Raw genomic sequence first — 144,179 nt, 5'->3', positions numbered from 1 at the left:
TGAATTATACATTTCAGATCTGATGAGGGCATGATTCAATATAAGTTTGTGATCTAAGGGCAAACTGATTCAATTCCAACAGTTTTGAGATTCAATATTTGATTCAGAAAAAGATTAGTCAATAGGTTATATTGGAAAAGCATCAAAATGCCTGAAGCGGCTTCTTTCTTTCTTTCTTTCTTTCTTTCTTTCTTTCTTTCTTTCTTTCTTTCTTTCTTTCTTTCTTTCTTTCTTTCTTTCTTTCTTTTTATCAGAATGTGATGAAGCTAGCTAGGATAGAACAGCAACCCTCCAAGTTTTCTGTTGGATACCTTCAATACACTCTGTGTGTGTGTGTGTGTGTGTGTGCGCGCGCACATGCGTGTGCACGCCTTCTAGTCAGCAGTGATTTCTGTGTCTGCCTGAACTAGTCCCTGCAGAAGTGGTCTGCCCTTGCCTCCTTCCTAGGGCTGAGAGAGAGTGACTGGCTCAGGGTCACCCAGCTGGCTTTGGCGTCAGGCAGGACTAGAATGTACAGTTTCTAGCCTGGGGCCTTAACCACAAGCCAAACTGGCTCTTCTTCAAGACCGTACCAGCACTATAATCAGGCTTGGAGATGTTCCCTGTGCCCCCTTTAAGGCAGAAACAGCAGGTCTGGTGAAGGGACAAGGCAGCAGCCTCCAAATTATTCAGCCAAGAGTCTAATTTGTGCTGAAGTAATCCAGCAATTTAATGCCACTTTTAAAAATAAAAACATTCCAAATCTCTTACAAAGGGATCTCTTACTTTTCACTTACTTTTCTGGAGTGCCAGACCTGGCATGAAGCTAAAGAATGGCCATTGACCTGAATTTTTGGGGTCATGGGATTTGTGTTGCCTCTGATTTCTAGATTTTTCTAGGCTGCCAGGAAGCTTGGGAGAGTTGGCTGATACAGAGACAGATAATGACATAGAGATAGGCAAGTTATAGAGAAAATGTCATGGGTAGGCTGGCCACGCCTCTCTATTTTTAGAAATTAAAAGTTTGGGCTAGTACCTTTTAATATCAGCCTGGCACATATTTACTCATTGGCAAAAGACTTAAGCCTGCCTCAGCCATGAAAAATGTAAAAGTAAGGCTTGATCCAGACAACAATGTATACAGGTTTGACCCAAGAGTGCATACTGGACTGGTTACCCTTGAGTCAAATTCAAAACATCAAATGTGACGTTCCTTTTCCAGAACAAAGAACACACTCGGGGCTTATGCCTGGCTGGATTTTTAAGAGTGGAGAGCTGAGAAAGTGAATGAACTACAAAGCAATATTATGTTGCCTACCCCAAAGGATTATGATAGGTTCAGAGGTTAATAAGGTTTTACTAGAGGTCACTGCTGGCTACTCCTGTCCAAAAGCTCATCATATCACTCCACAGCCCCCTGGTGTTCCCCATATATGGAAGGGAAGTTGAAATGTTATCTGCAATCTGTAACAACTCCAGGAGAATAAGAGAAGCAACTGAATTTGCAAAGCAGTTTAAAAGGCTTTGAAGCCATCAGCTTGGATTTGCTGCTTTGAAAGGGTTCCTGCTTTGACTGGTGAATCTGTTTCAATGGGTGGGGGTGGGGGGCTTCAGGTGAAGCTTCATCAAACTGGATCCCCATTTCAAAGTTTAGTCTAACCCTCTGATGAGGGATCTTCCACTTCAACATCTGATATGGTCTATAACCCTATGAATCTGTTGCCATGTCCCCTATTCTATCTTTGGCTGAGACTTTGCATATTTACCTCTAAGTAAACCCCAGTGAACACAATAGGAATTACCTCTGAGTAAACACGCAGAAGCCTAGGTCAAAGTGGAATCTCAACCATCCTTAGGCATTCAGCAGGAAAAGGAGAGGCCAGTACACTTATGATGTACAAATATCCATTGGGTCCCTCGCTCCCCCATTGGAGAAAAAGAAATACCTGGACTAAATCTTTTCCCCTGAAGAAGAAATACAGCCTTGGGCACCATTGCCTGATGGAAAGAAGTTAGGCACTCACTGCTTCCCATGCACACACTTTTGGGTAATACTGCAGCTACTTATGATTACATTAAACAGGCAAAAATCAGGAAAATTACACATAATTGTATGTAATATGCTGTTTGAGCCTAAGAGCAATCTTTCAGAATTAAGTTCTATTTAGGTCAATGCAGTGTGTTTCTGGGCACTTCCACACTCCCAAACCATTTTGGAATTGATTTTATGAACGCCTTTGTTCAGGAGGCCTTGGAACACAAGAGAACAAGCATGAGCCCAGGACAGGGACCTCCCTCTAAGCCAGCGTTTCTTAACCTTGGCAACTTTAAGCTATGTGGACTTCAACTCCCAGAAATCCCCAGCCAGCGTGGGGAATTCATATATTATGATATATTTTAATCCAGAGAATAAAAGTTAAGGGAAATCCATTTTTTCTCACAACATGCTCCAAAATTTTAATCTGAATGTTGTAACATGGTTTTTCCATATCCAACAAAGCCACTATGGACATTTCAAGATCCTCAGATTCAGTTGCTAAAATATCCACTGATAACCTAATATTACCAGAGCCATTTGTTCTTTCATAAAACCAGATTGCACGGGATGTACAGTTGATGGCAACACACACTGCAATCTACATGCTAAAATTACAGTTAAATTTTATCAATCTTTATTTCACAAAGATATTGGATGAGAACTTGCATAATTTGTAATGGTACAACTAAATCCTCCAAATAAGCTTGAGAAAGTTTTGGGAAATGTATTTATTTATTTTTTTAAAAGTCATTTAAAAGCTCATTTTGTATCTCCAAATTCAACTAGAAAGGTGAATATAAAAACGTAAAACTTGTGACTCTACTGCCTTGACTCCTTATGTATATTCCTGTAGAGAGCTTGATTGTAGATGTTATGTTTTTACTACTGTTTCATTTGGAACAACTTCGCTGCCTCCCCCATTTCCAATAAATGTCGGCTAGACTACTGCAATGTGCTCTACATGGGGCTACCTTTGAAGTGTATCCAGAAACTACAGCTGGTTCAAAATGCGGCCATGCAGATGATCTTGGGTGCCCCAAGAACAGCACATATAACACGTTTATTGCGAGCTGCATTGGGTCCCAGTCTGTTTCTGTGTCCAATTCAAAGTGTTGGTTTTTACCTTTAAAGCCCTACATGTCATGGGTCCAGGTTACCTGAAGGACCATCTCACCCCCATCACATCAACCTGTCCCACCCGGTCAGGCAGAGAGGGCATGTTGCGGACCCCGTCAGTGAGAGAATGGCGGGGCCCAGGAGGAGAACCTTCTCTGCCTTTGCCCCTGCGCTATGGAATATTCTCTCCCCAGAGATGCTGCAGGCTTTCCAGAAAGGATTAAGGATCTGGCTCTGCGTGGGGTGACAACAATCTTACCCAATCCTGGGGGTGGCTGGAGCTTTGATGACACTCCCCGAGTGACTCCCAATTTTGACATCTATCCTTGGATCTATTTATTTTCTGTTTATTTAAGATTATTGTATATTGTAATTTTAATTGATTTTAATTGTTCTGTAAAGCTCCCAGAGTCATTTCCACGAGATGGGCAGTGACAAATTTGATATATAAATAAATAAAATAAAGTAAATGTGCTTAATGTGCTTTAATGAATGTTCTATTTCACATTTGTACAAATGACCAATTTTCAGTTCACCAGACCTAGAAGCATTATAGAGTTCCAGAATAAGGTTCTGAATAAATATTCTTACATGAATATTTAAATTTTCCTTTCCAACTTATACTAATTTTTTTCTTCCTTCCCTTCTCCCATGAAGCAATATATAATAATTCTGCCTTATGAAAAATCTTTGAAAGTATTTCATACAACCCTCAGATTTCTTGAGCATGTATGTATGTAATTATTTTAATTATTTTATTTTTTTAAAAAAAACTTAAATGTTGTTGGTCAACAAGCTGTGGATCATTTAAGAGCAAAATATTAAAATTCTATCTTATTCCATCTTGACACATCTTAAAAACCACTGAACCATGGAGCAAGGTCAGATATTTTAATAGAACATATAGTAAGTTTCTACACAATCTACTAAGGATTAGAATATTTAAAAAAACATCCAAACAAGAACATGTTATCTTGAAGAGCTGAAAAAAGGTATATTCTTATCAGCTCAGATTTAATTGTCATGAAATGTCAACCAAGTTAAATTCTGTTATGTGGGTATACAAGGCATTCCAACTCGGTTTTCCTTGAGAATTTTATTAGGCTCAGTTAATGAGCACAAAAATAAATTAAGATCCCTGGCCATCATTATATGGTCCACCTTTAAAATAAAAAGATCAGCAAACTATCAATGTAGAATACCTGATTTATCTCAGGTCAAACCATAATAATGAAAAATAACCATCGCAAATATCAAAATTTCTAACAGCCAGAATTTGAAAAATAGCTTTTCATATCTGAAATTTCTTGCTTACTTATTAAATTAAAAAACTAAGTTCGAACAGCAACTCCTTTAACCAATCTAGAGTTGCCTCAAATGTACCTCAAATCAATCCAATCACTTGCCAACACACTTCTTTCATCAGGGAGACCAGGGGCCTCTTTCACTTCAGATTTCAGCCTGTTCAATTTATTAAAAAAAGTATTCTCCTCTTAGATGGACATCTCAGGCCCTGAACATTGCATGACACAATGAATATTGACATAATTATCCTGGGTCAAGGCAAAAACCAAACCAACCAACCCCTCGATGAATGAGCTGAAAATGACTCTTATTTATTTTTTTAAAATCAGCAGAATAGAAATAAAAATAATAAATTTTAACTACTGTATTGAACTTGAGTTGCAAAGGATTAGGCTTCAGATCAGATCCTCCATTACTATAGTGCAGTGTGTAAGGTTTGCCCCGTTCGACAGAGAAACTCTCGTGACACGTGTGGTTCACAAAAAAGGTTTACTCATGCGTAACGTAGCAGTCACAAGCAAAGCCAGGACTGGCTTGGTACAATTGCATCACTCGTTATATTCCCCCCTTCCCGCGCTTTTTTCCGCCCCGCAATCGCGTTACCGCTGCGGATTATCGGCCCCCCAATAATCCCTCTTGATTGTCCATGATGGCAGGTTCGATCAGGGTCCATTGTCCTTGATTGGCAGTCCCCTCCGGCTTGGGTTGCCCCCCCCCCGTTACGTGCAAGCCCGAGGGTTCTGTGCTGCGCGGCGATCTTGTTTCGCTGCCTGCGGCCCCGTTCATTGTTGGCTCGCGCCGTTATCAGTGTATAGTTAAAGCTTCCGCTGCGGTTTTCCTATTTGGCTGGGCACAGGTGGCCCATTAATTAGCGGCGCTTTCAGTTCCTCTTTTCCTCGCTAGCTGCCACCGGTGGAGTTCGCGTGGTCTGGCTGCGAGCTTCCCCGAAGCCCCTTGCTGACCGAACCTGACATACCGCCCCCCTGAAGACAACTCCCCCCCCCGACTTTATTTCGGTTTCCCGGGGTATTTATTGTAAAAGTCCCGCGCTAGGTCCGGCGCTCTTATGTGGGTTTTGCTTACCCATTCGCTGTGGGACTTGGGAAAATGTTTCCATTGCACTAGGAGCTAGACCTGCCCCTTGTGCCTCCTGGCGTCCAGTATCTGGTTGATCTCGAAATGCTGCTCCCCACCATGATGGGTGGTGGCACCCCCTCTGCCTTGTGCCAGGCGTTCCCCGGCTGGTGCAGCTTTAGCAGGCTGCAGTGGAACACTGGGTGGATCTTCCCGAGGCTTTTCGGGAGCGTCAGCCTGACGGTTACTGGATTGATGACCTCTGCGATGGGGAACAGCCCCACAAACCTCGGGCTGAGTTTTTTCGATGTCTGGTGCGTCTTTAGGTTTTTGGTTGACAAATACACCTGGTCCCCCACTTTCCACTGCCCCTCGGGGAGTCTCTTGCGGTCCGCGTGTTTTTTGTAATCGGCTTTGGCTCTTTGCAATGCCGCGTGCGCCGCTCGCCGGGTGGCGTCGATTTGGGTGAACCAGGCGTCCAGGGAGTTGATTTGGGATTCCGGCTGAGGCAACTCCGGCATGGGGATGAAGTCTCTCCCGGTGGCTACTTTGAATGGAGAAAAGCCGGTACTCTTGTGGACGGCGTTATTGTATGCTACTTCCGCGAATGGCAGTAGCTCTGCCCAATTGTCCTGTTGGTGTCCCACGTAGCAGCGCAGGTACTGTTCGAGCCCCCCGTTCAGGCGTTCCGTGGCTCCGTCCGTCTGCGGATGCGCCGCGGAGGAAAGGGCTTGCTTCGTCCCCACCTGCTTCAGGAACTCCCTCCAGAACCGCGCGATGAAGTTGCCACCCCGATCGCTGACGACCCGTCGGGGCGCGCCGTGCAGCCGGTAAATATGTTGCACGAACAGCCTCGCCAACCTCTCTGCCGTGGGGACTCGCCGGCACGCTACAAAGTGCGCTTGTTTGGAGAATAAGTCCATAACCACCCAAATGGCGGTCTTCCCCTTACTCTCCGGGAGCTCTACTATGAGGTCCATGGCGATCTCTTGCCATGGGCCGTCGGGCTCCGCTACCGACTGGAGTAACCCCCTAGGCTTGCCTTTGGCCCCTTTCGCTGTCGCGCACACCGGGCAATCCCCCGAGTAAGCCTCCACGTCCTTCCGGAGCGTTGGCCACCAGAACTGCTGCCGAATTAAGTGGAGCGTCTTCACGAAGCCGTAATGCCCCACGTTCCGGCTGTCGTGGGCTCTTTCCATGACCTCCTGTCGGCACCCCTCGGGCATGTACAACTTCCCTTCGTGCCACCACAAACCCTCTTGGCTGGTTAGCGCTTCTCGGTTTTGCTTGAGCCAAGCGTCCTGCTCTGCCGCCTCCGCAAACCCTTGCTTTACCTCAGGCTCCGCGTCCCGTCGCTCCCCCTTGGTCTGGCTCTGGGTCACCGCCTTTGCAGCCAGCCTGCTGGCAGGGATGATGGAGTCCACGATCTCCTCTCGTAGGCTGGCGTGCTGGGGCATGCGAGACAACCCGTCTGCTAGGAAGTTGCGCTTTCCGGGGATGTGTTTTAGGGTGAACCTGAACCTCCCGAAGTATTGGGACCACCGCGCCTGTTTGGGGGATAGCTCACGCGGGGCCTTCAAGGCCTCGAGGTTCTTGTGGTCCGTCCACACCTCGAATGGTTCAGCTGCCCCCTCCAATAGATGCCTCCACGTGGCTAGCACCCACTTGACGGCGTACACCTCTTTCTTCCACACCATCCACCTTCTCTCTGTCTCTGTGAATTTGCGGGAGGCGTAGGCGCATGGGTGGATGGCCCCCTCTGGGCTGGGCTGGAGCAGGACCGCCCCCGTTGCCACGTCTGACGCATCTACTTGTATGATAAACCGCCGATCTGGGTCGGGATGGCGCAGGATCGGCTCCGCTGTGAACCGCCGTTTTAGCTCCTCAAATGCCCCCTGGCATTCTGCAGTCCACGCAAGTGTCATGCTGGGCTTGGGGGGTTTTCCAGTGCCCTTGGTTTTTAGCAAGTCTGTTAGGGGAAGGGCGATTTGGGCGAAGTTAGGGATAAACTGTCTGTAGAAGTTCGCAAACCCCAAGAAGCTTTGAAGTTGCCTCCGGGTTCGCGGTGCTTCCCAGCCCAGAACATCCTTTACTTTCGCCGGGTCCATCTCAATTCCCCGACTGGATATCCGGTAGCCAAGGTAGTCCAGCTGCTCCCGATGAAACTCGCATTTTGATAGCTTTGCGTACAGCTGCGCCTTCAGCAGTCTCTGGAGCACCATGCGCACCAGGCTCACGTGCTCCGCCAGGGTTTCGGTGTAGATGAGGATGTCGTCCAGGTAGACCAGGACACCCCGGTAGAGTAGGTCGTGCAGCACCTCATTTATTAGCTGCATAAACACCCCCAGGGCCCCTTTTAATCCAAACGGCATCACGGAAAACTGGTAGCTTCCGAGCAGCGTGTTGAACGCCGTTTTCCACTCATCTTTTGCGCGGATCCTGACCCTGAAGTAAGCTTCGCGCAAGTCCAGTTTTGTGAACACCCTCCCCTTAGACAGGTGCGACATCAAGTCCTTCATCAAGGGGAGGGGGTATTTGTACTCGGTGCTGATTGCGTTCAGCCCCCGGTAGTCCACGCACATTCGGAGCGAGCCATCCTTCTTCTCCCGGAATAGTACCGGGGCCGCTAATGGTGACTTCGCGGGTTGGATGAATCCCCGCGCTAGGTTCTTGTCTATGAACTCCCGCAGAGCCCCCATCTCCCTCATTGACAGGGAGTACATTTTCGGTTTGGGCAGCGTTGCCCCTGGCTCTAACTCGATGGCGCAATCACTGGGTCGGTGTGGAGGGAGCTGGTCGGACTCCTTCTCCCCGAACGCTGCCGCCAGGTCTCGATATTGCCTCGGGATTCCGCCGCTCGTCGTGGGTTCCCCGGACTCTGTCCCTCGTTTTGCAGTTGTTCTGCCAGTCGCTGCTGCCTCCCCACGCTTCGGGATCATTGCGAGTCTCCGGGATTCCTGCGCTGCTGTTGCTGCCTTTGCCGGCCGGGTCTCGGGCCCCATCTGCTCTCGTCTCGCCTCCCTGTGCCTCGGATCCTCCACTTGTCCGTCTGTGGTTGCGGTCGCGCCCGTTGCCATGGCCTGGTCCCCTCTGCTCTCGCACTCCGCCGGCCTGTCGACCCGTGGGTTCCATCGCCGCAGCCACGCCAAGCTGAGCACCACCGCGTAGTCAGCCACCGGGACCACCACAAATCTTAGTTCTTCCCGGTGGCTCCTGATCGTCATCTGGAGTGGCTCGGTGTAATACTGAGCTGGTCCCCCCCCGCCAGCGAGCCGTCTAGCTGGCTGAATGCAATGGGCTCCCGGAGGCACCTCAGCTGTAGTCCGAGTTCCGAGACCACAGCTGGGTGCATCAAGCTGTGGGTGCAGCCTGAATCCAGCAGCGCCCGCAGCTATGCCTCCCCTCCGGACCTCACCCCCCGGATGTGTATCCTCACCCGGAACGGAGGGCAGTCCTCATCCCCGATTGGGTCCGCGCTCCTCGGTTCCCCTGCTCGCACTGGGACGCCGTTCAGTGCGAGCGCGCCTCGTTTCCCGCCGGCTCCGAGTCCTCTCCGGAGGATGTCGTCTCCGGGGTCGACCACCCCATCCATCCTCTTTCGGTCACCGCCGCCACTGCACTCTTCCGCGGTCGGTCGCCGGCCCTTTTCCCGGTAGGACGCGGGGGCTTGACTTTGGGCCGTGGTGAGGCTCCTTCCCGCTCCGTCAGGCACTGTGCCGCTCGGTGGCCTCTGCCTCCGAACCGGAAGCACAGGTTCAGGGTTCTGGTTGCCTCTCGCCCCCAGGTGGACTGCCGCCGACTGCTCTGCCTTTCCTCTGGGGGTCTCTCCCTCGGCCGGTCCCTCGTCTGGTCCCGTCGCCTCGCGCTTTGTTGAATCTGCCGCCACGCCGATTCCGCCGTTCTGGCCAGCCAGATCCAATCCTTCACTGTGGACGGGTCATCCCGTCCCAGTGCCCGCTCCAGGATCTCCGGATTGAGCCCCCTCTTAAAATACTTCACCCTCAGGGACTCCGGCCAGTCCGTGAGCTTCTCTATCAACCTCCGGAACTCCAGGGCGTACTCCGATACCGACTTGTCCCGCTTTCTGAACTGCAGGATGTCATCCTCAGCCCGCTTGGCGCTCAATGTGTCCTCGAATCTGTCCCAGAGCGCCTGCATGAAGTCCGGGAAACTCCGCAGTTCCACCGCATTGGCGTTGTATAGTCCGATCACCCAGCTAGCCGCTTGGCCATCTAACAGCTCGGCCACATAGGATACTCTATCCTCGTCCCTAGCGAATAGGTGACCACCCCTCTGCATAAAACCCCTGACGTGCGTCAAAAAATGCGGTAGCTGTTCAGGGTCCCCTGAGAACTTCCCGGTGATGCCTCGAAGTCTCAGGGCGTCCGCCGCCCGTCGGTCCACCGACCGGGGCATCGTGGGCGGTGCCGGCTGGGGTGCCGGGCTGCCACCCCTGTTGCTCGTGCCATCGCTCACCGCCGATGGTCCCGCTCTCTGTAGCAAGGTCTGGAGCATCGCCTCCACGGCGTCTAGGCGCCGCTCGATCCTCTCCTCTAGTCGGGCGAGCTTCTCATCCCGCTCGTGGTTCCGGGCCCCCAAACCCCGGGTCATCGTGACGCCTGAGCTGTCTGGCCCTTGGTTCATGTACATCGACCACCGCTCCGTTGGAGGGTCCCCGGCCCTGGCCGCTGTCCCGTCGCTCCCGGGTGGCTCTGACCGTCCCTCCTCGAGTCCGGGTTCCTCGTGCTCCAGCTGACCCACAGATTCCTCGTCGCTGGTCATGCCTGTATTAGAAAGGGAAACGCTCCTCGGTGGTTCCGGGTAGCACTAACGGTGAGTCCTGGCTTTATGTAAGGTTTGCCCCGTTCGACAGAGAAACTCTCGTGACACGTGTGGTTCACAAAAGAGGTTTACTCATGCGTAACGTAGCAGTCACAAGCAAAGCCAGGACTGGCTTGGTACAATTGCATCACTCGTTATATTCCCCCCTTCCTGCGCTTTTTTCCGCCCCGCGATCGCGTTACCGCTGCGGATTATCGGCCCCCCAATAATCCCTCTTGATTGTCCATGATGGCAGGTTCGGTCAGGGTCCATTGTCCTTGATTGGCAGTCCCCTCCGGCTTGGGTTGGCCCCCCCCCCGTTACGTGCAAGTCCGAGGGTTCTGTGCTGCGCGGCGATCTTGTTTCGCTGCCTGCGGCCCCGTTCATTGTTGGCTCGCGCTGTTATCAGTGTATAGTTAAAGCTTCCGCTGCGGTTTTCCTATTTGGCTGGGCCCAGGTGGCCCATTAATTAGCGGCGCTTTCAGTTCCTCTTTTCCTCGCTAGCTGCCACCGGTGGAGTTCGCGTGGTCTGGCTGCGAGCTTCCCCGAAGCCCCGTGCTGACCGAACCTGACACAGTGTTTCTCAACTTCTGCAACTTTAAGATGTGTGGACTTCAACCCCCAGAATTCCCTATGCTGGCTGGGGGAATTCTGGGAGTTGAAGTCCACATATCTTATAGTTGAGGAAGCTGAGAAACATTGCTATAGTGGCCCAATAGAACATGGGTGCTCCATATAGTGGCTTGCTAAGGAAAGAGGTGTGTATGACTACCAAAAGGACTTTATCAGCAGATCAGCTTCTCCTCCTGGTGTGCAACTGGCTTCTCTAACTGGTAGGCCTGTGGGAGGTTGTCACCCTTTGTTTTGATGAAGCGCTTTGCCCTGTTTTGAAGTTACACATCCTGCCTCATTTATGTCCAGTGATGACATTATATACCTTCCCCAGCACATCCAGTAACTAACAGGTGCCTGTACTGATTGTTGGGAGTTCTGGAGGGTGCTTCAAAAGTGAGGCAAAGTTAAGACAACACGGCGGAAGGGGCACTTTACTCAAAGAAACTTCAAAACTATTCAATAGTTACACTGGACGTTTCATGGCTATTCAGGTCAATGGCTGTTTTGTGCTCTTCTGTGGCTACAGCACAGCCATAAACTAAGATTATCATGCCAATTAAGCTGGGATTTCTGATGCTTTGTCAGCAACTTCAGTAGGATGCTGTCATGGGGCTCTAGAGTCGAAAATGACGAGTTCCACATATTCATAATCCCAGCTCGAAAAAACATTCTGTTTCATTAATGAAGGTTGTTGACCCTGTGATCGGACTTCTGGGAGCGCTGGAGTGGGAGCCAACACATGCAGTTTATTGGCAGAAATGTTGAGTGGATTTCCAATGGCAGCCTTAGTGTTTAGATCTCAGTCCATGTTTCAGTGCAAACTGTGCTCCTCAAAACCACTTTTTGCTACTCAAGTATTTTTCTTCGCAGTTTTCACATGACAAATTAGTTGTGTTATGGCAGAGCTTTTATCAAAGAATATGTACTTTTTAAAAAAAATCATTAGAATCTGGCCCTTGTTGTTAGCTTCTGAGTAGCTGACAGTGAACACTTGCAGACAGAACTGGAAGATGAGCATCTGGGGGTGAGGTGTCAAAAAAGTCAAGATGGTGGCTGTGATGCATGTACAAAAGGAACAGGACTTTAGTTAGTTGGTTGCAGCCACCATCTTGACTATTTTTGACCCCATTGGGGTCATGGACACCGTTGACTGGAAGAGTATCTCAGTGAAAGCTCCATTGTCTTGGAGTCAATGCTGGCTTGTCACAGGAGGCATTTCTATAAGCCACCCACTATAAAAATCTTATTTAATTTTTTTCATTCAGGCTGTTCGAAACTTTACTTCAGCAGCATTTGGAGAGCCACATATTAATCAGCTCTGTCCAGGAAGGAAGATAAGTACAAATCTTATACCACTTTGGCGGACTCTGGACTGAAAGATAGAATAGAAATGTCTCAAACAAGTTACATGCTGGGTTTCCTAAGCTGCTGGTAATGCTGAAACAGTCTTTGGAGCTGCAGTTCTGGATGCAGGAATTACTAAGAAGAGCAGCATATCCCCAGAGTTTGGGGCAACTCAGACTGTCACTATGTAAGATGAAGCCTTGGTTTATCTGACCACTACTCAGTGGGCATTTGCCTTTATTAAATTTTAAAATTTCCAGTGCTATTTTGATATGATAATTCCTGCAAGAGTCTACTCAGACTCTATGGCTTTTCAGTGTTGCTGATGACACCTTTCATAATTATTAACCCAAATCAACGTCCATCACAGAATTAAACTGTAGCGATACACACACACACACACACACACACACACATCATTATTGTAACTTTAAATGCTAGTGAAGTGACTAATGTTACTTCAAGAACCACTAGCAACCTCTCTAGATATATTATTAAAGGCCCACCTCTCTCAGCAACTGCTCCAGGTACCTTCACTCCCATTTAGAGTGATCCCCACATTTGGAGGGGTTCAGATTTGGTAGTAGTAACCTTTTGTCCCTGAGGGCTGTTCCACAATAGAGTTCCAAAGAACATTCTGAGTTAAAAGCATTCTTACCAGGGGTCAAAAGCATAGGAGTGAAAGCAAGGCAGTTCCGGGCTAGAACAGCTGGATTTGGATCTACTGTCCCAACTGCTTCTACATTCAGGCTCAAATGCCCCAAACTGAATCCCTTAACTCAGTGTTTCTCAACCTTGGCAGTTTTCAGATGTGTGGACTTCAACTCCCAGAATTCCCCAGCCAGCTTGAATTCTAGGAGTTGAAGTCCACACATCTGAAAGCTGCCAAGGTTGAGAAACACTGCCTTAACTAGACCACAGTGGACCCTGGACAGTTGCATTTCCTTCTTTGCTTTCCTTTATCCAGGTGAAATGCTCACAGGATCTGTCTTGACTGATGACAGTGAACAAGGCCTCAAGATGTGAGACTAGATTTCACTTAGGAGAGCTTCACTGATACTACAGCTTGTAATATCAAAAACCCATCTATGTCTCCTTGTTCTTGTTTCTAAATGTTCAGCTGGATTCTTAAAGCTGCTTTGTAACTTTTAATTCTAATAACAAATTATCCGGTTGGAGTCAAAGATAGCTATTTGAGTTCCTTTACTCAGGATTATTTTACATTGTGTTCTGGATGGGCAATCATATTTGCTTGAGGGAGGGAATTTATTTTCCTAGGTCTCAAAGGGCCTCTAGCGATGCAACAGCATAAAAAAGTTTGACTTGTTCCTAAGTGGGATTTCTGAAGGGAAAATTATGGGTGAGAATGGCAGTGCTTCACCTCCCAGAGGTCCTCTACTCGTAGGCCACACTTTTACTAGCATGTTTTTGACCTGAAACTTGTGCTTCTGTGATCTTAGTTCATTTTCTGTTGTTTATTAGGAAGGGGCATTAAGGTAGTAATGGTAAAAGTTCATCATCAAGAGTCCTCCTTTCCTTATTTGAAGGGGGGTGGGAAAGCAAAAAAATAAAAATAAAAAATGAAGCAAGTGAAATTCAGCCATTATGACACTGGATGCAATCATCGTGATCTCAGGGTGCTTTGGGAACCACAGATGGGGTCTGGGAGGCTGCAGCTAGAGTGCTGCAGGAGCTAAATCTAATTATGTTCTTCAATTTGCATAATTACCTATGCAAGCAGAAGCATTACGCAGAGCTGCAGGACCAAACCATTATAAAACTGTATTAAATCTCACATAAGAATTTGCATGAGCACTCAAATATTATCCTATTATACATGGTTTTTTTGTAGCCTTATATTATTACTTTTGAAATAGGAACACAGAATGTGACACTTTATCAAATACCAGGAACAAAACAGACAAGTCCAGGCCAAAGCCTAAATCAGCCTTCCCAGCTTGATCTCCTGCAGATAAACTGGACAGCTGTTGTCTGCACCCTGTGTTGACCGAGACCGTGCTGACTGGGCATAGTAGGAGTTGTAGTCTGACCCATATAAAGGGTACCAGGCTGGGGGAAGATTAGTCTAATAAAAATGAGAACAAAAACAGTGAGGCAAAAGAAGGAAGAGAGTTGCCCTCAAGCAATGTTTAAATCAGGAAATGAGAATTCAAATACCAGGAAAGTGAAATGTTTTGTGGTTTGCTATCAGAATTCATTTTCCTAGTTGGCCCTGGACGTTGACCCTAAGAGGCTTTGGACATTGGCCCTAAGAGGCGTTGGTTTCACCACCTGGATCGTCTGTGGGGTCCTGAAATGCCTTGAGGTTTATTTTCTATCGGATCCCAGGGCTGTGACATCCAGGAACAGAAATATACTGTCAAATGCAGCTGTTATTCTACGGCCTTTTAAAATGACATTGTAATCTATAAATCTTGATGGATAGCTTCTTTTACAGCTGCTACCAAAAAAAAGGTACTTGCAATGAATGAATCTTTTTAACTTTTAATTTTTTTTAGCCTTATTATCGCTAGTAAATCTATGTGGCATTTTTGTGTCTCCTCCTCTCCCCCCATCTCATCCAATCTTATTGCATCCAGTAAATCTTTTTATTCCCTTTTCTACCTTGTAGTCACATGATTCTACATATACAGATGAGGAGTCATTGTTCACCAAATCTTTTTCTATTGGGTTAATGTCTCCAGCCTCCCTTGGATCATCCATCACTTAGGCATTATTGCCCTTGAACCATAGTAGTTGCTTTGCCTCTTTCTTTTAACATGCATGAATAAATAGCCTTGGTCTGTCAGCTTTGCGACAGATGCCAAGAAGCCCAGAGCTCTATTGCCCCAGTATGTAAGTCACTTTCTCGAACATTACAGATGTGTTCCAGATGTGCTTTACAGAGTAGGCAAAAAAGAGAAAAGTACTTAAAACTCATTGCCATATTCTAAGATTGATATACATTGGAAAAATAAAGTATATATTTAAACTTCAGATTAGACTTTTACTTGATTTGGAGGTAATGGGAAAAATAGATGAAAGTTAATTTTGATGAGGGAATTTTATACTTCCACAGGTGACACTGATTCACACTTTACATATGAGTTACCTCAGCTTTTTATTTTCTCACCTATATATATATATATATATATATATATATATACACACACACACACACACACACACAAACAAAGAGATATGGACTCAGACCAACCTCATAAATACAACTGAATATGGGAAGATCTGTCCTTCAGCTTTCCAAAAATTTAATTTCTATGTGAAAGAAATTGTTGTTGAAAGAGTATCATCAAGCTCCTTTGGAATTATTTTCTTTGTTAGGTTCTTATCAAACATCTTTTCTTCACTTTGAAGCCACCCTGGCTCCCACAACACATATTTTGAGAAAACTCAGTGGAGGAATTCCCTCCTGATGTATTTCCTTGGGATCTGAGTGAAGTGTGGGAAGCAAGGAGGATGGAGATAACAGAGAAATTCTTGTACAATAAAAGAGAAGATATTAACTCATATACATGTTCATCCCTCTTGACTACTTTGTAACTAAACCCAAGAATATGCCACTGCACCAATGAGAATTTGACTGAAATGTTCTGCGTTGAAAGAAAAGTTGAGCTTTTCTTTTTCATCAGGCTGAATGAGAACTGCTAGGGGAAAAAAACCCCTAGTTTTTCTCACTCATTAATTGAGAAGCTTTAGTATATTATAGTTTTTCAGAGACTTCTGTGTGGATAACTACCTGTTGGTATGTCATTGATGTTTAACGGAGGCTCAGGAGAGGCTTCTGCTTCCCCCATAATTTTGGAGGAAAGGTCAAGGAGGAAGAGTAGCCTTCAATAAATGGATGAGGGAAAGTGACTGCTGGGAAAATAAGTACAAGGTGAATTTAATAAGGACTCTTTGAAATTTGCCCAGTCCATATCTATTTTAAACTTAGCACACAGAGTGGAGGAAATAATAAACATATGTAGAGATATGAAACCTCTACAATGAGTTCATGTCTTAGGCTCAGTGCTTGGGCTTAGGTTTAATTGAATAAGTTCTTAAACTCACACATTAGCTGGATTCTCACATTCTGCTGTGTTTCTTCTGAATTTGCATGATGTCTGACTCTAGCAAGAGCAAACTGCATATTGTGGCTTGTTCAAAAGTCTAAAATAATTGTAGTTTAGCATGATATGTGAAGCCATCCCATCTAAATTCCTCCATAGTGTTGATTTTAGAATGATATTAATACAATCTCATTCTCTCAGTTGAGAACAAAATAGCCAAAGTGGCCTTTTGCACACTGAGAAGAAAAGCACCAGCAGGCATTGAAGAAACCAAGATATTCACAAGAAAAATACTTAGGGAAAAGAATGTTAAAGAAGACATGTTGGTTGTCTAATAGCTCAGACAAATAAACTCCACTGAAAGTTTTGTTTATTTGTTTGCAAGTTCCACTTGCATCAATTCAGTAAGCATCTTTTTAGATGCTTTTCTTACTGTCAGAAATGAGGGCTAAAATTAGTTATACACCAAAGACTTTTTAATGAATTAATTCATGCTGTCATTGCAGAAAACACATGGCTAGGCCAGGATCCAGATGGATTTGGACTGCTGGGGCAGTAAGTTACAATCTCTCTGCCAGAGTGAGGTCCCAGTTACAAGGAGGAAGTTACCCAGGTAGAACAGGTTGCAGGAGTCGGTTTGGGAAAAGGGATGTGGCATGCCACTGTCATGGCTAATATATTCCCTCCCCTCTTCCCAAATAGCAGCATATGGAAAAATGTAATGCCATTTCTTCTACATTCATTCCTTGGGTTCATGAAGCATTTTCCGTTCACTGTAAGCCTTTTTAAAAGGAGCTCTATTTATCATTAATAGCACACTTTTTTGTTACCATATATACTCATCCATGATACACCCCGAAAATTGGGTTCAGCTTATCCACAGATGGGCTTATCTACAAGTATATACAGTAGGTTTTCCCATCAGCTTTTTAAAAGTACCCATTTATCCCATATATACTTGCAGATAAGCCCATCTGTGGATAAGTGGACCCTCAAATTGCCATCTGCAGATAAGCCAATTGTGAAAACTAACATATATGAACATTTTGAGGGTTGGCTTATCTGCAGATAGTGCATTTTTCATGGTATTTTGATTAGCTTATCCATGGATGGGTTTATCTGCAAGCACATACAGCATGTCTTCCACTAAGGACAGGTTCTGCCAGGCAGGCAAAGTTGCCACTGCTGAAGAAGGCCACAGAGCGCACTAGGCAGCAGCCAGCTGGCAGGACTTCAAGCATGTTCTACCATGGACAGCTCCCCACCCAACCTGAGCACTCACGTAGATAAATTTATCACCAAATGAACAGGAGAAACTTGAATACATGCTCAGCTTATGTGGTGACAACTTCCTCCCAGTCAGGTAATATTAGAAAACAAGTCCAGAGGCCACAGACTTATTTAGAAACATTTTAGGCTCCTACATCATACTAAACCTTATACTGTATAGTTCAGTTCTGGATCTGAATATTTTTATGAATCTATCCATTGTGGTTTGTATACCACGGTTTATGGTTTAGTATGAGAACTCATCTACAGATAAAATGGCTTGTTAACCATAAACAGTCAATAATGCCTAGCTGTATTTTCCTGAACTGAGTAAAATATAGGTGAGATACTCAGCTACAGCAATTTTTATATAATCTCTAAGTAATATTTTTGGAAGTTGAGTGATGACAGCCATAACTGATGTTAACAAATGTCTCAGAAATATCTGGATGACTAACACTGATTGATAGATTACTGTATTTATATTTTGTATGCACAGCATTTCTCCTCCATTTTCCCCTGTAAATTTAGGTCACGGTGAAAGATAGTGACTGGCTCAAAATACCCCAAGGAACTTTGTGGCCAAGTGAGGATTTGAACTTGGTCTTCCCTGCCCAGCCCTCTAAGCCCCACACTGCACTGGCCTTCTAGTGATGGTCTGATTTAGCAAGGCCATTCCTGTACTGGCATCAGGCATGTCTTCAGAATTTATTCTGTAGCATTTGATGATGGGATTCTAAGAAAAAGCAGTGCAGAGCAAAATAATCATATGTATTCCCCTATGATCTAATTCAGCCATCTAGTTCTCTTGCTAATTTTATTTCTTTACAGAATTCATATGTCAAATTCATGCAGTGTTTTCTAGATAATGAGAAGGTGCCTATGTGGAGGAAGACATAGAGAACAAGTCTAATAAAATGTCACTTTAACTCTGGCAATTTTCAGACCCATATTAATTTATTACAGCCTCTAGGGGACATTTGGTAACAAAGCTATTACATCCAACACTTGCTTCCTTTATTGAAAGGTGGCGAACTGAAAAACAACACAGAAAAACCCAACAACACCCCATACACAAACACGCAAATTCAGTGTTTGGAAAAGATTTTTTTTCATGACAATACTAATTTACCACAAATGTAACAGAAAATGTGAATGTAATTTTTTTTCTGTTATTTTTGCAAATAATTTCATTGTGAAGATAATCATCTTAATTGTAGAACTTGCTAAAGATTAAATGTTTCTTCCCAAACACTAAGTTGTTCTTTTGTTTTGGAAGTATAGTGAATCAGTTATAACATAATCTGTATCTATCCCTTTGAATCTAAACTGGAGATTCTTAATCAGAGAAACTCTTTGGCACATTCAGGTTTGAAAGATCGTAAAACTGTCTTATCCTTTTCTGGCTATCTTGGTATAAAAGTTTCTTATTAAATAAGTTCTTTGTTAGATCTGACTTCAGTTGATTTCTAAAAAAATTCAATCTATTGTCAATATGAGGTCATGACCTCTTCTACTTCAACGAACATCTACCGTAATAACAAATTAGTTTCACTAACTCTAACTTGATAGCTCACATTGCCTACTTGACCACCTTCATGCATATCCACTGTTTCTGCTGGCTAAGATACCATCATTGAACAGCAGATTTGGATAAACCCATTAAGACCCTTTGAAATTCTACAGACATTTCCACATAAAGAGTAAATTTAGTCTATGATATTTTACACGCTATTACAGTGGTACCTCGGGTTACGAACGCCTCTGTTAACAAACTTTTCAGGTTATAACCAGCTCCGGCCGCAAAAATTTACCTCAGTTGTGAACTCTGCCTCGGGGTATGAACAGGATATGCGGCCATTTTCCCTCCCGTGACACGGTCTGTGGCCATTTTTCTGCCCCTGACACATGGTCTGCGGCCATTTTCCGCCCGACACGTGGTCCGCGGCCATTTTTCCGCCCCTGACATGTGGTCCGCGGCCATTTTTCCGCCCCTGACACGTGGTCCGCGGCCATTTTTCCACCCCTGACACGTGGTCCACGGCCATTTTTCCGCCCCTGACACGTGGTCATAGGGAGGGGGACTCTCCCTCCAAGCAATAGCCGCCTCCCTGTCCTCCCTGTCCTCCACGCCAGAACGGATTAACGGTAATTACATTGAACCTTATGGGGAAATTTCCTTCGGGTTGCGACCAATTCGGGGTGCGACCAGAGTCACGGAACGAATTAAGTTCATAAACCGAGGTTCCACTGTGTTTGTTCCATGTATGCGATTATTAAGGGGAAGTTGGATATGGAGGAGAAACTGAACATACACAGCAGCCAATATCAGATTATATATTTATTTATCACATATGAAATTTACCGTTCATAGATTTCTCACTCTTTCACTATATACTTGTTTAGGGTAGCAGGTGAGTAATAATCTCACTTCATTATCAGATAGCAGTGCAAGGTCTCCATTGGTATCACAGCTGAGCAGCTGGTTGAGTCCAGGTCTCCCATGTCAAATCTAGCCTCATACCTGACACAGGGATGCAGCATTGTGGCCTTCCAAATATTGTTCAGTTCCCATCATTCCTAGCCAGTACAACTAATGGTTAGGGTGAGGGCAGCTGCTGCCACATGACATATAGAGGGCCATAGGCTTCCAATGATGATCTGCAACACAAGGATTTTAAGATTCCAGATGAAAATGGCACTTTCAGTATGGTACATATTGACGCCTAGAATGTACCATGCTTCAGCAAGAATTCTAGTTTCTTTTTTTCTGCAGTTCTGTTCCAAGCACCTACACAGATGTGATTGTTCTTCACTAGATGTTTCCCCATGTTAATCTGATCTCTTGAAAAACTGCAGTGTTTAACAATCTTTGAAAATACATTGTTTTTGAAAAGATGAAGGCTTCTTGCTGCTGGACACATTGCATGGTTTTGTAGGATGGTGTAGACACCAAAAACTGAAACAAAAAACCCACCCATGTCTTAATCTCACCCCTAATATTTCATATTATCTGTGAAATGCTTAAATCTCAAGCAAAAAACAAAACAAACAAAAACTCTTAATATGTCAAAATATTGGTATTCTTTCTAACAGCTTATGATTTCTGTATTGTTGCTAGAAATCCTATGAGATCCCATATAAAAATGCCATGATGATGATCATAATAATACAACTAATTCCATTTGCAATGATCTCTAGAGGCCCTTCATTTCATTCGCTTGGCTTGTTGCATCCCCTCTTAGCCATCCATGCCTTTCTTTCCCTCTGCCCTGTCAACTCACCAATCTTGTTATGCTTCCTGTACATCAGTTTGACCACAGCTTTTATTTCCTTTCCAAAGTCTTGAGATGTTTTGATTCTGTAGAGCAAGGTAAGGAATTTCTTGCTAGGATTTGCATTATTTGCTGGGAACTAATCTCCAGATGTTTTAGAAAGACAAGCTGTTTTATGGAAAGAAACAAGTTCCTTTATGGAAAGGTTGATGATAATAAGGCAGATAACTTTGGGGTCTGGCTTGCTTTATAATGAATAAGATCTACTTGGCTATATCTGTATTTAACATCTGTGATTGCATTAAATTCAGACCAGCATGTGTATATAATGCTAAATAAATAAATAAATAACAGTAACACCTTCTACCAGTCTCATTACACTATTTCTTTGCTTTTTTCTTTCCACGGCTAGCACGTTTTGTCTTCTCTTCCACTTCTATCTTCTCCTCAACAACAGGCTGTTCCTCTTCTTCAATTTCCTTAACAGTGGCAGTATAAATACTGAATACAAAGAAAAATGAAAGAGGAGGTTGCATTATAGACTGCATAGTAAAGTCACATATAATCACATTTACTGACAACTCTAATAACTTATGGCCAGGATGGGCAGTAATATATAAAAAATAAATGTTCCATTTTCATATTTCTAATATGGACACTACTACAGGTAGTCCTCAGTTTAAGAATGAATTCCATTCCCAAGGTTTGTCCTTAAGTCAAATCTGTATGTAAGCTGGAACAGTATTATTGTATAATACTGTATAAGTAGTAGTGTGTAATGAACTCAACCCATTGTGTATGTAACTCGAATTGTTGCGTATTTAACTCAAATTCCTTAACTATGGGTCATCCTGAAACCAGGCGTCCTTAACCCGGGGAGTCCCTGTATCCGTTTTAAGACCACACTCTGCATGGAGCTTGGCAGAGCTTTCTATTAGGTACCAGAGTTTCTTTTCCTAATCACCCCAGGGATCAATCCACTGATGTGCAAAGATTTCACAACATGAGGGGGAAAAAACATTAAAACAGTAATGTATTACATCCAAGTATTAATGAGGAAGGGAAGGGAAGAAAGAAGGAAGGGAAGGAAACTCTAGAATTCTCTAAATTTGTGGATATTGTGAAATAACAACTAAGAAATACAGTAAATACAAGCTGGTATTTCACAATATTTTTAAAACAACAGAGAAATAAATACAAGCTGGTATTTTAAGGCGGCACATTTCTGACAAAGAAAGTTATAGAAATAGGTAAGCAATGACTGGTTAAATGTTTTTAAAATGGAAGCTGTCTGGACTGAATTTCTATTAACAAGTGATAATAATGCCCTTTAAAGCTTATGAAAAGCCAAAATTGCACTGTTTGACAGCCTCTTTCAGCAGATATCTGCCCTCCTCTTATGTTGTTTCTTTGTTCTCTGGCTGCCACCTTGTAAGGAACAAAAACCGGAATACAAGTCTCAGCAGCAAAATACATTATGAAAAGTAGATAGATACAAATTTAATTTGCATAATTTATTATGAATGCATAACCCAGGTTTTGCCAGAAAGCACAAGTGACACTGTATTCAAAGGACATTCAGCAGGCTTAAGTTGCAAGTTCTATACATTTAGCTTGGGGAAAAATCCATTAACTTAATAGAATTGATTTCTGAGAATCTGATTATAGATACAGTATGTTTCAGATTATTACACTTCCTAAAGCATTTCTTAAATCAGGAATGATCAAACTTTCAGGTACCACTGCATAATCTTACTCAAGCACCAAAATATTTTTGCAGATTACCACACCACTTATTTCTGTGAAAAATGAGGGGACCAAATGGACTTGTTCTGAGTTCCCATAGCTTCCTGTGGCCACAACCCTGGAAACTTTTCAAGTTGTGCTTGATACGTAACACAAACATTCAGTGTGTTTCAAATGGGACTGTTTTGACTCATGCTTAAAGGATATTCTCAATGTCATTACTGTAACACTATTCACCATTCACCTGTTCAGTTTAGTTTTAGTTTAGTTTTATGGATATTTTTATGATTATTTATAGGGCCATTAAGGAATTGGACAGCATATCCATTTAAATAAATATGCATTTATAAATAAAATAAAATAAAATAAAATAAAATAAAATAAACCACCCTATCACATGAAGCCAAATCCAGCCTACTAGTTTGAAACAAGGTGGGTCAATTTTTTCTGGATACTCTCAAACAGGGCATGAATTTGAATGACTGTTTCTACTCAGCATCTGCTATTCAGTACGTGGGTATATTACAAGGAAATATCTCAGGAAAGGTGGTATTTGATTCAGGCTGTTACAAGTTGTTCACTGGTTATAGATTCAAGGAAGCACACCTCTGGGAATGTGATGCATCTTATCTTCTTTTTAACTACTTGAATGATTGCTCTTGGATTCCTCTAGTGAGTACGTCCAAAAGAGCCACCCTTTCCCCACTCCCCTAAACAACTTCAACAACAATAAGCCAGTTATGGCAGTCCTATTTATTGAAGCACTATGTATGCATTCAGTATTAAATACATTGGTTAGATTTTGTCATCTGTAGTGTGATCTTCAGATTCTCTGCACCAAATTGTCAGATTCAGTCTTTTGGGAAAAGTAAGGAAGGACCAAAAAAAAAAAAAAAAAGATGGATGGATGGATGGATGGATGGATGGATGGATGGATAGAAAAAAAATTATGGAAAGTTGCTTCAGACAAAAAAACAAAATCCCTATAAAAATTTGACCAGTGATTTACTTTTTCCACAAATATAAAACATTTAGGCCTATACTGGGCCTAAATTCATTTCCTCAAAAAGGCATGGAAATATCTTTAACTCAATCTGATAAAACCATGGTTTGAAGGCAGAAAGTTTTTAAAAAATCCTTTGCAAATCAAATAAAGTGTAATTTTAAAAAATAGGAATGCAGTACAGTAATATTATCTCAATTCTCATTAATTAAAAGGTAGCAAATACCAACAAAGAAAAGGGGAGGCTGATACAAAAATACCCCCTCAGACACTGTGAAACTAAAATAAACACCATAAATTGTAACTTAAGTCCTTTTCTCTTCTGTTCAGGATAGAGTGAGAAGAGGCAACCTGATGCATCCAGATATTTTGGACTATACCTCTCCAAATCCTTTCCCACTGGCCTTGCTGCAGGAGCTGGTGAGAGTCAACATCTAAAACAGTGTTTCTCATCCTTGGCAACTTGAAGATGTGTGGACTTACTCCCAGAATTCTGAGAGTTGAAATCCATGCATCTTCAAGTTGCCAAGGTTGAGAATCACTGGCCAAAACAATCTGAAGGGGACCTAATTGTCTGTTCTGTCTAATGTGATGCCTGGGCTGTTTTTTTTTTTTCTTTTCCTTTTCTTCTTAAGCCAATTCAAAACCCACCGACTTGTTCAAGAAAACCAATGAAATGTGCATGGTTTTCCTAGTGCTAGATGGTCTCAAGTGGCAGATGATGGGGCAAAAAATTTGCTCCTGGAAAACCACTGCAGCCTGTCAAAGTACCGTATACTGAGCCAGAAGGATAACAGGCTGATTTGATATCAGGAAGCCTATATTCATGAAAATCTCATAATCTCTTAATTATAAATTTTTGTCCCTATGTTTGTTTATACTATCTATTGATAAATTTATAAACCACTTCAGTCAAGGCTAGTCTCACAGCCACAGCCCATGCAATAATAACAGTAACTTGCAATAACAATTTGTTTCCCACTCTCACTATTTGATCACACTGACCTTTCTATACTTTGGTAAGAGGGCTTCTTCGGAGGTTCAGCAATAGGGCTGGGGAAAAAGAACAAATCTCTTTTGAAGAACATGCATAGACTTTTTGTTCCACCCATTATACACATCTGCAATGGACTGCTCAAATGGTTATCTTACCTTAAACCAAAGTTGCAAATAGCACAAACTGAGAATACATAAACAAATCAGCTTGGATTGCAGTGTACAGTAGCAGAGTAGTTAAGGCAGCAGCATCCTCAGGCTCTTACCACTTACACCAGAATGGCAAAAGCAGCTCCACCCCACAAGCTCCGCCTCTTTGGGTGTGTGCATTGCATTGCAACACATGTGGGAAAGGGTTGGGACTTGTGTTAGAGGAAGAAGATGAAATTTTGAAGATTAATGCACTGGGAGTTGCAGGATTCATCAAGCTCATAGCTGCTAATGTAGCTCATACAGACTCTTAATCACTTTTCTTTTTTCCTTTTCCTTTTTTTCCTTTTTCTTTTTTGCTGCCTCTTAAAGACTGAGAAGCTTCAGATCGGGAAGTTTTATTGAAATCACTGGGTGAGTTTTCTTCAATCCTTTAAAAAAAGAAGTTTTAACTACAAGTTTAAAGATTTGTAAAAAAAATTTTTTTTCAGAATATACAGCAAAAGGATGATTAGTGTTGGCTTTAGAAAGTTTTAAATTGATTAAGGGCTCAGATGGAGTTGATTTAAGACCTTGAAGCTAATTGAAAGAATCCTTCCCATGGGAAAATGTCTATGTTTATATTTGGAAACAACTGATAAGACTTTCAATTGAATACTAGAAGGCACTAGAAAGAAAGAAATGCATCAATGGCTACTTTAAGAGAGATCTATGATAAATGGGTTCAGGAAGTTATAAAGTGATTTACTATTACAGAAAAAATAGATGTTACTGAAAAGGAACAAGCCCAATTGAATAAAAATGAAATTGTTTTGATGGTGGATTAAAAAATGATAGCCTATAAGAAAGAGATAGAAATAATGGAATTGGAAATGAAACTGAATGATTCAATGGCTGGTGTGGGTCTTCCGGGCTGTGTGGCCGTGGTCTTGAAGTTTTGTTTCCTAACGTTTCGCCAGCACCTGTGACCGGCATCTTCAGAGTGCAGGAGCACAGACAGGAGCAGTTTTCTCTGTGCTCAGGGTGATGTGACCCTTCTGTGGGTATTTATAGAGATCTGGGGGGGAGGGAAGGGGGGGATTGGGGGTGTGTGGGTGGGGTTGGGTTACTGAGTGGCTGCTTGTTTTGGTGTCAGAATCTCTGTGTATCTTCCTGGGGATTAGGCAGGGTTTTTTCTTCTATTGAATTGTTAACGAGGGGCTGCTGGGGGTGATTAGCAAGTTCATTGTGTGAACTGTTCACATGTCCTGGTGGTTGAGCTGAGTTCGTTGACCTTTTGCAGGCTGTATTTTTCAGGATTGGTAGCCAGGTTTTGTTGATTTTTAGACTCTCCTCTTTTTTATTGAAACTGCGCTGGTGTTTGTGAATCTCAATGGCTTCCCGGTATAGCCTGGTATAGTGGCTGTTGGTGTTGTCCAATATCTCTGTGTTTTCAAATAGGATTTTTGAAAGTTGTAGCAAATTTCTACATGGAACATTTTGAAAAACAGGCTTTAGAAACCGCACCCATTACCCCAACAGTCTGGTTCCGATTTGTGGATGATACCTTCGCAATTTGGAGTCAGGATGAAGAAGACCTAGAGAAGTTCCTGAACCACCTAAACAGCGTCCACCCCAATATACAATTCACCATGGAAAAAGAAGTGGACGGCCAACTTCCATTTCTAGACACGTTGGTCATACGCAAACCAGACCTCAAATTAGGACACAAAGTCTACAGAAAACCCACCCACACAGACCGGTACCTACACAAAAATTCCAACCACCACCCACGTCAGAAAAGAGGCATTATCAAAACCCTCATGGATCGTGCCAATCGGATCTGCGAAACCCAATTCCTAAACTCTGAACTTAACCACCTTAATTGGGTCCTACAAGCGAATGGCTACTCCAAGAATGAAATAAAAAGAGCCATCAAACCAAGAAAGCAACATGCGACTGAAGAAGAAAAACAGCCACCCACCAACGAAGTATTTCTGCCCTATATCAAAGGGGTCACAAACCGCATGGGAAAACTGATGGAAAAACACAATTTCCAAACAATCTTCAGACCCACCAGAAAAGTACAAGAAGTGCTAAAATCAGCAAAAGACAAAAGGGATCCCTTCACTGCCGCAGGAGTATACCGCATACCATGCAGTTGCGGGCAAGTATACATCGGGACCACAAAACACAGCATCCATACCAGGATAAAAGAACACGAAAGACACTGCAGACTACAGCAACCAGAAAAATCTGCAGTAGCTGAACATGCTCTCAAGCACACTGGACACAAAATCCTATTTGAAAACACAGAGATACTGGACAACACCAACAGCCACTATACCAGGCTATACTGGGAAGCCATTGAGATTCACAAACACCAGCACAGTTTCAATAAAAAAGAGGAGAGTCTAAAAATCAACAAAACCTGGCTACCAATCCTGAAAAATACAGCCTGCAAAAGGTCAACGAACTCAGCTCAACCACCAGGACATGTGAACAGTTCACACAATGAACTTGCTAATCACCCCCAGCAGCCCCTCGTTAACAATTCAATAGAAGAAAAAACCCTGCCTAATCCCCAGGAAGATACACAGAGATTCTGACACCAAAACAAGCAGCCACTCAGTAACCCAACCCCCACACACACACCCAATCCCCCCCTTCCCCCCCCAGATCTCTATAAATACCCACAGAAGGGTCACATCACCCTGGGCACAGAGAAAACTGCTCCTGCACTCTGAAGATGCCAGTCACAGGTGCTGGCGAAACGTTAGGAAACAAAACTTCAAGACCACGGCCACACAGCCCGGAAGACCCACACCAGCCATCGTATGCCGGCCGTGAAAGCCTTCGACAATACATTGAATGATTCAATAATGAAAAGACATACAAATATTAAACCAGAAGAGTGATGTGAATAATTTCTCAGAGACAGACAGAATATGAAACAGTGATGTGTATAACTTTTTTCTACTGGAATTACAAAAGGGGCTTGATAAAGACACCAAGGATTTTGAGAGAAGAGACAAAGAGCATATGAGAAAGCAGATGTTAAAACTTTGCTTGAGGGATTAAAGATTGTTGGGAAAAAGAAGAAAGAATATAAAATCAGTTTATTTGATCAAGGTTAAAATAAACGGGTTGCTATTTCTGGTAATGTTTAATGGTTTGTTGATTGGGATTGAATATGATGTTTTAAAGATTTTGTTTATTTGAATAGAGGAAATAGGGGGGTATGTTTAAATAGAAATGGAGTTATAAATATAAAAGGAAGGATTCAATTTGAGTTTAGTAGATATAGTTTGTAATAGTTATGTTGTTATTTCTGATAACCCTTAATGGACTTTTGCTGATTAATATGGAGAGATGAGGTTTTAGATATTGGTTTATAGAGAATGAGTGAGGTAAGAGAGGACGAGTTGCTTGGTTTTACAAATTATACTATCTCTTAACGTTGATCATACTTGCTGGGGATGAAGGGGGAGGTTTCTTCTTCTCTTTTTTCTTTTTTTTCTGCACCTTTTATTTTTTTCCCCCTTTTTTCCTTTTTTATATATTTTTATACTATGTAGATTGTATTAGTTTTATCTCTATAATATAATATACATACAGTTTTTATTCCACTCCTATCTCCATTTTATTCTCATAACAATGCTGCAAATTACATTAGGTTGAAGCACATGAATGCTCACTAAGCTCCATGGATGAAGAGTAGGGATTTGAACTCAAACCCATCAATCTAAGCTTTATCCTGCCCCACCTACTCCCATGTTAACTTCAGACTTAGGTAACATGTCATCCTCTAATCAAATTATTTGTCAGGCCTAGCCCAAGGAACTCCAAGAGACAATGCCAATTCAGTCCAGCTATGTTTATTAGCTACAACCTCTAGCAAGAATCTTCCCAGACTAAAACCCCAGTTCCAAAAGTCCTCCAGCCACAACAGTGTGTATTTCTCAGGGAGGTGCCAGTCTCATCCTCTTGTTCCTCCCACGTGGTTCTGGTAAGCTAAGGAAATGTTTATCTCCCTGAACTTGGCCTTCATAATTCCATTCCATCACATTATTCCAACAACAAGGACCACGAGAAAGGAGATCTCCTCCTCCGAGCCACATACATCCAATGAATTAGAGCTCAGTGCTCATGCTTTAAAAATATCCATATGCCTATTGTAATTATGTGTCACACTGATTCCATTTAGATCACAAACTAAATGCCCATATAATACAAAAAACTAGAATGAGGTGCCTTTAAATGCCAAGAGGTGCAGAAAGCAAGTCTACAATGAGTTAAATAATACATCTCAGCACACAATGCTTATTACCTGCTGAAGATTTCAGAGAAGTAAAACAGCTTTACCATGTGTAAGTCATAGCTTGATCACTTAATTATTTTTTAATTTGACAATTCAATCAACACAAGGAGTGGGAAACAGATGATGTACACAAATGCAAATGCTAGTGATGAATGACAATAGGTTGTCCCTTGGCTTCCTTCTACAGCAGCCACATAAACACAGAACTTGGATTGCTAAGAGTCAAAAGCTTATAACTTCCTATATAAGATATCAAGCTTTCTTTAGTGTGGGAATTATTTCTGAAATTCTTGGCATGTTTATGTGAAATTCTGATGGCTTCACATAAAATTGCATGCAATTTTCTATCTCAATTTGTATGTATGAAGGGTGTGTGTGATGTGTGCACACCTGCCCCATGGTGTGGGATTGTATGATGATGCTTGAAAAGACTGCCAATCCCCAGTTTAGAATCACAGAATGCAGGAATTGAAGTGGACCTTGGAGATCATTTAGTCCGAGATGGGCCTTTGGCTTGATCCAGCAGAACTTTTCTTTTCTTTTCTTTTCTTTTCTTTTTTCTTTTCTTTTCTTTTCCAAAGTTCAGTTGGATATAGTTATGAAATGGGATGGGCATATCCAATAAAGGATGTATTTCCTGCAGTTATAAAGGTTGCACAGCAGATCAGATTTTTATTCAGCACTTGTAGTAATGATTGAAGAAAGTCACTGGAATTTTCTTTTCCAAGCAATTGTGAACACCATAAATAAAGCTCTTTTCTGTTGGGGTGGTCTGTCCATACTGGCACACTTAGTGAGCTGCATAGGGCAGCTAGTTAAGTAGGGCACCAAATTTGGAGAAAAAAATCCAAATAAAAAATTTACAAATCTTGTGGGGATGAGGGTACCACTTGCATGATTTGTCTAGGGTGCTAGTTACTGGCTTCTAACCCAGGGCTGCTACTGCTTCTTTGTATTCACTCAACTAGTTCTGTTTATGGAAAAGCTAAAATAGAAACTACCCTCATAGGAAACTGCTGGGCATCCAGGTAAAAGCACACATATACAGCAGAATCTTTGTTCACTTCCCAATTAAAAGGGAGACAGAGCACAGTCAAGACTCCTCTTCTCCTTCGGATTTGTGCTTGTGTGGCTGCAGTGATGCCTACTGAATGAAAGAAGAGGGATTGCATCTTGATCTAAAGAGACACCATCAATTTCTTTTTCTTATCCCTGCACAAAGTCTAAGGAAGATTTAGTTTACAGTTGGGCCAGATAAGGACCAGAACAAATCCCAGGGGGTCAGCAAAGTAATTCACTCCTATGACCTATCCTTTGCCAAAGCTCAGGGGCCTTACTATAGAAAGGAAAATGCCTTTTGCAAAGGCCAGCTTATTGGATGCTTTGTTAAGTGAAGTTATGGCTATAGCAGCAAATACATCCTGGCAATAAAAACATAGTATTTTGCTCTTTAGTCATGTGGTTTTGAGACAGAAGTTGACACAGAAATTCAGAGCTCTGAATTTCATCAGCATGAACTTGGCTCTAACTGAGCGGATCATTAACAATAAAAGGAATAAAAGAATCCAGATTTGTCCGTGTATTTGTACTGGTGTAAGCTGAATTTGTAAGAGAAAAGGTATGTTTTTTCCAGTGTTTCTTAGGTTCCCTCACTTTTAAGGTATGATTTGTATATATATTTATGTATACACACAACATCATCATCACCAGTATCACCAAACATTCCTCAACAAATTCATCTATTATTATGAAACAAGCGAAAAGGTACCACATGGTATTCAGTCTAATGAGGAATACAGAAGCAAGCTACATCTGTTCAAATATACAAAATCAAACATGCAAGAGGAAGCAATGGCTTTGTTTGTATGACAAAGAGCAAGTGCCATGATATCTATGGCTATTGTGCATTAAAAAACTGAAAACTAAAATGCCAGGAATCCTCAGTATTTATCAAAATGACATCTAAAAATGAAACATCAACTCAAGGCCAATTGAAACCTTAGATTTGTAGTCCTTAAAATATAATCTATTCTTTGTTTTAAAAATTGGAAGGACTCCATTCCATACAGACCCTATCATTAAGAATACTGTTTATTTCCCTACTTGACTACTGTAATCTTCTTCTCTGGTGTCCACTTGTTCCTTAGGATTTTTTTCACTCTGCAGAAAATAATAGTGAATTCACTATTCACTACTCAAAACATGTGACAACCATCTGATCCTATTTCCTCACTCTCTTCGCATTCATCAAAATTGAATTTAAAGTTCTCCATTTGCTTTTGATTTTAGGCCATTTTTACTAATCATACTCCAAGTTCTAGGTTTAACCCTTGTTTTCATCCCACTTGAAATGAAGTCTATATTAGTGTTTGGTCAGAAATGCTACCCCACCCAGAAGATATCCATTGCAAGAGAAGGAAGAACTGATGCCCCACCATCATGTCTCCCAGCAAGCGCCCACAGATTTTTTTTTTACCCCTATTTCTCCTTGTCACTTTTCAAAGTGAGACTACTCTGTGCTGCATAGGTCTGCTTAAACCAAGAAAAAGAACTGGGTTCTGCCAGCCACGTGATCTCATTCTGCTGTCCCTAGGTAGATGACAGGTTTTTCATTGCTTCTGCTAAGAAGAGGTTTCATGGGGATAACGTTTTACTATTTTGATCACTTTAATGTGGGGAAGGGTGACACCATTATGTCTGATTCTCTGGCTATCCACAGGTTATTTCTGGATGCTACTGGCCATGGGAACAGAACTGGATATGGTGCCAGCACTAGCATTACCCTGTAGGACCGGCCAAGGATGGAGCTCCCTGCCATTTCACCCTGCACCCCTCTTCTATGCCTATGGCCTGTCAGTTGGAACATTCGGGATGTGGGCTTAGTGCTTTTTCAGAATAATGCTAGACCTGCATTCAGAAAATAGCCCAACAGACAGGTCACAGGTGCAGAGCAGTTCCATGTCTGACAAATGTTAGTCAGGCAATTTGACAGATGGCTATACCTACTGTTCCAAGCATCCAAATATACCCACCCAGCCTTCTCCCAACTCACTTTGTTTTCTTGCTGGCAGGCAATGTTTGATGGGAGGGGGAATATAGTTGGGGGAACGTAGCAATTGCATTCTTGCTCTGCTTTGAATCAGTAATTACAGCACAACTTGCTAGCCTCATTACTATGGCAGTGTGGGCTTGGCAACTGGGGAGCAAATTTTACACTGGCTCAGGGACTGGAGGACAGCATTTTAATATCACTATCTGGCTGTGCCCCTTGTATACTCATTGTTTGGCATAAAGTCTGCAAAACAGAAACATCTCCACCTAAAAAACCTATTTTTGTCAAGATTGGATGTGAACAGAATGAATAATGAGTAAGATTAGCTACTCTAGTCACTTTGTAAAACTTAACTTAATCCTGTTCTTAATCCATAGTGTTAAATTTACTGAACTGGGAACTTCCTTGTATCATTCGTAATATCTAAACAGTTTGTTACTGTTCTTTGTATTGGAAAGGCATATTTTTCATAGGGAAGAAGGTGTTAAGGGAAAGGTGCATCAGAAAATACAATAAGACTCGTAAAAACAGGACAACTGAGGCAAGAAAGTCAGACCCAAGGCTCATGAACCTTCACAGTTTCCCTAAATACTTTCTTTTATGGTTCTTGGTCTTGACACTTTTTTCTTGCCTCAAGATAAGTAACATAGCTTTGCAAGAAAACTAATTTCGAAGGGATAAAGTGAACAGAACAACTTCATTATAGTAGACTGGGATTATGGCTTTGTCTAATGAAGTGATCAGCAGAGCCTGTTATGAAGACCATCCGAGCACAGTTCTCTTGTTAAGGCCCAATGCCATCTTGTCATTTCCTCTTATTTTAGCTGTATTCTTTTTTCATTCTCAGTCATTTGGGAGTGGAGAGGTAAATTAAACCATCAACCTGACTTTTTTTTAAAGCCCAGCAGGTTGAAGTTGTAAAGTAAGTACTGGAACTGCTCAATATGCCTCATATTCATCCAAAGTGCATCTCTGAGCTGAGACATTTAGTTTATACTGGCAACAAAAGAAGTTCAGATACTCAATTGGAGGAGTGGGATTTGAAAAATCAGGGCTTTTTCCCTTATGTGTACATATACAACATATATACACCACTCTTTCACTCAAAATCCTTTTCTGCCTTTTAAATAATAGCCACAGATCTTTTGTTACACATACATTCTCATAATGTGGCAAAGTTATCTAAGGATTTCCACCATTTACTGTACAGTACTTCCCTTCCCTTCCCTTCCCTTCCCTTCCCTTCCCTTCCCTTCCCTTCCCTTCCCTTCCCTTCCCTTCCCTTCGAATGAAACAACCAGGATCCACCATCACATACAAATATAGTTTCTCAATATAGTTTCTCAATTTCTTCCTGCCTCCCCTCCAAGTACAACAGTGTGGCTAGAAAATAAATGCCACAAGAAGAAACATTATGAAGGTAGACAAATGCATACCTTGTAATTCAAGAAAGTGATTTTTAATAAACTCAGAGTAATAATAACCATAGGAGAAAGGCTAATAGGAAAAGGAACCCAAGATGGGGTGTGAGTTCTTAAAAAATGGAGATGCTAAAAGCACAATCATAAGCAATTCCCAAAATGTAAAGCTGTAGTGGAAGCTAATACGGCTATCCAAAAAGTTTAGTGACAATCTGAAAACATAGGAGATGGAAAGAAGAACAAATCAGTAAAGAAGAGTCCAGAGAGCAGGCATGCTGTCAGGAAAGGTGAAAGCCCAATGAGTTTAGGTTAATGAAGAATACTGAGAATAACAAAACAAGCTTCTTCTGAGACATTCAAAATAAAGGAAGAGAGGAAAAAAAAGGATACCAGTTGCTGCAATTTCAGATATACAGTAGCTAAGCCAGCAATAAATTAGCTCAGCTCCCAGCTACAGTTGAGATCAGGCAAATCCAGAACTGATTCTGAATTGGTGCAAAATCTCTGTGGAGAAGTCCTCTCAGTCTTCCCTGAAAAGAAGATATGCATTCCATTGAGTGATTGTGAAGTGCTGGTTGAAAGAGTAGGGCTTAAGCATTACAGAAATATAGTCTGGAAATATCTACTGATCTTGAATGAGTTCAATTCTCTAAGACCATATGGATTTTATCCTACTATACTGAAGGAACTTGCTGATCTAGACATTGTGTGTGTGTGTGTGTGTGTGTACGTGCCTTCGAATAAGTGTTAGCTCCTGGCAACTGCCTGGACAAATCTGTGAAGTTTTCTTGACAGGATTTCATAACTGGTTTGCAATCTATGAGTACCTTGCTCAAATAATGCATTGATTACTAATTCATCTAACATGGATTTGTTAAGAATAGATATTGCAGACTAATATTTTTTTATTAGATAACTTCTTTAATAGAGTATGGGAATGATTCAGACGTAATATATATCACCAAAATGTTTGGCAAAGTAAACAACAATATTCTGATTTGTGAACTACTTAGATTGAGTAGCAGATGGAACCTGACTTGAAATCATACTAAAAAATATTCATAAATTCCTTATCAAACTAGCATAAGGTATCGAGTGAAGTACCATAGTTTCAGTCTGGGGCCTAATTTTCTTCAACTTTTTAATTAATGTTGTAGATAAAGAGGTAAAGGGTATACTTATCCAAGGTGACAAAAAGCTGGGCGGGATAACTTTCTAGATAAAACTGTAGCGAATATAAACAAAGTTCAAAATGATATGAAATAGGTTACAGAAGTGTGACATGGCTACTAAAAAGGAAAATTATGTTAAATTGAATCAATTAAGGTTTCATTTTTAAATTATGGGAAGTAATGGTTCCACTATATTTTACTTTGATCAGATATCACCTTGAGCATTATACCCAGTTCTGGGCACCATATTTCAAGACAACTCCAGGAAAACTGGAACAGTTGCAGAGAAGACAAGGGGACTGGAAGCTAAATCTTACAAGGAGGGACTGAGGCACCTGGGCATTTATAGCTTTGGAAAAAAAAAAAGGGTTATGGAGGATATGACAATACTTTGCAGTGACCAACAGCCTGTGATACAAAAAATCAAGACCAGTTCATTGCTATCCCATAGTGTAGGATGCAGAATAATGATATTAAGTTACAGGATAAAAGTTCCAGTTGCTTTGACTTATGACTGACTCCCTGTCATTATTCCAAGAGTTCTAGCAGCTAAATACTAGGGATACAAATATGAATTTGACTGATGGTTCTATGCTTGAAGCTCCATCCATCCCATATCACTATTACTATTTTAAAAACAAGTGTTCTGCCTTTCAAAATCAATTCTGCCCTATGGCAATATACGCCAAACAATAATTTACGTCATTAGAAAACAGGAGATGTCTGTCCTCTCTCCTCACTTCTCTACATGATCTATAATATCAAATTAAGACAATTCTGCAGCCCTGGGTGCTTGGAACCTAGCATTGGTGCAAAGAGATAATACATAGTGCCTTTGTGGTGCTGCTAAGGCCCTTCTGTCAAATTCTATGATTTTCATACTGCAGTTACAGTGCAGATTTTAAATGCTGTCCCCTGTTTATTAAGAGACTTAAGGCTTATGCAGAGGGAAGTCTCCAAGAGGAATTTGTGTCAAAGCCTAACAATCTGCAAACCACCTGCAACAAAGACCCAAATGTCTTGGGTCTGGACATGATTTACAAGCAATATTGCTGTTTCTTCCATTATTTGCTTTTATTCAAAAAGCACTTTAAGTATTAACAAAATTCTAGCATGTGTCACCACACTCAATTATTCATAGCAATGAATAGAGATGTTGACCAACTGCAGAAGCATGAATGTAATTTAGGAATGAGGATTGTCAGCTCCCTAATTATTTATTCTGGATGATTATGCAGGCCAAGAGAAAGTTGGGAGATTACTTACAATAAATTCACAGCCCATAATCCATCACAAGCAAAATATATATACTGCATATGCCCAGATACCTAGGGTCTTTGGGATTTAAATTTCTATTAGCAAGGTGATTTTGTTTCTCCTCAGTTCTGCTGTCCAGTATACTTAAGATCACAAACACACATTTCTTTCTACATAGACAGAAAAAAGCTAGATTTCAGCAAACCAAGAAGGCATATTCTATTCTATGACAATTTGAGGCTGACATTTTCTTGAAGTCCACAACCAATTTTAAACAGATTTCTAGTAGACTTGCTTGTCCCCATCGACATAAAATCAGAACAAAAAGTCATAGAACAAATATATATTCAAATATGCAGTCCATTCCTAAAGAAAATGAGTTCTCATTATATTGATACTATTCTGAAATCCTCCAGTTTACTAAAGCATTTCTTCTTCTGTGAAAGAAATGTCTGTATTCATACCTCATTCTTATGATGCTTTGGAAATTCTTTAAAAATTCTTCTGGGCAGATTTTCAGCATATTATTTTACAATGACCAGGACTGCTGGTGTTATTGTTGTCCACAGCTCTGCAGCTCCCTGGCCATCCCTGCTTCCTGGTCAGAACAAGCCCCATTGGAGCAGTTTCCTCATGAGGTTTTCCCTTAGGATTTTTTTTTGGGGGGGGGATGTGTGGCAAGCTTAAGAAAACTGCATACAGCTGAAAGAAAACATGGGATTCCTCTTGAAAAATAATTCTCTGTAAAGAGATTTAACCCTTCCCATACCTCAAGCGGCAGTTTCAGCAAAACAATTCTTTACCCCAGGAGGAACGCTGCTTTTGGTTGAAGTGATTTTTTTGCCAGGATTATGGTCAAATGAAGGACAGCACCTCATATCACTGTCTTGGTCCAGAGAGGATTATATTTAAAGAGAAATATCATCTCTGATTTGCCCATCATTTGCTAGTCAACACTATCTAAGAATTGACCTGTAAGTAACCCTGAAAAATGTGAAAAATAGCATTATAGGTGGATTATAGTATGCCCAGCAGTGAAGACATCCAAAAATTACTTTGCATGAACAATTAAAGCAAGGAAGATATCTGGGTACACCTACCATCTACCTGCAACGTGAGCTACCTTTTAGGTATTCAACAAAAACATATTTGAAAAGGATTCTGTGAAATTACTCCCACTTTCTTATTCACACAAAAGTTCTAAAAAAATGTTCCATCAATCAAGTGAATATAAACCTAACATTTATGGAAATATAAGTTAGGAGGTACTTGACTGAGTTCTGCTTTAAAGTTTCACACAAGCTGCAATCTAGAAATAAGTAACTAGCTTCAACACAGTTTCTGCTAGCTATTTTGGCTACAAACAATTACAGGACTCCTGCAATTAGGAATCCTATACTATCTATGGGTCTTAAAGATGCCTTTGAAAGTCAAAATGGTCCAAATTAATGCCTCCAGCAATGAAGGGCTATATATACAGGTGTGTGTATGTGTGTATGTATATGTATGTGTGTGTGTGTATATAGATAGATAGATAGATAGATAGATAGATAGATAGATAGATAGATAGATAGATATATCTCTAAGCATCCGTTTCCATATCCAGTATTCTAATAGGAAGTGAGGTTCCTGATGTAGTCATAAGGAGGCTTATACAGAACATGGCTTTGGGATGGGAGCCCTAGTAAGGGAGAAAATATACCCAAATACCCCACGGTTCAGTGAGAACTGAAAATACTCAGGGGGTACAACGTATCAACTAATTTGGGGGAAATGGTAAACTTGGGAAGAGAGGAATGAAACAAAATAGCTTACAGGAAGGCATGACTGGTGATCTGAACATTTTTATCATTGAGTCACTGGTCTCTTGGTTTTCACCTATTTTTCTTCCAATAAAGTGCTTGTGGGTGCACCTCTTTCTAACTCCTGTGATCTGCCTTGTTTTAGGAAGAAGGATATTGATTACTCACTAGAAACATTTAGCAATCTAAGCAAACAACAGGATGCGTAATGTGTTTATTTTTTAAAGCTGCCCTCCCTGTAACAAATTCAACTACCTTCAACTTTTCCTGAAAGCTGATGCGAGAGATTTGTCTTGCTGACCTTTGAATGGACAGACTTTCCTTTCTGCTGCTTTTTAGCATTCCTTTGCCATGTCGAATGTCCCCTATCTATCAGGTCTTCAGACCGCTTTCCTGCCCTGAATCCCAGGCAGCTCGCAATGGGAAGCAGCAAAAGCAGCTGCTGCATTTACATGTGCCTCAAAGTCACGGATCAGACTGAGACCAATACTCTCCATTTAGAATAAGGTGGGCCATGTTAACTCAAGGGGGATTCACAAGATGCTAACTGATCACTCTCTTTTTTTTTCACTCCTCTTGGGTTTTTTTTTTTAAACCTATAACACACTTCTCCTCCATTGATCATATAGCTGAAGTTATTTCTGATTCTCAGCTCAATAAAAATATTAACTCCCAAAAGTTAAATCCTACCAATAATTCATGTTGCTCTCCCATTGCCAGTTCTTCCTCGTTAGTGCCTCTACAAATAAGAAAGTGCAAATGATAATCTATACTTTTGCAAGTTTTCCCAAATGGCTGACAGCTCTTCATTCATTCTTTACCCTTCACAGGTATGGTCTCTAATTTAAGCTAAGCGGTTGACTCCTGGGTCCCTTCCATATAGAAACCCTGTTCCAATTCGAGTTCAGAATCAGTCCCTCTTCCTATACCACAGTAAACTGAACTGATTTGCAGCATTTCCTCTTGAGCTGAGGATTGGCAATTTGAGGCTATATCATGGTTGGCAGTGGCTATGGCATGTTAATGTGTGCTATATTAAACTGAGGCCCCTGCCAAATTTCATCTGGCCCTCCTTAAATTAGCATTGCAGACCAAAATTTCAAAACATTTGGGAACTGGTCAACAGATGCAGTGGCTAGAAGGAAGTTTACAAAATCTACTTCATGCTAAATAGCCCAGACCATTCTAGCATTTGTATGGAGTATTTGAATGCTTTAACTACTTTCTAGAGACAGGATCAGATTGGTAGTGTCTGTTTTTTAAATGTTAACCAGCCAACCAAATTCTCAGTCCTAAAAGTTTTTATACAAAAAGCCTTGAGAACTTGTGACCTTGGAAAATGCAAAAAAGCTATCAAATCCCACTTCCCTTTTTTCTGCACTGAGATTATTGTGCAAAGAGAATGAATAGTTGCAAACAAGGGTACTCAAATGCTTCCTGATTTTCTAGTTATTTTGATGTTCTCCATCAGTAAATGTTAGCAAAATCACAAGCAAATTCCAGTGACACATAAAATGCTTCCTTTTCTCTTTAGTTCACATTGAGACATCTTGTTATCAGCAGAGAATTTATTGATTCTTGGAATTTTTGACCCAATCAGTAATAACAGTCACAAATAAGAGTTAGTAATAACAAAATTCTACTAAAAAAACAGCAGAACTCATATGACTCACAGCATCACACCCACAAACTGTAACAGAACTTTTTTCCTGACTTCTGTGTGTCCTGCCTCCAAGCAACTACTTTCTAGTATATGAGATTAATACTATATTCAGAGTGGATGGAATAAAATAATGGGGCCACTGTCTTAATTATGAAAATCTCACCCTTTAAATTCCTATGTGAAGACAATTCTAACAGCAAGGGTTCCCTACTTGTTGCCATCTGATTAACACTGTGCTATGGTTTGTTTATGGCCTAGGGAGAATCCAACAAAGTCTAGTATATTTGTGGGAGAAGGAGGACAGAAAAAGTCAAGTTTTTCCCTCATGTCAGAATTACCACAATAAGGACTCTAGCTCTTTTTGATGAGATTGCAGAGAATATCACTGGCATGAACAGCCATTAGTCATCTAAGGCCATTTACAGTACATTGCATTAAAGATGATACCAGCAATGTGCACAGTGTGTGTGTGTGTGTGTCAAAAAAGTGGGGTCCTAATGCAACCCCTACCCCTTTTGCAAGCATGAGCACTGATGCAAGTACGAAAGAGATGGGGCTTGGCTCACAACACTGCTTCCACTACCATGAGTTTTTTTTTTTTTTTTTACTTCCCTTCAGATGTAGCTGGAGGACACTTGAGCTATTCACATGCTTGGAACAGGCCTTCCCCCATCTCCTAAACTCTGAAAGCAAACTGTCAATCATTTTACATGCAAGAGATGCTGCAAATGGGCCTGCACCACATCGAAAGACACACATTGTCTAAATGGAGGGCTGGAAGGTGAGAAGAGCCTCCCCTTGCTTACATTCATTTGGGCTCATCTTAGCAGGCTTTCTTCTCATCATTAAGTCAGCAGAAAAGTATCTTGAGATAAATTGCATCATCCCCTCAATGGACAGTTTTCCTGTGCCTCAGCAACAAGGCAGGGCAGTGTAACTATCCTTATATTTTTTAAATGCTGCCCTAAAATTGTCTCACAATCAGTGGGGATCCTGCTCACCTGCCTTTTCCCACCCAGCATAATCTATCAGTGGGAGAAACCACCATAATCATAACCAAAACCACATTCAGTTGGTTGCTGAATGCAGTTAAAGTGGCATATAAGGAAATAAAGTATTCATTGGAATAAATGGAATGATTACTGAATGATTCAACATTGAGCAGAGAGTAACAGAATAATGTATTGACAGATAAGTGTATAAGAAATGTTTGTGGTGACATTACAGGTCTTCTGGTAGGAGATATGAATGTACGTGTACTTTTATGTGTAGATGATGCCATATTGTTACTGAGAACCTGAGTAATTTGCAGCAAATATTAACTGTATGATATAATAAGGACTACAGATCTGAAAATTAATATATCAAAACCCAAGGTGATTGCATAGTTGTGTTTGACAGAAGGTGTTACAGGGCAGGGTTTGGGGGACTCAGGATGCTCCCTCCTAGGGTGGTCAGTCAATTGTTTCGTATCTCTTATTGTCATAGGACTCTTGTTATTTGTGACTGGTAATCCCCAAATGCAAGCATCACCACAAGAAAATCCCAGTCTTACTCACCCTACATGAAAAGGGCCCCCTGCCCCAGTTTTCATCAATTATTGATCTCCTTTGAGGTTGCTGACTCTATGGGGAGGAAAAAACCCTGAAACACAGCAACATCCCAAAAGAAAAGCATCCTTGCCAAGATAAGGAAAGGATTGAATTGGAGTGGAAAAGAGTGCAAAGCTTGAACTGTTCCCATTTTCTTTATTTCCATTTATTCTGAGAGAGCTTCGAAAGCCTTCTTGTTTCCCTTGGTTGCGTCTGACAATTATTTTACCTCAGAGCATTTTTATCAAGTCTTGAAAGGGAGAACAATAAGCATAACAACAACAACAACAACAACAAAGAGTATGCTTGGGGCAGATAAGAGAAAGGCTTGGGGCAGATAAGAGAAAAGCTTGGGGTTTCTTCCCCTGCCTCATTTCCCTCATGGTTCCCCTTTCATTTCCTTACCCATAAAATCCTTGTTATCTGACCATAGCGAGGAAAACTCTCGGGTTTCCCTTTCTTTCTCAGATACATTTTTCCTTCTAAGCTACAGCTGCTGCCTTTTCTCTGTGATTTTAGTAGATGACAAAACTAACCTGAATGTTAATAACGCTGCAGGTGGCCCACCGAGTTGGGTTAGCAAGTTCCTCAAGGGGGCAAAAGAAGACATCTTGGTGTGCAAGAGAATGTGAATGCACATGAGAGACCTCTAAAACACTGTCACATCATCCCTGACTCCTTTTTAACCGTTTCAAAGCATAAGCAATAGAAAAACACAAATACAACCCAAGAAAAAAGAAATCCACTTACCTAAAGCACCATCTACACCAGCCCAGGGGAGGGGGAGGATGGGGGAAATATCCTGCTCAAATGAAAATAAAAAATTACTCCACTATTAGGGTGATATTAGTGAGGTAAGGACAAGACCTTTTTGATCTCTTTTTTACAAGGATGCCTCTCTCAGGAATGCACTGTTTCCATGGCTATATTGACCCCACCGGCTGATATTTTAGCTGGGAAAAAAAGAAAAAAGAAAAGAGACTGTGGAAGCTGGGTGGGCAATTTCTCTCACAACCAAGAGAAAATGGCAAGTCATCATGCCCAGGCATTGGAGGGGGAGGGCCAGCCTGCAGCATGTTGGCCGGGCCAATAGGAGCTGAGCAGGGAGCTGTCCTTAACTGCATCATCCCCAGACTCAGGGGCATCCAGGGGAGGTAAAAAAAGTCAAGATGGTGGCTTCAACTGCAGCTCTACACCACATGCGTTGCTTTTCTCTCTCATACAAACATGGTAGTGAGATAGTAAAGAATCAAATTGAATAGTACCTTGGATATGAATGCTCTAAACCTTTGTATCCAAGAAAAATGTGATGCAAACAATCTCATAAATTCTATGAATGTTGAAAATTGGTAAGACTATTGGGGTAGCTGATATAATTGATGCAATATAAAAATAGGGATATGGTTGGCTCATGGACTGGCTGTGCAACTTGTTCCATATGTGTGAACATTGCTTATATGCCAGGTGACTGTGAGAATGCCATTATTATTATTCCCCAAAGCAAAGGGAAAGGTAGCAAGAGTAGGTACAAAATTAGAGGGGGATCACTTCAAGAGTATGCCTAGGAAGAAGACTGGCAAAATTGTGAATCAGATGATACAAGAAGTAATGGTAGGTAACATTTTTGAAGTTCAGTGTGGTTTATGCTAGGCTGAAGGTGAGCAGACCAGATTTTGCTACTTAGTGGCTCTCTGAGAAATATGACAAACTGAATAGTTTTGAATTTTGGAAAGTTTTCCACAAATACAGAATTGAAAGTTGGTTGCTGAATGCAGTTAAAGTGGCATATAATGGAAATAAAGTATTTATTGGACTAAATGGAATGATTAGTGAATGGTTCAACATTGACCAGAGAATAACAGAAGAATGAATTGACAGATAAATGTATAAGAAATGTTTGTGGTGACATTAGAGGTGTGCTGGTTGGAGATATGAATGTACATGTACTTTTGTATGCCATATTGTTACTGAGAACCTGAGTAATTTGCAGCAAATATTACCTATATGATATAACAAGGACTATGGATCTGAAAATTAATGTAACCCAAGGTGATGGCGTAGCTGTGTTTAACAAGAAATCAGAGTGGAGTTCAAGGCAGTGGGAATGTGTTAATGAAAAAGGCTGTGTAGTAAAACAGGAAGAAATAGGACCAAGAATTAATGGGTGCTGAATGAATGTGGACTGAATACAAAAGTAAGTGGCCAGTACAAATGAAATATGTTGGTACTTCAGTCATATAGGGAGAACTAATGGCTGAATGACTGAATTGCAAAACAAATATATGAAGGCAGTGTGAATGAGCTGAAAGGAAGACTGAGAAAATCACAGTTGGGTCAAGCTGTTGATGAGAACCTCAGAAAGAGAGAGTGAGAAGCTAAAACAGAAAGCAATTTATGAAGTGGTGTATGACTGTGGTGGAACCAAGGATGGTTCACAAGGATAGAAAATTATGGAGAGGCCTGGGGAATGGGGTTGATGTCAACTAGACCAAGCTGTATATCCCATTCTTATTCTTATCTTATGCCTTTGATTTCTTTGGTGTATTATTTACTACCACAAATCATTATATACTCTGGGAGGAAAGAGGGTGATGGATATGTATGCTTGCACATGAAGAAGTATACATCATATTCTAAGAACATTCACCCTCTATTTAGATACATGCATAACAGCATAAAATGCAGGACTACTAATTTGGGGCTGCAAAAATCCAGATGACCACTAAAGTTAGAATTTGTGTATCTCATTGCTGCCAGCCAGTCATCCTCCAAATCTTTGCAGCCCAATCTGGTAGTCCTGGTCTAGAGTTTAAAGTTGCCTTATTGTATCATTGTGGGATTGCTTCCTCCTGCTGCATGGTCATTCACTCTTATACATTTTAAAATAAGGGATAATGTCTCAGATGAGCTGTTTAACTATGCAGTCCTGAGCACGTCTACTCAAAATTAAGTCTTATTAAGTTCCATCAAACATATTACCCCAAAATAAGTATAGAATTGTAACCTCAGAGACAGGGTAGAAGTAGGAAGCAGCTTCTTCTTCCTTCAGCAAGGTACCATAGCACCTGTTATCTTGACTTTCAGAATGAAAACACTAAGCTTTTTTCTAAAAAATAAGAACTAGATGACATGGAATTATTATTGCTGAAATCAACAATATATCTTTTAAATCTAGATTTTCCAAAATAATGTTGGGATTTGAACTTAGGAAGGCAAGGAGGAGGAAGGCAACTTGATTATGTTTCAACTTTCAACTTCATTTGTTTCTATGAAAACGCATCTGTTTATTACTGTAATATAAAATATTCTGTACCATCATGTCAAGCCCCCAAAATTAAAGATAATGTTTTTAATAATGTGAAACAAGGACATATAACAACATGCAAAACCTTATTATTTATTATTATTATTATTATTATTATTATTATCTTAAGTCTTCAGTAGATTCAAAAATAGAACTATGTCACAAATTGTTAATATATGAACAGATAATATTGCACACAGTTACAATGTCATTACAATAAATTGATTTAAAATCAGATTATTATATGATTATAAATTAAGTTATGTATGTGTTAGAAGCCCAATTTTTAGAAACGTGAACCATAGCAAGAAAGAATATGCTGCCAAGCTACTATTACTGTTATTTTTCTCCTCCTCCTCTCCTCCTTGTCACTCACCCTACAATGTGTTTATGTAATCTCATTCTTCTCGTTACAACTCATTCTTGTCAACTTAATGTAGTAAACATAGACCTCAGTGTGTTATTGCTTTCCCTCTCCCCATTCTTACTTTTCTCTTCCTCTTAATTTTATGTTTTACCTAAATTTGAAACTCTGTGGCAGGAAGTGACCTCTTCTGCAGTCAAGGCAAACTTGGTTGATCTGTTTCAGCAGGTCCCTCTTGCTGTAGCTGTATCCGTTGAAAACACAGCTCCCAAAGAGCAGCTTCCCTCCGGCATACATCTGTTGACAAACAGACAGGAAGGAGAGGAACAAAAATGCTTTGCAACAACAACAACAAAAAAGATTGAGCTTGAAGACTTGGACCAAATGGTTTCCTTTTCCTGTTTTGTACTGGAGCTTTAAATGTTTTCACTCAGATGTAAAGGCCTCTGATAGCTATATCTGCACACACACTTCCTTCACATCACTTAATACTACTAATGCTGAGTACTTTAATACTACTTTAAATCTCATAAAAGTTACAGTAATATTATCAACAAATAAATTTGCACCTTTGTTTTTTAAAATGATCTGCTCACTTTGATAATAAAAAGAGTTGCAGGTTTTGTTTTATAACCCAATCCTACTCATGATTATTAAGAAATCAGCTCCATTTAGTGAAACTTATTCTCAGGCAAGCCTATGTAATTCAGTGAAACTACGCAATGTCTGTTGTATATAAGGTGTGAGGGGCTGCTAATAAACAAATACACAGCCTGACTATAAGCTTATATTTCAATATCAGACCAATGATCAGTTGCTGATATAGAACAGTCTTTTCACATGTCTGAGCCACCTCTATTTTTAGTTTGCAAGCAACTGGGCCTGATCCTGACTATGTGAAGCTATTCATTGAAAAGAGTTATCCTATTCTAGAAGATTGGTCTTTCAGTTAATAGAAGTATGCAGCCTGTACCAGGAAGCCTAGTCCTATGCCTTTAAACCAGGGATGTTACATCCAGTTTTAATGCACAAATAGTAATAAAGAAAGAGAGGGAGAGCGAGCGAGATGTAGTATGGGTCACCATTGGAAGCTTTTATTACCATAGAGAGTTCAATCTATCTTGGGACCTGACCATTGTTGGTGGGATGAGAAAGAGAACCCACTATGGTTTTTTGTTTTTTGTTCTACTGTACTATCTAGAGGGCAGTGTAACTCCTGGCAGTGGCCATCCTTCTTATAACATATAATAGTACACTTGGCATCCTGGGCCAATTGCTGAGATATGGGACTGAGTAGGATCCATTGCTGGTAGCTGTCCTGCCCTCCTGCCTTTTTAAAAAGAAATTCTGCCCAGCACTCTAAGCAGTGTTGGAAAACTGAGTCTGGCTACCATAGTAATTTTCTACAGTGCCTCTGTTGTAACAAATTCTGAGGTATTGTGGGAAATTACAGTAATGGTACTAGTGAGAACAGTGACCCAAGCTGCACAGAGGTCACTTTGCCCAGGGAAGTTTCCTGCCCTGCAGTGCAATATTTTTTACAATAATTTATCAGAGAAATAAATGTATGTCCTAAAGAAATTGCAGAATAATAGCAACAGGCTCTTTTAACTGAAAAAGCAGCAAAAGGGATAACATTGATGAGTTGATGGGCACTGGACAACCCTTATAGGTGATTCTGATTGGGCAAAAGGAAGAGTATTGTTACAGCACAAGGGACCTTTCAGGGTTTCTGATCCGGTGGATGGGTGAGGTTGTGCAGGAAAGAGTTGTGACAGAGAGGTTTGGAAACTATAAGATAGCTCACTGGAAATGGGTAGCTGACAACCACTTGCTCATTTTGTATGATTTACTGTTGCTTCTGTGCAAGGAACAAAGAGTGCATTTTGCAGCCAAAGAATTTGGCTGCTTCATAACTTACTGTTTCCACACTTCACAACTCTGCCTCTTCAGAGAGCCAGCAGTTCCCTCTAGTGGGCTGCAGATTTAAATGTTAAAGACATAAAGAAAGTAACTGCAGATAAACTGCAGATAAACTGCAGATAAAGAAGTAACTGCAAGTGAGGTGAAGCCAACCCTTCTACAACCCCACTCAGAAGGTGTGGTATTAAAGCCATGTTTGTTCAGGCAGCCCTGAAACTGGAAAAGGTAATTTCTATAATATTTTTTTCCAAATTTCTGGAGAAATGATTTCCTTCCTATTATTGGTAAGATTTTACAGTTTATTAAAAATTCACAGCTCACTGGAAAGTTTTAATCTGTAATAAGATGGTTAAGATCAAGTGAAGCAAGATAGAATTTTTCTTTTCACAATGGTCACTGTAAGACTTCACCTTCATCACTCTAAAGCAGTGCTTCTCAACCTCTGCAACATTAAGATGTGTGGACTTCAACTCCCAGAATTCTCCCAGCCAGCATGTGGCTGACCTGTGTTTGACGCCCTTCAATGCTAAACATTCTTGGGTAAATGGATAGTCAAAACCACCCTCTGCCAGTCTGGTGCCCTCAGCACTTGTCAGATTGCAACTCTCACTGCCATTAGACACAATGGTCAAGGAATAGCTATTTCTTGAAATGAGTTCAGAACTACAGGATCAAACAAATTGTATTCTAACATCCTGAATGAATGAACTTTTAGGTATTATTTTTGAGAAACCCTGGAGAAGAGGTGAAATTCCAGAAGATGAGAGGAAGGCAGATATTTCCCCTATTAAAAAAAGGAAAAAAGGAAAAAAGGAAAAAAGGAAAAAAGGAAAAAAGGAGGAGGAGGAGGAGGAGGAGGAGGAGAAGAAGAAGAAGATAATGATAATGAATAATGATGATGATAATGATGATGATGATGATGATGATGATGATGATGATGATGATAATGATGATGATGATGATGATGATCCAGGCCAGTTTGAACTGAGAAAATTGTGAAGCAGATAAAAAGCAATCATTATATAAATGTCTTGAAAACAATGTGGTAATTACTAGTCAGAATAGATTTATCGAGAATAAATCTTGTCACCAAATTAACTTTGCCTCATTTTTTAACTGAGTAATTTTCTTAGTAGATTGTGGGAACCATGGCATTTGACAAAAGGGTGACATTCTGGTTAATATGCTACTTAACTCTGTGCTTAACGGTATGGCAATTCAGTGGGTAGAAGAGAATATCAGTAGCTCAGGGTTGAACTGTGGAGTTCTTGATGCTTTCTGAGCTTGGTTGTTTGCTTGCAGACGTTTCAGTACCCAAATAGGTAACATCATCAGTGTGAAACACTGATATCATGTGGGATGCCACAGGGTTCCATCACACTTCAGTTCCTCCATTTAATTGGGGCTGGGCACAATAGTTAAACTAGTTCCTTTGAACATTATCATTTTCTGAAGATATTTCATCTGTAGACCTTGTTCTGTCTGCCTCTTTCTTATTGTCTTTCATTTTAGGATTCATGTTATCTTACATGAGCGATGCAAAAAAAAAAAAAATGAAAGAGGGGTATTTTTGCTGTAATGAAAGTCTGATTGTACGGATCTTGGAAAATGGAGCACTCTAAGGTGACTGTAAACCTATACACAGGCCAGGAAACCAGAGTCTGAATGGAACAAGGCAAAACAGACTGGCTCCAGATGGGCAAAGGAATGAGACAAGGATGTATGCTCTTCCCTTATTTATTCAACCTGTATGCTGAGTATATCTTGAGAAAAGCTTGATTGGAAGAAGATGAGTGTAGCTTTAATGTTGGAGGAAGAAACATCAATAACCTGTACTATGCTGTGAGGACGCTACTCTGATAGCCAAAAATGCAAATGGTCTGCAAACTCTGTAATGGAAGTTTGTTTGTTTGTTTGTTTATGTATTAAATTTATATGCCGCCCAGCTCCCCCAGTTAAGGAACACAATGAAAAAATGGGACTAAGTTTAAATATATAGAAGACCAACTAACGTAAACGGGTACAGCAACCAGCCTTAGAATTGACAATGAAGATATTAAAGTGGTGAATAGCTTTTGCCTTTTAGGATCGACTATCAACAGTAAAGGAACCAGCAGTCAAAGAATATGACATAGACTAACACTTGATAGAGTAGCAACAAAGGCCTTGGAAAACATACTCAAATGCCAGGATGTGACTATACCTACAAAGATCAGAACCATGCAGGCAGTGATATTCCCCATGACACTGTATAGAAGTGAAAGTTGGACTTGAAGAAGTAGGATAGAAAGATTATTGTTGCTTTTGAACTTTGGTGTTGAATAAGACTCCTTAGAATATCATGGACAACCAAGAAAACAACCATATAATAGAAGAAATCACTCCAGAGTTCTCCCTCAAGGGACATATGACCACATTCAAATTATTATACTTTGAACACATTATGTGAAGACCTGCAGTAACTCTCTTGAGAGCTACTATAGGTCTATTAATGTAGGTGTCTTAATGTAGGTCTATAACACTGGGAAAGGTGGAAGGAAAGGAAAGAAGAGAACAACCAGCAGCAAGATAGATGGAATCAAGTACAGTGGCAAGGGTACACCGCTGGAATACTGAAGGACCAGGTTGGAGAAAGATCATCCTAGAGAAGATCTATCTATGTGGTCCCTAACAGTCAACACTGACTTGATGACATGTAATTAAAGTTACTGTAACCAATCTTCATGCATTTGGATCTCCCTCTTGAAAGAGTTTGAGATGACATTTAGAGGGAGAAAAGGGAAGCTGGCCTGCCTGATTACCCCTTAGGGAAATTATATTTTTATCCTATTAATTTTTCTGTGCCAATAACATTGCTGTGGTTGCTTTATGAATTATCAAAGGGGGGAGGGGAATGATCATAAGGAAGCAACTCAACTGCGTTTTTGGACTTGGCTTATTTTCCAAACTCATTATTACTGAAAATATATCTCCAGTTCTTGGGAATTCTGATTTTTTGCAAGCAGGTTGTACTTTGTAACCCATTTGTTAAAAGAATATAACTATAATTTGGGTTTAATATTGTTTGATATTAAGGATCTTTATGACATTAACAGAAGGAAAATACTAGGATTGATGGTATGTGTGTAGTTTGAACACTAAGTAATTACATTTTAGTTCATGGAAAAGCACTTTAAAACTACAATCCAAAGCAATCTTAACTAGGAGTATCTCAACACACTAGGAGTTATTTGCATGCAGACATGCAGGGTGTTAGTTAATTTTGCCCACTGTAAAGAGCTGAGTTGTTCTTCTAATTCTGAATAATTGTTGTTGATGCTAGTGGCTATTCCATCAGCCTGGACAGAAGACCATGTGTTTCCATGGCTGAACAAGCAATCATTGGTTAAGATCAAGGGACAGATGTCTTGACTTTTGCAAAATCAGCACTGATGAACTTTGTATTTGCAGCTAATACAACTAACTCTGCTCAGTTTGGGACTATTTTCAAATCCCTTTGTGCAGCAGTTTTGCTCCCAAGCCAGACACTGCATCATTATTTTGATCACCTTGTAGGCTGCTTGTGTAGTTTTCAGCAGAATGATTTATTATTCTCTGGATGTTAAAGTCCTACTAGAATCAGCAAGGCAACCTTCCATAGGCTTGCTGGCTTGCTGGCATGCCCATTGATACAGAGAGAACAGAAATAGTCTCTCTGTGCTGTAATTTGTTGCTGTCCTATGGTTAGCAATTGACCTCTGTATACCTAATCCATGGATAAAAGTTATATTACTAATAACTGCTTTTGCCATTCTTTCATGCAGGAAGGACAAATTTAAGTCTATGATGTGCTCAAGAAGTTTTTGAAGTGACTTTTTCCCCCAGTTAATGGTAATTATGACCATAAACAGTGATTATATACAATATTTTGAGTAGGAGTGGACAGGGTTCAAATTTGTCAGTTCTACTTTGTTTTATGTTAGACTGTTGAGATTAACCAGCTGGAGCAGATAGTAAAGAAATAGATTTAGGATTCTCAAAGCTTTCAATCCTTTCACAGATAAAACCACTCCTGGGATTCCCATGGTTTCTTAATTTTAGCAGCATGTCTGCCATTGTTGAACATCTGGAAGTTAGACATCCTTGCTAATCTATGTCAAATCCCAGTCTGGATTTTTACCCACACACCTAAATGACTATCTAAACATTTCATACATGCTTTTTCATATTAGAGCCACTTCCACAAGTACAAGAATAGTCTTTATTCTCATATCCTTGGACAGATAAATATTTTCACTGACTAAAAAAAAGGAAACCATCAAAGATATTATGGAACCTCATGTTGCTAGCCTGACATCTGGTTAATATCCACATTATTAATTGTACCTGTCACATACAATATTATGGCTGAAATTCCAAGGGTTGACTATATTTACTTAAAAATAAATTCACATATTTCAAAGAAGGTATGCATAGGAGTAGGCTGAACTCTTAAGAAGCTCTTGGTGCTGAAAATTCAAGTTAATTAAAAGCTAACTAAATTAAATTGAGAAACAAGGGCTACTGGCATCTATGAAAAAGTTGAAAAATAACAGTGTCAGTAGTATTATAAAAATAATCCACCATGAATTCTATGAAAGCAGATTTTCAGGGACTGGCAAAATGAACTCTGACATGGATTGGACAGCAACAGCACTGAATGGAATCCGCGAGCATTTGTATTTTTCTAATAAAAACTTCTTGTTAGAAAAATTTGTGTAAAAAAAAAAGCATAAATTTCTGAAAGCTGCTTTCAAAAATGTATGTTGGGAGCGAGAAATGTATGTTTTTTTAAAAATCATGGAAATATGTGTTAAATTATATATAAAAACGTTAAGATGCTAAAATTTATATTAAAAATCACATCTATTAGGAAAAGTCACACACTAAAGCTCCATTTGTTAAGCTGAAAACAATTAACAGTCAGCTTGGAATAATGTATTACTGACATGGACTATAAAATGGAGCTGATTAATAATGGCCTTCATAGCTCTAGGTGTTATTTTTAAGATAATCCTGGTAATATTTAATTTTGAAAGTGAAATTCATCTGCACATTTCACAATTTTATCTATTAGTTTCTTCCCAAATAGGTGTGAGCTTTTTGCTAAAATAAATAAAAGTTCTCTCAAGCAACACAAACCCCTTTCTCATTTTCACAAACATCAGCTGTATTTTCCCCACAGCATTTTAATACAAAATAGGAGTGGTACCCAATAACTTCTGATATACTAAAAGGAAAAAAAATCGCAGCAGCATAATCCTTGGAATGCTGAATGTGTCCGCCGAAGGTGTTACATTTCCAGACTGAGGGATTCACAAGCAATAAAGAAGCAGTACTGGAACACAAAAAGACTTCGTGTTTACTAAAAGTCTCTGTTTTATCTGAGTAGGTGCCACTGTCAATGAACTTGAATAAAATGTCTCCCTTTATCTAGACCCCAAAACAAATCAAATGTATTCCAGGCATAACTAGAAGCCTCTATTATTTAACACAGTTGTGTGATTTTGGCATATTTGGGGGCAGTGAATAAGATTCCAATCTCTGACATTCACTTGTTCCATTTTTATGTACATGAAGAAGACCTTCTCTTGATGCCTCCATTTTCCTGTCCTTTAAGCTGAAATCAGGATGTTGATTTTACAGATCAGGTAAAAAGGTTAAATCAGATAGAGACTGAACATTACAGTCTTTATTTTCCTTTTAAAGAAAAGGGAAATATTTCACAGTGTATTATTATAATAGAGATCACAACTTATATGTGAGTGTTATAAACCTGGCTAATTAGCAAGTCCTGTTGAATCAGTGAGACCTAGTTCTGAGTAATTATGCAAATATAACCCCATATGGAATTAATGTTTATTAAATTTATTTTAGTTTAATGTAATCATAAACATGACCTCTCTAACTGTGAAATACAGCATCAGAGATGCTTTGCTGAGACTTTAGTGTAAAGAAAAGAAGGGAAACTTCTTCCTACCCACCTACCCCATGTACCCAAAGTTACCTAGGATTCTCTATGTGTGTCCTTTATAACAAAAATGTGCAGAATATTGTCAAGAATGCAGTTAGTATCTACCTCAGCAACAGGGAGCAGTGCCCGACTGGCCTTGTCTGGATAGGAACTTGCAAAGGTTGAGCCTGATTACTATTTGCCCAAGAGGATACCAGAAAGTCTCTGAAAACTAGACTGGGAAATCTAAAAAACATCATGGAAGAAGGAAACAGCAGACCACGCCGCTAGTGGTTAGGAAAGCAGCCAAGGTGGCGCTTGTGGGTTTGAGCCTTTGCCAGTGTTGTCCAAACTTGGCCACTTTAAGATGAGTGGACTTCAACTCCCAGAATTCCCCAGCCAGCATGGCTGGCTGGGGAATTCTGGGAGTTGAAGTCCACTCATCTTAAAGTGGCCAAGTTTGGACAACACTGGCCTAGGCAGTAGTGGCAAGGACAGTAAAGCAGAACTATACTTCTCCACCCTTATTGCATCTGTGACATGCCAGCCAGAAGCACAATTTAGAGGAGACCCTGTTAGAGAAAGGTGGGCCAGAAGGTCAGTCAAGTAAGAATATTAATATCACTCATATTTGCTGTGAGCTGCAATCTGGGACTTTGTTTCTTAAGTTGAGCCTGTGGCTCTTCAGAGTGGACAGGATATTTTTGAAGCCATCTCTGTCACCTATGAACTTGATCTTTGGCTGATTCAAGTTGCTAGGAGGGGGACAAAGATCTGAGTCTGGAAAGTAGGAGTTTAAAGGAACTTCCTTTACTAAGAGTATTTCTTTCCCTGTCCATTAACATAATTCATGGTACTTTCTTGATGTTTTGGACTCTCAACACTCATATAGTTTCTAATCCACATATGTGGTTGTAGATTATTAAGTTATACTCCAATTAATCTGAAGAGTACTAGGTTAGGGAAAACTGCCTGTATGCATTATGAGGAAACAATTTCTGCAGTGTCAATGAACTAAAGAGGCCAACTTGCATTGCAAGAAAACCATCAGATACTTGCCACTACCATTCCAGGAATGACACCATGTTTCTGCACCAGAAGAGGAGGTGTTTTGTTCAGTGGGTTCTCTAGATCATATTTCAGGAAACGGTAGGGATCATGTTTGCACTGGAAAGGCAGCAAATTATTCTATCAGTTTATGGAAATGTCCTGTGCACTTGTCACATAAACAATTTTTTATATACTAGAAAAGAAATCAAATGGAGAAACTATGCTTCACCAGGCAGACAAGGTGAACTGGAGATAGCTAGAGCTCTTTCTGATCAAAGGTGGGAGACTTATTCTTCTGTCTGTATTACCTCAGTCAAAATTTGATCTTTGCCCACCTGGCTGGTTCAAGTGTAGATTGTCAGATCTACACTCTGGCTGTGTGTATGGCCTGAACCCAAAATTGGTGGAGACGGAGTGAAGGTGGGAGGATTTTCAAACCAAAGTCCATATGATAAACCAATGTCTGCATGTAGTTTCATCTGCAGGTTGCACACTCAAACTAGACAGAAGAGTCTCACCAGAAGACAAAGGCAGTGTAGAAGCTCACTTCACAGCCCCTCTATTTTCCTGTTATGGATACCAAATCTCTTTTTCTCTATTTTTCTACATGAGCAATTAACATGGTAGCTATAGCTGGTTGCCAGGTCAAAAGGCAACGCTATGAAAAAAGAACCAAAAACTAAGAACCAAAACATGCACACAGTTAAAACCCCAGATAGCCCATAATTCTCTCCCACAACTCCAACAATCAAATAAAAGCATAAAAAAACAGAAGCTGAGGTCAGATGTCTAAATTAAATATAAAGAGTAACTGGAGATAGTTATTCCATCTGCCCTTAAAATGTAATCTTTTCGTTATGTTAATATATTTTAAGGGGATGGAGAAATTCACAGGGGAGTTTATTGTCCATTACAACTAAATTAAACTTCCATATTCAGAACAAATATATACCACTAGATCCTGAATTCAAACAAGAGTCAGCAAAATGGCCACTGTTGAAAAAAATGGTGGAGCAGATGAGTCTTGCCTTTGATCTACTAAGGCAATTCTACTTTAATCAACAATGGTAATAGGTATTTATAATATATAATTTACAACAAATCCCACCAATTTGTTTTGTGAAAAAGACAGATGAGAAAATGGATTCAGCTGAGGGGTGTATATTCTCTGTCTCAAAATCTGGCAGCTAATCAGATTTTTTTTGAATAAATTATGGAAAGAAAATAAAAACTATGATTTAGTTATCTTTCATAATACACAATGCAATATTATGGACATTTATTCTGAGATAATTTCTGTTGTGTCTATTGGGGCTTATTTGTTAGGTTATGACTTATACTGTGTATGTAGTAATCAGCTAATCCTTTCGTTGTTCTTTTTTTACTTTATTGTAAACACACATGGCCTCAGTCCGGGCTGAAACCACTGTATGCAGATTGGAGAGGCTTCTTTATCCCATCTATTTCATTTCTGAATCTTTCTGCTCCTCCCACTGTCCATCTTGCAGGAGTTAAGAGAAAACAAAACCTCCATTAACATAACAGATCGGGGTGTCCCCATTGCTGTAATTTCACTTGAACAAGTGTCTTGTCAAAAGTTCCTGCAGTTTTCATATACATTGACTCCCAAATCTCTAATATTCCCCTGTACCTGTCTGTCTGTCTGTCTGTCTATCATCCATCCATCCATCCTACCCCAATCCTGATAGTCTCAAGGTAGGGGTGGGAAAACAATAACAATTATTCAATATAAAAGAATGTGTAAATAAGGTGCCTAGGAACAGCTAAGGGCCAAAAGCACATTCAGACAGAATATCCTTATTTTGTGAAAGATAAAGATGGTTGGGGCTATCTGTACCTCTTGGGCAGAGTGCTCTAATGAGTGTGAGCCAACCTGAGAAGGCTTGAACTCAGCCAAAAGGCTGGGAAGTGCTACAGCTAATAATGCCCTATCCAATCAGATTTCTAGGCTGCCTGGATCCATTTTATTTAGAGTTGTTATTATCCAATCATTATGGTTTTATTTCTCTTAATGTGGATAAGTTTTGTTTTTGTAAAATATGCCATACTTTGACCACTCCAGTATTATAATTATTGGCTTTTTTTATTTGCTGTCTCACCATTTGTTTTGTTTTCTCTTCTGCTTCTTTTGAGCTGGTCAATGACTGTAATAAAGTACTACTATTACTACTATTATTACTACTAAGAAGACTTCTGCCTGGTCCAAACCCCATAAACTTAACAAGAATCTAGGATTCTCTCTAGATGTCTGGATTGCACAGGCAAATTTGGTTCTGACAAGCTGTTGCCTGATTTATCCCAGTGCCCTACTCTATAGGGCAGTGTTTCTCAACCGTGGCAACTTTAAGATATGTGGACTTCAACTCCCAGAATTCCTCAGCCAGTTATGCTAGGAGTTAAAGTCCACATACCTTAAAGTTGTCAAGGTTGAGAAACACTGGTACAGGGCTTCAAAGGGAATAACCAGTGCTTTGAATTGGCCTGGAAGCATACTGGTAACCAATGCAGCGACTTCAGGATTGATGTTATTTCATATTGACAGGGTATATGGAACTACGCCTGTATCATTTAATCTTTTCCAAACCTGAAGTATTTTCATCCTTACCTCTGTATCCCTGAAAGTGGGCCATTTCCTGTGTTTGTAGATGCTGCTCTATTTTGTAAGGCCATTTCCATTGTTCTGTACTAATGAATGAATCTTGCTTTAAGCTTGTATCCCAAGTATAAATGGGTTGCTTCTAATTTTGTTCCAGATCATGAAATAATAGCCTGAGTCAAATTCTGTGGTCAGTGAACTCTCCTAATAACATGCTACTCTTACATTACTATCACAGTTCCATAACGTAACAGTGATTAGCTAGCTAAGAAGAATGAACTTGCTTTAGGAAAATCAATGTGCAAAGCGTCAACATTTAGCTTACCTGAACACAAGGTGAGGGACGGCCGTGCTGCATATGTATGTACAATTTTTCAACAGACCACTCAAAGAAAGGAGAATATGAATGTTTTTGTGGTGACAACACACATATCACAATGACTTGATGAGGGTTTCTTGGGGCAGTGATAAACTTTTCAAATTCCAAGTCGGTAATTAATGGGATTTTCACTACACATTTGCAGCCTAAACCATCATTGGTTTTGGTCAAAATTTTGCGCAGCACAATTGGACAGTCAGTAGGAGAAATTGCCCAGAGCTCAGGTGCAGGGCTAGCATCTCTAGCTGGGGTCTCCTCTTTGGCTCTGTGTGAAGTAGGTGAAGAGGTTTGAAAGAAAAGAATGAGAAAAAGGAAATGGAAAATTAAATAAATATGCAGCTAATATTGAAGCTTATAAGATTTGGAAAGGATCAATGTTAGTACAATTTTCAGTACACTTTAAATTCCTCCCAATCTGTATTAGAGGCACACCTGGAACACAGTAAATTAAAACCTGGATTCCATTCAGAAATTATGGGGAAGTCCCCTTATCTGGACAGTGCCTTTATAACTTCAAATTAACACCCACCCCCCCACTACTGGCATTAACACATCTACCATTCTTGTTGCCATCTTCTGGTCTCCTCTTTACAATTAATACCCGGCCATGCAATAGTTAGGTGGAATTGTGCAACACTACATGGTCAGGTGGGAATTGTAACAAAAAAAGCACATTGAAGGTTATAGAGAGAGGGTAGAACTGGTGCATTTGTTCCAGTTTTCCCTGATTATTAGAGTCCTGCCATTTCACATAATGCCTGCAGAAGGCCAGCTTTGCTACAATAATCCACCTTTTGGTGACATCCGGTTTGGAGTACTATAATCAAGGGCTGCCTTTGAAAACGAACAGAAAATCTCAGTGGGTCCAGACTCAGACAACCAAATTTCAGTTTATTAAATAGCTAGGACCAGTTGATATGATCTTATTCCACCCATATTTTCTATATGCACTTGCTGCCAATCTGTTTCCATCCTAAATTCAAAATGCTGATATTAATCTTTCAAGACCTAAATGGTTTGGGATTATGTCACTGGAAGTAATGCTCTCCTCTATAATCACTTTGGATATCTTACTCCGATGCCCACATTGAATGAGTGCAACAATGTCTGACTGACAAGGCCTTATCTTGATTGATGTCTTAGTTTTGAGATATTGTCCTCAGAGAAGCTCACATAAATCAACATCAGACAAAACTTGTACTTTATCTGATATTTTCAATATTAAGATATTGTAGGGTTTTTTAAATTGCTTTACTTTTGTTAGTGTTCCTGTTGTTTGTATTTTATAAAGTAGCTTTATTACTTTTTGAAACTGATAAAAACCAAGCAGTTATAAAATGATTGGATATAAAAATGGTTCTACCAGTCATTTAGTCCTAGTCAAACTTAATAGAGATAATTATCATAGATAGGTAATAGATAGGTTATACTATATTTGACTTTTCACTATAGATTTATTTTTTGTAGTATTAAATTATTTTTACTATTCAGAGGACATTTGTTATGAGGGCATATGAATACTGTAAATAAAAAATATGTATACTGCCCTTCAGTCATACCATCACAGTGATTACAAAAAAGAGTAACAGCTGAAAAGCAAACCTGCATGTGTATACATGAGAATCACATATACATATAAATAAGATAAAAGCCATGACATTATAGCAGTAACTTATATTATTTTGGTGTTTTTTTGGCTAACAAAAGGGCAATAAAAGTTCAGTGAAGCATCTTTGGGGGAAAATGCCCTATAACTAAGGTACTACTAGTGAGAAGGCCCACTGAAACCCAGAAGGCAGCAACACCCACAATAAATTCACTATTGTCCACTCTTACCTTAAGCCAAATCTCTGTCTATTGCCTACTCCATCCATTTAATACACTTCCTTCAAAAGCTCTTTTTTCTGCTGAGAATTAGTCTCTTAGGGCAGGGGTCCTCAATCTTGGCAACCTGAAGATGTGTGGACTACAACTCCCAGAATTCCCCAGCCAGGCTGGCTGGGGAATTCTGGGAGTTGAAGACCACACATCTTCAAGTTGCCAAGATTGAGGAACCCTGTCTTAGGGGTAATTTGTTTGGGGCTGCTTGCCAATGAAGAATGGATCCAGAGCCAAAGTGAATGGGGCCACCTTTTTTTTTTTCTGGACACACCCTTTTCTGTTTCTCTATTCCTAACTCAATGCAAGAAGCTGCCAGAGAAAAGACAGATTAGTCTACATTAATGCCTTGCATTGAAGCCCAAGAGTTGTATGTGGTCCTAATGCTACATCTTGTCTATTCCTGAAGTAGTCTCCAAAATTCTATACCAGAGTTCTTAGTTTCCTTTGATTTTTTCTGATCTGCTGTATCTGATATAATGGGGCCTTATCCTCTTTTGAAATTGTCCACTTATACATCACCTCCAATAGAAGAGAACATCACCTGCTTAAGACCAGTCCAAGACATGTTGCTGCCCTCAATTGCTGTTGTCAGAGGATAAAAAGAAGCTCCTTTCCCAATAGCCAATCAGATCAGAATTTGAAGATTTCTTCAATGCCAGTGAATAGACAGCATCTTCCACTACACTAGATGGCAGCAGGCTGGCTTAGAGGATGCCATGGAGGTCATGTGGTGATGACACCTCTGTCCTTCAACATCTCACCATCACTTCGCAATTCAACACCACTAATACCGATATGTATAACTTGAGCAAAGCAAAATATATGTTGTTTGATCTGCCTGCCTCTCTGCCAACTTGCTCAGAATGTTTTCCAAGTAGCGTCAGTTAGGAAAGAAGGAAAGAAATAGAAAAGGATGACCAGCAGCAAGGTGGATGGACCTATTTACTGTGACAATGGGTGCACTATTAGAAGACCTGAAGAACCAGGTTGGTGACAAATTATTTTGGAGAAAATCTATGTGGTCTCTAAAAGTCAACACCAACTTGATGGCACATAATCAGTGCCAGTTAGGGGCAGAAATAAGTAAGGCAGCAAGCCATCAGGACCAAAGTAAGCAAACATGGTCATTGTTGGTATGTCTTCTGAGGACCGTGAAAATCACCAGAGGTTCAGAAGACACATCTGGGATGTCTGTAGTGACATGTACAGGATCCAGCAGTTTTATCAAAATGACAAAAGTGGCATCGCACCATTGCAAGGCAAGCTTGATCCCTTTCGTACATGCCTGCCACATAATGACATAGGTACAAAAGGGATGGAACTTGTGTCTGGCCATCATGATGCTTCTTTCATCATTTGCCTCTCTTCAACCTTCCATGAACCCCTCTGGAGGGCTGCCATCAAAGCTGACATGCTTCAGCTTCTGCCACTCTCCATTAGGCTTTTGTGGCTGACTCCAGTGTTTCTGTTTCACAAGGAGCATATTGTTCTCCCACCTATTTAGTGCTGCTTTCCATCCAAGGACAATTCCCTCCTCCAAAAGATTGTCCCACTCACCGCGAGGCAGTCCTAAACTTTCTCTTAAATGGCTGGTAACTGGTTAAGCTCACTGGTCTGACACCCGGCTTTCCTTTCCCTTCTGAAACTGAAATAATAGCTTCTTCTCTTAGCTTTCGATCCCAGGCCTGAAGCGGTGATGTCATTGTTATACACTTCACAGGCTTTGAAGCATGAAATTCAAGTGGATAGTCTATGCAGCATATTCCTGCCAATCAACAGGTTATTGGGCAGATTACAAAGATTATAATATATTTTAAAAATTATTGTAAAAATGCTAACAGTGACGACAAAAATAACAATGGGAGTAATAATTATCAATTACTTTTTACAGATATCCAGTGTTGATATAGCAGTTAGCAAAAATAATAATACTTTTGATTTTATTAGTCCAGGAGATTGCTCTTTTAAATGTCCTTCTATATAATATTTGGTTGCGCTTACTCTGATCCAAACACATCTGGGCAAATAGAAAAATATAGTATTTTCCCAGCCATCAGAACAAAGAGAAGCTAACGTTATATAAACATCTTCCCAATACATACCTACTGTATATATAAAATGTTACGTATATGTGTTATCTAACGTGTGTACAACAGTCTGCTAGCCCAGTCCCAGACTGCCAGGCTTTTGACTCAGGGATGTCAGCAGCTGCATGGACTAAGTCAGTGTCAGCCTCCCTTCACAATCAGGCCACCTGCTGTAGACCAGTACTACATGCAACAGCTTCTACTTAACTGATGCCCTCCAGATGATGGCCATACTGGATGTGGATTATGCAAGCTGAATTTCAACCATATAAGGGACACCTGGTAAAGAAGTACTGGTCTATATTGAGAAGTAATAGCTTTAGGACTTTTCTAGTCCTACCAAGAAATGCTGAAGATTGATTTTGGACCTTCTGCATGCCAACCTATTCTCTTACATCGAACTATGGTCCTTCCCCAAGTGGCAAAGGATGCTTTGGAGTGCACAGGTTGCTCATATACCACATGTTTGCAGACTCCTCTGGGATCATCTGGGAGCTGTCCTGGTTTAAGGAGTTGCAGGCAGGTTCACAGCCATGTGTATTCTCAAGCACATTTTGCCTCTGCATCCGAAGTGCAGTATGTACCGTATGTAATGCATCTCTGCCTTTCCACAATGAACATTATTTCTAGGTAAATATAACTACAACTGTCTTATTGCCAGAGTTATAACAGTCACAGAAGCAGGACTTCCACTGTTCTTGACAGAAGGATCTGAGAAACAGTACCTTCTGTCTCTGAAGAAAAATATAACAAGCAAGATGAAATATAACTTGTCCATTGGCTAAAGAAGCTACAGGTGTAGGTTATCTAACATCCATAGCAGTAAGAACATTAAAACCTCATCCAGTAGTCTTTTTTCCTTCCTTCCTTACAATGTCTGCTTATATTCTATGTGAAAGCTAGAAACTCTCCTACAATAAATGTTTAGAGGCTCTAGGATCCTTTTTTTCAGCTGAAGGAGGACTACAAAAATGACTATTTTTGAAGTCATTTGCCACAGCAACAACTGCAGATATGTATATGAACAATATAAGCACAAAATCCAGAAGGAATCGGATTAGAAGTTCTGAATGTTAACTCAGATAAACAGTTTGGAATGTAGAATTTGACCATTAGAGCTATATACTTTTCTTTGCAACATTTATCTGTGTCATTTTATCATTTCTGAAATTTAAGTTAATGTCATATTCATACTATTACTCATTTCATTTCAAATGTAATTCGTATCACCACTCTGAAGGAGAGCTGTGTATATCTGTATGAAAGAGTGCACTCAGTATACAAATTAAATACTAAGGCAATGTGAGTTTCATAGATTCAGCAAATTGACAATACCTGAAATCATCAAAACACTGTTAATAAATTGTTTCACTGTTTTCTCAAACCTCCTCTTAATTTCTATAAGGCTTCTTCTCCAGTGTTCTTTCTCCACAGCTTCAATGGTTTTTAAAGTCAACTTTGGAAAGAAAAAAGGAAGATAAAAATCATTGTACAATAGTAGAATTTGGTGATTTTTTAGCCCAAGGATTGGACTGAATTCTTTTTTCTTAGTTATGGCATCATAGTGGGTAAGGCTCAGCCAAGGAAAGGAAAGGGAAGGAGAGGAGAGGAGAGGAGAGGAGAGGAGAGGAGAGGAGAGGAGAGGAGAGGAGAGGAGAGGAGAGGAGAGGAGAGGAGAGGAGAGGAAAGATTTAAAAGCAAGCAGTCTCTTTGAAAAGACAATTTATTGTCCTTTCATTAATAGCAGAATAAGAAAATATTGCAATGGTAAAAAAACAAAAACTAAGCCTCAGGTTTTTATTATATTCTTAATAAAAACTACAATTTATTTCTAAAGAGAGCTGAAATATTATTAAGATGAATATTGGTAATGTGCAGAAACTTTGGAATGTAGAATTAGAATATTGTGTTATGACAACTCAATAATGTTTTAAAGAAAGATTGCCATTTATTTCTTAACAAAACTATCCCAGTCACATGATTCTGGGTGGTGTACAACAGCAGAGACACAAAAGCAATCCCCTACAAAACATCTCTCATCCCCATCAACAACCCCGACATCCCCACAAAACACAATACATATAAGATGATACACAGTCAATCAAGTGATATTAATGAACTTAAGGTTAATTCATTGAAAGTTTCTTTTTCTTATTTATTAGATACATCAGCAGATGTTTAAGAAGAGATGGGCATCAACTTTTTTATGCTGGAGATGAATAGATTTAAGGGGACTTTGACACATGATTTGGGCTTATTTTATGGTTGTCCTGTTTTTGTGTTATATGAACATAATTGCTGATATGATTTTGTAAACTTGGAATTTATCAGTTTATGAACTTTGGATGTGGAGTGTCCAAGCACTTATGAACTTTGGGCTTGGAGGTCTCAAAAACTGTGTATTTAAAAATTTAATTTTGCATGGTTGGAAAGAAATGATCATTCCAGATTTTAAAAATTCAGCTAAAGAAGTGGGTTCATTCTTAGTCCTTGAGTCAGTTCTTTACTGACAAAACAGAAAGATTGATCAATAAACTTCCAAATGGACAAGTTTTGATGAACAAATTGTTGTTTCAAAATTGAATCACTTTTAGATATTGTCATGAGAGTTTGGTTTCTTGGGAAATGATCAGACATTTAACACACAGAAAACTTGCAAATTATTTTTTTCTCTTTGTAACATAAACAAGATCAGGCATGTTTCTTTCAGCAATGCAAAATTTTTTAAGTCAAGAAATAGTAATCTAGGGCCTTTAAACAGACACCTTTACTGGTTTTTCTCCTGCCTTCCTGCAGCTTTTACAATTAGGGGCAATGAAACATTTATTTTTATGTGCATGTACAAGTATTTCAAAGGTCATTATTTCTCTAATGGCAAAATTAAAACTTCTGCTTCAGATAAGGTCTGCCTTGTTATGTGTACAGCTATTTCTACAACACTTATTAGAGTTAAGCAAGGGCATTAATTACACTTGGCTGGCAACTTCTCAGGCTGGAAGGACATTGTCTTCATTGAATTTACTCTGGGAGATACCCCTCAGTACAGACTGTCTCTACCCCTCTTCCCTTCTGCTGCATTCCATCACATGTATTGTTGTAATATCATTTTTTTTAATTTAATGTTTTAAATCAGTATTTTCCAATTCTTCACTTTTTGTTTATTATTTCTTCTCTACACTTAGCTGGGAATTTCAGAAGTTCTAATATTAAGGAGAAAGCTTTAAAAAGGATAGAACTACCAATAATTATAATCCATATAAGATTAATAGGATGACGCTGCACTGGACAGAATAACTCTAAATATTAGATCTTAGAGACAATCCAGCATCTGGAGTGTGTCCTGGAGACTGAAAGAGAATTGGACATGGATTAGTGCAACAAAGCCATAATGTGGGTGTCATCCCACATCTTTCATTTAAAAAGACTCCAGGTTCAACCTCTGGCATGACCAGTTAAAAGAATTAAATAGCAAGTGAGAAATAAGACCTCAGACTATGGTAAACCACTGCCTATCAGATTGTGGCTGTTACCAGACATGGCTTCATAACTATATAGAAAAAGAACTGAAATCTTCCAGCCAGCTCTGCTCATTGTGGGGCACAGCATGATGTAAAGTAGTCAGTAATACTGCTAACTGATCATTAAAGGACTCAGTTTACTTCCCATATAGATCCAAAGCTTTATCTGTAATTCTTGAAGCTGGAGTAAAATAAATAATTTTGTGCTAGAAGAAACACAAAAGAGTCTTGCCTATTTTGTGCAACAGGTCTGTGACAAACAATAACAGAAGAACTGCTATGCAGCTGTTACACTGACCAAAACAGCATCTGTTCTGAAATCCTCCTCATTATCAAATCGTCTTTATTTAAATTCTACACAAAGAAAATCACCTTTATTTAAATTCTACACAAAAAGCACAAACCATGCACTTCAGCTACAAGCTGTGTAGTATGGGAACAGGGAACCTTTTCTTCTTCAACAGCAGCATCTCCCCTCAGCAAAAGACTGTACATGTTGGCAGTGCCAAGACCAGTGCCACTGTCATCATTTGCCTCCGAAAAGAATCATCCCACACCTTTTCTTTCTCTCTCATTTTTAGCAAGGAGCAAGAGAGATGATTTGAGGATAGCAAGATTGAAAGTGTCTTGGATGAGCCATTGCCTTTCATGTGCACACATTTCATACATACACATACACAAGCACCTTTTTAAAGCACAGATATGGCCAGATCCATGTGTACAAAGTGGTAATCTTTCCACACCTGAGCACATAAATCTTTTGAAAATGCAGATCCTGCTGAATCACCCCTTTCACAGCATTCATATTTTTAAATAATTTTATTGAAGTTTTTAATAAACAGAGTAAAAACTAAACTAGAAAGTAAAAAGAAAAAAAGAAAAGTTCAGGAGGTACAGAAAAAAGAAAAACAGAATTCAGAAATTGACATCTTTTCAGTCCTGGTTCAGCAAAAAGTCCATTAGGAGTTGCCAGAAATATCAAAAAAAGAATTTATCCCTGATCAAATAGTCCAACTTTATATTCCTTCTTTTTACTCTTCATAATCTTAACTTTTAAATCATTTCAATGGCATTGCAGGATTTGATCTTTCATCAATCATTGGCATTCAAGAGGAGTCTTGAAAGCTTTCACCAGCCTACTTTGTAAATCCCAAAAAGAGGCATCATCCAGAATTTTTTGTTGCAGCTGTTCCACGTCCAGATCCTTTTCTTGATTTGTCTTTTATATTCCAATTTTTGTGATCTCAATTTTGTTGTCTTCCATGCCTTCAAACTCTATTACGTCTATATCAGGTAAAAGTGTTTTTATTTTTTTTCCCATCAACTTCTAAAAATGTATCCATTGAAATCTGTATCCTTTCTGAAATTTTAGTTATTAATATCTCAGCCCAATTATATATATATATAAAAAAACTCTTTAAGATAAGAAGAGGTTAGAGCTGACTGAGAAATTTTAAGTCTTTTCAGCCTGGTCCTTTAGTTTCCTCTAGTGTCCATTTGCAACCTTCATCCAGCCTCAATTCCTAATATGGGTTTTGTCCTATTTCAATCATTTCCCACAAGTATATTATTTAATTATATACTTGTTTTTCAAATCTCCCTGGTCTCCCAATCCATTTAAAACTTTCTTAAATCAAAATCCTCCTTCCTTCCTTCCTTCCTTCCTTCCTTCCTTCCTTCCTTCCTTCCTTCCTTCCTTCCTTCCTTCCTTCCTTCCTTCCTTCCTTCCTTCCTTCCTTTCTCTTTTTGCCAATTATATATTATTTTAAATTCTGAAGTCTCTGTTTAAAATTTCTTAAACCCAAAGAAGAAGGAAAAGCTCACCAGGTGTCAAATTAAGCTTGCTGTTATGAAGGTCTGTAATATCCATAAAGTGGTTAAATTGAATATTTCCGAATATGGTTAAAAACTGAGTTTGCCAGCTTAGTGTCCTTATTAAAGGCTTTGCTGCTGATGAGAGCAAAGATCTTGTCTCCCTTGGCTTCTGGTGCTCAAACCCATGGGAGACCTCTGTTATACAGTCTCCTCATGACGAGCTGCCATTCAGAGCACTTGTGGGTGGACTCCCATTCTCTCCTGGTCTGGAGAGCTTTGAAGGACTGATCTACTCGCCAGTCTTTCGTTTTACACAGTGGTCGTCACCTGCGCTCATTCAGTCAGCCATGACTCACAGCGGAAGCCCCTCGCCTCCCTTTCAGAGCATTCCTGAAGTGGCTTGAAAGTGCTGTTGAAGTGATAGAAATTGCCAGAGACAACATGGGGCCCCTTTTATACTAATACATTGTATACATATGGATTTCATTTTCAAAACATTTTTCATTTCCTTAATGCTTGAACCAATAGCTTTCCTTTGTTTTGGTATAACAAAAGCAATCTAAAATGTATATTTTGCAGTGTGTCTGTTTGTGTGTCTGGGTGGGAGATACATATAAAGGCGGTAGGGGGTGGAGAGAGGAATGACAGCTGAGGCAACAATGACTTCTTAATCTAAAGAATGGGCCAATTAACACCAAGTGACTGATAAATATGTCATTTAGCCACCCTATGAAGGCAACCAGTGGAGTAATAAAACATTTTAATGCAAAGACTGTCTTTCCACAAAAGTGCATCCACAGTATAAATATTTAGGGGGAAGGGACGTAGAAATTTTCTTTGGAAAGAAAGTTGTCCTTATTGCTGGTTTCGGCAAAGCTCCTGGGGGGCTTCTTTCAAAGGTCAATGGAGCTCCAGGGAAGCAATTTGAAAAGAGTCAAATGCAGTGTGTATTGGGGGGGGGGCAGGGGGGAAATGAGAGAGAATGAGGTATGGTTTCTCTATAGCTTTAATTGCAGAATTTAATTTTGCTGGTAAGCAGAAAATCTAGGTATAAGTTTATAAGGGTATGGTATTATGCAATAAGTCTTTTACTCAAGCATTAGAAGACTTAGGAATAACCCAGACATGACACTGAACCATGCTGTTTGTTATCTGTCAGAGTTGGAGCCTCCTTTCCTTCAGAAACTCAATATGGTATACATAGTACTCTCTCTTCCCCCCTCTCCCTACAAACCCATCCTGTGAGGTAGGTTGGGGCAAGGAACACTAACTGGCCTTAAGTCACCCAGTGACCTTTCATAACTGAAGGTGAACTTGAACTGGAATCTTCCCAATGCTAGTTCAATGCTTTTACAAATATACCATACTGGTTCTCGCCTAATGGGTCATTAGAGCCACGGCATTGGCAGGCACAAATTCTCATGAATTTTAATTAGGGTTACAAAATGCAGAAGGGGTCTTTTCTTCATTGTCCCAATGGAAATCAGCCCTCTGATTTTTAAAAAAGGGGGTGCTTTCATTAGGTCATTTGTACCTGTTTATCAGCTTTGCATCCATGCAGACAACCAGGCCTTATCAAAGATAAGGTGATGTTTTCATTCAAGGCAGAAAAACTAATTGTCATGGAATTTTGGCCAAGAACCTTTAACTTTAACTGTTCATTTATCTAAGAAATAAAGAAAGATAAATTAGAGTCACGAGGCTGATTCACACAGAACTGATATTTTCCCGCCGTCATATGTGACAGTTTTCTTAACTGGACTAGCAAAGATGCACATAGGCTGAAATCTGACCTGGGATTTGGTATACAACCAGAGCCAACACAAGCTGCGATAAATGGAGTGTTTGAGCCCCCACTAATGACATTAATTATACTAATATAGTCTCAGTAGATAGTGACACTACTTGGCCAACTTTGCCTAGGCTGGAAAGCTAAGCAGGACTGTACCTGGTTAGTATTTCAATGGGGAAAAATTAGGAAATATGAGAGCTATATTTTAGACTGAAATGATGATGATGATGATGATGATGATGATGATGATGATGATGATGATGATGATCAACATCCTGGAAAGAAGATAGCAGCAAACTCCTTCTAAACTATTGCCAAGAAATTGCATTGATGTGTTCATGTAGTTACCAGGAATTGAGCTTGGCTTGAAGGCATCTTAAACTTTTTAATTAACTTGGACTGGGTGATAGTGACTCTATGAAGATGTTCTTTACAATGTACAAAAAGCTCCCACTGGCGTCAACAGAGGCTTTCAAATAAAAACAATAATTTCTGCTCTCAAGGTCATGAAGCCCCCAGACTTCGTATGCCTATGTAGAAATGTTAGGAAGCAAAAGTATACACCCCATGATCCTATGGGGAACTTTGCTTTCCTATCACTATTTGCACCATAAGTAGCATTGGTGGATTTATTTATTTATTTGAATCGGGGGAAGAGAGAATAAATCTCAAGCTCTCAGATAAGGCCTGCAAAAATCCAAATGAAAACTAATTAGCAGCAAAAAGTGAGTGTGTTCTGTATCTCTTTGTTGCCACCTAGGAAAACCATTTTATTTCACTTTAAGTTATTCTATCTATCTATCTATCTATCTATCTATCTATCTATCTATCTATCTATCTATCAAATTTATATAGTGGCCCTTCTTAGAAATGTGAATCTGGGCAGCGTACAATAAAACAAAACAATAAAAACACATCTTAAATAACCATTAAAAACAATGAAACATGAATGTCATTAGACCATGGGAGAGTGTTTAAAAAACTCATATGCAATAAAGCCATCTTTTGGGCTCCCTGTTTCCAAGGGATCCCCAAGCCTGATGGAAAAACCATGTCTTGAGAGATTTCCAGAAGGTCAATATAGTCGGAGCTAATCTCACCTCAGGGGGAATGATGTTCCAGAGGGTGGGTGCCATGACAGAAAAGGCTGACCTTCCAGGTCCCATCAGATGGAATTCCTTCATAGATGGGACCTGAAATATGCCCCTTCTGTCAGATCTGATGGAATGGGTAGATGTAATTTGGAGAGGTGGCCCCTCAAATAACCCAAACCCATGCCGTGTAGGGTTTTAAAGGTCAAAACCAGCACCTTGAATTGGACCCGGAAGCAGACTGGCAACCAGTGCAACTCACAGAGCAAAGGTGTAACATATGCCATTCTAGGGGTACACATAACTGCCCATACCACATTTTGCACAGTTGAAGCTTCTGAATACTCTTCAAGGGCAACCCCCTGTACAGTGTGTTTACTCCTACAAGTAGTTGAAACCAACCTCCTAGAAAGGTAAATGGGAGATGCAAGGAAAAAAAGTGGCTGGAGTGGCTTGGCCCTTCCTCTTAGGAACTTCACAAGAACAGCTGTCTGCCAAATGGCAGACCAGTTGGGGGAACAGCAGGAAGAACGGACAACTCCATATATAGGAAAACAAGGAGAGATGTCCCATGTTTTCCTACAAGTGATATGCCCCAAATCATTTGGGTTCTTTGTACCTGTAAAGGGTCCAATCCCTGAGAACAGGTGCTACCATAATATGGTAGTACGTAAGAACACATATTTTAAATTACATGTTTCAGTGCCCAGTGGCAATGCATGAGGGTCTAAAACGTGAAAGTAATAACCAAGAGGAATCAACACGAATACATGCTCTCTGTCTATGATATTTGTCAACTGGAACTACACAGTTCTGGAGGTATTTGTAGAACCTAAACCCAACTGAAGAGATGACTGACTGACCTAAAAAATGTAAAGTAAATGTTAAAAGGGCCAAAAGCAATGGTGGTAACTCATTAGCAAGAGTCCAGATTCATACCTGAAAATCTAATGACTGTAGAACTTGGTTTCTGGAATACCAGTTCCAGTGGTGGGTTAAATTGCCATATTTGTCTCTAACACTCCCGCCTTCCTGGTTCATCAGCAATGCCACAGAAAAGCTGGGTGAGGGGAAAAAGAGTCAAGCTACACCAAATAATACTATAGGGTTACTGGTGAAGATGCATGTGTAGCTAGTAGCATTTTGGGCTCTTGTGATGGCAAGAATATTATGAGCATCATAATCAATATTGAGGAGCTTAGTGGCCCTAAGCCCAAAGTTCTACCTCTTATTCAGGGCACTGGTACATCATACGGGGCTATGCACTGTTTGAAAGTGATTTGGAAGAAATCCACAAGCACTGTACCTCTCTGCTATTCCTCAAAGAAGCTTGGCTTCTCCATGCTCTTATATGAACCTGAACAAAAGGATGCCTCTCTTTCATGAGTTCCATAAAAAGATGATTCTTTAAAGCAGTGGCATCTTTTTTTCAGACTCGTGCTGAAGCCTGAAAAAAGACAGGCTGCTTTAGTCAATGGAGAGAGGTGCTGTGCTTGCACTAGGCCCGAAGCACTTCTTTCTTATCATTTTCAAAGAGTGGGCAGCCCTATTATGCCATATTTTTTATCCATATAGTATCTGTACAATGTAACATAGCTATGATGATGGGTGTTGGTTCCTACACATGGTGATGCCAAAATTTCAGAACATGAGAGGTGATGTCATCACACAAGCTCTGCCCTTTTGTACTTGTGCTGTGATCACACACAAGTACATAAAGGGTGGAGTTTGCATCATGATGCATATTGCTCCCCCTTGCTCCCCTGCCTATGGTAATGGCAGAATTATGCCATAGTAGCTGAGTTCTTGAAAATACGAAGAATGTGCACATATTTTTAAGTCATTGCATAATACTGAATCAAGCTGTTGGACAAAATAACAATTAAAATGCATATTTCTATCAAATAGCTGAGATTAAGTCTTAATAGACATTTCAAAGCCCCATTTCTATCTGTTCAAAAGAACAAGAGTAGAGTGTCATGAATACAGATGCTCAAAATCAAAACGAGACTGAGTCCTCAAACCGCAGTGCATTCTGCAAACCCTTAACTTACCTAACCCACCTAATGTTATATCTCCCCAAACCCTGAAGAAGCAAGATTTATGATCTGTCCTCCATTTCCACTTGTTTACTCTTCCATTTCCTCTCTGCGAGGTTTCCCAAATTCCCTCAATTGTGGTGTCCTCAGTGATCTTTATTTCCCAGGAAACATCCCAGGCCTAAACCTTTGTCTCACACAGTCCACCTCTGAAATGTATTCCAATTGCTCATCACTCTGTTGACCTTTTTCTCTCCTAGTTACACCATGTGGCATAACCATTAATTACACCCGGTGGGGTTAAGCTTTTAACATAGGCCATTAATGGCTTGCCATATCACATGCTCCTTAAAGCCAGAGATTCAGAATAATTAATTACCTCACTTAGAAAAAGAGTGATGGATGGGAATCATAACAATAAAATATCCAGACTAAATGGATCTAGACAACCTGATTTTAAAAGTCAACCATAAACGATAATGCTCATTTGAATTAATTGGGGTTACAGCGCTTGCCTTCTCTATCCATATCACTGACTAGTTATGTCACCTTGTACCGGTCTCTTAACTTTTCTGTTTATTCATCTGTAAAAGTGAAATAATTTCCCTCTTACATGATATTTTTCCATTAATGAATGCATTTCTACAGGCATTCATTAATAATTCTATGTCTTTTGAGGTTAATATTATGAAATGAAATTTTGAATGTGCTGGGCAGAAGAAGATCCTGTGAAGAAATCATGAAGAATTATGATATTCTGAATGACCATACAATTCTCTTACAGGGAGCTTGACTAGACTTAGGAGAACTAACTCAGCTTGAATGAAAATATGAAAATAGCATGATGACATTTGTTTCAACCACTGGTTTGATGGAATTGGTCTCTCTACACTAATTATTTCTCTTGATTGAATAATTCAAGGATCTCTCCTAGAGATTCATGGGTGCTTTCTCTGTTGCATTTCTACCCACCCCAAACAGTTAGCATCAATTAATGCCACTCACCTTGCTTTAAAAGAATAACATAGACATGAGTGGCCCGGGGTAAACATGCCTAAAAGCATTTGACTTGGAGTATCCTGAAACAGAAGGGTGATTGTTCTTCCTATGCAGCATATGGGAAATTGGAAAACTGCAATGCTTCCGGATGGGTAACTTCGAATTAGGTCAAGTAATAGCACACATGAAAATGATGTTTACCTAGCTATTCATTCAGGGAGTATGGGAAATTTCTTGGGCCCTTTGAAGTTGCAAGGTGATACTGTCCTCAGAATGAGTCTGATGAAATAATGTGAAAGGGACAAAAAGTTAAAACACAGCATTCCTCAGGTGGTCACTTCTGCAAACCTTGGATGACTTGCTGCTGAACTCCCATGTTGGGCATGCTCAGTGACAGGTGTAGTGAGTGTAACTGGTGTCAGGTTCGGTCAGCACGAGGTTTCAGGGAAGCACGGGGCTGCAGGGAAGCTCGCAACCAGACCACGCGGAATCCACCGGCGGTAGCTAGCGGGGAAAAGAGGAACCGAAAGCGCCGCTAATTAACGAGCCACCTGCGGCCAGCTAAACAGGAAAACCGCAGCGGAAGCTTTTAATTACGAACTGATAACGGCGCGAGCAAGCAAGGAACGGGGCCGCAGGGCAGCGAAACAAGATCGCAACGCAGCACAGAACCCGCGGTCTGCACGTAGCAGGGAGGGGCCAACCCAGCCGGAGGGGGACTGGCAATCAAGGACAATGGACTCTGACCGACCCTGCCATCATGAACGATCAGGGGGGACATTGGGGGGCCTAATAGCCCACAGCCGCAACGCGATCACGAGGCGGGAAAAAGCGCGGGAAGGGGGAATATAACAAGTGATGCAATTGTACCAAGCCAGTCCTGGCTTTGCTTGTGACTACTACGTTACGCATGAGTAAACCTTCTTTGTGAACCACACGTGTCACGAGAGTTTCTCTGTCGAACGGGGCAAATCTCACATAAAGCCAGGACTCACCGTCAGCGCTACCCGGTACCACCGAGGAGCGTTTTCTTTCTCAATACAGGCATGACCAGCGACGAGGAATCCGTGGGTCAGCTGGAGCGCGAGGGATCCAGGCTCGCGGAAGGGCGGTCGGAGCCGCCCGGGAGCGACGGGGCAGCGGCCAGGGCCGGGCGCACTCCATCCGAGCGGTGGTCGATGGGCGTGAATCAAGGACCAGACGATTCGGGCGTTACGATGACCCGGGGTTCGGGGTTCCGGGACCGTGAGTGGAGCGAGAAATTCGCCCGACTAGAGGAGAGAGTCGAGCGACGCCTAGACGCCGTGGAGGCGATGCTCCAGACCCTACTGCAGAGAGTGGGGCCACCGGCGGTGAACGAGGAGGCGAGCGACGGGGGGGCGGTCCGACACCCCCGCCGGCACCACCCACGGCGCCCCGGTCGGAGGACCAACGGGCGGCAGACGCCCTGAGACTTCGAGGTATCACTGGGAAGTTCTCAGGGGACCCCGAACAGCTGCCGCACTTTCTGACGCACGTCAGGGGGTTCATGCAGAGGGGTGGTCACCTATTCGCTAGAGACGAGGACAGGGTATCCTACGTGGCCGAGCTGCTAGATGGCCAAGCCGCCAGCTGGGTGATCGGGCTGTACGATGCCAACGCGGCGGAACTACGGAGTTTCCCGGACTTCATGCAGGCGCTCCGGGACAGATTCGAGGACACATTGAGCGCCAAGCGGGCGGAGGACGACATCCTACAATTCAGGCAGCGGGGCAAATCGGTATCGGAATATGCCCTGGAGTTCCGGAGGTTGGCCGAGAAGCTCGCGGACTGGCCGGAGTCCCTGAAGGTGAAGTATTTTAAGAGGGGACTCAACCCAGAGATCCTGGAACGGGCACTGGGGCGGAACGACCCGGCCACAGTGAAGGATTGGATCTGGCTGGCCGGAACGGCGGAATCGGCGTGGCGGCAGATCCAACAGAGCACAAGACGACGGGACCAGACGAGGGACCGGCCGAGGGAGAGGACCCCGAGGAGAGACGGAGCGGTCGACGGCAGTCCACCGGGAGGCGAGAGGCGACCAGAGCCCCGAATCTGTGTTTCCGATGCGGAGGCAGAGGCCACCGAGCGGCGCAGTGCCCGACGGAGCGGGAAGGCGCCCCACCACGGCCCGAAGTCAAAACCCCGCGTGCGAACGGGAAAAGGACCGGTGACCGACCGCGGAAGGGGGCAGTGGCGGCGGTGACCGAGAAAGGACGCGGGGGTGGTCGACCCCGGAGACAGCATCCTCCGGAGAGGACTCGGAGCCGGCGGGAAACGAGGCGCGCTCGCACTGAACGGCGTCCCAGTGCGAGCAGGGAGTCGAGGCGCGCGGACCCAATAGGAGACGAGGACTGCCCACCGTTCCGGGTGAGGATACACGTCCGGGGGTGAGATCCGGAGGAGGCGCAGCTACGGGCGCTACTGGACTCGGGCTGCACCCACTGCTTGATGCACCCAGCGGTGGTCTCGGGGCTCGGGCTACAGCTGAGGCGCCTCCGGGAGCCCATTTCATTCAGCCAGTTAGATGGCACGCTGGCAGGGGGGGGGCCAGCTCAGTATTACACCGAGCCGGTCCAGATGACGATCGGGAGTCACCGGGAAGAACTGAGGTTCGTGGTGGTCCCGGTGGCCGACTACGCGGTGGTACTCGGCTTGGCGTGGCTGCGGCGGCGGAACCCACGAGTCGACTGGACGGCGGAGGCAGTGCGGTTCGGGGTCGACAGACCGGCGAGGGCGAGAGCAGAGGGGACCGAGCCGTGGAGACGGAGGCAGCCGCAACCACCGGCGGACAAGCGGAGGGTCCGGGACACCGGGAGACGGGGCGAGAGCAGATGGGGCCCGAGACCCGGGCGGCAACAGCAACAGCAGCAGCAGCAGCAGCAGCGCCGGGACCCCGGAGACCCGCCACGATCCCGAGGCGAGGGAGGCAGCGGCGACTGGCGAGGCAACCGCAAAGCGAGGGGCCGGACCCGGGGAACCCCGACGGGCGGCGGAATCCCGAGGCAGTATCGAGACCTGGCGGCAGCGTTCGGGGAGAAGGAGTCTGACCAGCTCCCACCACACCGGCCCAGTGATTGCGCCATCGAGCTAGAGCCAGGAGCGACCCTGCCTAAGCCAAAAATGTACTCCCTGTCGAGGAGGGAGATGGGAGCCCTGCGCGAGTTCATAGACAAGAACCTAGCACGGGGATTCATCCAACCCGCGAAGTCACCATTAGCGGCCCCGGTGTTATTCCGGGAGAAGAAGGACGGCTCGCTCCGTATGTGCGTAGACTACCGGGGGCTGAACGCAATCAGCACGGAGTACAAATACCCCTCCCCCTGATGAAGGACTTGATGTCGCATCTGTCGAAGGGGAGGGTGTTCACAAAACTGGACTTGCGCGAAGCCTACTTCAGAGTTAGGATCCGCGCAAAGATGAGTGGAAGACGGCGTTCAACACCCCGCTCGGAAGCTACCAGTTTTCCGTGATGCCGTTCGGATTAAAAGGGGCCCCGGGGTATTTATGCAGCTAATTAATGAGGTGCTGCACGACCTACTCTACCGGGGCGTCCTGGTCTACCTGGACGACATCCTCATCTACACCGAGACCCTGGCGGAGCACGTGAGCCTGGTGCGCACGGTGCTCCAGAGACTGCTGAAGGCACAGCTGTACGCAAAGCTCTCGAAATGCGAGTTCCATCGAGAGCAACTAGACTACCTCGGCTACCGAATATCCAGCCGGGGAATTGAGATGGACCCGGCGAAAGTAAGGGATGTCCTGGGCTGGGAAGCGCCGCGAACCCGGAGGCAACTCCAAAGCTTCCTAGGGTTTGCGAACTTCTATCGTCAGTTCATCCCGAACTTCGCCCAAATCGCCCTTCCCCTAACCGACCTGCTAAAAACCAAGGGCACTGGGAAACCCCCCAAGCCCAGCATGGCACTCGCGTGGACTGCAGAATGCCAGGGGGCGTTTGAGGAACTAAAACAGCGGTTCACCGCGGAGCCGATCCTGCGCCATCCCGACCCAGACCGGCGGTTTATAATCCAAGTGGATGCATCAGACGTGGCAACGGGAGCAGTCCTGCTCCAACCCAGCCCGGAGGGGGCCATCCACCCGTGCGCCTACGCCTCCCGCAAATTCACCGAGACGGAGAGGAGGTGGATGGTGTGGGAGAAAGAGGCGTACGCGGTCAAGTGGGCGCTGGCCACGTGGAGGCATCTACTGGAGGGGGCAACTGAACCGTTCGAGGTGTGGACGGACCATAAGAACCTCGAGGCCCTGAAGACCCCGCGTAAGCTATCCCCCAAACAGGCACGGTGGTCCCAATACTTCGGGAGGTTCAGGTTCACACTGAAACACATCCCCGGGAAGCGCAACTTCTTAGCGGATGGACTGTCTCGCATGCCCCAACACGCCAGCCTACGGGAGGAGATCGTGGACTCCGTCATCCCCGCCAGCAGGCTGGCTGCAAAGGCGGTGACCCGAAGCCAGACCAAGGGGGAGCGACGGGACGCGGCGTCTGAAGTAAGGCAAGGGTTCGCGGAGGCAGCGGAGCGGGACGGTTGGCTCAAGCAGAACCGAGAGGCGCTAACCGGCCAAGAGGGGTTGTGGTGGCACGAAGGAAAGCTGTACGTGCCCGAGGGTTGCCGACGGGAGGTCATGGAGAGAGCCCACGACAGCCGGAGCGCGGGGCATTACGGCTTCGTAAAGACACTCCACTTAATCCGGCGGCAGTTTTGGTGGCCCACGCTCCGGAAGGACGTGGAGGCGTACTCGGGGGTTGCCCGGTGTGCGCAACGGCGAAAGGAGCCAAAGGCAAACCTAGAGGCCTACTCCAGCCGGTAGCGGAACCCGACGGCCCTTGGCAAGAGGTCGCCATGGACTTCATAGTGGAGCTCCCGGAGAGTAAGGGGAAGACCGCCATTTGGGTGGTCACGGACTTATTCTCCAAACAAGCGCACTTTGTAGCGTGCCGGCGAGTCCCCACGGCCGAGGGGCTGGCGAAACTGTTCGTGCAACATGTCTACCGACTCCACGGCGCACCTCGACGTATCGTCAGCGATCGGGGCGGCAACTTCATCGCGCGGTTCTGGCGGGAGTTCCTGAAGCGGGTGGGGACGAAACAAGCCCTATCCTCCGCGGCGCACCCGCAGACGGACGGAGCCACGGAACGCCTGAACGGGGGCTCGAACAGTACCTGCGCTGCTACGTGGGGCACCAACAGGACGATTGGGCGGAGCTACTACCATTCGCGGAGGTGGCATACAACAACGCCGTCCACAAGAGCACCGGGTTCTCTCCGTTCAAAGTAGCCACCGGGAGAGAATTCGTCCCCATGCCGGAGCTGCCTCAGCCGGAATCCCAGATCAACTCCCTGGACGCCTGGTTCGCCCAAATCGACGAGACCCGGCGAGCGGCGCACGCGGCATTGCAAAGAGCCAAAGCCGACTACAAGAAGCACGCGGACCGCAAGAGGCTCCCCGAGGAAAAGTGGAAAGTGGGGGACCAGGTGTATCTGTCAACCAAAAACCTAAAGACGCACCAGGCATCGAAAAAACTCAGCCCGAGGTTTGTGGGGCCGTTCCCCATTTCGGAGATCATCAATCCGGTGACCGTCAGGCTGACGCTCCCGAAAAGCCTCGGGAAGATCCACCCGGTGTTCCATTGCAGCCTGCTAAAGTTGCACCAGCCGGGGAACGCCTGGCACAAGGCGGAGGGAGTACCACCACCCATCATGGTCGGGGGGGAGCAGCATTTCGAAATCAACCGGATACTGGACGCCCGGAGGCACAAGGGGCAGACCCAGCTCCTAGTGCAATGGAAACATTTCCCCAAGTCCCACAGCGAATGGGTGAGTAAAACCCACATAAGGGCGCCGGACCTAGTGCGGGACTTTTACAGTAAATACCCCGGGAAGCCGAAATAGGACCGAGGGGGGGAGTTGTCGTCAGGGGGGCGGCATGTCAGGTTCGGTCAGCACGAGGTTTCAGGGAAGTACGGGGCTGCAGGGAAGCTCGCAACCAGACCACGCGGAATCCACCGGCGGTAGCTAGCGGGGAAAAGAGGAACCGAAAGCGCCGCTAATTAACAAGCCACCTGCGGCCAGCTAAACAGGAAAACCGCAGCGGAAGCTTTTAATTACGAACTGATAACGGCGCGAGCAAGCAAGGAAGGGGCCGCAGGGCAGCGAAACAAGATCGCAACGCAGCACAGAACCCGCGGTCTGCACGTAGCAGGGAGGGGCCAACCCAGCCGGAGGGGGACTGGCAATCAAGGACAATGGACTCTGACCGACCCTGCCATCATGAACGATCAGGGGGGACATTGGGGGGCCTAATAGCCCACAGCCGCAACGCGATCACGAGGCGGGAAAAAGCGCGGGAAGGGGGGAATATAACAAGTGATGCAATTGTACCAAGCCAGTCCTGGCTTTGCTTGTGACTACTACGTTACGCATGAGTAAACCTTCTTTGTGAACCACACGTGTCACGAGAGTTTCTCTGTCGAACGGGGCAAATCTCACAACTGGCACACGTAGATATTTCTTTTGAAAGCCAGTTCAAACATGGTGACACAGTTCTTTCATAGCATGGCATCATTTCATAATGCTTAGAGGAGAGGCCTGCATATGGAACTTCTCCTGCAGTTGCCCCCAAGTTTGAATGGTTCAGAAATCATCTGGAGGAAGCAGGGAAGACACTTGGACTGCAGGGAGAAAGTGAAGAATTGGCAACTCCTCTGCATCAGCAGAAACTTTCTCATGCAACCGGATGCAATCATGTTCATGGGCAAATTCCAGTTATCACTCCATGCCCCATGACTACTGCACCTGTCTATATGCTGATCCTGGCCAACCTACCAGTGGTGAAATCATCTCCAGATTACTACATAACATTTTTCTAATGGAGCACCGAATGGCTCTTTCTGTCCTATGGCCTGCCTGAAAGGCTATAACCTCTGCCATCATAGCAAATGAATCTATTAGCCAGGATAATGACCTCTAACAAGGGGAATATAAAGGCCTTCAAACGAGGCCTTTGTGTTTAAATCACAGTGTTAGAAGAGAAAGAGTCATTTGAGTCACAGAAGTGATATGAAATAATGCATTAACAGCCTTTTTTTAATTCCCAGTTTGGTGGAGAGATCAAATGGAGCATGTGCTTCAGTGAAATAGCTCCAAATGAACCACAGCCAAATGGATGTCAAGGAAGTTAAAAGGGGGGAAGGAGGGGGAGAGAGAGAGAGAGAAAAAGAGAGAGAGAAAGCAAAGGATTGAAAAGTTTAATTCTAGACTCCTGCTGTGTGAAATGGGATGAGCGTTATTCAGTTGCAGACTTGCAACCTGTTCTGACTTACCCTTTAGGACCAAACTACACATGGCTTTAAGTGGCACTATTAACTATCACATTCTTGGGTTTGGAAAATTAAATTCCAAGTGGTTAGAATGGTATGGGCTACCAGATTTGGATGGCAAAAATCCCAATGACCACCAGATGGCAGCAAATGGCTAGAGCTTTTGGTATTTCTTTGCTGCCATTGAATGGTTGTCCAGATTTTTGCAGCCACCAACTGGTAGGGTCTATTTGATAATAATTAATGACTTGCTGAATTAAATTAATCAAAATTAAATAAAATAATTAATTTAAGATGAACTGAGATTAGTAAGGTCTTCTAAAGATTTTGAGAGACCCAAGGCCAAAATATCCATTTGAATTTCCTCCACTGTTCATTTGTTTTCCATGGCAGCCCAATAAACAGCACTTTGTGAAACACCTTTGAGAAGTTTAAGTATTTAGTTTACTGTTTGGAGAGAAGTTATTAAGCCACGTGATAATTCCCGATACGTGCCCATGTTTTCCAGGTGTGAGACTCTGGGCAAGTACTTCCATTTCCCCTCCACCAAAAAAAGCCTGGAGGTTAATGAATGGAACTACTGGGTATAAGAAAGGGAGGCTTAAGTTTTCCTTTCACAGATGCAATCCTGGTGAAATTCATCTCCACCAATTCAACAAAGAAAAAAGCCGTCCCGCTTATAAGTCATGCTTGACTCCTGGTGACTACATGAACATGTCTATTCAGTTTTCTTAGTGGCAAAATGAAAGCAGTTTGCTATCGCCTTCTTCCAGACGTATGATTTGCCAACTTGCCTACAGACCTGGGATTTCCTGGGTGGTCTCCATCCAAGTACTAACCAAATCTGAGCTTGCTTAGTTTTGAGGACTGTACAGCACTTTAGAGCCAAAGGATAAAAGGAGCTGTTTCAGAGCACTCAGGGGCACTCATGCAGCATCTGTCTGCAACTGCTTTCAGCTATATCTTTTCCTAGGATCATGAGGCTACCTTCTGCAGCTGCAGTATGGGAGTTGGACTAGAATACCTCCAAAGTCCCTTCCAACCTTATGATTCTATGATCCTGGGAAAAAAGTGTTTGTTTTAAGGAATCGCCAAGAGGTGTCAGATGCATGACCATGGGACTCTGACTAGAGCCCTGTAACTTTTTGCAGATCAGTCAGACTTCATTAGGTGCTGTCACCTAGTGTAGCAAAAATTAGCATTGACACTAATACTAATGCTTTGCAGGGCAATGAGTTTCACCAACTTTGCATCTGGACAGGAAAGGTTTAAGCCTTCCCTTCCTGAAAACTCATAATTTCTCTCCCCACATATTCTGTGCTCAGTTTATTTCACTTTTCAAAGCCTACAACATGACCACCAATTCATTACCAAAATCATTTGGATATATTGCTGGTTTATAGAAGGCTACAGTGGAGTTATGCAGTTATAAGAACTCCCACTGCTAATTAGATACTCCTGTGGACAGAATAGGTGGAGGGAGTTGATTTTCCTTCATCCCTCCTTCTCCTTTCCTTTGTGAACTCTCAACTTTCCAAAGCATGAAAGGCAGGGAGAAACATTTTCTCTCCCCCTGCTCCTGCCATCTACAGTATGGTCCAGTTAAGCAGAATCACAGCACACATAAATCTACATAGACCTTACTCAGATAATATCAAGACCCAAACAATATCAAGATACAGTCTTTCTGTGGGTGGACTGTACATTTTTTTAATGAAAGGGCTCCACCTCACTTGCTGCTAACTGCTTTTACAAGATGCATCCTCATGACATCATCTTCATCTCATCCTCAGCCCACGTTGGAGGCAGTTTTGTCTCTAGATATTCTCATGTCAAAATAGCATTTTGCCTCTTCTCTGTCACTGTTTCTTTGTATGAAAGACCTACAATGCTCCTCTGAGGAGGCAGTTGATTTTTCTGGGATCTGATCAGCTTCCACTGGCCATTTTAGATGGCTTTAGAGATTCTCTTCCCCTCCAGTCCCTGGGATGCTGTCTTCCAGTCCCATTCTGCTTTTGCAGCAGGGTAATTCAGTTCCTTTGACCTTGATTCTACCCTAGACTGAACAGCCATCTCTCCTCACTTCTCCCATTGCCCCACCATATCTGGCAGCAGATCCACAAGCTGCTAAGTCTAAGTAATATGATAAAAGTGGGGAGCCAACTTTTTCACCAGGAAGTCTATGAACACAGGGGGTTGAGCCATCCAATCAGCTCCTTCCAACCAATACCTGACAGCCAGCTCAAGAAGAGGCAGACCAGGACTGTTAAGATGCAATTAAGAGGAAGAATCCTCTTAATTGCACAGCACCCACAGCTCTGGTCAGGTGTTTGGGTGGCTCCTTTTAAATATGGCTTTAATGCTCTTTCAGAAGCATTAATGTTTTTAAAAATAGAACAGTTCTGAACATACTGATTCTACTGGAGAATAAATCCAGATGATCTGGTGCAAATTAGATGAGGTGCATACCAGTATCTTTCAAGAAAGTTTGGTCATGGCTAACCCATATATGAGGAACAGAGAGACAAGTGAAACTGGATGGGGACTGCTCCAATTTCATGTGCTGTTGAATAATAGACATTAAAAGTGTTTCACCAAAGTAGAGCAGGTATGACTAGGCCACCGCATCAGAACAAGGTGAGAACCCCTTATTGAATGAAGGCTTTGAAACAGCAACACTTAAATGCCTGGAAGTCACATAAATGTGGTAGCTAGATCAAGAGATCAAATGGATGAGTAGCTGTTCACATGCCCTTGACACTGCACACTTCTAACAGGTTTCAGTAAGTGTAGCAATAACCCAGTTTACTGCCCAGCAAAATAAGGATACTAAATCAGTGATGTTCCATCAGGAAGAGCAAAGAATAATTTTTTCCCTTTTGAACGTCTGATCTCAGAAGCTAGTTGGGAGATGGAAGCTCTTTTCAAGGCCTGAGATGGCGTCCTGTGGATAGTTGTGTAATTCTTCAGTATTAGGGGCCTCACATGGCCCTTTGCTATGGCTATATTCTTCTCATGTTCTCTAAAAGAAAAGAAACAATTGCACGGTTTCATGTTAAATATAGTGATAAGTAGTGAGAGTCAGAACTTCAACTAACCCTGTCCTCAGCAAGTTAAGAGTTTGGGGGGGCGCATTGTTTGTTTAACAACAACAACAGTAACAACAAAACCACTCTGGCTGCCAGAGAGCTAGAATCTGATGGCAAACATGTTTTTTAGGAAATTAAAGGCTGAAACACAATTCATGTATTTGCCTGTGCACAGAGACAGATGCAAAGGGCAAACTGATACAGGGACATGCGTATAGCATCTCCTGGAAATACTTTAAAGCAGCTATGTGTTTTCCTCAACTTGCATTGCTGTACTCTACAGCTGATACACAATTATGGGAAAAATGGATTGGGTTAAGGTACTCCCAATGGATGCTATATGCACACCCTACATGATCCAAATCTTTTTCTGCCTTTGAATCTGGATTGCTACATGATCCTATTTTTTAATGTCTGAGGCACAAGCTATAATCCCATGAATACAATTAATATGTTTTAAAGACAAGTATTGTCAGGTTCAGCCCAAAGAACTCCACGAGACAGTGCAGAGACAGTTCTGTTGCGTTTATTAGCTTCCACCTCAAGACAGAAATCTCTCCAGACTGAATCTAACTTCCCAAGCCAGCAAGCCCAAACACCGTGAATTTCTTAGGGTGGTCCCAGTCTCATCTTCTTAAACTTCCCACGCTCCTGTTGGGGGCTAAGGGAATGCTTATCTCCCCGAGTGCGGCCTTCATCCAACCATTCCTTCATAGGTATGGAAGTTGCATATATAATTACATACATAAATTAGATTATTAGTGTTTACAAATATATGATTTCACCATACTCTATTTTTGCATGAGATGGCATACTTATTTCCCTATCTGTAATTGTGGTAAAACTGACACTATGTGTCAGCACAGAAAGGAAAAGAAAAGAAAGAGCATTTGTTACTTGATCAGAAACTGGAAATACCAAAAAAAAAAAAAAAGGTGCAGTATTAATTTCTCCTTGATTTTGACAGTCATAGAAAATGGAGATTAAGTAGAAATTCTCCCCTAACACGCATCATCCCCAGAGCAATAAACCGTTATTAGTGAAATGTGATAGTAATTGGAAAGAGAGAGAGGGCATTTCCATATTGCATCATCTCTATTCCCCAGTCCCTTGGAAACAAGTCAGAAACATCTGTGATCATTCCCATTTCTGCAGATCTCAGAATTGAAAGGTGAGCCAATCGATACTATCCCTCCAGCTGAAAAATACAGGAAGGCAAAAAATTATTCTGCCCCAGTCATCTGCAAGTCCTGGAGGGGAAGCAAAAAAAAATGGTCTGCACCCTATCTCCATGCAAACAAGAAAGTGAGGTTCTAATGTATTCTTTTATCCCAAAGTTTCCAATATCAGCCTCATCTGGATGGATGGTACAAGCAGAAGTCCCCCCATTGTGCAGTTGTAATTCCTTATGTTTCTATTTTAAAGCCCCTGTAGGCTGTGACAATAACAGGATAGCATGCCGGCAATTTCGCAACCCAATGCTTTTCTTAATATCTTTTCCTAATGATTGCAAGGTATGTGATAGCTAAAAAGGGAGTTGTTGTTTAGTCATTAAGTCGTGTCCGACTCTTCGTGACCCCATGAACCATATTGCGCCAGGCCTTCCTGTCCTTCACTGCCTCCCTGAGTTTGCTCAGTTTCATGCTCATTGCTTCAGTGATGCTATCTAACCATCTCATCCTCTGCCGTCCTCTTCTCCTTTTGCCTTCAATCTTTCCCAGCATCAGGGTCTTCTCCAAAGAGATCTCTCTTCGCATTAGGTGACCAAAATATCTGAGCTTGAGCTTCATTATTGATCCTTCCAATGAGCAATCAGGGTTGATTTCCTTTAAGATTGACTGGTTTGACCTCCTAGCAGTCCAGGGGACTCTCAAGAGTCTTCTCCAGCACCACAGTTCAAAGGCATCAATTCTTCGGCGCTCGGCCTTTTTTATGGTCCAGCTCTCACAGCCATACATTACTACTGGAAAAACCATAGCTTTGACTATGCGGATCTTTGTCGGCAAGGTGACGTCTCTGCTTTTTAAAATGCTATCTAGGCTTGCCATAGCTTTCCTCCCAAGGAGCAAGCGTCTTTTAATTTCATGGCTGCAGTCTCCATCTGCGGTGATCTTGGAGCCCAAATAAATGAAGTCTGTTACTGCTTCCATTTCTACCCCTTCTATTTGCCAGGAATTGATGGGTCCAGATGCCATGATCTTAGTTTTTTTAATGTTGAGTTTCAAGCCAGCTTTTGCACTCTCCTCTTTCACCCTCATCAAGAGGCTCTTTAGTTCTTCTTCACTTTCTGCCATTAGGGTGGTATCGTCCGCATATCTGAGGTTGTTGATGATTCTCCCTGCAATCTTAATTCCGGCTTGTGATTCTTCCAGCCTGGCATTTCTCATGATGTACTCTGCATATAGGTTAAATAAGCAGGGTGACAGTATACAGCCTTGTCGTACACCTTTCCCTATTTTGAACCAATCGGTTGTTCCATGACCGGTTCTAACTGTTGCTTCTTGGCCCGCATACAGATTTCTCAGGAGACAGGTAAGGTGGTCTGGTATTCCCATCTCTTTAAGAATTTGCCACAGTTTGTTGTGATCCACACAATCAAAGGCTTTTGCATAGTCAATGAAGCAGAAGTAGATATTTTTCTGGAACTCTCGTGCTTTCTCCATGATCCAGCGAATGTTGGCGATTTGATCTCTAGTTCCTCTGCCTCTTCGAAACCCAGCTTGTACATCCGGTAGTTCTCGGTTCATGTATTGCTGAAGCCTAGCTTGTAGGATTTTGAGCATAACCTTGCTAGCATGTGAAATGAGTGCAATTGTGCGATAGTTTGAGCATTCTTTGGCGTTGCCCTTCTTTGGAATTGGAACGTAAACTGACCTTTTCCAATCCCGTGGCCACTGTTGCGTTTTCCAAACTTGCTGGCATATTGAGTGCAGCACTTTAACACCATCATCTTTTAGTATTTTAAATAACTCAGCTGGAATACTGTCATCTCCACTAGCTTTGTTGTTAGCAATGCTTCCTAAGGCCCGCTTGACTTCACTCTCTAGGATGTCTGGCTCAAGGTCAGTGATCACACCAGCGTGGACATCAGGGACATTAAGATCTTTCTTGTATAGTTCTTCTGTGTATTCTTGCCACCTCTTCTTAATCTCTTCTGCTTCTGTTAGGTCCCTGCCTTTTTTGTCCTTTATCATGCCCATCTTTGCACTAAAGGTTCCTTTCATATCTCCAATTTTCTTGTAGAGATCTCTAGTCTTCCCCATTCTATTGTTTTCCTCAATTTCTTTGCATTGTTCATTTAAGAAGGCCTTCTTATCTCTCCTGGCTATTCTCTGGAAATCTGCATTCAGTTGCTTATATCTTTCCCTTTCACCCTTGCTTTTCGCATTCCTTCTTTCCACAGCTATTTGTAAAGCCTCATCAGACAGCCATTTTGCTTTCTTGCATTTCTTTTTCTTTGGGATGGTTTTAGTTGCTGCCTCCTGTACAATGTTACGGACCTCCGTCCATAGTTCTTCAGGCACTGTGTCTACCAAATCTAATCCTCTAAATCTATTCATCACCTTCACTGTGTACTCACAAGGAATATGATCTAAGTCATACCTGAGTGGTCTAGTGGTTTTCCCTACATTCTTCAATTTAAGCCTAAATTTTGCAGTAAGAAGCTCATGATCTGAGCCACAGTCAGCTCCTGGTCTTGTTTTTGCTGTCTGTATAGAGCTTCTCCATCTTTGGCTGCAAAGTATATAATCAATCTGGTTTCGGTATTGACCATCTGGTGATGTCCATGTGTAGAGTCGTCTCTTGTGTTGTTGGAAAAGAGTGTTTGCTATGACTAGCTTGTTCTCTTGACAGAACTCTATTAGCCTTTGCCCTGCTTCATTTTGTACTCCAAGGCCAAATTTGCCTGTTATTCCGATTACTCCTTGACTTCCTACTTTAGCATTCCAATCCCCTATGATGAAAAGGACATCTTTTTGGTGCTAGTTCTAGAAGGTGTTGTAGGTCTTCATAGAAGCGGTCAACGTCAGCTTCTTCAGCATCAGTGGTTGGGGCATAGACTTGGATGACTGTGATATTGAATGGTTTGCCTTGGATACGCACTGAGATCATTCTGTCGTTTTTGAGGTTGTACCCCATTACTGCCTTTCCCACTCTCTTATTCACTATGAGTGCAACTCCATTTCTTCTAAGGGTTTCTTGCCCACAGTAGTAGATATAATGGTCACCCGAATTAAATTCACCCATTCCCGTCCATTTCAGTTCGCTGATTCCCAAGATGTCAACGTTCAATCTTGTCATCTCATGTTTGACCACATCCAGCTTGCCTTGGTTCATAGATCTTACATTCCAGGTACCTATACAATATTGTTCTTTACAGCATCGGACCTTCTTTTCGCTTCCAGATACATCCACAGCTGAACGTCCTTTCGGCTTTGGCCCAGCCGCTTCACTCTTTCTGGAGCTACTTGGAAATGCCCTCCGCTCTTCCCCAGTAGCATATTGGACACCTTCCGACCTGAGGGGCTCATCTTCTGGCATCATATCTTTTAGCCTTTTAACATTGTCCATGGGGTTTTCTTGGCAAGGATACTGGAGTGGGTTGCCATTTCCTTCTCCAGTGGACCACATTTTGTCAGAACTCTCTGTCATGACCTGTCCGTCTTGGGTGGCCCTGCACGGTATAGCTCATGGCTTCACTGAGTTACGCAAGCCCCTTCGCCACGACAAGGCAGTGATCCATGAAGGGGAAAAAGGGAGAGATCACTCTAAACCAGTGTTTCTCAACCTTGGGAACATTAAGCTGTATGGACTTCAACTCCCAGAATCCCCCAGCCAGCCATGCTGGCTGGGAATTCTGGGAGTTGAAGTCCACACTTCTTAATGTTCCCTAGGTTCAGAAACACTGCTCTAAACCAATATTTGAGAGACTGAGATCACAACTCAGCAGATTCCAGAGGCCATCTGAAATTTCTCAGCAATTATTGCAAGAGATTAAGGGTGAAAATGATATCAGGAAGCCTCTGAGAGGTAAACGGCTTCTATTGCCATCTTTAAATGCCTTCCAATCATTTAAAAGGACTTGAAATCACATTTCTGAGGCCATTATATAGGACTTGAAAATGTTTTAAGAGTTGGAATGGGGTATGAGGTGTTTGGGAGGAAAACTGCTCTCACTTCGACCCCTAAAACTTCCCATCTGCCCAAACATGGCCCTAAACTTCCATTTTCAGACTGATTTGGGGCTGTATGTATGTATTTACTACTGCAATCAAATATACTTTCTGCTGTGTTTATCGGGGATGAGTATTTGACAGTCCACCTCTCAGAGGCCTTGCGCTCTGTTCACACGTCAATCATTTCTGCTAAGTGCCAAAACAAGAGCTGACATTAAGGTGAAAAAGGACTTTTTAAAAATGTACTTTAAAGATAGTCTCCTGCTCCCATCCCATCCTTACTTCTGAATTTAGCCATTTTGTTGACAAAACTGAGTTGCTCATTCTTTAGGGCTGGGAGATGCACGTGGGCCACAGACTCCCCAGTCCTGTTCTCAGAACTGATTTTGCAGAAAAAGAACTACAAACAGTATGTTGTATGAGTATGGAGACAGTACTGTGGCAATAAAAATCCCCTTTGCCCCTCTACCTAAAAGAATGAGAAAGGAAAAGAAATCACCATCACGTGCAGTCATGTGAAAATGCCAGTACACCCCACAGAAATGTTTCAACATATTTCAACATACAGATATTTGATCTTCATTTTAACAATGTTGATAGATGAAGGGGATATTATAAATATCACACACCATTTACATTTTGTAGTACATTGTGTAATTTAAATAAACATACATTCAAATTTTGCATGTGGAAAAAGTACACCCCTACACTGATCGCTACCTGAAGTAGCTAAAATTAGAATCAGGTGTACCAGATCAGATGCAAATGATTAGAACAGTGTTTCTCAACCTTGGCAATTTTAAGATGAGTGGACCTCAACTCCCAGAATTCCCCAGATAGCATAGAATTCTGGGAAGTGAAGTCCATACATCTTAAAGTTGCTAAGGTTGAGAAACACTGGATTAGAACATTGTTAGAGAGGATCTGGGAGGAACCTGCTTCATTGAAACCTCAAACATTTAATTAGATTTGCTCTTTGCTGTTGTACCAGATAGGACAAGGCAATATACTTCCACAGCTATCTGTAGGCATATCTGAAAGAAAGTGGCCTTGTTTGTTTGTTTTCTTCCTAGTAATAGGGATGGTCTCTAGGCCAGGTCATCCTTGCTCCAGGCCCTGATGAAACATATTGTTTTATCATATAATATATTATATAACGTATAAATGTTATAACCCTGTTGCTGGGCAGTGTGATTTGTCCACGTGTTCTTTCACTGTATGTTTCTCTCTAAGCATTTCTCTGCATTCAGATATGCTGCCTACCCCAACTGGCATTTCCATATAGTATTGCCTCATGGATGGTGCCCACTGTGTCAGTTTAGGTACCAAATCATTATAGAACTGAGGCAGTTCTATGAGCCTGCAGAATGCGAAAGCAGCTGATGCTATTTGTTGTTAGAAATAATACGTCTTCTGTCCTAAGCGTTTGAAAAAGCTCACATAAGATGGCAGATGTCACGGAGCTTCTCCCTAGCTTCAGGACATGGGTCAAATTTGTCAGATAAAAGTGACTCTTTGTCTTGACCAGTGCTGCTGCTACCACCTTTGATTTTAAGCAGACCTGTAAAAGTATATTGAGAAATATAGATGAAAAAAATAGCTCCTCAAAGCCATTCTCTAAATACATCAAGAAAAAAAAGAACTGTCACTTAATACTTTTTTCTATCAAGCCTTTGTCAGATTTGGTTGAGTAACCAAACATACTCTAAAAAGATTTGAAGGAAGAAACAGGTAACAGAGTTAACAGAGCTTGGTTTGCTTAAACAATAAGCAATAAATTATTCTATTTATTAAATATTCTAATTTATTAGAACTTTAAATTTTCTACTTGTAAAAATCATATTTAGTAACTTTTCAGGTTAATCCGTGGCTGCTGAGGATGTTCACAGGGGCATATGAAGGGGGTTCAACAGTATCAAAATGTCAGGTGCAACCAAGCAATCAAAGCACTATTTTAATGTCCATGGGATGCATGTGATACATGTTAAAAATGGGAGTAGTTTCAATCACTCACTTGCACCTGCTATTTTGATGTCATTGACATCCCCCCCCCCCCCCACATGGATCCCACTGAATACTTGGTCTTCAGCAGTGTGATTTGGGGGCTGGTGAAGTGCTCTCCAAAGCCTTTGACCCTAAAGATTATCTGTGCATCTGCAACTTCCCAGATAATGTTAATGCTTCCTTTTTTGTGGCTCTGTTTTGCTTACAACCCTGTTGGTGCAAACTCACTGAATGTGCTATTACATAGAATAGCAGGTATTAATTATGACATGACAGCAGTCAAAAGCTATTTCTCTACGCATTTATCTTGAATACATGTAAAAAATGGCATCTGGATATCTGGCCTGGATCTCTCTTATTCCACCTCTTCCCATTCTGAGTCCTGTATTATATTTACCATTCAGCAATGCTTGCAGTAGTTCCTACCTGAGCTCTTTTGCGGCTGGCCTTCTTTGAATGTCAATGAAAAGCAAAGACAGGACAATGACATTTGCTGTATGAGTTGGGTGGTGGAAGTTATAGGAATTGCTGGCATTGCTGGGATCACGCCACGTCCTGCTGAAGTAAAGCAGAAAAGAAACTGGATTTTATGGCATTATTGCAAAATAGATTATTTTTGAAATAAAAAGTGTATTGTCTCAGTGATGAAAAAAGAAAGGAAGAAATCCAGAAAAGGACGTGTTTGATTCCTAAATTCATAGGAATGCTTCAGGAAATCCCAAATGACTCTTTTACTAAATATATGGTTTAAACAGGTGACCCAAAAGATTAGTCAGATTGGCATTGATCCTGATGATCTGTTTTCCAGGGGAATGACATCAGCAAGATGATGGGATAATTGAGTACAGGAATTCATGGCAAAAGCCAAAGTGCTGAGTTTATCTATAACTTTCGGAATTAATTACAGATGTACTTTTCAGCTCCGTAAATATCTTAATAATTTATACTTAAGTAAATACAGAATAGCCTTTTCAAAAGCCAGATTAAATGTGTTGTCATCAAATATGCTCTATGGTAGATTTCAAAAAACCCCATCTCTCAAAGATTCTGTCCCCATAATGATATTGATCTTGAAATGGCGGATCATATTTTATTGTATTGTGAATTTTGTAAGAGTCTTCAGTAGGAAGTTATCGGGCCTATTTTAAAATCAAAACCAGGAAGAGATACTTCTGATTATGTTAAAATTTTACTTGTAGATGAAGATCCTAAAATTACAGAGGCAATAGCCAGATTTTTAACTCTGGGTATAAAAGCAAGGTTTTTAGCAGCACATCAATGAGCTGGGTTTTAAGTGTGTTATGTAATATTTACTAAATATTTTACTTGTTAAACCATTTTATCTAATGCCAAATTTTACACTGTATTTGTTACTTGCTATTTGGGCCTTTTGGCCATAAATAAATTTAACATTAATAAATTCATAAGAAGTGGCTTCAATCTGTATTCTTTCCAAGTGGTTCATGAGCAGTCACTGAAGTGTGTTCTAGTCTGCAATCCTGATTATAATTTTAAAAAAATCATATTTCAATAGGAATGACTCATGAGCAGCTGTATCCAAAACAGTAATGCCTGTCTGTTCTATCTGTTTCAAAACTAGGAGTATAAAACAAATTCTGGCATGGATCCTCTTGGAAGTGAACTTGGGTGCTTTGTCCTCATTCGATTCATGCCAGGATGACAATCTGTGAAAAAGGAGCCAAGCTAGCATACCTCTTTTGCTTTTAAAAACATTAAAGTAACTTTTTAAAATGAATGAAGTGGCAAAGAAACTTGCATATTTCTTTCCTTTTGATTAGAAAATGCCCCATTCTCTCAGTCATATGGGCTCTTTGTCCAGAAGTAGCATCTTCTTCAGCATTTCATAGAACTAAGGAACACTGCATGGTCATTTGCTCATTCCAGGAAGTGCTGTAAGAGAAGCAGCTTCTAGACCACTGTTTCTCAACCTTGCCAAAGTTAAGAAGTGTGGATTTCAACTCCCAGAATTCCCTGGCTAGCATGCTGGCTGGGGAATTCTAGGAGTTGAAGTCCACACTTCTTAATATTGACAGGGTGAAAAACACTGGTCTAGACAACAAACCCCACCCTGCAGACACTATTAGAATGAAATAATAATAATAGGGTCAGAGTACAGAATATATAAAATGCAAGCCATTCAGCTTCTCTTCTATTTTTACTTATTCTAATATAGAGGATCCTGATTCTGATCATTATGCAGGGGGAGGGGTAAACATTCTAAACCTTCCTGCTAGTCCTTTTATTTGGCAAAAAAGTTCATCCATTTTCCACCCAGATTCAGTTTAAAAAAGTCCTTTGCAACTAAATAGAAATACTAAATATTAGAATTAAGGGGCATTATGGTTATTTTTAGGATCATTATCATCACTATCATCATCATTTTATTCTGATTCGAGGAATTTGTTCTAAGAAACAGAAATCAACTGAGCTCATAGCCTGACCGAATTCTAGAAATCCAGAAATCCAACCCAGATTCCTTCATTTCTGCAGTATCAGATTTCTTTTGCAGGGCAAAAGGGAGACTTTTTATTGTTAAACAATTGGGAAATGAGAAGTCCTTGCAGATTTCATTCATATCTCCCAGAAATCTGCTAGTGGATTCCAGTCTCCACAGCCTGGTAATATATGGGTTCTCTTAACAGTTCTTCAGGATTTAGCCACTACTGTTGTGCTAACTTTTAGACCTAGGATAACAAAATGACTTTCAGTGCAATACTTACTCAGAAACAGCTCCTAGAGAATTCAGTGCTTACCTTCAAGTAAGTGGATAAAAGAGAGATTGCAATCTTAAGGTTATATTGTAGATTGCAATTTACAGTCCCTTACTTGGGTGTACTTTCCACTGAATTCAGTGAGATTGACTTCTCAGTAGACACATACAGAATGGCCAAGTCAGGCTACAGTTCTAGGTATAGTTAAATGGAAATGTGCCACTGACTTTGCAGAGATTTTTCTGAAAATACAGCCTAGGACTGCCCTTCAGAAAAGCACATTCTTCTTTGTGAAAATTTAATTCATATATTTTCAAAGATAGCATCCTCTGTCAGACAAAAGAATCAGGCACGTGGGTACTTTCAGAACCTGAGGAATTTGCCTTCAGACAGTGTATGATACTGTATTAAAATCTATGAATTACTCTGATGTAGAAATCAGCTTTCAGAATTCTTTGAGCTGGATTTTCAACTAAATTTGAAGGGGGTTGGATGCCATTTTGTCCAAACTCAGTACAAAAGAATTGAAATCTGAAGCATCTTAACAGAAAGCTTTCTGGCTTCTGCTTGAAGTGATATATATTACTCTAGAGCAAAAGTTCAGAGCCAAGGCAGCAGAATGAGGAAGAGGACTGCCAAATGTAAGGGAATTACAGAAAGGGAAATGAAACACATGGGAGTAGGGGAAAAAGAGATGGGAATTAGGCAGATATACAGTTATTAGATCCAGAGCTTAAAATGTGGCAACTAACCTCTGAGGAACAACTGGCAACACAGCTAAATAAAAGGTCCCAACACTCTGCTGCATTCACATATTATGCTAAAACATGATTTGTTTTAATCATGCTTTATTGAAAATAGTAACGCACAGGTATCTTTCTGTGTTCTTACTCCTTCTTCTGTTTAATCAGGGTTTAAAGAAAAACCTCAGGGGTATCACAGGTGAAAATGGCTTGGGAATTCCTGTGGAAGCGACTCTCCCCTTCCTAAGGGTCTCTTCCCAGGAGGTCCCTCCCGCACCTTGCATCCTGTCACCTGACCACTGCAGGCTGACAGCAGTAGTTTGGCAGGAATGAACCAAAATGGAGGCGGCCAGAAGAGGGAGCCCAGAGCCCACTAAAGGTTACTCATGTTCTCCGTGTGGCATGAGTGCAATACAGGTACGAGTTATTTGTGGGTTGCTTGAGGCAGAAATCAAACTTGGAAATGGATACTGGGCCTGCAACCGTTATTTCCCGAGTCTGATTCAGGGGAGATGGGACTTGCTAATACGGTCACAGAAAGAGGTATGCCAAATAGCGCCTTCTGCAAACTGGAAGGAAATAAAATGCCAGATATAAAAAGCTAAATCTTACCTATAAAATGGGGTGTCAGTCAAAGTACAAACCGAAAGAAGTATCCTATTACCGTGAGAATTTTTCTTTTTCACATGGGACACCACATTACCAGGGCAATCCTGCAAAAATGAGCCTGTGACGTGGCCTTTTTTTTTTTTAATTTTAGGCAACTATTCTGTTTACGAATAATTGCTTACCTCATTGTACTATTGGTATTCGTGATAAGCTCCAGCTTTAATGACAAGGCAGCCGCATGAAAATCTAAGGGGAAGGGAATGAAGCTATAGATAGAATCAAAGAAATGTGTATTGCTGTACTCTGTGTGCGTATGTGTGTGTGTGCATGTTAATCCAGTCTACGCTAACAAATAGATAAATCCATTAACCATGAAGAGATTTCGCCCCATTTGACATACCTATAAAAAATAGTTGGGTCAAATCTTCCAGAAAGCATGCATGTAGGGTGGGGTGGGCAGGGCCCGTGGTAGAAAAAAACCTACGCTCCCCTCATGCTAATCCTTCAAGTCTCTTCCTTCTTTAGACATGATGACTGCCTGATAGCCACACATAAACCAATCCTCCACGGATTCCCTTTAACTACCTCTTTAAAGCTATCTGCTACAAGGCAACCAAAATGAATTGCCTGTCTCTGAATTTACTTTAAAAGTGGGAAGAGAATTATTCTACTCAGGATTGTGGTAACACTGAGGAAGGTGGGGATTAACCTTTCCCTTCCAGTGCATTCTTAACTGCATTTCCTGCATTTGAAAGTGCTCCAAGGAAATGCTCCAAATTATCTTGTCTTTTCTCATCATCTAGGCCCTGGCAAAATCCATTGCACATTACGAGTGTTTATGTGAAGGATCATTAAAATGTCACCTGTCCTCAGCACTCAGACAATATAGCCTATTTCCTCTGTAGGGTATTTTGTAACCTCATTCTGCGCAACGTGCACCATCCTGAGTCTTTACTATCAATCGGGGTTCCTGCATCACTAGAGTGTCGCTTTCTGAGGAACAGAGCAAAGAACAGGCCAAGATACTTTAAAACAGATGACAGTAATAAGCTAATTGCATCTGCTACTCAGTTAAAGAACCAGAACTCTTCTGGAAGTGTTTAGGGAAGTCTTGATAGCATCTGCATGACTCATTTCCAACTTGACCCATGTCTCAAGTTTCTAGCAAGGAAAGTACATGAACTACAACAACAGGAACAGCAGACAATAATTTCCAGGGCTCCAAATGCGTGTGGCCACCGTTTCTTCCCTAACCTTTCCTCCTGGGTTCTCTCATAAATTCCGCTGCCTCTTCCCGGGATTTGGGGCTTAGCTGTTGACCACTTTCTAGGAATCGTTTTGCAATCTCTTCAGAGTTGGGACCTAAGAATGAAAGAATAACCATATATTCCAGTAAAAATTCAGTTTTATAAACAAAACTCTGCATGGAAAAGCATAATCAGCATAATGAGAGCCAGTTTGGCGTAGTGGTGAAGGCATTAGGCTAGAAAGCAGGAGACTGCGAGTTCTAGTCCTGCCTTAAGCATGAAAGCTGGTGGGTCAGTTGTTCTCTCAGCCCAACCCACCTCACAGGGGGGTTGTTGTGGGGAAAAGAAGAGATGGGAGTATAGGTATGTTTGCTGCCTTGAAATACATACATACATACAAATAAATAAATAGCAGGATAAAAATCTAATAATAATAATAATAGTTAGGATTAGTTTCAGAATAATCTATGGTTGCTTCAGGAAAGACCTGCTGTAGCATATTCACCAGTAATCCACAATTGTGAGAATTAAGAACTTGGTTTATTAAGAATGAAAAAGCACCAGTATTTGAACTTGAAGCAAGAAGTTATATTGTACTAGACACATACCCACTGAGATGAGCATGTGACACCTGTGCTTCAGGCCCTTCACTGGCTTGCCATTAGTTTCCGGGTGCAATTCAGGGTGCTGATGCTGACCTTTTAAAGCCCAACCTGGCTTGGCATTAAATACTTGCAAGATTGCCTCCTCCTCTCAGTTCAACTCACCCAACCTGGATGTCCCCAGAGAACCTGCTTGTGACGCCCAACTTTTGTGAGATAGAGGAGAGGGGCATAGGTGTGCTTTTTCTGTGACTGAGCCTACACAGACCACTCTCTAAAATGTGATGTGCCCCAGCTTTCCAGAAGCTATTAAAAATTGAGTTGTTTTGGAGAGCTTTGGGGGGATGTTTTGACACTATCAAACTGACTTACTGTGTAGTTTTTATATAGTTTTATAGTCTTTTTCTGTGGATGTTGTATTGTATTTCAGCTGATATGTGTGAACTACCAAGAGTCTTTCTGATTGTGGCAGATTACAAATCAGATGAGAGAGAGAGAGAGAGAGAGAGGATGGATGGATACAGAGTCTTTTAACACCTGATGCTTGGAAGCAGTTGTCTACAGGCAGTGAATGTATGATAGAGACTGTGATAGCAGGTCTTTCCCCTCATCATTTTCTACCATACAGCAAGACCATTCTGTGTGTGCAAGGACATCCGGGGCGGGGGGGGGGAGAATAAAAAAGATGCCAGCCATGAATTCATGATGGAAGATCCACCCCTTCAATTGAAGGGTTATCAGGGCAGGACTTTCATCATGTGGCCTTCATCCTGACTTTTTTAACCCTCTCCCACAGACACTCCTGTGAGCGTTGGCAGAGCTCTCTTCTACAGGGAGGAATCCAGCAAAGGCAGAGATTCCAAGTGCGGCCGGAAGAGGGTTTGTGCACAGGCACAGGGTAGGAACATGAAAGAACTTTCACAGGATAAATGAGTTGCCTTTCAGTGCAACTTTGGCCAGGCACATTTAAAGCAATTCCTTTGCAGCTGTCTGAAAGGAGGTGTTAAGTACAATAAACGCAGAAGATTGTTCCCATCATTATTTAATTCACAGTTAAGGAGGCTAAACTTTTCTGACATGGTTAGCCAGAATTAGGACTGTGTGAAATGTTTACTTGAATGTTCCTGGGTGGAGAATATGCTTTCAGAGAAGTGGGTTGAAATGTTCTTTGTTAAGCCTCTTATCTGCCCCATTTCTATTTTATTATCAGATTTTTTTTAATCCTACCTTTTATTTATTTATATGTATAAGTATATATAAAACTCAAGGCAGCAAACGTACCTAAGACTCCTGCCTCCTATTTTCCCCACAACAACCCTGTGAGGTGGGTTGGGCTGGGAGAAAGTGCCTGGCCCAAAGTCACCCAGCTAGCTTCCATGCCTAAGGCAAGCCTACAAGTCATACTCTCCCGGTTTCTAGGCCAGCACCTTAACTAACTGGCTCTCCTATATCTATGTTTCCGTGGGATTTTTCTTTTCTTTTTTTTTAACTTTCCCTAACTTAATCAAGGAATCATAGGTAACTGCAGGGAACAAAGGGAGGGGAGAAGGGATTGCAAATGATAAAACAAGCATTTTAACACAACCTTTGCCCCTTTTCTACCTGTGTTGTGGCATCATGTGCACAAGAGGTAAGGGGCAGAGTTTGCATTATGACACTCATGTTGTCATTCTGATGAAGCTGTATCAGATTTTGCAGACATTTCTGCAAGGAATCCCATAGTGGACATGATAATTACAAGATATGGTACAGTCAGATTTGGTTTTATAATAAGATTACTGAAGTTACAAAACCTATTCAGAGTGAAGCTAATGTTTCTTGTATCACTCTGAGTTGGTGCCAGAGTGGGGGAATGTAGCTGCCAAATTAGCCTTGCATTTACCTTCATGCAATACTGTAGTAGCTACTATTTGCTACGGTCTTGTCATTATTAACTCATCTCCCCACTCCTAGAATTATTTTTTACTCTTTTGATCTTTCTCCAAAAATATTGCACAGGGCTCATGAAAAATGTTTCCAGTCCACATTATAGTTCTATTGGCACTAGTTCCTTCATCAGGAATGCCCTCTATATGGACAATCAATGAACATGTTACAAATGGCCAAAGACTCTGCCCGTGCCACACACAAGTATCATTCATGTTTCAGTATGTTTTAGCAGCACTCCCTGTCATTAGGAAGAGCTCTTCTTTCCCCTCTAACTGCAGAGAACAGCACTATACGCACTTGAATGCTCATTGCATTTCGCCTTCCCACATACGCAGCTTCACTGTGCCCAAAGCGGATGAACCTTTTGCCTGAATAGGTTCAGGTTCTCCAGGTAGAATTCAAAATGCTCTGGCAGACAAACCAACACTTAACTAAGTGGTCTCACCAGCAACGGCATCAATCATTATCTTCATCTTTAACTTCAGAAGTTCCGTCAGGAGATGGATGGACCGCTTTTGGAATTTCACGAGCATCGGCTGATTTTCACATGAAGTCAAATAATTAGACCTCTTCCCTGTGGGCATAATGCCCACCTTTTGAATTCTTGATGTAGTTGGGGAGGAGAGTTCAACCTCGTCATAGGGGAGGAGTTTGACAACTGGACAATATAAACCAGTGAAAGATTTCCTTGGCAACGTCTCTATGAGCTCTTCCCATGTAAACTCAAATATGTTCTTGATACCTCGTGGCACATGGAAGCCCATTTTCTGCCATGTGATAATCATCTGTACCATATCAGCCAAAAGCTTTGGGGCTCTGGCTTTCATTTGCTCAAAATCAAGGTCTTTATGTTCCTCTGGCTTTTGTTCACTCTTTGGTTCATCTTTCTGTTCAACTTTTTGCTCACTCTTATGATCATTCTTATGGTCAGCTTTGTGCTCAGGCTTTTGATCAGATTTATGCTCATCCTTTTGATCAACTTTTTGATTATTTTTTGTGTCACCCTTTTGGTCATTCATATCACCAGTTCATTCATTTCATCACTGATGTAGCAAGATCTAAATAAAGAGAACAATGTAAAAGAGATGTCTCTGTGCCATTACCTTTGGGACTAATGTATCATTTGCTAAGTGAATGATGTGCTAACTTGACTTTTTAAAAAAATGTATTTGTTCTTTAATATCCTACCTTCAGTACAAAGAGCTCATCAACCCTAAAAAAAGGTTCCCAAATGGTCTTCCACCCAGACACTGGGCATATCCAGACTAGTTTGCATCAACCAGATTGCTGCATCCTGTGTCTTCAAAGCATGCCATGGGAACTTCATGGAACTTAGTACCTGCTCAGAGAACTTAGCACTAGCCAAACTACAATAAGGAGGTAAAGAAAGGTGAGATTCTCAACAGAGTAGGAAAGATTTTCAAATGGTAGAAAAATATAACCAGATATAAACGAGTGAGTCAGGATTTATTAAGAATCTGTGTCACAAGAAGGACTTAGGAAAAGAATAGTGCCATAACTAAAGGGTATATGTTTTGGACAGATTCAAAGAACCCAAAGCTTAGGCAGAAGCACCCACACTCCATCCAAAATAATTTAAGGTTCAGACCAACTTCAACTGTAATCTATGGTACAGAGTAAAGACAAGATCTTTTCAGATATAGTTCATTGCTCTGTCCCCAGTATGGTATACTATTATTAATGCAGTCAAAACAATCAGCAACACTGTGGTGTTTCCTTGTCTAACAAATGCTGACTCCTATACCTCCTACACTCTTGCACTCTTTGTCACCAGATCTGGATGGCAAAAATCCAGATGACCGTGAAATGGCAGCACAGAGTTAGATTGTTCAGCATCTCTTTGCTACCACCTAATGGGTTTGGACTAGTATCCAAATACCATTTGGATTTTAAGCCCAGACCTGGAGTTGTAGAAACATCTTAGAAGACATAGATTGTGGTGAGCCTGGAGTCAGCTGCTTGGGCAAGGAGCTTGAAGAACAAGATGTGAAATGTTTAAGAATGGAAACATCTCCAAGAAATAAAATATGGCATTAGAGAGGTCTTAACTCTCCTCACCAAGAGCAGCCCTTCTTTTTATTGCCTTTATGCTCATCAGTAAGAAGTCCCAAAGAAGTCCATGTTCAAGTGTGACAGATAAATTACCATTGATTTAATTAGAAAATAGAAACTGAAGAATTTTCTTAATTAGAAAGTATACTTTCAACTGGAACTAATAACCTGTCAGTCTAAGTTTTATGTCAGTTGGATATCTATGGCAGACTAGAGGTGGTCACCTCAGTAGTGAAATGGCTAAATAAATTCAGCCTCCCACCCAGAGATGTCTGGTTTGCGGTTAGAGTTCATTTTGTCTAGCATTTCTAAAGAGACTTCATGTAACCGTGTGCTCTCTAGAAGACTTAGTCCTGGGAGCCAATGTGCCAATCCTTTCCATGTCATGCTACCTTTGGATACCAATTTGGATGCTATTTTTTAAATTCTACTGGAGAAAACATTTTCACTGAACTCTATATCATGTGAGAATAAGGAATATGTGTGCACAGCTCCCTGGGCCATCTTTGGTAATAAACTCATACTGCAAATAGTGGTAAGCGTGTACATGCAGACAGGAGATAGAAGTAGAAACAGATAATTTGTGGTGCCCAAAGATACTTTAGAACAACTATCTATAAACTAAGCTCAACTCACTTTAAATGTCATGAATCACATTCCAAAACCTGTTGCTTGGGTACCCCTTTGCAATGTTATGGAGAGGATAAACAATGCTAAAAAGAAATTTTAGATTTATTTGCTCTAAGATCACTTCTTCTGAAAAGGAAGTGAGGAAACTTATAAATATTTCAGGCATCAATATGGCCTACCACAGAACTGATACCGGTCAGGAACATAACACAATAACCAGTAGACACAATGAATCCCTTGGAATCCATTGGTCTAGCTTCTATAACAATGAGACCAGGGAGAGTTGCATTTTCAGCTCTATAGCTTTAGAAGATTAAGCAAGAGGAGGGCATTCACACTTGCAGGGGTCACAAGTTGGAATGGAATATTCAACAAAAACAAGCCTAAGGAAAATCTCCAGGATTTCACACTGAATCCGAAATTCACTGAAGAAGATTTTGAGTTATTACCTGTTATGAGAATGATGTTCTAATAGTCACAGCATTAGGTGGGTGATATGGCAGCATCCTGCATTCCATATGCCGTTATTCATTCTTATGTCATAATAGCAGAGAACCTTATCATTGCGGATTCTTTGGTATGGCGCTTTCTTCACCTAAAGGCTAGTTAGGCCTCATATGCTTTAATGGTGAAAATGAAGAATTGGTTTTGGACACTGTCAGCCGTTTCTAGCACACAAAACCAGTCTCCCTGCTGCTTTAAATTAAAAAGTAGAGAGGAACGCAAAATGCGTGCAGCATCGTTACGGCTGGGTTTATACAATAAAATAGCCATAAGGCTTCATTAGTTTGAATGTGTCTGCAAGCTCTTTCCACCTAGGGGGGTGACTATTGAACCACCCATCTGGAGAAAATTCCAGGGGTGGCATTTGCTGATCCTGTACTTTAGAGATGAGGGCAGAGTGTATGTGCAAATAGCCTTCTCTTCATTGTACAATCACCTCTCAAGCAGCCTATGACCTTTTTGGGTTTCCACACTCTCATCCTAACAGCAGATATCATGAGGGAGTCCTCCCGTTGGGTTTTTTTGGCAGCAGCCCTGCTGTTACTGCTGAAGAGGAATTCTGTCTTTGAGAAATTCTTGAACGAAGTTATTGCTCCTCACAAATTTGGTGGGGAATTTCCAAGGATCATTTGGGCCCAGTATTAGGAAATGGGCATGTACTTTGAATGGTAAGTTTCCAGTCTGTTTATTGGTATCTTTGGGCAGTAAGGCAGGGAATGAAAGAGTTGCTTGAAGTCTTGGAAAGCTAGTGCCAGTCAGGATATGTAAAATTCAGGGAGGACTGATGGTCTAACACAGTATAGCAGTGTTTCTCAACCTTGAGGATGTGTGGACTTCAACTCCCAGAATTTCCTAGCCAGCCATGCTAGGTTGAGAAACACTGCAGTATAGCATAGCTTCCTGTATATTGAATGGTTCGGGAAAAGGCTGTAAAGAGACAGAAGGGCACATGCTTTGCACACAGACAATCTCAAGCATTTCTAGATAAGACTGTAGAAGTGCCATTGAAGAACTTCTGCTGATTTTTATTTGCTGATCTCTGCCAGAAATTCAAACCACTGACAATCCTTGGAAAATACACTGAGCAAAGAAAGGAAGTATCAAAGAAAGGAAGTATGAAGCCTCTCCTAGATAACTCACATGGAAATCTCCTCCTCTGCGTAAATAAGAGATTCTCACATTTCTTCTTTTTCAGAGTGAAACAGACTCAAGGATTATTGTATGCTTCACCCAAGAATCTCCACAAAATTATACTAGATTCTAAAGACTACAAGGCAGTCTGTAATGCTGTTACCATCATATCATGATGGTATGGAATTTCATGCAACCCATTATTGCTCCACACCAATGGCTTCTGATCTGAGCTTTCCTATACTGTAGCTTAGCCAGACTAAGACTATGCAGAACCAGTGAGCCCTCCACTTAGGCTTAGCTCTACCTCTTCCCTGCTCATGGAAACAGTTGATAGAGATAGCATATCTAAATTCTCCAGCATAGCTAATTTATGGCATACTCTCATTCCATGGGATATATTTGCAAAGGCAGAATCAGAATGAAACCAGCAAGAATAGGGAATTCATATAAAACAGCACCACTGCAAGATCTTCCTCATCCACTCCTTGGTATAGCTATGGAAGGACTGGGAAAGAAATAAGACCTTGAAACCAGAACTTGGATTTCCTACCACCCCTGGATTTATGACTCTCTCTTAACATCCATGGATCAGAAGTAGCCTAATTAAGGCACAAGCATGGAGAGTTCAGGTATGTTTCTTTCAATCATTCCTGGTTGTTGCCTCAGGCAGGTAGCAGGGTCTACAGCATAAAACAAGAAGTGGCAAATGGCAAAACAATTAAACTGGCAATGCTAGGGACATACTCCCCCCCCCCCGACACATACACACATACACACTTCAGTTGTTGTTGGCTTCTCTTTCATGCAAGCATCTGGCAACAACAGAGATCCTGTATTGGCAGGAAAGGAAGACAGGGGTGAGATGTCTTGCATTAAAAATAGTTACCCATCCTTGTTGTATGGGACAGACTCTACTGAAACTGCCCACTTCAGAAAAACCAGAGTATACCGTATTTTTCCATCAATAAGACGCCCCCATGTACAAGACACCCCCTTTTCCAACCCAAAATTAAGAAATCAATATTTTAAAGATAGTGCAGAACACATTTTTATTTAGTAATTAGGTAACATTTACCTGATACACTTGGTGGGAGGAGGTCCAAACCGTCTCTCTGCAGCTCTATTTCCATGCTCTTTTGCATAACTGATTACATTCAATCACAAGTGAAACTGCCATAGCTTGTCTCTGCAAACAGACTTCCTCCAATTGGTTTGTTCAGCATCAGGTGACGTCAGTTACATAAGGCTTGTGATTGGAGGAAGTCTGTTTGCAGAGACAGTATGGGCAGTTTCACTCGTGATTGGAGGCTCGTGATTGGAGGAAGCCTGTTTGCAGAGTCAAGCTATTTCACTCGTGATTGGAGGCTAGCAATAGGAGGAAGCCTGTTTGCAGAGACAAAGTATGGGCAGTTTTGCAACCCCGTGGTTCTCTCCTCGGCTTATTTCCTTGCATAAGACGCCCTTCAGTTTTTAGCGTAAGGATTTTTATTGTCTTATAGTCGGAAAAATATGGTAAATTAGCTTTTGTTAATAAGTCCTATTAACCTCTTTCTGTGAGTGGATGTGTGCCTTCAAGTTGGTCTTGGTTCCTGGCAACTACACAAACAAGTCCCCGCAGTTTTCTTGGCAACATTTTTCAGAAATGGTTTGCCATTGCCTCCTTCCTAGGGCAGAGAGAGAATGACTGGCCTAAAGTCAACCAACTGCCTTCCATGTCTAAGGTAGGAATAGAATTCAGGTTTCCCCACTGCTAACCTCTTATTTTACCGTTCTTAAGAAAAATAAACCAACCATTTCCCCCCATCTACTCTAAATTATTAAAAATCCACATAGGTGATAAAATTAAAAAATATTGTACTTTGTGGATACTCAGTGATTATTTTTAAAAGTAGCTTGTTGCCATCTACTGGACAGTAAGGGTTAGGAATTTCAGGTTTAAGGAATTACAAGAGGAGTTTGTGGCTTTGTTCTTGAGGATAAATGTGAGATATGTTTCCCATTAAAATTCTTCATTTCTGTAGTTGGCTATAACAAAATAGTTCACTCTAGATTTCTAAAATAGACATTTCTATTTACAGTCACTGTGGTAAGTAACTGTCAGGCAAGGCATTAGCTTTGTTGATGCTCTCCTGTCTGCCAGTGCAAGCTTATGAACTCATAATTTTTTTCTTAGGAGCATATTACTGAAGAACTTGCATTTTACTTCACTATTGCAAGGCATCCCAATGAATAATATAACCAAATAAGTAAAGTAACACAAAATGAGTTTAAAATAATGGGCTGTTCTATAATAATAATCTGGAAATTCAGTAATATTAATCTGTGAACATTTTGCTTCTTTAACACTGGATGAAGTTCAGAAGATTGGTGAAAATAGAAATTAAGAGAATCAGAAACGATCACTTAAAATGATTCTGTTTGTAGCATGAAGATATCATATGTGAATGTTTAATCATAAAAGATGTTCACATGATTAAATAAAGCCTATAACAACAAAAAATATTATACAGGTAGTCCCCAGTTTAAGAATGAGTTCCATTCCCAAGATCTTCCTTAAATCAAATTTGTATGTAAGCCAGAACAGTATTATTGCATAATACTGTATAAGTAGTATTGTGTAATAACTCAAACCATTGTGTATTAACTCGGACCATTGTATATTTAACTAAAATTTTGCTACAATAGGCTCTGTTCTTAACTATGGGTTGTCCGTAAACCAGGCATTCTTAACCTGGGGACTACCTGTAATCACATATAGCAGAATCTAGACTTACTTTCTTATAGATTTTATTTGTCATGTTTATATGGCCACCCACCTCACAATCAAGTGACTCTGGGTGGTGTACAAGCAAAGTTAAAAACAATGCATACAAATTAATATTAATATTAAACTTTGAAATTATAAAAGGCACACAACTAAAATAGAATAAAAAAGGGATTAGATGAAAAGCAGGCGTTATTTACACGGGAGCCATCTCAATTTTTCACCAGTCCCCTGGGACCCCAGGCCTGATGACACAACCAGTCTTGAGGGACTCCCAGAAAGTTAAAAGGGATGCTTCGGGGGGATGTTCCATAAAGCAGAGGCCTGTCAGGCCTAGCCCAAGGAACTCCAAGAGACAATGCCAATTCAGTCCAGCTATGTTTATTAGCTTGTAACATTCACGCAGTTACAGCGGGCCTCTCACGAGTGAGGGGAAAGAAGACACCAAACTGATTCTCCTTCGAGGGGGGTGAGAGCGCCCAGACCGGAGTCTGGAAACCTCTTTTATTGAGTACATCAGAGGGCTGGGTTAAGCATATATACGTCACACTACCTAATACAAGCTCATGACTATATATGGTAATACATGAAGCGCAAGGGATCATGTGCTTTGATTGAGCACGTGACAAGCTGCGGGGGCTTGCCTCCTGAAATTTGAGGCTTTACCCCATGTTGTTGCTGGTACTTTTCCATGCTAGCTTCCTTGTTAGCGTACAACTGATTTTACTAGTCTGCACTAACAGAAATGCCTAGCATGTGATGGGGTGTTATAATGCAACTTTAGCTACAACCTCTAGCAAGAATCTTCCCAGACTGAAACCCCAGCTCCCAGAGTCATCCAGCCACAACAGTGTGAATTCCTCAGGGAGGTGCCAGTCTCATCCTCTTGTTCCTCCCACGCTGTTCTGGCGAGCTAAGAAAATGTTTATCTACCTGAGCCTGGCCTTCATAATTCCATTCCATCACAGGCCACAGCAGAAAAGGTCTGCCACCTAGGATCCACCAAATGAAGCTCCCTAGCTGTTGGGACCTGCAGCATGCCCCCTCTGCTGGAACTGGTGGGATGGGTAGATATAACTGGGGAGAGGCGGTCCCTCAAATAACCCAGTCTCATGCCACTGGGGCTTTAAAGATCAAAACCAGCACCTTAAATTGGACCCAGAAACAGACTGGTAACCAATGTAGCTCACGGAGCAGAGATGTAACGTTTGTTCTTCTGGAAACACACAACTGCCTGTGCTGCTGAATTCTGCACCAGCTGAAACTTCTGGATACTCTTCAAGGGCAGCCCCATGTAGAGCACATTACAGTAGTCCAAACGGGAGGTGACTAGGGTATAAGCGACTGTGAGTAGAGGACCTCGATCAAGGAACAGGCGCAACTGATGCACAATATGAAGTTGAGCAAAGGCCGTCCTAGCCATGGCTGGAACCTGCTCCTCAAGCAAGTTGTGAGTCTAGGAGAACCCCCAGATTACTCTCAGGGTCTGTTTGGGGCAGTACAACCCCATCCAGCACCAAAGATGGTATAGTCCTAGAACTGGTGGGCCCCAAAACCAAAAGCTACGCAGTCTTGCCAGGGTTCAGTTGAAGCCTGTTGTTCCCTATCCAGACTCTCACAGCCTCCAGGCACTGGAATAAGACATCCACGACATTGCTTAGTTTGCAAGGGGCAGAAATGTATAGTTGGGTGTCTGTCAGGTTCAGCCAAGAAACTCCACGAGACAGTACTGGAACAGCTCAGTTACTTTATTAGCTTTCACCTGCAAGACGGAATCTTGCCAGACTAACTCTTAACTCCCAAAGTCTGCAACTAAACACTAAGAATTCCTTAGGGTGGTGCCAGTCTCATCCTCTTCACTTTCCCACGCTCAGGCTGTGGGCTGAGGAAATGTTTCTCCCCACGACTCTGAAGCTCTTCGTCCAAGTCACAGTATCATAGCATATTGATGATACCTCACCCCCTGGCGACAGATAAGCTCACCCAGCAGCCTCATGTAGATGTTGAATAGGAGTGGAGAGAGCACAACAGGAGCTGAGGGTGGGATCTCTCCCCCCCACAACCCCAACTGGAACTGACCCCTAAGAAAGGAGGCAAATCAGCACATGGTACCACCCACCCCAATCTTCTGAGTCAGTCCAGAAGGATACCATGGTTGATAGCATCGAAAGCCGCCGAGAGGTCAAGTAGGGTGACAATGGATGCACAACCCCCATCCCATCTATGCTGGAAATCATCCAAAAGTGTGACCTATGCCGTTTCCATCCCATACTGTGATGGAATGGAATTATGAAGGCCAGGCTCAGGGAGAAAAACATTTTCTTTCATCTCCTGAGGTGCGTGGGAAATATAAGAGGATGAGACTGGCACCTCCCTGAGGAATTCACAATGTTGTGGCATTACTTGGGAGCTGGGGTTTCAGTCTGGGAAGATTCTTGCTAGAGGTTGTAGCTAATAAACATTGCTGGGCTGAATTTACATGGTCTCTTGGAGTTCCTTGGGCTAGGCCTGACACATACCCAAGTCTGAATCCTGACTGAAAAGAATGTAGATAATCCGTTTCATCCAGGGTTTTCTGAAGGTGCTGCACAACCACCTTCCCCAAAAAGGGGAGGTTAGATACTAGACAAAAGTTGTCCAGTATAGTGGGGTCCAGCGATGGCTTCTCGAGGAGGGGGCAAACCAAATCCTCCTTAAGAGGTAATGGAACAACCCCTTCACTCAAAGAATTTACCACTGCTATAACCCACTCACACATCATCCCCTGGGCCACCTTAACCAGCCAGGAGGGGCATGGATCTAAAGAGCAGGTGGCTGAGCTCACAGTCCCAAGGACCCTGTCCACTTCAGGCCCAACAGGTTCAAACCATTCCCAGATAACTGGGCAAGACTCCTCCCTAGGCATCTCCTCCGGACCTGCAACAAGGCTAGTGTCCAACTGTGAGCAAATTCGAGTGATTTAGTCTAACAGATACTGAACAAATTATTCTGCATGACCCTGCAGGGGGTTGTCTGACCCCCTCTACCCAAGACAGCATGTGTCACCTGAAACATGGCAGCAGATGGTATCTCAGGAAGGATAACCCATATCAGAAACGGCTTCCAGCTGAAATTTTGCAGCTCCTGCAATCTTGCAGCACTGACAGGTTACGGAGAAACCGATGGTGGCATGGGAGTCCATGGGGTATCACGGTTATGTTGCTAGACCAGGACTGGGGAGACCCATGTTCAAGTTCACTTTTAGCTATGAGAGCTTACCAGTCACTCTCAGTCCAATCTATTTCACAAAGATGTTGGCAAAAATTGAGGGAGAGAATGTTAGATATACTGCCTTCACGCCAGGATATGAATTTAATAAATCAAATAAATAAATAAACCTCTCACAAAAGGACCAAACTTTTCAACCCAGTCTCTTCCAATGTTCCTTCTGTGGGCTTCTAAAGCTTAAAAAAAAATTGCAGTCCCTAAATTGCAAAAGTTGCCCACCATCCCTACTTGAATCCAAATAATTGGGCAAATGGTGAAGGATGTATAGCTTAAGTTTCTTCTATAGTAGTTCTTGCTCTATCATAACCTTTCCTTATTAATTAAATGAGGAACGTTATTAAAATGTTAAAACCTGATAATACCCAGGTTTTTTGTGTGCCTAAAGAAGAAATGAAGTTTCAGACCAAGACTGTATCTTTAAAACTGAATTCTTTAATATTAGAAATGATGGAAAGAAGAGAATTGCAGGAAGGTTCATTCCTGTTCATAGAATGATTTGATATCTATCCTAGCAAGAGTTTTTTAATCATCAGGGAGCAAATAGCTTTGCTAACAGCATCTAGGGTTCATGTGACTTGCTTATAGTAGGAGAGCATATCATCCAAACTTTGGTAAACTGGTTCTTGGTTTGACGTTCCCATCTCATGTGCCTGAGTGGATATGAAGTGATTGTTCTGTGAGTTGGTATTGTGAGTCTCAGTTGATGTAGATGGCAAATTACTTGTAAGACTGTGTTCCATTTTTTCATAGGAAGATCCAGATTTATTCCAATTTTGGCTTTTAAAATCATGAGCTTTGTTTTGATTGACAAAGTAAGCAGAAGGTGGTGCAAACTCTGGATCTCGTTCATTCCTGAGATCATTCTGCTTCTTTGACCAGAGTCCAAAAGTGAATTCTATTAATGGGAAGGAGAAAAAATATCAAGTTCAGCTTGCTTTTTCCTATTTAATTCAGCTCAAGCTCTATGAAACTATAAAAGTAAAGGTTATTTCTTAAAAAGAAACCTTCCCCCAATAATCTGTCTTACTTTTGTTAAGATAGTCCTATTTTGTTTACCCTAATAGAACCTTGAAAACAGAAAAGACAGAACTGAAGTCACCCAAATTATTCACATTTGCAATACGATTTAATAGTCTGGGGAGGGTCATGAAAGAGAAGCAGCTCTACAGTGCAGCTATAACCTTTCCATGATGTCTGGATGAATAGACTGGTTTGTTCTGTATTATGTAGGGACACGAGAGTCTCTTGCCTGAAATGCTAATGACCCAACCAGAGTTTAAGCCAAGATTGGGGAAATTCTGCTTAGTCATGGGCTGTAACAGCCTCCCAACTTGCTAGTGGATTACAGAAAGGCCTTCCGTTGGCAAAATTTGAAACTGCCTCAATATCACCACCCCCCACCCTCCAAATCAAGGAAAAAATACACTGCTAAAATAATTCATTTTGCTGTCAAACATTGACAAAGCACTATCAGGGTGTTTTGGGGGAGTTAAGAGAGAGCGCTGGGGGTCCCATGGGCCAAGCCACCATGGTTTAAACCAAATAATTCTTGACGTGCTGACAGTTGAAAGAGTTCCGTGTCTGGTGCAGCTTCTTACCTTTGCCTTTATCCCACTCACGAACATAGGGCACGCCCGGCTTGGTATCTTTCCTTTCCTGAATGATAACTTCTACTCTTCTAGTTTCTGTAGAAACTCTTGGCAGTTCAGTGGGCTTGACTGAAGACAGGACTGGCTCTACAGCCTCTTCCTCTGTTTCGAAGGAGAACCACACACAGATTTTAGGCACCGCATGGGATAAATGGATGAGGTAAATGGATGAGATAAATGGATATGATATTGCCATATCACAGTAAGCGAATTCATGTAATGATTTAATCACAGTAAAACATCTCACTGAGATATTACCTCTCCCCTCCTTGAAAGAAAGTTATTACAGAGTAAGCCAGAAGGAGAAATGGCTGAGTAAAGAAAAAAGACCTACATTTCAAGTGATATCAAGAAGCAGAACAAATGATATGACTTGGCAACATATCCTGGAATGACCATATTGTAAAACTGAAGAAACTAGCAAAGATAAAAATATTCAGTACTCCTCCTTTCATCAATTTCACCAGCTTTTCAAAAGTTTATTAGTGATGAAAATAGCGCTAATATTAGCCAGGAACAGAAACTATCCAAACTGATATAATTAAAGCAATATTTTCTGACTATCTGAAAAATTAAATAGTTTGGAGATTATGAACTCCAGACTATTGCCACTGTGGATTATTGCTGTGTCTGAACTAGAAAAATCAAGTCTGGTCCTAATCCATCATCATGCTTCTTTAATGCACGTGCACAAGCTATCACAATATATCTTTCCCTAATATTGCAACTCTTAATCATTTCGGATTTGGAAAAAATGAGATTGTGAAACCGTTTGGAACAAGCTATAATATAGTACAGTCAAATTCGTAGTTTTCAGTGAATAAGAGAGAGACTGTAATCTAAACAAATATGTACATTTTCCAAAACTGCTTTTAAATTTAAAGGAAGTAATTCAAAAAGTACCTCCATTTTCCTTTGTGTCACCATCTTTTAAGCGCTTTTTTGCTCGAAGCTTAGACAACCTGGCCTCCAAAATAGCTTTACGTTTTTCCTTTAAATGTTCACGTTTTGCTCTTTGATCGATGGTCTGAAGAAATGCAATACAATAGTAATTCATTTTCTCTTCAGATATTCATAGACAGATGCTATTTTTTTTTATCCATTTCCTCCCATACTTTTGAGTTTCAAGCTTTATCTTTTCCATTACCACAATGTAAGAAAACTCTATTTCATAGGCAGTCAAAGAATTTGTATTGGAATGCACACTATTTTTCACTGCAACTACGTAACTGAAAAGCATTTTTTTTAAAAAAGAAATTAGTATTTAAATAACAAACCTGTGAAATTTTAATTCCATAATTTATTCCTATAATTAAACTTATCCCTCAAACTGTTATCCGATGTAAACTTTTTCATTTGAACGCTTTACCTCTGAACTTATTATGTGCATAGATTTATTACACGTGTTCTATGTGGTTATGGTGAAATCTGTATTGCTACTGGTTGATTCAACTACAACAACTGCTTCTGTTTATAGGCCTGGCATAGCAGCCTTGAGCAATCTGATCCCTTTTTCTCGATAATCCAGCTGATTATCCATCAACTGAGGGGACAGGAGCATAAGAAGATGGAGTGAAGGAGATTTACATTTCCTTCCAAACAATCCTATTTGGGTCCCTCATGTTCCTCCCTTTTTACAGGTAGTCCTTGATTTAAGATTATTCATTTAACGACCATTAGAAGCTACAACAGCACTGAAAAACATGACCAGTCCTCACATTTACAACCATTGTAGCGTCCCCATGGTCACATCATCAAAATTTGGGCGCTTGGCAACTGGCATGTATTTATGATGACTGCAGCTTCCCAGGGTCATGTGATTACCATTTGTGACCTTTCCAGGGCACTTCCAACAAGTAAAGTCAATGGGGGAAGCTGGATTTGCTTCACGGCCATGTGCTTCTTTAACGACCGCGGCAAAAAAAGTTCGTAAAATTGGGTGCAACTCACTTAATAATTGCATCACTTAGCGACAAAAGTTCCAGTCCCAATTGTGGTCGTAAGTCAAGGACTACCTGTATTAAATAGCCATTTTAAAGGTGGGAGAATTATAGCAGCTCCCTTCTGCAGTTCACAGAACAAGTATATATGTGCACTCCCTAGTCCATCAGCTAGAAAATGTGTCCCTTGGATTGGGAAAAAATCACATCTCATTTATGTTATTCAGAGACACAGTTCACCAAGGATAGAGGACAGAAACATCTGAGAAAAGCTCAGATATTTCACATCATAAGTTTAGGGATGGAGAATTTATGGCTCTCCAATGTTGCTGACTTATAATTACTAACAGCCCCAGTCAACCTGGCCACTGATGAGGGATGCTGGGACACGCAGTTCAGAACATCTGGAGATTTCCCATACTTGGTAGACTGTTAAACATCATACCTGCTCTCTTAGCATTTCTAAGGTTTCCATTTGTTTTCTTCTCAAAGCCTGATCACGGGCAAATGCAAAGTAACCAACACCAAGCTGTCGGGCCTCTGAAAGATATTTTGCACCATATTAGAGTTCATAATATGCTATAATTCCTGGACTTCCTTTAATATCAGTGATGGCTATCTGGGTTTCAGGCCAGAATTCTTCCAATAATACCAGAAGATGCCAGGAACTGAACCTGGGCTATTCTGAGTGGTCAGCGTGGATTCTAAGATGGACCTACAACTTTTCTCCAAGATTATATATCAATACAAAGACAAACATTTCTGAATAATTTTTACATTACAATAGCCTTCTCAAATCATATGCCTTCTAAATCTGTTGAACTATACTCTGATTCCCAGTCAACATTGCCCCAAATAATGCTTTAACAGACAGATTTATACTAGTTTGCATCTATCTTATTTCTAAATGTATACATAGTAACTTACAACACAGCACCTTTAACCTTTTCTTTTTGTATTTATATTTTTTCTTCTATTTTCAGAAGGCTTAGAGTGAGACTTAGGATTTCCACTCTTTGATTAAGTACAGAGTATAGGGCAATATAGTTATCAGTAATACAAATTTGAATAGTCCCCTAATCTTACTACAGTCCTCGAGTTACGACTGCTATTGGGACTGGGATTGCCATCATTAAGTGATGCAGTGGTAAAGTGCAAGTGATGCAGTGGTAAAGTGCAATGTCATGTGACTGCATTGTTCAGCAATGGCAATCCAGGTTGTCATCGTAACCCAAGACATGTGGGTCATTAAGGGGGAAGAAGTGGGAATCCCAGTTAAGGAGTGTGGGGGTGACACGGGGTGGTGGGGGAGGCCCAGTGCAGGCTACACACAACTTATGGGAGGAGGTGCTGCGGTGCAGTGCAAGGTCAGGAAGGCCAAGGAAGGAGGGTGCAGGGTACATGCAAGTGTAGGCAGGGAAGCCTGGAAAGGAGGGTGCTGGTGGGTGTCAGTGCAGAGAGGCCTGGAAAGGAGGGAGCGGGGCATGTGTGAGTGAAGAAAGACTGGGGGAGAGAGTTTCACAAATGGGTTGACCTTTCCTGCCAGCTTCCCCATTGACTTTGCTTCCGGGAAGCCAGCATGGAAGTTGCAAATGGCGATCATGTGACTGCTGGATGCTGCAACCAGTCGTAAGGGTGAGCTGGTTGCCAAGCGCCTAAAGTTTGTTCACATGACCGCAGCAGTGCTGCAACATCTGGAACTGTGAGGACCAGTCGTAAGTCCCTTTGTTCAGCATCGTCGTAACTTCAGTCACTGAACTAATGGTCGCAACTTGAGGACTACCTGTATTTTTCCTGGACTAGCACCTGAAGTTTTCTTGGCAAGATTTTCAGAAGTGGTTTGCCATTACCTTCTTCCAAGGGACTGGCCCAAAGTCACCCAGTTGGCTTTGTGTCTAAGGCAGGACTAGAACTCACAAATCTCCCAGTTTCTAGCCCATACACCAAACTGATTCTCATTTTTCCACTAGTGAATGATTAATATAACAGCTTAACAATTCTGCATGGGCACTATCACTCTAAAAAAACATACTTTAACCAAGGAGAAGAGAATCTAGTCTGATATTAAGCTATATGATATTTTTTAAACCAGATGTGAATCACAGGAAATCAGCATACCATTTTCTCGGATGTCCTCATAATGAATTGGACCCATTGGTTTCTTTAGCGCTTCTTCTTCTTCTCTTTCCCATTCCTGACGCTGAAGCTCCCTTCTCATGTCTTCTGACAGCAGAGTCTTTTCTTCAGTCACTGGCCTAATTGAATCAGAAAAAAGCATTCTTTAAGAACTGAGAAGTGGTATACGGGAGAATATCCCAAACTCTGTAGCAATTCCAACAACACTACAATATCCAATCTAAAAGTTTAATATCAGTGCAAGAAAAGCCAAAGCAACTGTAGAATAGATACCAATAACGTTGGTTTGTATAATACCGTGTAGGTATGAAACAATTAAAAGGACACTCAACTGGTTTTAGTTATGGAAAATAGTTTTTAAAAATAAACTAGACATTAAAGGCACTATGAAACTATGAAAATACATTCTTTCCAGTTCTCAACTTGTTTTACTTTTTAATATAACATACATACATACATACATATAAATAAACTGGCTTGTAAAACTGTATTCTTTAATGTGTTTACAATATTAAAATTTTTAAAGTTTCAATTTACATGACTTTGGACAACATTCAGTACCTAGACATCTGCTGACAGAACAACATCAGCAGACTAGATTCTACCTTGCTAACAAATTTGTATTTAAGTTATACATTCAACATTATAAAGGATTATTTAATACTACATTTTTTTATTTTTTTATTTTTTTGGTGCCTGCCTTCTAGTAAATTTTAACTCCTCATGACTTCCTGGACTAGTTCCTGCAGTTTTCTTGGCAAGATTTCAGAAGAGGTTTGCCACTGCCTTCTTCAATACTAACATTATCTTAAACAATTATGTATTGCCAGAAATTGCCTTGAGGACATCAAGTGCAGCTAAACAGTGGCTTCAAACTCTGTTTTATAAGAATTCCAAAATTATTCTAAGAAAAAAAGCTCATATGAGGCTTATTCAAAGAAAAAATTGGGAAATGTATTTTCTTCCAAGTCTACACTTCTCTAATAAGAAGATGGTATCTTGAAAGGAAGATCAATTGGAAGGTACATTCATCAGCAAATATATAGATTTATGTTTCAAAATTGTTTATTACTGCTATTTAGCTATAGAGATATTTGAACAATGAGCCTTTTTTCAACACTATTAACTTACAGACTATTTTTCCTAAAATGTCTAGTTTGACCAAAATATGAAGAGACAGTGGTTAAAAAACCAAGGTAAGTACTATTTCATGGAACATTACAAGCCCAACTTTATATATTTTCAATTCTTTTATCTAAGAACAGAAATGATACTATAATAGGTTCCATCAGGACACATTAACATTCAGTTCTACTGAAAAAAGGTCAACTGCTTAAATACTGTCCATTAAGCAAGTGTTGGGCTTCAGGGTTTAGTGACTACACAGACCACAGGCAACTGAGCAGGGACTGATTAGGCTCCTGTCTTTATAGCCTTTATAGCTTATATAAACCACCTTGCCTCTGAAGATGCCAGTCACAGTTGCCAGCGAAACATCAGGAAATCTGTTGCCTAGACCATGGTCACTAAACCCTGAAGCCCAACACTGCCCACGAGATACCAGCCATGAAATACTGTCAAGCTATTTAAGTGTTGGGGGACGTGGTGGCGCAGTGGCTTAATGACGCTGAAAGTTGCCGGCCAGAAATGGCTGACGCTTCAGCGGTTCGAGTCCAGCCTTCACGTTAAACAGGGTGAGCTCCTGTTTCCTCCCCAGTTCCTGTCAACCCAACAGGTCGAAAACTCACGTGAGTAGATAAATGGGGACTCTCACTCCGGTGGGAGGAAAAATGCTGGCGGCGCTTTGCAAAAAAAGAGTTGGGAGCAGTTGCTGGTAAGCGCGAAAAACCGCGCGCACCCGAAAAGGGCGCAAAGCAACGGAAACCCCGCCTCCTGCGCTCGCCAGCTGGACTCTGCCCTAGGAAGGAGGCTCTGGCAAACCACTTCCGAAACACTTGCCTTGAAAACTGCAAGGACTCGTCCAAGCAGTCACTGCAGAGTCAGTAATGACTGAGCGCAGATTAAAAAAAAAAAAAATTAAGTGTTGGGCTTCAGGGTTAGTGACCATGGTCTAGGCAACAGATTTCCTGATGTTTCGCTGGCAACTGTGACTGGCATCTTCAGAGGCAAGGTGGTTTATATAAGCTATAAAGGCTATAAAGACAGGAGCCTAATCAGTCCCTGCTCAGTTGCCCGTGGTCTGTGTAGCCACTAAACCCTGAAGCCCAACACTTGCTTAATGGATACGTCTGCAAATAATACATTACAATAGTGCCACAGAGAACATTCCTTATTTTTTAGAATTTTCAGCAGCATGTTTCAAGAAATGCTGCCAACTGTCATTTACAACGTAGGCAACCATTTTGTGAGACCTTCCACATTATTTTTGTGATTTCTAGTTTCCTTATTCTTAAACTAACACGTAACTTCAGATCTAGACCAGTTTGATGAGTTACTATAAAGACTATGAAACTATTACCTGTGTTAAGAGAACAAAAGCAAGTCATTTCAGCCAATAAAGATTTATAAGATACAAAAATAAATTATTTGTGTATTCTGCCTTTCTCTAGGTGCTCAAGGCACTTTGCATGTCACCCAATGTGCTTCCATGGCTCAAGGTGGATTTGAACCCAGGTCTCTTCCCAGACCTAGTCCAACACCTTAACCATTATATCATACTGGCTCTCAATAATTTTAGCCAGTAAATATTTATGATAGGTATAGAAATCATGCACTTAAATAGAATCTATTCTAATTTTTAAGAATTCAGGTATTACTTGACCAAATGTCTATTAGATTCCTCATGAACATTTATCATTTTGGGCAGAAGAGAGGGAAGAATAATGACTGCATTACTTCTTGTTATCATATGTACATTTTCAATTAAAATCCAAGCATCCATTCTTTTCTTATTTCCCTATAAAACATGGCTGTTTTTTACATACTTTTCTCTAGAATAAACTTTACCTCTTTCCCTGGAGCTCTTTATCCATTTGTAGCAGATGTGGCAAATCTTTCTTCATACATCGTCTTGAACGGCCTAGTGAATCCACATAATCAACCCTAAAATGAAAAGCAAACTTAACTTAGATAAATTAATTTCAACCTTTTCAAAAGTATAACAATTTAACATGATTATTGCTGTCAAAAGAATAACTAGCAGTCCAGTTAAACTTGATACATAACTTCCAGGGGACTAGCAGTGCAAATGTATTATAATAAAGCTACAATCTAAATTGAATTGGGTATTTCTATGTTTATTGCTGACTGGAAACCTCTTATAGACTTTTTGCATGAAACAAGCAAAAAAAAAAAAAGAACTTATGATTTATGGTTTTGGTGATTAGATATATTATAGGAAAAAGAGAGTTACATTGTAACCATAGAGCAAGAGGTAAATTTATAAATGTACTTATAACTACTGTAAAGAAAATCAGAAGCTGCTTCTTTGTATTTTTTCTTTTCTTTTTCTATTTTCATTTTACTTTTTTCCTCTCTTTCTTGCATCTTTAGCTCTTTCTTTGATCTCTTTTTCTTCTTTTCTTTCTCTCACTCTATATTAGTTCCTATTAGCTTTTATCTTCTTTCTTAAAATTTTTAATAAAAATTATATAAAAAAAATAAACTGAAATGGCTATCAATTCACATAACACCTATTCCAGCATGAGGGGGAACTTTTGGTAGCTCCTCACTGCAGCAAGGGGAGAGAAAGAGAGTGAATGGAGAGAGAGTGTTTTGATAAGTCAGGTTATTTCATCTGAATTCAGTGAAGCCACATAATACACAATAGTGCTATCACCAACCATTCTTCATTCGGGTCCTGTGGAGGTGGGATCTCTGTTTCAGAGAGTCTCTCTTCTTCCCTATTCTCCTCCCCCATTGCTTTTCTGGTAGTTTCACTGGTACATAGTTCTTGTACTTCTCTCTGTTTGTCAATTATCTTCTGAGTGAAATCCACAAGATACAGATCTTCAGTTTCTTCATCTATGACAGAAGATCAATTTTAAGTGACAGAAATTAAAAGTACTGAGTTGAAATAACAACCAGTATAAAATCACAGTTAACAGTACTATAGATTATTTCAGTGCTCCTGAATGAATGATTGAAAATTTTATTATATATATATGTGTGTGTGTGTGTGTGTGTGTGCGCGCGTGTGTGTGTGTGTGTAAAATGATTATGTAATATATTACATAGCAACATACTGAACCATTCTAGCGCTGTACAGTTTTATCTAGTTTTAAAGACTGGTTATCCTCTTTGTTGTACAGAAAACAAAGAGATGTAGATCTCATGGAATTTCCGTTAATATACAATATGTAGATTAACTAAGTATTTGGACCAGAACTAGACATCGTGGGAGATGAACAGAAGCTGTCAAAAATTGCAGGCCCCCATCTTTTATTTTTCTTTTCTGCAAAGGTACAAATATCTCTTCTTCTACAATTACTGAAGTTAAGATGTACGTTAGAGAAGAGAAGAAGAAGAGACATAGGGCTGCTATTTTCAGCAGTTACCACACATCAAAATTATCTCAAGCTTTAGCTTGGAGAAAAGGAAAGGACGTACAGTGGTACCTCTAGTTACGAACTTAATCCGTTCCGTGACTCTGGTTGCAACTCGAGTTGGTCTCAAGTCAAGGTAAAGTTTCCCATAAGGTTCAATGTAAATACGGTTAATCCGTTCTGCCCTCCGAATTTGGTCGCACCACGAGGTAAATTTCCCCCATAAGGTTCAATGTAAATACGGCTAAACAGTTCTGAAACATATGCATTTTATTTTTAAACCTCAAAAACCTTCCAAACGCCACAAAACACACCACAAGCCTCACTGAATGTCTCCTTGCTACCGCGATCTCGCCCACAGGAAGCTGCGACCACGTGGCAGCAGGGAAAATGGCCGCAGATCCAGTTCGTAAGTAGAGGCGGAGTTCGCAAGTAGAGGTAAATTTTTGGGGCCGGAGCTGGTCGTATCTTGAAAAATTCGTAAGGAGGGGTCTTCGTAACTAGAGGTACCACTGTACTGTAAATGTAACTATGTGTGTGCCAGCTGAAAAGCATTTAGGTTCTACAGACAAGAGTCACCGATATGCCATATCTAGTCAAACATGCGAGTATCTGGTTCATGAATAACAATTTTAGCATACTTTTTTCTTAGATACAGTCATTTCAAGGTTTAAGAGTGAATAAAAAGTAGTTTCTAAAATATCCTTTCCCTGTTTTTGTTGCTGTTGTTGTTTTACAGAAAGGCAGTACAATTTGAATTCTTGGGAGAAATCCAGTGTTGCACAAAGGGATTTTTCACATATTTATTCCTTCCCTTAAGCCTTTTTTTGGAGGCTTTCCAATCTTCTGCAGCAAATTTTGAGATTACACAGAAGACTATGAACATGCATAAGAGCCCTGCATATCTGGAAATTCACAATCAGGACAGAAAGATGCTACCTTCTTTAACTTTTCCTACTGGGAATGGGAAAGATTGCTGTTGTAAAAGATTAGCACTATTTCCTTCATAGAACTTCTGAAATTAGACCAAGGGGAACATATAGGCTAAACCCAGGTAATCCCCAACCTTGTCCTAATTGTTCTAAGATTAGCTGCACAGCAAAATCTTGTCAGGTTTAGAGTGCTCTCACCAAATGGAAAAGAGTGCCAAACTTGTTTGGGACTCTTGAAAGGAATTCAGGAACGTCTTTGCATAAGAGACATTCAAGCAGGGCTGAAGCAGAAACAATTGTATTCTGTGACTACATGGAAGGTTTACAGGAAAAACAAAACACTTTGCTAAATGAAACTCAATTAGCACTTCTGCATAATTAAATACAATAAAAAGAGGAAAGTGGAATATTTCAGAACACTGGCTATATTAAGCTTGGACTGTTGAGAAAAGTGACTGTATACTCATGGAAGAATGCCTATGTCCCAGACTCATCATTTGCTGTATCATTATCCAGAGTTGCTTGGCTGGAATGGAATCCCCACAAAGAAAAAGCCACCAGTACTGGCCTAAAGTTTTCAGGAAGAGGGCAAAAACATCTACCTTGACAAATGGCATTGTCTACAGATGTAGAAATACAAGCTTTCCCTTTAGGAACTGCAGTTTTCTAGAGCTTAATGTCAAAGAAACTTAGGACAAAATTGTGATTTCAATGAGAAAGACCTATTCTTTTCATAAGAAAAGTGCTAACAGCAGCAGACAAGACTCACACTTTTACTGCCACCCTAGACAGGCCTATTTGGAAATAAGAATTACTGAGTGTTTATTACTCATAACAGCATTTTATAGTAGAGCCTTTGATTGATAAATGTTTCACATACACTCCCAAGAAATCTAATGGTGTTCACCTGGAAAATCTCCCTTGGTCATTTTTTCATACAGACGTGCTTTCTCTTCCAGTTTCTGCCTAAAAACAATAATATACCACTTTTAGTTCATATTTCATAGCACTGAGTCTTTTTGCCACACAGAACATGGGACAATATAACCTAACACCACTACATGCTGTCAAGATTGCCTTCTCTCAAAGTAGTTTTAAACTGGTCTCAGTGATAAGCATGTCTGCAACCCCATGGAGACAACCCAAAAGTGTTTTTCCACCATTTCAGAGCCACATTTCCATCCTTGGGACTATGACTGAATCATTACAAATGTGCCTGTACATCCTCCATATACTCAAAGGTATGCACACATTTGAGAGTTATTCAGAATGATTGTCTGGAAGTAATTCTGAAAATAAATTAAGCAATGAATGTTTCTCATAAGGCCCAACAATTTATCAGTCAAAGTCCAATATAAAAAACAGCATTGTTGAGATGATTTAAAACCATATTCAATGAGCAGAAACAAAAGGAACCCTGTCCTCTCTCCTGCATGTGTATATTCATTTGATCAAAGCCACCATCTTGTTCCTTTTCTCTCTTTAATACTATTACTTTTAATTAAGTGGCTTGTCCACTTCAAGTAAGTTGTTTCAAAACGATCACAGGAAAAGGAAGATGAGAGAGAAGGGAGATAAGTGTCAGGCTTAAACTGGACTGGAATAGATAAACAGGCACACAAGGGTATAAGAACATTTCATTTACTGCAGAGAAGCTAAGAAGACATTCTGAAAGAATTCTAATGACTGCTGAGTATCAAATGCAAATTGCAATAACTGTTCAAATTCCTGCGCTTCTTTCCTTGCCCCCTTTAAGTAGAGGGCTAAAAGTGATTCTCTCTTTGATAGAAGTGTCCATTTGTATCTGTTCCTTGTTTTGGTAATAGCCAGATCTGGTATCAAACTGTTTGCTTCTGACTACATGAAAACTAGTTCCCATAATAAGTACAGACTGTATTTGGAAAGACAACAAAACCTCCAAAACTCTATTACTGTATGTGATTTTTAGTGTATAAAGTTTATGGTCCTCTCAAAAATCATAATGGTTTATGATATGATCCAGTTACACTGGCCTCTAGTGCAAATAGCAAATACATTTTATCTTTCAGTGTGATGGTTATCAAAACAGAGAACAAGTGGAAAAAGAAGAAAAAATGAGCAATTTAGGAAGCAATTTAGGAATTCTCCAGCCCGAAATTGCCTCTAAGGGTCTCATCTGAAAGCTGAATATTCACTGAAATTCTTGTGTTAAAATTTTTTATCTTCCTTCTAATAAATACTATAAACCAGAGCTCTTGGATTCTCATTCTTTAGATTAGCTGTATCCTGGACTGGAAGGGAGGTCTGATATCCAAGATACAAATATAGTTTCACTGGCAAGTACAATTATCACCATAACCCTGGGCATTCTAAAATGGGATATTACTGACATTCAGGATCATTCAATCCAAAAGCAGTCAGTCATAAAATAGGCAATATACAACATAACCCTTGAGATGCCTGATCCTGTTTATTCTACTAATTAAAAAATTATATTGCTCAGTCCACTCTGGTTGATTAATAAGAAAAACAAAACAGTTCATAAATTACAGCTCAGTGCCCTCAAAACAGCATAACATAACTAAAAAATTGGCTGTTTAGTTACCCTCAACTCTTATCTAATGCCTGCTTAAAAAGGAGATTCTTCAGGATTTTCCAAAATGCCAAGAGCAAATGCAGCAGTCTTATTTCTGGGATCTGTTCCAGAATGTCAAAGCCTGCTTTTTGGCTCCATTCTTTTCTCTATTTGCAGTGACAGGACCTACCTTGATGCTCTTACCAAGAAGGCAGAACCATTCTGGATATGCTGGTTCATAATGTAACACAATGCTGCGTCGTATGGGGTTTGTAGACAAGTTACACCATATTTTCTTTATAATCTTATTTACAAGATTTAGTAAGTCTGCTTTTCTCAGAGGTGAATCACCTTGATTTATCCAGAGTTTGCTGCTCCTCTATCTTCTGCTCGGCATCTTTTTCAGCTCGATCTGAAACACCTTTGTTCTGCTTAGTCCAAATGCTTGGTTTCTGTAACAATAAGATTTCACACAAGTTATATAGCTGTTCTTGAATCTAATTTGCAGATAACTGCAGAGCTGTGCTTATAATTTGTATCAATATTTCAAAGAATAGAACTGAAATAAATGTTGTTAGTGCAAAAAAAAAAAGCTGAATATGTTACTTAAGAAAGATGTGCAGTAAAACAAGAGATAGGGCCAAGAATAAATGGATGCTGAATAAATGTGGACTGAATACAAAACTAAGTGAGTACAAATAATATACTGAGAGGTTTCATCATGTAGAAAGAATGACTGAAAATCAAATATGAAGGAAGAGTGAATGCATTTAGAAGAATGGGAAGAATCCTGTGGTTGAATCCTCAAACAGAGATAAGAAATCTAAATGCTATTAACAAACCCTACCTTATTTACTGTTTTGGGCTTTACGGGGACTCCAGCATCTTTCAGAAGTTTCTCTTTTTTGAATTCTTCCTGCTTTCGGAACAGTTCAGCTTTCAAATCTACCAGCTAAAATAGGAGTAACGAAAGGAGAAAAAACAAACTCAATCTTTAGCAACGGAGTGTGAATTTTAAAGGAGATGGGGTGGGGGAGGAGGGTAGAAAAGCACGACATAATGCAAGATTTGCGGTCTACACAAGAATACAAACAGTGAGCGTCTTATACCACTAGACTTACGTAGTTCTACCTTTTCACTCTGGGGGAAAAAAAGATCTCCAAAGTCGCGAGAAAACGTTTGCAAGAAAACAACCAAGCCCGGAGATCCCCAAGGACTCCACAGCCGCTCTGAAAGCCCGCCCGTTCCCCCTCTGCTGCTCACCGAACCGACTGTTACGTTCAGAGGCTTCTTTTTCCGGTCCATAACTCTCCGAGAGAGGGGAGGCCGCGCCGCCGCAACGCAGGGAGGTCCACAGCCAAACAAACGACAGGGCCCCGCACACACCGGCCCTCCGGCACCACTTCCGGCTTAAGCCGTAAAGCGAAACTAAGGCCTCGACTTCCGGCGGCGTTGCTCTCACGACAGCACCCGGCTAGTACGACAGGAGCTGTAGTTTTCCCCTTTGTTTCCCGCCGACTCGCTAGCGTGAAATGGAATGTTGGGCGCTTGTTTTTGTAAGGGGTGGGGCGAGTTTGGAGGGGTATGCTTCTTCATGGAGCAATTAAATAATGGATACAAACGCGTGAAATAATAACAACGTACTGTAAATATATCAATCATGTAAGAGCTGTTCCGGTGGAATACGGCTATTGTTCAATTCCAAAATTATTTAGTAAAGTAACAAAGATTCCTTCAAGTCGAGCTCGACTTCTCTTGATTTTATGGAAACGTTCATGCTTTTTTTTTTTTTTTGCTGTAATGCGGGAGTACTTTACCACTGCCTTCGCCCAGGATGTTTTCAAGTTTTCTAGTCTATCCTATAGCTCTGGGGTTACTTGGTGGTTTCCCATTCGGGTAATGACAGTTTCTCAGCTATTTAGCTTTTTCAAGATCAGCCAAGGCCACTAATTACTACTGTCCACTGCTGAAGTTATTTCCACCTGGAAATAGTTCCCACTTAAATCAATGGCACTGCTATGCAAGCTCAGAATTACAACATTTACGCCCTCAACGTTTACTTTGTAAAACAACTTGCGGAGTTCTGCAGACTTTGCCTTGGGTATAATGATCCTAAAGATTGGGTTAGGGCTGCTATATTTGAGTTACAGAACTCCAGCTACCACTAGATCTGTATTTCTTTGCTACCCTCTTGTAGTCTTCCAGAATTTTGTGGCCTGGATATGATAACACCTAATAAAGATCAAGGTATAAATCCCATGCAGACATTTTCCAAACCGGGTGCCTCCTTAAAAGTGCAGGAGAGAACTGGCAGCAAAAGAATCATTCTCCTGCTTCTGCTCCCCCACCCTTCTCCTGCCATCCATGGGTGGCAGAAGGTGGGGGAGAGAACTGGGGGAGAAGGGCTCCTTTGCTGCCAGTTCTCCAATCCCACAGAGCCGTTGTCTGTGGGTTTCCTGCTGCCAGGAACTGGCACCATCACAGACATTACCCATCGCACCACCTCTGCCCTCCCTCCACTTCTGTATGAAGAGAGCCCCTCTTCTGCTTCCTTGCCAAGTCAGAATGTGGTTAGAAGTGTGGGCAGCATAGTATTCAGCCATCTCTGGCACTGGATAACATGCTGTGTGGAAGAACCTAGTGAGTGGCCACTGAGCAAGCTGTTTTTCTCCCTATAAAGCTTTTTTTTAAAACTTCCCACTCCTGATAATTTCCTCTTGACCCATTGTGGCCTTATTTTGGCTATAGATGGCTTAATGCTTAGCAAACTCCTTTTCTATTAACATATACAGTAGCAGTCATCTCCAACTTGATGCTTTTCTGGTGTACTGCACTACACCACATCTCAGAATTCCCAACCCTGGAAATTATGGAATGTGTAGTCCACACAACTAAAGTGTACTAGATTGGAAGCCTGCTATAAATTTGATGAATGTACTTCTGTGGGGATGTAGAGATTCTTATCACAGAATTCCATTGACCTTTCAGAAAGCCATAGCACTTAAGCCTCATGACATCCTTTTGGCACTGTATTATAGAAATTAAAAATAGCAAGCATAATATAAACAGGAACATTCATTCACACAGGCACCCATCTGTACACACTTTTATTTTTCCTCTTTTTCAACTCTGCCACAAAGAGAAGGTTCTGCTTCATTTTTCAGATTGATTCTGTGAACTGCTGTACTAGCTGATAACCCACATTGGATTGTAATTAAATGCTCACTACATCCTGAATGGCTATGTTGAGATGCAGCCTGAATTTTTAAGGAGTAGCACTCATAGACACTGCAATGCTGGTGATTTCCTGCAGCAGAACTGCATAGCACCTAGGCATTGAAAAAGGCTTCAGAAAATTAGCCTGGATCATAAACACTGGTAGAGAACTCTCAGTTAGATGTTTCTGGATAGTCTGGTGTCTTATTTATTAAGAATATAAGTATTGATGTGCTGGGTCAGTTGAAAGGTTTGCAGCAACAGCAGCAACAGCAGCAACCAGGCAGAAATACCCTTCAAAAGCCCACAAGGAAGTCACTTCCCATGACAAAGAAAAATCCTGGTGACTTCATGGGCACATCCATGCAGTTTCCTTGGCAGGAGTAGGGAACATCTCCCAGGATTTTTTTTTTTTTTTTTACATTTGAGATCAGTCAAGGCTGGATAGGTTCTGCCACCTACATGGACACTGTTCACTTCAGTACCTGATAATTAAAAGAATGTCATAGGAAAATTTCATTTTTAGCTATTGTAGCTAATAGCATTCAGTGCTGTGCGTATTACGTGATTGTACAGAAATGTCAAAATCAATATCAGGAGCAGGGTTTTATGCTGAGAATCTTTTTTTTAAAAGAAACTTCTAGCTATAGCAACAGGCTCATTTTTCTTATTGCTGTAGGAACAAGAGAAATAAATAAAAAGATAAAACCTCAGAGGCAGAAATCAGAATGGGGACTGAGTAAGATTTATAGGCAATAAGCCTTCAATTCTCTGAATGGATCTTCATTCTTTGCTGGGATCAGTATTACTTTGTGTCCTTGCTCATAAATGTAACATTCGCATGCACAGGAAAAACATGTGTTATAATGTTTATTTACTTCTTAATTCTGCCTTTTTGGAATGATAATTTTTGGTTCAATTTAAAGGCAGAAAGGGAAGAAAGATTCCTAAAGAGGCAAAGGGGGAAAGGCAATAGATCCAAGCCACTTAGACTATGTTCACACAAGAGGTTTAGTCATGTTAACCAAATCACAGTTTATAGAACTCAGTCTTCTCAGGTTAGCACAACACACTCAGCCATAAAGTAACTCCATGGGCTGAGTTTGCACAACATGCTGGACTAGATGTAGGAGCATTGTGGTTCAGTGTATTATGTGAACATAGCCTTAGAAATCCTATTTGAGTCAGAACAACATTAGTAGCATGACTAGCTTACTGGGAGAGAATGGAAGTAAACAGAGGAAGAGGAAAGAGAAACACAAACATCGCAGAAAGAAATGGGGTGCTCCTCAAACAGATCTCACATTTACATTTGGCTACCCAAGATAGTATTTTTCCCAATGTCAGAGAGGAGGAAGGGTATTCATGGTCAGATTCTCCTTACCCAGCCAAGAGTGATGAGGGTAGGACAAAAGTGATATGCAAATGGGGATTCCATGGGTGGGTGTCTCTCTAATATGAATAGGTGCTAATGAGCCCAGCCTTGGAACAACCCATCGGGGAGGTTCTGGGTGGATCGCATAACAGGCCCATTGATTGCCTGGGATGATTTCACCCAGAACAATTTGAGAATTGTCTCTGAAAAAGAAAGAGGAGAGCTAGGACTACCTAATCTTAAATTGTACTTCAGAGCCTGTTGTTTGATTTGGATGAAGGAATGGGTTTTTGCTGAGAAATAAAAGAATGTTAAAATTGGAAGATTTGGTTGGCATGGTTTTTTATGGTATGATAAAGTTAATGTAGATTTTAAAAATCACTATGTGAGAAGTGCCATGTTGAGATTATGGAATAAATACAAGCCCAGGCTATGCCTAAAGATACTTTTATTGACCTCAGCACAGGAAGCATTCTGTAGAAGAAAACAACATATAGAGAGAAATGGTTAACATATCAAGACTTATTATGGATGAAGGAGAAATCAAGATGAAGTCAAGAGAGCAAAAGGACATAGTTTTCAATGGTTTTCATATGTATAGTTGAAATAAAGATTTAATATGGGTAAAAACAATTGGAATTGAAAAATACAAAACAGAATTTGAAAGTGAATTATGTACAAATGATGAACATGTAACAGCAAAAATGTATAAACTTTTAAGATTCGAAACAGAAGAACAGGTGAAAGATTGAATAACAAAATTTTATATATAACATAGATGGACACTTAGAGAGAATGTGGGTACCTGGTATTAAATTTACACTGTGTCATAATTTAAGAGAAAATGTTTATAAAAAATGTACAAAGGTATTTGAAACCAGTGTTGAAAATGTGAAAATGTGAAAAGCATGAGGAGATATTTTATCATGCATGGTGGACTTGTGAGAAAGCTAAGAAATTTAGGATACAAATTCATGTAATGATGCAAAGAATCTTAAAGATTAATATTGCTAAGAAACCAGAACTCTTTTTATTGGGACTTATGGATAATGAATTATAAAAGATTCATGGCAGACTGATATTGTATAAGGTAACTGCAGCAAGGCTATTGTATGCACAATGATGGAAGAATAATGAAATTCCCACAGTGGAGGAATGGATTGTGACAATGTCAGAACTTGCAGAAATGGTGAAACTGACCTGTTTGGTCAAAGAACAAACAACAAAAGTGTTTTTTAAAAATTGGAAACCTGGATGTTTTGCTGAAAGAAGAAAAAAAGAATTGATGATTGATGGATTCAAAGATTAAGCAAGATGCGGACTAAATGAGGGGGTGAGGAGATTTGTAAAGTATTTAAGAGGAAGGAGGGATAATAAGTTTGTAATTATCTGTTGAAGGTCGGAAGTCATATATTCCTTAACTTTAGTTTTCTTTTTCTTTTTTTGGACTTTTTTCTTTTTTTTCTTTTGATTTGTTTATTATATGAAAATTCTTAATAAATATAAATAAATAAAAAAATAAAAACAAATTGAGAAAACAACATCCCCACCAACACTGACAGGGCAAGCTACTGTATGTAAACAGAGAGCAAACCCTACTCCTTTCTAGCGCTGAAGATGTTACCTAGCTGGGTAACAAAACGTCTGCAAGAAAACAACCAAGCTCAGAGAACCCCAAAGACCCCACAATTTGAGAATTGTCTCTAGAGCCTTCAGGTCCTGTGGAAGATAGGATAGTGCACTCAGCCATTGCTCCACTCTGAGGTGGAAGGGTTGGGAAAATCTCTGTTTCTCTGTTCCCACCTCTGGAGAGTACCAAAGGATCAAATGATTCTAAACACAGCATTTTTCACCGGGCACAATAGTGCTGAATGCATTTACTAATAAAGCAATCCTTCAGAGAAGAAGTTTTCCTTCATTTGAGCTTCAGGAGGAACTTTCTCATCTTAATTATCCTTAACTGCCCCCATTGACAAATTTGAGATCCTAAAAAGACAACAACTTGTATACCTCTGTAACTCCATAATATTTTGCAAACTTTCAAGCCATCATTGATGCAGAAAGTTGGTGTCCGTATCTTAACTTCAGCTTACAGTTGCTTCAATACAAGTTATGGGATATCCAGCCCTAACATTAGCCAAAATGGCATTCATTATAGACAACTGTTCCAAAGATTGTTTTATGAAGCTAGAATTAATGGAATAATATAGGCTGTAACTTTGTCTGGAAGTCTTTTGATAAAATATGAGTAATTCTAATAATGGAGAGAGGGACCCTGGTTTGACACCTCTGAAAACAGTGTGCAACCAGCCAATCAATTTCACACTGTGATTTTACATAATTTATGGGCTCCCACTGCAAGAATAACCTTTTGCTGGCATTGTCTTCCTTGATTAGCAGCAGAAGTATCAACAAACGGTACCTATGCAACTGATGAGCAAGCAGAGGCAATGGAAGCCAGTCTCAGCTCCTTTCCACCTCTACCAATGTTGATTCATTGCCGTCAAGAGCACACAGAGACAGATGGCTTCAAAGGCGTTCCACACATATCAGTTCAGTAGTCTTCACATTTGCTTCTCTAAGAAGTGACAAGATTTTAAAATACTATATAATGTCATCATATAGGCTTATCTTAACATAAGTAATGAAGATTCCCTTAAGTTTTATAAAAGCTTGGGGGGATTAATCTCTCTCTGTGTGTCTTTTTTTTTTTTACTACCTGAAACAGAGAATTCTGGAACAACTTGCCTAAAAGAATTGTAGTGAGGAAACTGGAATTCCCTGAAACTGATTGAAGGGAAAAAAGGATACAATTCATATGTTATTCAACAGAAGTGATGTTGAATTCTATTATTCCTGAGCATGAATGGTACCTGTAGCTTAGAATTCATCCTAAAATATCCTGTCAGTTTCCTCCACCACAGAATTTTGCACATGTACACTTGTCACTTGATAACTGTATACATAGAATAAATACCACAGAAGATATTTTTATATCACCTCAGAACTCATGCTTTTTCATGGACTTTTCAGACACATTGCCCTAAGCCACTATTAGCTGAGTTCACAAATCATGCTAAGTCATATCACAGTTTACAAACTATAATGGTTGATTCATGCAGCATGCTAAATCAAAAGCAAAGAAACCACGTTTTGGCTTAGCATGACAATTCCAATCATCACATGATAAGCAACAAGATCATGGAAGTCTAAAGGTGTCTGCAAAGTCATATTTCCATCTTAATTAATAGTTATGATTTACTTCTCTCTGTTGGTGCATATGGCTTGGTTGAGTTGTTCATTTAAAATTATCTTAATAGCAGCCATGATTGATCTGGACAGTAAGTATTCTTGCTTTTGAGTGAATAGCTAACCAAATGATGTTTGATAACCTATTCTTCTACCTGCCTTGAGAAATCATACATACTAGTATTCTACTTCAGACAACATTCAGGCAGATGCTTCCTTGAACAAGATTCGAGTTGCATCTTCAGAAGCTCGTGTCCATCAGAAGCAGACTGGTTTTAAGAATGGAACTGTGAAACTAATTTCACTTCTATTGGACAACCTACAGCCCATGGACCACATGTATCCCAGCACCCCAATTGTGACTCCCCCCAGGTCCCAGACAGGGCAGGACTGAAACTGCTGCCCCCTTTTTCATTTAGAGGGTTAAACAGGATGAGGAATGAAATGGGTGCTTTAACCATATTATCCTTTAAGAAACTCGGTTTCTACTAAAATTAGGTTTGCTTTTGAGGTGGATTAAGGAGCAACACGTACATATTAACCCTTATCAAGGCATAAGGGAGGCACCAATTTTGTCACCTTAGCCTCATCTCCTCAAAACTCCCCAAATGGAGAAAATGAATCAAACAAGTTTGAGCCTGCCCACCCCAGTGATGTTACAACACTATCAACCATTTCCACCCGTGGCTTTCAAGCAAAGCAGAATGAGGAGCTGCATCTTCCCCATTTATCTTTAGCTCTAAATAAATTTGGTACGGTTTACCTTTCAGAAGTTATAAACAGGATTGCACAGTGTGCAAACCATAATCAGATAAAATACTACCCTTATCAAAGGTGAAAAGAAAAATGGTGATGCTATCAATTTTTCAAAATAAAATAGCTGTCTAGCTGAATGTAATATTTTTAGCAGAGATCTCTAGCTGCAAAGCAAACCTGTATTTCTCATAGCCATGAACTATTTAGGAATAATCAATTTAGTATTTTCCATTATTGTGCTCTTTTTGGTGTTAGTGTAAAAACATCGAAATGCATTCACATCCCTATTCAGTAGTTCTGTTTAAAAGCAAATTGAAAGTAGTTTACTGTTTTCTGGAATTTATGAAAGATTTGTCAGCAGGCTTTTGAAATAACAGCTTCAGAGGCATTTGGACCTGGAATGTCACAAATAAAGTGGTATCTTGATTTCTTGGGAAATTAATTTCCCTTTTTGCTTCTTGGTGATGGTGAAAGCATCACTAATTTAGAGCAAGCAGTTTAAAGAAATATTTTTAGCAAACTATAATTTGCTGGAACAAGTGCCTGCTATTCTGAGAACAATATATGTCATAACATGTCTAAGAGAGATAAACCCTAAAAATAGGGCCTCTCTAAACTCCAAAAAGAATAAATGTTTATATGCGTAAATGTGTAAGTAAATGTTTAAACCTAATGAATAGTCCAATCAACAAGTATCTCAGGAAGGGGGTATGCTTCACAAAAACATTTATTATATTTGTATTACAGAGGCAAACAAGAATATAACTTCTATTTTATTGCCTGCTTTAAGAGGGCAGTTCCTCCTCCTCCTCCTCCTCCTCCTCCTCCTCCTCTTCTTCCTCTTCCTCTTCCTGTTCCAAGCTGCAGAAAAAAACCAACCCATGAATTGTTGGAAAACTTAGGGGTACTTGCACTCATGTATGTCTTAGATACCCAAATAATGATTGATTCTTTCTTTTAAAATGACCTATGTGTTTACATCTATATATAATTTGTAATTTTACAAGACTATATAAAATTGCTTAATGAAATATTTATCACATTTTCTTTGAGACAGCCTGTTCTGATTTTGTGATGGATGTTGGCTTGCAGACCCTCAAACCAGGAACCATTCCAAAATGCAGAAAGGTAAACTGATAAAAATTAGATTAGCACAACAACAAAACAAACTATCATCTGGCTGTTTCACTCTAGGGACAACTTTGCACTTACTATTTAAGCGGCTCCTGTCCTGGACTTGGGTATCAGCCTTCCAAGGTAGACCAAGTTGGAAACCCAAAAAATGCAAGCTAATGCTACTTTTATTATAAGGTTATAATAACAGAATCTTGCAAGTCTGAAGGCGCTCCCCCCCCCCCCTGCCCTTTATCTTCATGAGAACTAGAGAAGGACTTGTCTGAGATGCTTTCTCAGGTTACAATCCTGGTCTGGACTCAGATTTCTTTTATCTGACCATTGTGATGGTTGCGACTTCCCTTCTGTTCCTCAAGGGTATTCCTTCTTTCCATTATATTGGGCCAGCTTGACTTTAAACCAGCTGAAAAAAAATCCAGTCCAGACTGAGACACTTTGGCAGCCACTGAACTGCAGGCTCTGCATCTCCCATTGGGTAATTCCCTGCCATGATGCCCTCCCGCTTCTTGGTTCCAGGAAAGCAACTGCCAATCTCTTTTCTTCCTTAACATATGTACTTTTACATGTTTGTACCTGTGTGTGCATATATTCATGGTGAAATTAAATTTATATATACAATCGCATACATGCACACACAACAAATACTTTCAAGTATTCTCTTCTTTTCACCCTGTTCCATTCTAACAGGTTTTATGCCTCCATTTTTCTCAGCAGAGCTGAAAACAGCACAGTTGTTATGCTCTGTGCTTAGCATAGAGAAGGTTGTCAGTTCAATGTCTGCTAGGTTTTTTAAAATTAGGATTTTTATTTTCCTGAGTACCTGATCCTCCAGACCTTGTTTGTTTGTTTTAAAAAGCCAAGTGGTGCATCATTTTAGTATGTTTCCTGTCACTTGAAGTAGAAGGGTTTCATTTCTAGCTCCCAGATAGCTCATTTGCAGAACGATTTTGATGGCAATAAAAACTATTTTGGAAGTGGTTGAAGAGGGCAAAACCAGGAGCCTCATGCAGACTGAACAGAATTAAAAAAATAAAAGTGATGATTTGGGATATGTTGAAAGGAATATTTTAATGACGTGTTGAAAAGTGCAGTTGAAATGAATGCTATAAGTGTTAGTGTCCAAGAAAACATTAATGAAAATGAATTCATAAATGCAGTGAGAATGTAGAAAAATAGTAATGCTGCAGATGTAGCTGGTGCCACTGGAGAACTATTAAACTTTAGATATGGTTTGTTTAGGTAGTGGCTATGTGATTTGTTTAAAGTGTGAAGACCACATCTGAACTTTTGAAGAATGCTGCTGCTTTTCTCCTATACGGAGAGAAGGCTCAGCAAAAAGTATAGGATATTAATTTATTTTAGTGTCCCTGAAAGGGTGTTGTTGGCAGACTTCTGATAAAAAGGCTATGAGAGGCGACAGTGAGCAAAATGGGTGAAGTGCAGGCGACTGTATACCAGGCAGGGGTTGGTCTGTACAGACCAGGTTTTTGCCCTTCAGCAGATCACTGAGAAACATGCAAATGTAAGATAGAAAAATGGTTGATTCAGTTTTATTGACTGAAAGAAAAGGTATTGATTTAGAGAAACATGATAAAGGGAATAGGCTTGAATTATGGAATGTTTTGCATGAATATGGAGTTAATGGTTGGTTACTAATTGGGATAAAAGTGACTTATGATAGAAGTAAGCACATTTGACAATATTTAGTGAATGGTTCAACAATGAACAGGGAGGAAGACAAGGACATGTGGTACCCTCTTGGTTGTTTAATGTATTTATGGAAAAATATATAAGGAATGCTTTTGGTGACATTAGTCATGTATTCTTTTGGGTGTAAATATATGTGTGCTTTTGTATGCAAATGATGCTGGCTGAGGGCGCAGATGATTTGCAGCAAATTTAGATAGATTGTATAATGCAATGAGGAATACAGTTTTGAAAATGAATGTCTTCAAGACTAGTGTGGTTAGTTTGACATCATGTATTGTTTTGTGATTTTTCCCCTTCATTTTTTAACTAATACTTCAAAAGAAAAACAAAATTAATATATATATTTAGGGAATCATACAGATTCCATTAGGTTTGATACTCATTTTTATTTTATTTTATTCTATTTTAAATATCTTTATGCTGTTATTCATGACCAAAGTTCTTTTCAAGCTACATAGGATAAAACAAGATTACATCCATTCTTAAAACAATAAATAAACTGATTAAATGGAGAAGGAGCACCACAAATAAAAAAACGCTGTGGGGAAAAACGGTTGTGTCTTATTTCTCTGCCAACTATAACCTCTGGCCAGTTTGCAAGCAGAATCTCCAAAGACAATTTTAGAGCTTGGTTAGATCCCTATAGGGGGGTGTGACTTTTCAGGTACCCCATCCAAAGAGATGAAGGAGTGGTCCAAGCTTTTCAGATCAAGGACCGCATTTGGAGTTTTGAAAGCCCCTCCCCCCTTTTTGTAGTTCTGGAGTGAAGTTAAGCTTCTCAGGGTTTCCTGCAATAATTTTTCCACTGAAAAGACCCCCAAACTGTCACAACTGGGCCCGGGAATCTCAGGAACAGAGAAATGGATGTGCTGGTGGGCAGAGCCTTTCACAACACTTCCCTTTTCCTCAGGGGAAACCAGCATCTGCCCTCCTCATCACTTCCTCCAGGACAGTTCTACTGCCTTTATCATCTTCTTTCTGAGAATACTTCCAAACAAAACACTGGACTTCTCCCATCCAAGTTTAGGATCCATATGGATCTCAGAGGTGTTTCTGTAAAGAAAAAAAATTATCCTGGAGGTTGGCACTTTGCTTTTTAATATTTTTAATTAAAAGACCTCCCCCCCCCCCAATAAATTAAAAATGAGGTGGTGCATAGAATTTGGCAGGCAACAAGGGAATGTCATGCTGGCACATAGATGCCTGTGGACGCTGTTAGAAAACCAAGGTTTGGGCTTCGAAAACCAAAACCAGCACTTCTGTTACAATCAAAAAACATTTTGTTCATGACATGAAGATGCAATTATAAAGCAGTATGAAAAGAAAAAAAGTAAGAAAGAAAAATTGAATTAGTAAGCAATTCGTACAGTTGATGGCCCATAAATATTTTTTTACTATCTTTCCTTGATTATAGAGAACCCAAATTTACTACTTTCCATTTAACTTGATGAGGAGAGTTTGGCAAGAACCTTTTTGAGTAAATCATAGAAATATTCTCTTTCAGAGAAAGCTCATAGATGAATAAATGGTTGACTTACTTCATGACAAATAAGATTATTGGGGGAGGGGGGAGAGGCAAAGAAGGGAGAAAGAAATTCTAGCTGAGCAGAGCAATCAAGTACCTGACTGGGGAAAAAAAGAAGGCTTCAAATCTGTTTTAACCCTTCCCATTTACTGTCTGGTTCTGGGAAGAAAGCCAACACTTTTTTTTTTTTTGAAATTGCACATGGCTGTGGGTCACTCAATCTTTAATCTTGGGTTTGGGAAGTAATTGAGGCAAATCTCATTTTTTGGGAACCGAGATCCCTTCCTTTTTCTTGCTCATACATGCCTTCATTTCCCCTACCAAAACAAAAGAAGTTTGAAAAGAAAGAGCCTTCCTGGCAACCTTACTTGTGTGGAAAGACAAGACAATTTCTCCTAGCACCACTACTACTACTACTACTACTACTACTTCTTCTTCTTCTTCTTCTTCTTCTTCTTCTTCTTCTTCTTCTTCTTCTTCTTCTTCTTCTTCTTCTTCTTCTTCTTCTTCTTCTTCTTCTTCTTCTTCTTCTTCTTCTTCTTCTCCACAACAAGCATTGCTGACCAGCCTGTGCCTGAACTATTAACACTGAAATCCAGTTTTTGTTGGATTCTTTTTTGCAGACCCCTTGTACCTGATCTTAGATATAAGAGCGAGCATCACTTTTTGCTGCTGTGTAATGCAGAATCAACGGTGAAATTATTTAAATCCCAGTGATTTCGTTCTATAGAAAGTACTTTATTACTGAGTACCAATTTTGTAGAAAGTTATAGTGCACTCATTTAAAACAAGCATCATATAGCATTTAGAAAATACGCACACTTTATTTTTCATTCCCCAGTGTAAATTTAATCTGGAAGACCTTTGGAGTAGCTTGCAAACCATGTACATGTTGTATGTGCTATGAAGCTGCCTTTTATTGAGCTCTGCTACAAAAAGAAACTCTTTGACATAATTTTCAGCAGACTCTTAAAATTAAACATTATCTAACAGAAAGTTGAGAATTCATTTCTCCACTTTTAAGAACCCTGAATTTCATTCCAGTTATTGCCTAGTTTATCCAGACTAATGTTTATTGATTACACAAACCTATACCTGGCTTCCAAACTGTTTAAAGTCCTATTGATTTCAAAGGAATTTATTTCAAGTGCTGCACTTAGAATTGTCACTCTGGTTATTTTATTTATTCAGCTTATTATACCACCCATTACTGAGATCTAGCAGTAACACAGTCACTTCTTAGATTTAGGTCCTGCAACAAAAATTAAGGAAGCTCCTATGTTTTCTAAAACCCAAACCTAGCTTTTATATATGCCTTAAATTTATCTCACCCATGATAGGCCTATATTTTCTAGGTTTTGTGTGAATGCTTCTTTCTCCATTATTGATCTTTCTCCAGCCCTCCTTAAACTTTAGGAGATGTGCTTCTGCTTTCTTTTAACCTGACATTTGTTTTAAACAGTGCAAACTTCAAATGCCAGAGTATTTTTTTTCTGTAAAACTATGTAAAATTAACAACTTGTTAGCAGCATGCTCTAAAACAGCTGAGATTAACAAAAAGTTTACATTATTATGACTAATATGTGAAATAAATACCTGCCTTGTTGTCTTCCTGTGACTGTATGCTTCTAAGCAATAGGAATGAATGAAAGGTAAACCAGCACTTGCAGCCTGCACCTCCATCTCTTTCTTCCCTCTCCTTCCAGATTTCATCCAACTGTTTGATTTTGTCCTGGACACATGAAATTGCTACATCCTGACAGCAAAGGGAGATCCTGAGGGATACTTTGCATTGAGGATTACAAATAATATAAACAAGATTTTTTTAGCCATTGTAAGAATTTCTGAAAGTGTGCGACCAAATTGTTTGTCCTAACTTAGTGTCTTGCAGATGTGTTGGGATACCACTTCCCTAATTCCCAGCCGGCATGACGGGTCTAGTCCTTTGGACTAAGGTAGAAAATTACATCAGCTCTATATTTCTTGACTGCCTTCAGGTGACCAGCTACTTGCAGCTTTTTGGACATCTGTTCCCAGAATACAATGTTGCAGAGCGAGCCTTCCTTTTTGTGTGAAGAGAATGAAAGGGAAGAAGGAATGAAACTATATGCCACAAGTGAGCAGCAGATTAAAATTATTTGGTAATCATGCAGATAAAAATTAGACTCAAATTTTCCCTCACCCTCCCTTATTCATTGCGAAGGACAAAGAATAAGGGCAACCCTACAGAATCATTCCCCCATTGTGGGTTTTTTAAATAAGCAAATGAGATGCAACCTTCTAATATCTGGCCGTGGAAAGTAAGAACATACTGTATGGTGAGAAATTTATAAAATCGCAGTCTGCAGGACAAATGTCCAAGTCACTTCTACCAAGTTTGGTGACATGCATTCATAAAGAATTGTACAAAATATAAATTACAGAAACAATTCTGTACCCTGGAACACTGGTAGCTGGCCTCTACCACAGTAGAAATGAGGTATGATCAAGACAGGGTCTGTAAACAACCAACCAACCAACCAAAATGTGGTACAGTTCAACAAGTAGAGTTAAGTTCTTAACTGATCAGTCTCCACCTTCATCCAACAAATATCGTTGCTGGCAGTAGCATAGTAAAATATTTTAGACTCCAGAAGTAATGGTCTTCTGGATGTCTCTGTTTATTACTTCAGTTGAAAAGCACTCAAATCATATTTCATGCTTTATTATGGTTCTTCTGTGTTTCTGACATTCTAAGCATGTGAAATTCTGTGTTTTAAATTCATTGGAAACATAGTACAATGGTGGTTGCATATTAAAATGGAGCTTGATTCTCCTACCCTGATGCTAGAGCTTTACTTTGGAATCAGTGCTATACCCAAGGATAATGAAAAGTACTGTAGAACAAAAACAAAAACTCCCCCTCCCCACTAAATATTCAAATCCATGCCCCAACTGCAACAACAGAATGAGAAGATAGGATGCTGCTTTGATAAGCATCAGACCCACCCTGCTAATGCCAGGCCTAAAGGCTGTTGCCTCATCACATAGACAGACATTTGGGGCTCAGGTCCCCTAGCCTGCCTATCCCTAGACTTTAGCCCTAGCTCCACCAGTGGTTGCTAGCCAGGATATCCAAATATTTCTATCACTGAATGTGGTAGCAACAAATCTTCCAGATCAAATGATATGGTATTGTTCCAGCCAAAATAGATATGTCACAGGTAGATTGTGAAGGAACCACTAGCTAAGTATGTGGGGACTGCTGTTATAGATAAAGTCAGACCTGCTGACTCTCTATAGAAAGTCCCCCCCAAATAATATTGTGAACCTATCCAGCCACATACTCAACCAAGCTGAAGAGTCTATCCTTGCACGACGCTTTTACTTTTGCCTCACTAAACCCACACAAAATATACAATTCTGTGAGGACCTTGAAACATTTTTTTGCTACTTGAGACTTAAGGAAATGTCTCTGATAAAGTGAGCTGTAGCTCACAAAACATATGCCTTTTAATAAAACTGTTAGTCTGAAAAGATGCTATGGGACTTCTGATTTTGGGAGTATACCTTGCTGAAGAAGTGCATTTGTTTTAAGGAAACAAACTGAACTCACGCACAGAGAGAGAGAACAGGAGGCTTGAAAAAATTGTTAGGAACAAAAAAATGACTTGGTAGACTGCAGAAGGGTCAGAATTTATTAGATTATATATTTCTTTCATTGTTTAAAATTAATATTATGCTCTTCCTTTGATTAAAGTATCTGACCCTGGGAGCTAGATAGACTGTATATGTAAATGTCTACTTGACTGCTACCTAAGTCACTGCCAATCATGCCTTCCCATCTTTTTTTCTCTCTTTTGCCTGAGCACCAGGCAAATGTGTAAGTTTTACTTGATTCTAATGGGGATCTGGTATTCTCCATGATGGTTTTTCGTAATACTTTCTTAGCATTATTTCCAACCCACTCTGGCTCTTGAATTCACATCCAGAACGTAGTTCTCTTTCCTTGAAATACCTCTGGTCTCTGTTGTCAAGAATATATGTTTGTCTTATTCACCCCAAAATGAGATTTTTCCCCCTCTGGTAAAGTACCTCTTGGAGCCTCAAACTTGATTCTATCTGTGGCACAACCTGGGAACCCCTTATTTCCATTTTTAATAACATGAAAGGAGATACTTTTGATAATAGGAGTTGCTTTGCTAATGCTGGTGGTGATGCAGAGAATCTAGAACCTTTTTTTCAGATAAATTAGAGGTACAGTTTATTAGTATCCTAGATTAGGTCTGGTTATGTTAATGTAATCTTTTGGTTTTGGGGATTGTGATCTGTTAGGGGTAAGTAAGAGAGAAGTGTTAGTGGAGATAATAAGATGAAGGAATACAAAACTAAATATGAAACTGAGAAATCGTGGAGTAGATTATAGATGATATGGAGCAGAAGATTAAAAAATCCTGAACTGGGAAACAAGGGAAACTCAGAAAAGATTTAGATGGAAAACTTCCCTAGTCTCTGTATTTTTCTATCTATATGTAAAGGCTGTTTGGAATAATACAAGAGCTCATGTACCAAGAAGTGAATATTCTAGTCAAACTTCCTCTTCCTCTTCATAATATGTGAGTCTGTGTATTTGTTAAATGTCTTATTCACTTGGCTGAAGCAAAGTGCAGAAATCTGTGTATGTGCTACATATCTGGGAAAGATCACGTGCTATGTGAGTTCATGGGTATGTAAGTTCAGGTATCCCATACACATTATGAAAATGTGCTGTGGAATCTCACTCCAGAGCCTTGGTCATATAATAAAGAAAAAACTAATTTGGTGTTAATTACAGTTATACAATGATTAAATAAATATAGTTGAAATATAAGTGGAATACCTTAAGCACTTATAACTCAAATCTCTGTTTATTCAGACTTTAAATGCCTCATAATATTTCACTTTTTCCTACTCTCAGCTCAACTGGCATTTCTCTAAAGTAGTACTTAAAAGCTTTAATTCTGATTTTGGCAAAGAGATTATTTTCTTGTCTCAAAAGATTACAATTCAAACTTTCATATTCCTGCAGTGTCAAATTGATGTCACAGAACTGTACATGTCTCAGACACTGTTTGCAAAATTATACTGTTTATATTCCACTGTGTTTCAGCTGAATTATTTTTAAATGTTCAAGCTGATGGCACCTAGCTTAGAAGCTCAAAACAACCTTTCAAAATGGCAGAAATATCTGACTAGTAACTTCTTGTCTTGTATGTGGAAATTTACTGACATGTTGAAACAGACATGTTGAAAAATGGAAGTGATTTTATGAAGATTTGAAGGAACCACTCATATAAATATACAGTATTGTTGTATTAGAAATATTGAGGCTAAGGAAATGGATACATTTAATGTTGCTGTTGACCTTTGCAGAGGGAAGAGGAAATGTCCTTGAGGGACAAGAGGAAGAACTGCTATCAAGGCAATGGTCAGGTAAAAGGGGCCTGAGTCCAGAGCAAGAATGTAATGTGAGTAAATGTCTCAGACAAGCCCCTCCTTCCTTCATGCAAAGATAAAGGGAGGGAGGGGAGAAGCGTATTCAGACTTGCAAGATTGATGTCAGCCCTTCAAGGTAGACCAAACTAGGCAACCAATGCCATGTAGGTCAGTACTACTTTTATTGTAAAGCTTTAGTAACAGAATCTTTAGATTACTACTAGCAGGTGGGGACCAGAGAGACATTTATTAGCTGTTTCAGACTGTGCAGGATGTCTCCTGTCTTCTGGTCTCCAGTCAGCTTCATCTGCCACCATTCTGTTGTCTCTGTAAAGGGATGAACATAGTAAGTAGGGAAACAAAAACAAAACCAACCAACAAACAAAAAAACTATTTGCCAAGGTTTCAAATGGTGCAACAGTGAACAACACTGAAGTGGTACAACAGCATAACTTTAACAGTGTGACACTGAAACGATGTGACCAATCCCCCACCTCCAACATAGCCTTCCAAATACAGCAAGAATAGAATAGAATAGAATAGAATAGAATAGAATAGAATAGAATAGAATAGAATAGAATAGAATAGAATAGAATAGAATAGAATACTTTATTGTCATTTCACTATACACTACACACCAAGTGCATAATAAAGTGAAATTCCGTCGCAACTGACTCTTCAGAAGGGATCTGAAAGTGTCCATCTTATATAATAAAAGAATGAGAAATACAAAATAAAGTGCTATTCAGACTCCTTCTGTGACTCCAAACTTTTTAAAAACATAAAAACCCCAAGCTTTATTCAACTTGGAATGTAGAATGGGATTTAGAAGAAGGAGGAGGAGCACAAGAAGGAGCTAGAGATGATGGGTTGAACCCTATAGCCAGATCCACCCCTGTTCCTGCTGCAGTGCCACGACTGGGGGATGTTTTTTCCACTAGTTGGTGATGTGCAAGAGAGGAAGAACAGAAAAGCCAAAGAAATCAACTTTGCTTTTCATACACTGCAAACAGAAAAATGAGGAAGGCCTTATGCAGCAATGGATAGAGGCAGGATAAATGACAGTGGGGGCAGCAAATTTTATGCTGGCATAGGTAAAGACAGAGCCATTAAAAATGCTGGCAGCTCCAGCTGTATAATTTCCAAAATAAGAATTTTCCTAGAGATTGAAAGATTGAAAGGAAAGGAAGAGATTGAAAGGAAACTGTTCTGTACATAATGTGACTTCTGATGGGGACAATGGTGGCTTCATCATCTCTCCGTGAGAGGGGAGATGGAATCATAGCTGGATTGGTGGCTGGCAGCAAGCGCTGGCTGCCCAACTTGCTTCAGATTAAGGAGGAAGCGAGGAAATCAACCCATACAGTCTCTGGATGGCCATTCCTTGAAAGCTAATTGTGGAGATGGAAGCTTCTGAGAACAGCTTTCGAGTCAAGCAGCTGGGAAGTGGAGGATCCATCTTTGTTCAAAGCTGTGGCGTAGCCTTTTTTAAGGACACTATAGCCGACCAAACCTCATTTCTAAAAACTGTGGGATATAACTATTTTGCAACTTAAGAGAGACCTCCCTTCACAACAGTTAAGTAATTCTCTTGGGGCTTATCCTTATTATGGGACTATACTTTTAAAAGAAGAAATAGAGTATTAATTTGAATCTGATTAATTTGCAAAATGCTGGATGACAACGGAATTTAAGAGAGACTTAAAAGTTATTTACAGTGAAAGGGGAAGATTTATTTGTTAGAAGTTTATTTTTTTATGAAACTCCATTTGCAGTGATGAGGTTTGCTTTTTCCATGGGTAAGTTTCTTGATTTGTGAGATTATGTCTATCGATTGGCTGGATTTTAAAACAGAAGATTATAACTTAATTCCTGTATGTTCTTCCTTGATGCTTGCCTGCAATTCCAGCTTGAAAGGCACTAGAGGGTATGAACTCTTATAATTAATTATATCCAGCTATACTGTTTTACTTGTCTAAATGGGGAAAAAAAAGAAGAAATGGCTAAAAGGGGTCCTTTGGAGCAGCCATTAGAAGATAAAATAACTCCTTTAAGTTTACTCCAGTCAATATTTGATGAACTACGAGCTAAATTCAAGTCCCCTGAAAAAAAGATAGAGGAAAGAGTGGATAAGACGGTTAACTTTGAAAAAGAGGTGGAGACTGATTCAAATGTGGAATTGGAGTTCAAAAAAACGTTGGACTATGAAGGTGGTATGAATAAAGAAGTTGTGGATTCAAACATGGACTTAAGATGGCCAAAGGATGATATGTAAAAAGAGGCCAGAATGGAATTATAAATGGAATCAACTGATGTTACAATGTTTAACCATTTGAAGTTACGGTGGCATTGAAAAAAGTGACTGATGACTGGTCCTTGCACTTATGACCATCACAGTGTCCCCGCGGTCACATGACCAAAATTCAGCTGCTTGGCAACTAGCATGTATTTGGAAATATTTTTATCTTGGATTTGCAAGAGGAATGTATTGAATCAGTGAGGCTGTTCCTGGGAAGAGAAATTACTGGGGATATTTCTGGGAGAAAACAAGGAGGAGGATGGGGAATCAACCTGTGGGACATTATCTGAAAGGATTAAAGTTTAAGCTTTTTAAAAGTAAACAGAAGGTTTACAAAGTATTGGACTATGGTTAATATATATGCTGAGGCTTTTGGTAGTTATTAAAGGGATTTGTTTTTGTGACCAGGATTGAATGACAATGTTTTAAGGATCTCGATATAAAGCTAATTAAGGTTAAAATACATTTGTTATTAAATTTATGGCATTTCTGTTCTTATATATGACAACAGTAGTAAGGTTTTTATATGTATAAAGGTAAAAGGACATGACATTATCTATAGCTTTAATTTTATATATGATAACAGCAGCAAGGTTTTTAAATGCAAAGAGGTGGAAAGATAAGAATGGTAAGAAGAATGGTTGGTGAGGTCAATGGAGTTGTCCGAGATGGCAAAATTGATGGCTTTGACTCAAGATAAGAAATTGTGTAATTTTAGTGTTAATTGGAAATCTTTTTTAGACTTTTTGGAGGATATAGAAAAAAATGAAATTATGTTGTATGGGTTTGATAATTAGAAATAATATGGGTTAATGCAAGTTATGTTGTAAATTTAGAGCAAGAGTTTGATGTATATTATTACTTATATCTGTTGCTGGGAGGATCAGAAGTCAATTCTTTTTCTTTTCTTTTCTTTTCTTTTCTTTTCTTTTCTTTTCTCTTTTCTTTTCTTTTCTTTTCTGCACTTTTGCTTTTTATTATTTTCTCCTTTAGTTTTTGTTAGTTTTAACTGATTTTTAAAAAAATAATAAAATTATTATTAAAAAAAGAGAAATGTGTGAATGTAAAAAAAGAAATCTTATTGTACATTTGGTGATTTAGAGTAAGTATATTATAACATCAATAAGTTTATGGAATGTTTTCTACAAACATGGGAGTTGTAATTTGGCTGGGGAATGTTGAGAGTAAACATGGAGGTAAAGAATGTGTAAGAACAAATGGAATCCTTAGGAAATGTTCAGCACTGAGCCAAATGAAAGATGAAGATATTTGATGTCCTCCAAGTTGTTTAAGGCTAAGCATAATTGTGTAAGAAATATTTGTAATGTTAGAGGTGTGTTGTTAGCTGAGAATCCAAATAATTTTAATAAAATTTAGGTATATCAAAAATGAATGTATCAAAACCCAAGGTAGTTGCATTTGACAGGAAAAATGTAGTGAGTGATTTTAAGTTATATATACTTGGTGAGAAAGTAGAGTAGCAAATGTGTATATTAAATGAGCTTACTAAACATGGGCAGAGACATTTTATGATATACAAATGTTTACAGAGGGATGGGGATCATATGGTCCATTGAGAGAAATGAATGTTTTTTGAAGGACATGAAAATTACTGTGTGTATGAGACCACTTTTCTGTCCTATTTGTTATGTGGAAATGAGAACTGGATATGTAGAGAAACATAAAAATGGAATACTACAGGATTGGCATAATTAAGAAGTAACTGTTGTAAAACCAGAAGAGATTTGGTCAATAATGAATGTTAGACTGAATGCAAAAATATTAAAAAAAGGTTTATTGAAGTTTGTCCACAAAGAGAGAATGAATGACAAATGAATTGCAAAACAAATTTATGAAGGAAGAGTGAATGGGCCAAGAGGAAAAAGAATGTTGTGGTCAAATACAGTTGATGACCTGGTGAAAAGTTTAAAGGACAAAAGGGAAGAAATGAAGCTGTGTATGGACAAGGTAGAGCAAGGTTGGTTTGCAAGACAA

At 40.7% G+C, this 144,179-nt stretch overlaps 2 protein-coding genes across 2 annotated transcripts; both read right to left on the bottom strand.

Moving 5' to 3' along the window:
* Positions 1-44,878: 44,878 nt before the first annotated feature.
* FAM194C (family with sequence similarity 149 member C) lies at positions 44,879-98,427 on the bottom strand. The gene is made up of 14 exons (XM_088134693.1): positions 97,824-98,427; positions 94,855-94,962; positions 89,943-90,071; positions 88,953-89,073; positions 82,077-82,268; positions 71,897-72,046; positions 69,792-69,912; positions 67,504-67,635; positions 61,972-62,092; positions 60,125-60,314; positions 58,505-58,522; positions 56,615-56,933; positions 53,682-53,789; positions 44,879-45,025 (listed from the first exon to the last, which is right to left on the bottom strand). Exons 1-14 carry the CDS (start codon positions 98,395-98,397, stop codon positions 44,879-44,881), a joined length of 2,430 nt encoding a protein of 809 aa, XP_087990819.1. The 5' UTR covers positions 98,398-98,427.
* A 9,722-nt stretch (positions 98,428-108,149) lies between these two features.
* On the bottom strand, positions 108,150-122,887 carry CCDC174 (coiled-coil domain containing 174). Its single transcript, XM_007430935.4, has 11 exons — positions 122,730-122,887; positions 122,314-122,418; positions 121,818-121,918; positions 119,820-119,878; positions 117,279-117,459; positions 116,443-116,538; positions 113,458-113,594; positions 111,785-111,879; positions 110,303-110,426; positions 109,349-109,501; positions 108,150-108,645 (listed from the first exon to the last, which is right to left on the bottom strand). Exons 1-11 carry the CDS (start codon positions 122,769-122,771, stop codon positions 108,317-108,319), a joined length of 1,422 nt encoding a protein of 473 aa, XP_007430997.1. The 5' UTR covers positions 122,772-122,887; the 3' UTR covers positions 108,150-108,316.
* Between the last annotated feature and the right edge of the window lie 21,292 nt (positions 122,888-144,179).

Source organism: Python bivittatus, unplaced genomic scaffold (assembly GCF_059951505.1).
Source record: "Python bivittatus isolate LINGU-HERP-01145 unplaced genomic scaffold, Pbiv_v1 ctg000080_np1212, whole genome shotgun sequence".
In the NCBI taxonomy this organism is placed as follows: Eukaryota; Metazoa; Chordata; class Lepidosauria; order Squamata; family Pythonidae; genus Python; species Python bivittatus.
The sequence above is the reverse complement of the archived record's forward strand: the minus strand, read 5'-3'. Positions and strand labels throughout refer to the sequence as shown.

Bases quoted from the DNA above. Each gene is read 5' to 3' on its own strand.
- FAM194C (XM_088134693.1), bottom strand. From the start codon at position 98,397: ATGAATGACCAAAAGGGTGACACAAAAAATAATCAAAAAGTTGATCAA. The intron at 82,269-88,952 runs GTGAGCTTTTTC...CTTTTCTTTTAG, and splicing joins CGTGACATCTGCCATCTTAT to AGAACATGAGAAGAATATAG. The intron at 53,790-56,614 runs GTAAGCTAAATG...CTGCCTTTCCAG, and splicing joins GTCCCTCACCTTGTGTTCAG to TGCAAACATGATCCCTACCG.
- CCDC174 (XM_007430935.4), bottom strand. From the start codon at position 122,771: ATGGACCGGAAAAAGAAGCCTCTGAACGTAACAGTCGGTTCG. The intron at 116,539-117,278 runs GTTGGTGATAGC...TTTTCATTTTAG, and splicing joins CAGGACCCGAATGAAGAATG to GGTTGATTATGTGGATTCAC. The intron at 113,595-116,442 runs GTAAAGTTTATT...TGATTCAATTAG, and splicing joins AAAGAGCTCCAGGGAAAGAG to GCCAGTGACTGAAGAAAAGA.